Source organism: Oncorhynchus tshawytscha, linkage group LG19 (assembly GCF_018296145.1).
Source record: "Oncorhynchus tshawytscha isolate Ot180627B linkage group LG19, Otsh_v2.0, whole genome shotgun sequence".
NCBI classification, from domain to species: Eukaryota; Metazoa; Chordata; class Actinopteri; order Salmoniformes; family Salmonidae; genus Oncorhynchus; species Oncorhynchus tshawytscha.
Window position 1 is genome coordinate 48,843,165 of NC_056447.1, and position 127,500 is coordinate 48,970,664.

Sequence of the window (127,500 nt, forward strand, 5' to 3'; positions counted from 1 at the left end):
TGTTTATTCCATGTGTAACTCTGTGTTGATGTATGTGCCGAACTGCTTTGCTTTATCTTGGCCAGATCGCAGTTGTAAATGAGAACTTGTTCTCAACTAGCCTAGCTGGTTAAATAAAGGGGAAATAAAAGTATATACAGTGGGGAGAACAAGTATTTGATACACCGCCGATTTTGCAGGTTTTCCTACTTCCAAACATGTAGAGGTCTGTAATTTTTATCATAGGTACACTTCAACTGTGAGAGACGGAATTTAAAACAAAAATCCAGAAAATCGAATTGTATGATTTTTAAGTAATTCATTTGCATTTTATTGCATGACATAAGTATTTGATCACCTACCAACCAGTAAGAATTCCGGCTCTCACAGGCCAGTTAGTTTTTCTAAGAAGCCCTCCTGTTCTCCACTCATTACTTGTATTAACTGCACCTGTTTGAACTTGTTAACTGTATAAAAGACACCTGTCCACACACTCAATCAAACAGACTCCAACCTCTCCACAATGGCCAAGACCAGAGAGCTGTGTAAGGACATCAGGGTAAAATTGTAGACCTGCACAAGGCTGGGATGGGCTACAGGACAATAGGCAAGCAGCTTGGTGAGAAGCAAACAATTGTTGGCGCAATTATTAGAAAATGGAAGAAGTTCAAGATGACGGTCAATCACCCTCGGTCTGCGGCTCCATGCAAGATCTCACCTCGTGGGGAATCAATGATCACGAGGAAGGTGAGGGATCAGCCCAGAACTACACGGCAGGACCTGGTCAATGACCTGAAGAGAGCTGGGACCACAGTCTCAAAGAAAACCATTAGTAACACACTACGCCGTCATGGATTAAAATCCTGCAGCGCACGCAAGGTCCCCCTGCTCAAGCCAGCACATGTCCAGGCCCGTCTGAAGTTTGCCAATGACCATCTGGATGATCCAGAGGTGGAATGGGAGAAGGTCATGTGGTCTGATGAGACAAAAATAGAGCTTTTTGGTCTAAACTCCACTCGCCGTGTTTGGAGGAAGAAGGATGAGTACAACCCCAAGAACACCATCCCAACCGTGAAGCATGGAGGTGGAAACATAATTCTTTGGGGATGTTTTTCTGCAAAGGGGACAGGACGAATGCACCGTATTGAGGGGAGGATCGATGGGGCCATGTATCGCGAGATCTTGACCAACAACCTCCTTGCCTCAGTAAGAGCATTGAAGATGGGTCGTGGCTGGGTCTTTCAGCATGACAATGACCTGAAACACACAGCCAGGGCAACTAAGGAGTTGGGTCCGTAAGAAGCATCTCAAGGTCCTAGAATGGCATAGCCAGTCTCCAGACCTGAACCCAATAGAAAATCTTTGGAGGGAGCTGAAAGTCCGTATTGCCCAGCGACAGCCCCGAAACCTGAAGGATCTGGAGAAGGTCTGTATGGAGGAGTGGGCCAAAAAACCTGCTGCAGTGTGTGCACACCTGGTCAAAAACTACAGGAAATGTATGATCTCTGTAATTGCAAACAAAGGTTTCTGTACCAAATATTAAGTTCTGCTTTTCTGATGTATCAAATACTTATGTCATGCAATAAAATGCAAATTCATTACTTAAAAATCATACAATTCGATTTTCTGGATTTTTGTTTTAAATTCCGTCTCTCACAGTTGAAGTGTACCTATGATAAAAATTACAGACCTCTACATGCTTTGTAAGTAGGAAAACCTTCAAAATCGGCAGTTTATCAAATACTTGTTCTCCCCACTGTATATATGGGGCCAGAATGAATCCATTGTTGAAGGCTTTTCTTTAGGGCATGCTGAAGCTCAGCTATTGTTGTAGCTGGACTCACACTGGAAGATTTCTCTCAATGACAGTTTTTCTCAATTGCTAAAACACTAAAACCCATTGGCTGAACAACGTTCTCAGTTGCCTGGACTCATTTAGCTAATTATGCAGTCTGTTGTCAATACCTTAAACCATTTCACATGGTAAAACACAATTTGCAGATCTCACTTAGACTTTTCAGCAAAACTCTAAACACATTCTCATTCTCAAAACACATTCTGCACTCTAATGCACATGTCATCCATACTGGTAAACACAAGTGGCAACAATCAAATACAAATAGAGACCATATGTCATTGATTGAACACAACCACTCAAAATTGATTTAACCTGTTTCAAATGGTGCGACACAACCAATATAATCCAGCTCAGAGAGCAAACAGGTTGTTGAAGGTGGGAAGGAGAAAGTCTGAGAATGGATAGAAGAAACAATGTGAGAGGACGAGGACGAGTGCGTATGCGAGGTGGGCGACAAGGAGGAAGAGGAGGAAGAGGAGGAGTAGGGCAAAAAAAGAGGAAGAGGAGGACGAAGGGGAAGACAAAGAGTGGAAATATCTGATAAAATTCGAGCAACAGTTATAGACCATGTTCTTGTCCATGGACTGACAATGAGGGAAGCAGGACTTAGAGTGCAACCCAATTTGAGCTGATTTTCTGTTTCCACCATAGTAAGGACATTCAGAGAAGAGAACAGGTACAGTATACTACTGTATTTTTGTAATTGCAAATTTACTGTACTACACTATATGCAGCTGTTTCAATAGACATGTGTAAAGTTAATCACTGTATGTATTGTACTGCATGAATATGTTTTGTAACTGCACAACTACTTTTGTAGAATTGCAAGGCTGCCACATGCAGGTGGAAGGACAGCTATATTCACTCGGGAGCAAGAGGCCGTTATAGTTGGCATGGTCCTTCAAGATAATGCAATACGACTCAGAGAAATCCAGGAACGAGTGATACAAGACAACACACACTTCCAGGGAATCGACAGTGTGAGCATTTCCATTGACCGTTTCCTCCATCGTAACAGGATTCGAATGAAACAAGTATACAGAGTACCTTTTGAGCGCAACTCACCAAGGTTGAAATAACTGTGAGCTCAGTATGTGCAAGTAAGTGTACATTCAGAAACATTTACTGTAATCCAGATTGTCTACAGTACTAACACATACTATGTGAATGACATTCAGTACATACACTGTATGTGAATCAGAAGCCTAATTGTACTCTACAGTATAGCACTGTCTCTGTACGACTTACAAAATCCTACATACAGTATATTGTATACAGTATACAGTGTATTGTATTTCTACACAGACAATATTTGTCTGTGTACAACAATATTTGACTTGGAATCCTTGGACAGACCCCATGAGTTCATCTCTGTCGGTGAAGCAGGCCTCAATCTAACAAAGAGGAGAAGGAAAGGCCGAAACATGATTGGACAGCGGGCCATTGTTGAAGTCCCTGGTCAACGAGGTGGCAATGTCACAATCTGTGCTGCTATCAGCAACCATGGTGTTCTACATCACCATGTTACACTCGGGCCATATAACACCCAGCACCTTCTAAGATTTATTGCCAATCTAAGAGATATTTTATTTGAGCAGCAGGTTCAAGAGCAGCAGGGTCAAGAGCTAAATGAGAATCCCATTCCCACCTATGTGCTTGTGTGGAACAGTGTCCGTTTCCACCGAGCTGCTCAGGTAAGGGAATGGTTTAACATCAATGGGCAGTTTATGAACTTGTCCCTCCCTCCATACTCGCCTTTCCTGAATTCGATTGAGGAGTTTTTCTCCTCTTGGAGATGGAATGTGTATGATGGACAACCCTACACCAGAGTAAATCTGCTGCAAGCCATGGATTTAGCCTGTGGTGATATAGGTAAGGAATCATGTCAGGGCTGAGTACGGCACACAAGAGGCTTCTTCCCCCGTTGCCTCAGGAGGGACAATATAGCTTGTGATGTCAACGATGTGCTCTGGCCTGACCCAGCCCAAAGACAAGAAGAAGCACATTGATCACATGTTTACTCCTTTGATTTTTGTCCCTTTTAGTATTGTATACTGTAGTACAGTGCATTGTAGGCTGTATACTGTACAATGGACAAATTGTATGGCCCTGAACATTGTGCTTTCCATTTATTAACAGTACTGACTGCTCAATAGATTTTGACTGGTTGCAGGTTCATATCAACAAAGAACAAGAATTACAGTATCACAGAGAGAAAGGACAAGTTTGTGAGATGCAGGATACAGTACTGTACAAATAGGGGTACAAGGAGGAGGAAGAACAAAATTGCAAAGAGCAAAACAGAGAAGTAATTTCTGATCAATTTTGAGCTACTATGATAGAACATGTTTTCGTCCATCAAAAGACAATGATGGAAAAATACAACAAAAAAAATAGATTTAAAAATGTACTTCTCCCTGAGAATTGTATTTTTGAACAATGTGTTTTCTATTTTTCGGTGTATTGTTTACTGACTGCTTGAGAATGTATATCATTTTGATCACTTTGTTTATGATTTGAGAGCAGTGTTTGATTTTGAACACAGGTAAAACTGTTTTGAGGCGAATGTTTCATTTTGCGAGAGGAGTCAGAGGTTATGTAAATAGTGCTTGAAGATGAGGTTTTGTGTTTAATGTTTTCAGGAAATGGAGCAAGGTTTCCGAAATTGTGTTTTAGCAATTGAGAAAAACTGTAATAATGGAAACAGAGAGAGAGAGAAAGTGTAATAGCTCTTCATTTTAAGTTAAAGTATCAACGTCACAAAGTGCTTATTGTGGGCTTGTGTCCGAGGCACGGAGCTCAAATATTCTTAAGGTATCTTGTATCTTCCTACTAGTTAATAGTAATCATATAATTAGACCAATTTTGCTGGAGAGAGAGAGAGAGAGAGAGAGAGAGAGAGAGAGAGATCTCTGCAGGGGGCACCCTGAGCTCCCAGTCTTGTTAAAAATATTAAAGATTTAGCACAACTAAAGCATTCCCTTCTGTTCTGTCACAAAACCTGCCAAACATAATATACAGCTGCATTGGAAAGGGCTTTTTCCTCAAATCAAATGATGAATCTCCAAAGTGCTATCCCCTCACTGATCAAGTAAATGACTTAGCTTGTACTGTATATGAGTGATTGTCCCTCTTTTGTCAAAGTAGCTGAATGAACAAATAATTTAGGCTGTTTTCTAAGACTTTTTCAAAGTAGATGTTTAGTCCAGAACATCCGGTCCTGAATGTAGCAGTGAAGAAACTTCATCTGGACACAGTGAAACATGCTGCGCTTGCTTGGTATGCAAGCCATCCTAATGGATCTCCAGCTCAGTGATGCTGCGTTGTGAGAGCCTTTTTACAACACTGTCATAAATATCACATTAGATAAGCAATAGATTAAGATAAGTGATAAGTGATAGGGAAAGAGGTTTGCTTAATAAACATTCTGCTCTAACCCACATAGAGCATTAGGGTAGCAGTAAATCATAGGGCCCGACAGAGAGATATGCTATCTCCTTCAGTGTCCTTTCTCGAGACAGCATGTCCAACCAACACTGACCATTAAAGGGCTCTGTGTGGCTAATTTACAACACTCACTGGTTGAACTGAACCGTTTCTTAACATCAAGATACGGTGATGTACAAATAGTTCTGCTGTTTGTTTTGTTTACTTCCCAGCACACTCAAATACTTTGAACATGGTTGTAACTCTTAGTATGTCTCGTTATTTTACAGGGGAACAGAAATGGGGAAAAAGAAACACACAAAGAAAATATATTTCATTGAAGTGCAACGCCAAAGAGAAGTAGGCTTTACATCCATCTGGTCCAGATGAAACCTGTCAGAGCAGTGCACTCCGGCCGTTGAGCTCTCTCTCTCTCTGTGTGTGTGTGTGTGTGTGTGTGTGTGTGAGTGTGTGTGTGTGTGTGTGTGTGTGTGTGTGTGTGTGTGTGTGTGTGTGTGTGTGTGTGTGTGTGTGTGTGTGTGTGTGTGTGTGTGTGTGTGTGTGTGTGTGTGTGTGTGTGTGTGTGTTGCTTGCGTGTGTGTGTGCGCATGCGTATGTGTGCGTGGAAATTGATTGACAGGGTTTGGCAGAACCTGGTCCCACTTATAATGCTTTCAGTTTACCATGACCTGGGTCAACCAATGACCGAGCTCCTTATTCTAATGTTAGGTGTCAAAGGTCATCCAATCAGAATGAGCCATTTGTCACATTTATATTACACATGTAGCTTAAAGCTTTGATGTCCCATTTTGTAAAAGTGATGTGGTCCCAAAGACATCAATACTGACCTCATCTTTGACCTTTAGGGGGTTATTTTGGAGCCTTGTCAGACTTGCTCCAGTTGTTTTGGTCCATGCTAAGTGATAACAATGAATCATAACATATTATACCTATGCTTTTCTCTAAATGCTTCAAAAACAGTCGGCCTTTTGAAGCCCTATACTGTTCAAGGACAGATTGGATAGCTTGCTAACTCTGTAACTTCAATCAACCAGAGGCATTTGACTGATCCAATAACAGAGTTGAGCTATGGCCCTTTTTCAGTGTGTGCATATACAGTGCCTTCAGAAAGTATTCATACCGTCAATGTATTGAAAATGAAGTACAGAAATATCTCATTTACATACGTATTCACACCCCTGAGTCAATACTTTGTATAAACATCTTTGGCCACGTTTATAGTTGTGAGTCTTTCTCTAAGAGGTTTCCACACCTGGTTTGTGAAACATTTGCCCCTTTATTCTTTTAAAAATTGTTCAAGCTCTATAAAATTGGTTGTTGATCATTGCTAGACAACCGTTTCAGGTTTTGCCATGGATTTTCAAGTAGATTTAAGTCAATACTGTAACTCGGCCACTCAGGAACATTCACTGTCTTCTTGATGAGCTCTCCAGCGTAGATTTGGCCTTGTGTTTTAGGTTATTGTCTTGCTGAAAGGTTAATTAATCTCCCAGCCTGGTGGAAAGCAGATCGTACCAGGTTTTCCTCTAGCATTTTACCTGTGCTTAGCTCCATTCCATTTATTTTTTATCCTGAAAAACTCCCCAGTCCTTATCAATTACAAGCATACCCATAACATGATGCAGCTACCACTATGCTTGAAAATATGGTGTGTGGAACAGTGACAAAAAATAGAAATCTAATCAATTCAGTGGTAACACGACAAAATGTGTGAGGGAGGGAGGGAGGGAGGGAGGGAGGGAGGGAGGGAGGGAGGGAGGGAGGGAGGGAGGGAGGGAGGGAGGGAGGGAGGGAGGGAGGGAGGGAGGGGGAGGGAGGGAGGGAGGGAGGGAGGGAGGGAGGGAGGGAGGGAGGGAGGGAGGGAGGGAGGGAGGGACATTAATTGCAGGCCAATCCATGATTTTTCATGAGATTACATAAATGTTCAAAATCCATTATGTGGCTGGGCTGCGGCAATTTAACTAAAACAAAACATTTACATTTACTCAATGACTCACTTTGTTAACATCTATGATACAGTATTAAAGACTTTCTCTGGAGCAGTCCCAGTGGAAATGGAAGCAGGAGTGAAACTCACGGCAAAGTCTCTCTCTCTCCATGTCTCTCTCTCTCTCTCTCTCTCTCTCTCACTCCCTCTCTCTCTTTCTCGCTTTCTCTCTCTCTCACCATCTCAATTCAATTCAATGACTAAGATATGGTCTCTCGCTCTCTTTCTCTCTCTCTCGCTCCCTCTCTCTCTCTCTATGTCTCTGTCTCTCTCTCTATATGTCTCTCTCTCTCTCTTTCTCTCTCTCTCTCTTGCTCCCTCTCTCTCTCTCTTTCTCTCTCTCCCGCCATCTCAATTCAATTCAATGACTAAGATATGGTCTCTCTCGCTCTCTCTTTCTCTCTCTCTCTCTCTCTCTCTCTCTCTCTCTCTTGGTGTGGGGGTTGCTTGTTTAAGCCAATAGGCAAAGAGTAATGCTAATGCCATTTCGGTGTGGCTCGAGTTGAGCCCATTATTACGAACGGGGCGCTAGTGAATTTATAAGGAGATGCTGTGACAGTCATAGATGAACTTTTACAAAGTAGGCTCCCTAGTTCACTCGTTTTGCCTACAACATGCAGTCGCCGACATTTGGACGAATCTAACCGCGCAGTTCGGGACAAGTCTGCGGAACAACGGTGCGCTTTCTGGACATTTCATTTCATGCCAATGCGACGTAACTTGAATCGTTTCTACACGTCAAGGAATATTAGTTCTGGATTCTTGGTTTACCAGGACTGAACTCTTTGGGGGTAAGGATACCATTTATGTTGCGTCCTTGTATCAGTGTATCAAATATCAAATGATAGCCTGTTGCATAATGGGAACATGTTTATATTGCAGTTTCGTTGAACTTTTATGAGCCTGAATTGAGCAGCCCAGTGAAGTGTGTTTTATTTTCTGAAAGTATTTATCATGAGCAAGCTATTTTAAACGTGAATTAGTCACTTTATTAGGCTACTGTTCACAATAAGCTGTGTGCTATTTGTTCATCTAGAGAAGTATATTTTCGATCAGTCTCTTTCATATTTAAATGCCCTGCTGTTGACTCAGAAAACGTGTCGGCTTTTTTTTTAGCGAAGGTCTGAGAGGGCTTTCTATGATACATACAGACCGTTATGTATGGTCTGTTAATGATTATGAATGCTTTCAGAAATGAAATAGCCTTGCCTACAAGGGAAATTAACAAAGTCTAGCTAGCCTGACCTACCGATAAGATCACAAATAGTCTACTTTCCTTGTCGGTTGTGGTCTTGTGAAAAAACCCTAACGTCAATACTTGAAGCAATGTGGTCTAAAATATAGCGGGTGTCGAAATTCGAAGTGTGGAGGCTCCCTGGGTTCCAGATGTATGTTCTCAGCTGTTGCCTGTCACTTTGGTGACAACTGGTCGGCGCAGAGAACTGTGACTGGCCGCTGCTGCTGCGCTGTCTGTCAGTCTCTCCCTGCGCGGTCCCATCCCCAACTCCGGGAGAGCCGCCTTGCGCTCTGCTCAACGGGTGAAGGGCGAGCCGCCTTGCGCTCTGCTCAAAGGGTGAAGGGCGAGCCGCCTGGCGCTCTGCTCAACGGGTGAAGGGCGAGCCGCCTGGCGCTCTGCTCAACGGGTGAAGGGCGAGCCGCCTTGCGCTCTGCTCAACGGGTGAAGGGCGAGCCGCCTGGCGCTCTGCTCAACGGGTGAAGGGCGAGCCGCCTGGCGCTCTGCTCAACGGGTGAAGGGCGAGCCGCCTGGCGCTCTGCTCAACGGGTGAAGGGCGAGCCGCCTGGCGCTCTGCTCAACGGGTGAAGGGAGAGCCGCCTTGCGCTCTGCTCAACGGGTGAAGGGCGAGCCGCCTTGCGCTCTGCTCAACGGGTGAAGGGCGAGAGCCGCCTGGCGCTCTGCTCAACGGGTGAAGGGCGAGCCGCCTTGCGCTCTGCTCAACGGGTGAAGGGCGAGCCGCCTTGCGCTCTGCTCAACGGGTGAAGGGCGAGCCGCCTGGCGCTCTGCCTAACGGGTGAAGGGCGAGCCGCCTGGCGCTCTGCTCAACGGGTGAAGGGCGAGCCGCCTGGCGCTCTGCTAAACGGGTGAAGGGCGAGCTGCCTGGCGCTCTGCTCAACGGGTGAAGGGCGAGCCGCCTGGCGCTCTGCTAAACGGGTGAAGGGCGAGCCGCCTGGCGCTCTGCTAAACGGGTGAAGGGCGAGCCGCCTGGCGCTCTGCTAAACGGGTGAAGGGCGAGCCGCCTGGCGCTCTGCTCAACGGGTGAAGGGCGAGCCGCCTGGCGCTGCTGCTGAAACGGGTGAAGGGCGAGCCGCCTGGCGCTCTGCTAAAAGGGTGAAGGGCGAGCCGCCTGGCGCTCTGCTAAAAGGGTGAAGGGCGAGCCGCCTGGCGCTCTGCTCAACGGGTGAAGGGCGAGCCGCCTGGCGCTCTGCTAAAAGGGTGAAGGGCGAGCCGCCTGGCGCTCTGCTAAAAGGGTGAAGGGCGAGCCGCCTGGCGCTCTGCTCAACGGGTGAAGGGCGAGCCGCCTGGCGCTCTGCTAAAAGGGTGAAGGGCGAGCCGCCTGGCGCTCTGCTAAAAGGGTGAAGGGCGAGCCGCCTGGCGCTCTGCTAAAAGGGTGAAGGGCGAGCCGCCTGGCGCTCTGCTAAAAGGGTGAAGGGCAAGCCGCCTGGCGCTCTGCTCAACGGGTGAAGGGCGAGCCGCCTGGCGCTCTGCTCAACGGGTGAAGGGCGAGCCGCCTGGCGCTCTGCTCAACGGGTGAAGGGCGAGCCGCCTGGCGCTCTGCTCAACGGGTGAAGGGAGAGTGTGTTTACTCTCTCCACAGTGTCACCTTGCAGTCCTTTTTTGTCGTCTTGTGTGTTTAAGATTATTGATGGATATCTTGTTAACTGACCTCTCTCGGTGAGACTAAGCACCTGTGCTCACTGCTCATGCAGTTCAAACGACTGCTTCATAATCACACACCTTTTTGAAGAGATTCTCAAAATTATTATAATCCCTTTGGGGAATGGTGACACACGCACACACACTCATCTCAATATTTTAGGATAGCCAAAGGCACCAACACATGGCAGTGGATGTTATATTTACTAAAGTTCTCCTCAAATAGTATTTGCTCCCAACATGGTACAGTCAACATCAGCATAAGCATGTCTGCATGCTCTCTCTATGGAGGCTTGTATTGTAGTGTGGCTCTGTGGTATGCTTTAGGCTAAGTATCAGTCAGATGGAGGGAGAGCAGGACAACCCTCTCTCTCACACACACACACACACACACACGCACACACATGCACGACACACACATACACTTACACAGACAGGCTGGCTTGTAATCTGTCACTGTGGCCACAGCTGGGGGGCTGTATGGGAGAAAGAAAAGCATATCTCTCTAACTCTCTCTCTTTAACTCTCTCTTTCTCTCTATCTCTTTCTCTCTAACTCTCTCTCTCTCTCTCTAACTATCTCTCTCTAACTCTCTCTCTAACTCTCTCTAACTCTCTCTCTCTAACTCTCTCTCTCTCTCTAACTCTCTCTCTAACTCTCTCTCTCTCTAACTCTCTCTAACTCTCTCTCTTTAACTCTCTCTAACTCTCTCTAACTCTCTCTCTAACTCTCTCTCTCTCTAACTCTCTAACTCTCTTTAACTCTCTCTAACTCTCTCTCTCTAACTCTCTCTCTAACTCTCTAACTCTCTCTCTTTAACTCTCTAACTCTCTCTCTCTAACTCTCTCTAACTCTCTCTCTTAACTCTCTCTCTAACTCTCTCTCTAACTCTAACTCTCTCTTTAACTCTCTCTAACTCTTTCTCTCTCTCTAACTCTCTCTAACTCTCTCTTTAACTCTCTCTAACTCTCTCTCTTTAACTCTCTCTCTCTTAACTCTCTCTCTAACTCTCTTTAACTCTCTCTCTCTAACTCTCTCTAACTCTCTCTCTCTAACTCTCTCTCTCTCTCTCTCTTTAACTCTCTCTCTCTCTCTCTAACTCTCTAACTCTCTCTCTTTAACTCTCTCTCTCTCTCTCTCTCTCTCTCTCTCTCTTTAACTCTTTAACTCTCTCTCTAACTCTCTCTCTAACTCTCTCTCTAACTCTCGCTAACTCTCTCTCTTTAACTCTCTCTCTCTCTCTCTTTAACTCTCTCTCTTTAACTCTCTCTCTAACTCTCTCTAACTCTCTCTCTCTAACTCTCTCTAACTCTCTCTAACTCTCTCTAACTCTCTCTCTTTAACTCTCTCTCTCTAACTCTCGCTCTCTAACTCTCTCTCTCTAACTCTCTCTCTCTCCTGATCCCAGCACAGCCCTGTTTAAAGCCTGTCATCTCAGAGAGGGGAGAACAGACTTATCCGTTCTCACACTTCAGAGTGGTCTCCTACAGTGTCATGCATGAGAGGTTTTAACTGTCACTTGGTCAGGCAGTGATTATGTACAATACATTTGGGGGTTGAGTTAGTGTGACCCCGTTCATTTGGAAGTTATTATTGAATCTGAGAGCAGAAACATTGGTGTTTGAAACACTATGGCATGCTGTGTGTGTGTGTGTGTGTACGTGTCCTGTGTCCAAGTGTGTGTTCATCTGTGTGTGTGTGTTTCTTTGGGAAATAGGGAAAGGGGAAGCTCTCAGAGTAGAAATCAAGGTATGGGTGTCACCTAGTGGTTAGAACAGTCACTCACTGCTTTGGTTGGCAGTTTTTGGGTCAGCTCATTAATGACATTTCATTATGACATAACTATCTAAAGTGAAATCATATCTAGGTGATTTATTGCATCTCTTCACAAGGTAATGATACTTGATGATACTCCAAAAGGGATAATGTTTGTGTGCTCAATAACTTTTTTATTTATTTAACTAGGCAAGTCAGTTAACATGCTGACCAGACCGGACATATCGCATGCGCGAGCGTTGTAAAATACCTTTAGAAATCCATGTTATTCAATTATTGCACCCACACTGCTCGCGCACGCCAACGAGCGTCTGCGACGCCAAGGGCTACAATAGAAGTAATTTATTTCTGACGCAGATCGCGCTGCAAGTTCTGCCTCTCCCATCTCCTCATTGGTTTATAGAAGCAGGTACCCACGTGCCATCTCCTCATTGGTTATACCCATGTGGGTGATTGAAAGACTAACTGTTTTGCTGGTCGTTGTGGTAATACTATGAAAGTTTAGATGCCAATCACCATATAAGTTCAAAGATGAAAAAGCCTGGAAGGAGGAGAGATTTTTAGAAACGATTCGGTTGACCGTTTTATGTGTGGATTAATTGTCGGAGTAAAGGACCTTGTGCATTTCAGGGAAAATAACAACTCAATGTTTATATTCCATGACAAATTAGCTAGCAACAGCAAGCTAGCTAAATAGGACAAATGATCTAGCAAGTGCAAGATAACTAGCTAAATTGCTATACATGTTTAATGCTTTTCGACCTGTCCACAAATTAATATAATTGGTTCAGAGTTTGTTTTGATATTTTAACCTGCATGTCGTGATCGCGTTTGGTGTGGGGGGACAAAATACATTTATGCACGATAGCAGCTGGTTTGGGTTCTAATTTAAAATTCTTATTTTACAATGACGGCCTACACCAGACAACACTGGGCCAATTGTGTGCCCCGACCTATGGGACTCCCAATCATGGCCAGTTTTTATACAGCCTGGATTTGAACCAGAAAAAACAAACATATTGTAGTGACACCTCAAGGGCTGAGATGCAGTGGCTTAGACCACTGTGCCACTCGGGAGCCCCAAATTGGCATAGCAATAGCAGGACCATAATAGACCACTGCTCTTTATCAGCATAAATAATGAATATATCTAAGCATATAAAACATACACCAAAGTCTGAGATTTTTTTTCATTTCCTGTTTCCCATTATTCAAAGTTGCTTTTCTATGAAGTATTATATATATTGTCCTCACAAGCACATCTCTATAGTCCTACAACAAGAAAATGCTCATCCAGAGGCAGCGCTCCTAGTGGCCAGTGATTTTAATGCAGGAAAACTGAAATGTGTTTGACCTCCTTTTTGTCACCTGTGAAACTAGAGGAAAAAAACTGTAGATCACCTTTACTCCACACACAGAGATGCATACAAAGCTCGCCCTCCATTTGGCAAATCTGACCATAACTATATCCTCCTGATTCCTGCTTAGAAGCAAAAACTCATACAGGCAGTACCAGTGACACACTCAATTCAGAAGTAGTCAGATGAAGCGGATGCTAAGCTACAGGACTGTTTTGCTGGCACAGACTGGACTATGTTCTTTGAATCATCTGATGGCATTGAGGATTTTACCACATCAGTCATCGGCTTCAGTAATAAGTGCATCGACAATGTCGTCCACACAGTGACCGTACGTATTATCCCAACCAGAAGCCATGGATTACAGGCAACATCCGCACTAATTTCAAAGCTAGAGTTGCCCCTTTCAAGGAATGCAACACTAACCTGGACGCTGATAAGAAATCCCGCTACACGCTCCGATGAACCATCAAACAGACAAAGCGTCAATACAAAACTTAGATGGAATCCTGTTACACCAGCTCTGATGCTCATTGGATGTGGCAGGGCTCGTGTACTATCACGGATTGCAAAGGGAAACCTAGCCACGAGCTGCCCAGTGACACGAGCCTACCAGATGAGCTTAATGCCTTCTATGCTCACTGCGAGGCAAGCAACACTGAACCATGCGTGAGAGCACCAGCTCTTCTGGACCACTGCGTGATCCTGCTTAACGTAGCCGATGGGAGTAAGACCTTTAAACACGTTAACATTCACAAGGCCACAGGGCCAGACGGATTACCAGAAGGCATGACCACCATAGACCGCCAAGAACGGCAACGTAACCTGTCTAAATGACTATCGCCCCGTAGCACTCAAAGGAAGGCCCAAAAAATAGTCAAAGACTCCAGCCACAGAAGCCACAGACTATTATCTCTGCTACCGCACGTCAAGCGGTACTGATGCACCAAGTCTGGAACCAACAGGTCTCTGAACAGCTTCTACCCTCAAGCCATAAGACTGCTAAAACAGATTGCTAAATAATGACTACACGGACTACCTGCAGTGACCCTTTTTTTTTAGCTCTAACTCTCTTGCACTGACTCTATGAATACACATTGGAAACTCTCACATACTTACACTGAGACACACACACACACACACACACACACACACACACACACACACACACACACACACACACATGCACACACATGCATACTGACGCTACACCCTCACACACACTGAGAAGGGAAATAAAAGCTTTGGTTTGTTATAAATCTTGGAAACATTGCAGATGCACCATGGCTGTTTATCATATTTTTATATGCAGCAGTGTATTGTTAAATCCTCACAGGATCAGCACTGTGTAGTTGATAACCCTGCCTGCTTATTCTCATACAAACTCCTCAAGTTACATTCAATTAGGCTGGTCCCAGATCTGTGTGTACATTGTGGGCCTATGGTCAACTCCTATTGTCTTTACTATTAGCCTCGGTCCCAGAGCTGTGTGTACATTGTGGGCCTATGGTCAACTCCTATTGTCTTTACTATTAGCCTCGGTCCCAGAGCTGTTTGCGCAGTATAACTCCTAATGTCTTTGTCAATGCAAATAGGTGTTGACTATACAGCATAAACAGTTCTGGAACCAGGCTACCAACTCATCCAGTTAAAGAGACTGGTTCCAGAACATTAGTGCTGTGGTGCGTCATATCGTATAGCGTCAGCTAGACGACTGATCACAGACATTCGTCTAATCTTAGACATATACAGTCAGACATGTCGGCGTCTGTGTGTGTGTGTGTGTGTGTGTGCACACGTGTGTGGCAGCGCCCAACAGTGTGTGTGTGCTGCAGACCCTAGCCGAGTATGAATGAGCAGAAATGTAAGTCCCGGTGCCAGTGTGCGTGTGTATGTTGTTCCTCTGTTGATTTAATACCCGTAACAGTGAAATGTACACAGAGCTGTGTTTGTGCAGGGCTGCATAAATCACCCTCGCATCCGTGTAAATCGCTCTCAAACCAAATACTCTGGCACTGTGCTGACAGGCTTTTATCCCCAGACAGACAGACATTGTGTGTGTGTGTGTGTGCGTGCGTGCGTACTGACCGACCGACCGACCTAGCGAGCCCAGGTCGCTGCCTACATGCCGCATGGGCTAAAAGCAGTATCAGTCAGATCCGTGTGACAAGCATGAGAGAGAGGAAGAGAGGCAGGAATAACCCTGTTTTTCATGGCCAGACTAGGGAGAGTTGGTGGTCAAACCATGGCAGAGTGACGGCAGAGTCCGTCGGTGGCCTCGACCGTAAACAGTTTGTGGTCGACCCTGGTGGTCCCTACACACACCGTGCCTTGCAGACTCACTCCATGTCTATTGCTGTGCTTCTTCAGTGGAGCTACAGTGTGGGAGTACTGTACAGACATTATCTTTGACATAAGAGTTGAATTAGAGCTTTATGTTTGCTTTGCTTTTCTTGCGTCAAAGTTTCAACTTTCAACTCCAACATGCTAATGCTGAGGCCTCCATGTGAGGCCTGTCTGGGCTGCCTGTTTGGGATGCCTGTCTGGACTGTCTGTTTGGGAAGCCTGTCTGGACTGCCTGTTTGGGCTGCCTGGCTGATCTGCCTGTTTGGGCGGCCTGCACCTCACATTGAATCCACATGCTAAGCATTTAGCGCTTCCAGGCACAACTTTGTTTATTAGGAGTTGTAGGATGATGTGGGGGGGAACAGAGTTGGAACAGACGCTGGAGTTTAATGCCCTACCAGATCATCTGTGTTGCTGTAACCACACACACAACGTAATGGTGGGTAAAACATTCAGACCCCCAAGATGATGAAGTCATTACGACTGCACACACATTTCATTATTTCCCCCATGCATACTCATACCAGCTATGAAATACTACTGTATCATAGTCATGGAACATGTGCAAAACTCCCTTCTCCTTTGTGGTCAGAGGTTTGCAAAGAACACTTCATTCACACTTATATCTACACCCATTGTGGTTCTGGAAAGTTGATCTCACCCAGCCTTACCCAGAACCAGATCCAGATAAACCTCATCGGAGGGTCTGTTTCCCCCCTCTCAGACCCAGATCCAGACTAGCCCCAGACTGTTTTCCCACCCCTCAGACCCAGATCTAGGCTAGCACCAGACTGTTTTCCCCCTCTCAGACCCAGATCCAGGCTAGCACCAGAGTGTTTTCCCCCTCTCAGACCCAGATCCAGGCTAGCACCAGAGTGTTTTCCCCCTCTCAGACCCAGATCCAGGCTAGCACCAGAGTGTTTTCCCCCTCTCAGACCCAGATCCAGGCTAGCACCAAACTGTTTTCCCCCTCTCAGACCCAGATCCAGGCTAGCACCAGACTGTTTTCCCCCTCCCTCTTCTTCATTTACAGTGATCCTCATTATAGTAAACAGAGCAGCACCGTCACATGGAGAAGAGAGGATAGTAATTTTTTCAGCAGACCCTGCCACTTGTTTTGATGGTCATTAAGGAAGACTACGGGGGATTCATATAGAGCCTTCCGGGCTCCTGTTTCTTTTGCCCCCTGGCCCCCTGGCCCCCTGGCTCTCTGAACCTCTGGCCCTCTGGCCCCCTGGCTCCCTGGCTCTATTGTCCCTAGCCCCTTGGATCCCTAGCCCCCTGGCTCCCTGGCTCTCAGGCCCCCTGACTCCCTGGCCCCCTAGCTCCCTGGCTCTCAGGCCCCCTGACACCCTAGCCCCCTGGGCCTCAGGCCCCCGACTCCCTGGCCTCCTGGCTCCCTGGCTCTCTGCCCCCTGTCTCCCTGCTGTCTGGCTGTCTAGCGTTCTGTGGGCCCCTGGTGCTCTGGCCACCTAGCCCCCTAGCCCCCTGGGCCTCAGGCCCCCGACTTCCTGGCTCTCTGACTTCCTGGCTCCCTGCTGTCTGGCTGTCTAGCGTTCTGTGGGCCCCTGGCGCTCTGGCCACCTAGCTCCCTGGTTCTCAGGCCCTCTGACTCCCTGGGCCCCTGGCTCCCTGGCTCTCTGCCCCCCTGGCCCCCTAACTCCCTGACCTCCTGGCTCCCTGCTGTCTGGCTGTCTAGCATTCTGTGGGCCCCTGGCACTCTGGCCACCTAGCTCCCTGGCCCCCTGGTTGGAAGTATGCAAAACGTCCCTTCCCTGGTCCTTCCAATGTTTCTCATTCCAGACCTGCCTAGCCCCTGGTCTGTTAACACGAAAGGTCAGATATTTAAAAATAGACTTTACTGGGCGTGGGGTTTATACATCCTGCAGCAAAGGTACTTCCTGGGATTTGTCCTAAAGGCCATGGTGGACTATAATATATTTTATCTGTAATTTGGGTGTTGGGAATTTTATTTGGAATATTGTCCTACAGGAAGTATTACTACTATGTAGCTGATTACCGTGCTTCTACACCTGCATTGTTTGCTGTTTGGGGTTTTAGGCTGGGTTTCTGTACAGCACTTTGAGATATCAGCTGATGTACGAAGGGCTATATAAATACATTTGATTTGATTTGATTATTAAGTTTCCTGAATGGCTGACATTGCAACTCATGTAGATGATCTGGTTACATGTCACCATTTAGCCTAGATGCATTATTTATGATGAGGCCAGAAATTACAAATGGATTATGATGAAGCATAGAATGGAATTGAAATGATATCCAGTGATTCTGAATGGCTCTGAAAATAAGACGATTACAGAGATGAGTAGACTGATATAGTCCCTCCCTCTCCTGTGGAGAAATGTAATAATCAGGCCACTGCTCATCCACTCCTCCTCCATTATCTAACTCTGTTTTTCATAATGTGAGATCATCTATCTTCTGGTCCAGAGATAATTCTCTTAAAGACATTCCACGGAACTTTGGCGACTACTAAGTATTTTTTAAACCTCTCTCTTTGGTTTGGATGTGTCCATGTGTAGTTCATACATGCATAATCTATTATCAGAATTACTGTCTTACCTCAGTGAGCCACAAAATCACTCGTTTGAAAACAACTGTGTTTTTGGAAGCCAAGCTGCGCCATTTTCCCTACATTTTTACCCATGTGTCACAGCCTCCTAGCAATTCGAGTTCTAGCCAATGAGCTTCAGCCCCTCGCCATTTGAGTGACAGCTAGAAAGAGTCACATTATCCACACACAGCAGAGTGGGAGAGACAACAATGACATGGTGCACATATCTGCACATGTGTGACATAGTATGCAATTTTCGGTGACCACTCATGGCTTTCAGAACTACTGGCTAAAAAGTATACAACCTGATCTTCCTGCCCAGGAGAGTGCACGATACACACTTCTACACTGCAGTGAGGAGTGAATTCGATTACAGTCTGAAGTTATTGTTCACTGATACGTGTTGCGTGGTTACCAGCATTAACAAACATACTCGGTAATGACCAAGCAGAGGTTCTCAATTAGGTCGTGCACCAGAGAAGAGGAACGCTACAAAGACAGAAACTGTCCCTAACTCAAGTTTCAAGTTTTAATGTCACATGCACAAGTACGGTGAAACGCCTTTCTTCCAAGCTCTAAAACCAACAATGCGATAATCAGTAACAATGTAATAGTAAAAACAACATATTGTAGAACAACAATAAAAATAAGAAATAAGAAGAACAACGATAAAGTAAGTAAGTTATATACAGGGTCAGTTCCAGTACCATATTTACAATGTGCAGGGAGATTGGAGTGATAGAGGTAGATATGTATAAGGTTAAGGTGACTAGGTATCAGGATAGATGATAAACAGAGTTGCAGCAATGAGGGAACATATCAAACAGTGCTTCTTGATTCCAAACACTCTCCGCTGCCAACGTGCGGTAATCCACTGTGTCGTCTGCCACACTGCGGGAGTCCTGCCGAATCTGGATTAGCTTCCAGACAGCTTCTCTCTCGGGGGAACAGGGCATCAAAAACCATCTTCACCTCTCCCACGAACTACTCCAGACTAGCGCATATGGCCGGCTGGTGTTCCCACACAGCAGTAGCCCAGGTGAGAGCCCTCCCGGACATCAGCGTGATGAGGTAGGCTATCTTGAAGCGATCTGAGGGGAAGGAGGAGGACTGAAGCTTGAAGATGAGGGCACACTGAACTAGAAACCGCCAGGTGCTCGGCTCTCCATTGAAGCGTTCCGGGGTAGGTAAGTGGGGCTCCCAAGAAGGTGGAGTGACCGATGAGACGGCACTGCTAACCGCTGAGTTACTGAGGGGCTGTGGGGTTACCACCATGGTAGGCTGCCTACCAGAAAACCTGTGGAATTGCTCCAGCAAAATATCCAACGCCCGGTCATGGCTTTCAGCCAACGTTTGGACTCCCTCCATAAGACCACTAAGCAATTCCTCGTGCCTACCAATGGAGGCTCCTTGCACAGCTGGCTCAGGTCTGCTGGGTCAGTCATGGCCAGTTCGTACTATCACGTTTTCAGGGAAGACCCAGATGCAGACAACATCGAAGTAACAACAGGTTATTAATCCAACAGGGGCAGGCAAAAGACAGGTCAAGGGCAGGCAGGGGTCAGTAATCCAGACAGGTGGGGCAAAGATACAGGATGGCAGGCAGGCTCAGGGTCAGGGTCAGGCAGAATGGTCAACACCGGGAAAACTAGAAAACAGGAACAATCTAGAGACAGGAACAGAGGGGAAAACACTGGTAGGCTTGATGAAACAAAACGAACTGGAAAAAGACAAACAGAGAACACAGGTGTAAATACACAGGGGATAATGGGCAAGATGGGTGACACCTGGAGGGGTTGGAGACAATCACAAAGACAGGTGAAACAGATCAGGGTGTGACAGAAAGGTTGGAATATAACATTCCTTCCAAGTGCTGGATGCCATCAAAAGTGTTGGATCTAGATCTAGATTGCAGATGTGATTATTTCCAGTGATATTTAAAACAAACACATAAAGTAAAAGTGATGCCACCATGCCGAAGTTGCCGGTCACCGTTTTGTTGAGGGTGTCAGCTGATCCGGGAGAGAGACGGTATAGTCTGTTTCCTCTCTGCCTTCCCACTCAAACTAGTTTGACAGACAGTGAGATGCCTGTGTAGGATCTCTCTCTCTCTCTGTGAATTCTCAGTGAATTCTTTAACATCTGTTGTGGAGCAAAAGTCTTGCTTCAGTTGATCATTTATGTAGTAAATGAATCATCTAATTGCAGATGTGAATCTTCTTTTGGGTGCTAGAGGTTGTGGTTATTCACATGTTGTAAATATATATCCTATCATGTTCTATCCTATTCTATTCTATCCTATCCTATCCTATCATATTCTATCATTTTCTATGCTGTTCTATTATATCCTATTATATTCTATCCTATCCTATTCTATTCTATCCTATCCTATCATATCCTATTCTACTCTATCCTATCCTATTCTACTCTACTCAATTCTATCCTATCCTATTCTATCCTATCCTATTCTACTCTATCCTATCCTATTCTATCCTATCCTATCATATTCTATCCTATCCTATTCTATCCTATTCTATTCTATTCATCCTATTCTATCCTATCCTATTCTATCGTATCATATTCTATTCATCCTATTCTATCCTATTCTATTCTATTCTATTCTATCCTATTCTATCCTATCCTATTCTATTCATCCTATCCTATCCTATTCATCCTATTCTATTCTATCCTATCCTATTCTATTCTATCATATTCTATGCTGTTTTATTATATCCTATTATATTCTATTATATTATGTCATATTCTATCGCACATCTCTTCTTTTGGGTGCTAGCTAGTGTTTATCCCCATGTTATGAGTAGACATATCTGTTGTCACCTGGTGGGAGTGACTATACGTCACAGTTGAAAGTTGGCTTGAGGCTAACGTAGCTAACCTACAGGTGGGTCAATATTGATGCTAGGCTAATTGAAGAGGCCATATCTAGCAAACCTCAGGGCCACAATAGCCCCAGCGTGCCCAAGGCTGCCAGTTTGGTGCGCTTACCGTGTCTTCCTGTTCTGACTGTTCTGTTAGGGCCTGGGCTTGAAAAGAAAACAGTGTAATGGAGGGAGGCAGTGAGGGAGAGAGGCAGTGAGGGAGGGAGGCAGTGAGGGAGGGACACATAGTGAGCCATGTCAGTCCATAAAGTTGATTGAAATCATTTAGATGTCATTAGTAACCTCATTAGTAACATTTCCAAAAATAAGATAAGCTGAAAGAACAGGACAGACAGCTTACATCCCAAATGGCACCCTATTCCCTACATAGTGCACTACTTTTGACCAAAGCCCTATGGACCCTGGTCAAAAGTAGTGTACTATATAGGGAATATGGTGCCATTTTGGGTGAAGAAATAGTACAGGCCTGTCGTAGGTCTTGTGTCTAACGATAAGCCGTGTGGCATGCCAGGGGGAAAGACATCTGTGAGGTGATGCTCCCGAGTGGTGCAGCGGTCTACGGCACTGCATCTCAGTGCTAGATGTGTCACTACAGACCCTGGTTCAATCCTGGGCTGTAACACAACTTGCCGTGATCGGGAGTCCTATAGGGTGGCACACCAATGGCCCAGCGTTGTCTGGATTAGAGGTGGGTTTGGCTGGGGGTGGGGTAGGCTGTCATTGTAAAATAAGAATTTGTTCTTAACTGACTTGCCTAGTTAATAAATAAAGGTTAAGTAAAAAATAAATAGAGGCTGGTGTCCTGTTTTCCATATAGCCTGGACACTGTTAAAGCTGTGCATTTAGCTCCCAGTCCCAGGACACCTAATGGTTATAGTACATTGTTCTGGGATCTCACAACCCACAACCAAATCTCTCTACTCAATTTGAGTTGCATTTAAGTTATGTTACAATTTAAGCTAAAAGTCTGTTATGAGAGACTAGTCAGGTTGCTTTCAAACATGAAGAAGGCAGTTTACACTAAGCACTGTGCATGTCTCTCTCTCTCGCTCAGCTATGATGGCCTCTGACCTCTCCTGTTGTCCACAATGCGACCCCAAGCTATAGACAGGCCTGGGCACTGGTCCCCCCCCAGACCACGTCCATGGTCAACCGGAGCAAACAGTCAGGTGAGGGTGGACATCTCATACTTCACCCCTGGCCCCTGGACAGAAGTCTAATAATGGGGTCTGGGACGACTATGTCCCCTAACCCTTAACCTTAGCCCTCTCTATAGGCTACCTGTGAGTGCTAGCTAGCTGTAACTCCACAGGAAGGGGTGAAGAGGTCAACTTCAGAGTTAGGGAGGAGGGTTATGGGGGCTATAAAATGAGGGGTATAATTCAGCCTCTTTTCCATCTCTCTTGTTCTTCCTGGTCTGTTTTTTACTACCGTCTTAATGACTTAAATTGTGTCCAATTAAGCTAAGGGCTGTTACTGAAGCATCTCTACTGACTGTAGTCTGAAGCATGTGTTTAATTAGCCAGTTGTAAAAGACTGGAGCGAACGGAGTGTTCCTGCAGGAATGTTAATGATTGGTGGGATGATGAGAGAAGACGCGTTTGACTGTTTCATTTAGTATTGTTGAATGCAATGGTTAGCCATTTGAATCCCTGTGGGTCGTCTGAAAAATGCTTCCATGTGTGAGAAGAAGGGAACCCTTTTCTTTTATGGCCTCCTTCTTACGACTACCCTCAGAGCGGTCACATCCGGGCGGCTTCGACAAATCGGTCCGGATCATGTGCCAGTTTAGCTTTGAGCAAGAAACAAATAGGAAATGGTTTCCCTCCTCGCTGTGTGTGTGTCCCTCGCCATGCGTGGGGATAAAGTGTTTAACTCTGAGGAGAGCTGCAGGAGGAGCTGGAAGTCCCAGATGTGTTTAGTTACAGTTGTTTCAGGTTTTTTTTTGTGTCAAATGTGTCCTTTTGATGCTGAAGTCACATAGAAGTCTGTTGGTGTGTCAGAGGTCAGAGGTTACGGGTCATTCTCAGAGAGTAGGGGTCACCTCGTGAACCTGGACATTGACTAGGTGCTGGTCCAACAGGGACACCACTCCAAGCACTAAAACATGTTCTGTAACTCGTAAAGACTGCAGGTATAATGCTGACATAAACCGTGGAAAACTCAAAGCCATCTCTCAAATTGTTAAGTAATAACCAAAAGAAAAGCATTTGGATTGAACACAGTTTCAAGTTTATTTATTTATACGTAATACATTGGAAATCTTACTCACCAGAGCTCTCAGTTTAACCTTAACTAAACTGTCAAACTGTCATTTTAGTGAAGAGCAGGACCACATGACAGCCTTTGCTCCTTTGCTGAGGCAGCAGCTTTTGTCAGTGTAAGTGTGTAGAATATGACCTTGCCGTTCAGCCTGTCTCCACTGTGTGTAGAATATGACCTTCCCGTTCAGCCTGTCTCCACTGTGTGTAGAATATGACCTTGCCGTTCAGCCTGTCTCCACTGTGTGTAGAATATGACCTTGCCGTTCAGCCTGTCTCCACTGTGTGTAGAATATGACCTTGCCGTTCAGCCTGTCTCCACTGTGTGAGAATATGACCTTCCCGTTCAGCCTGTCTCCACTGTGTGTAGAATATGACCTTGCCGTTCAGCCTGTCTCCACTGTGTGTAGAATATGACCTTCCCGTTCAGCCTGTCTCCACTGTCAGCCTGTCTCCAGAATATGACCTTCCCGTTCAGCCTGTCTCCACTGTGTGTAGAATATGACCTTGCCGTTCAGCCTGTCTCCACTGTGTGTAGAATATGCTGTCTCAGCCTGTCTCCACTGTGTGTAGAATATGACCTTCGTTCAGCCTGTCTCCACTGTGTGTAGAATATGACCTTCCGTTCAGCCTGTCTCAGCCTGTCTCCACTGTGTGTAGAATATGACCTTCCCGTTCAGCCTGTCTCCACTGTGTGTAGAATATGACCTTGCCGTTCAGCCTGTCTCCACTGTGTGTAGAATATGACCTTCCCATTCAGCCTGTCTCCACTGTGTGTAGAATATGACCTTCCCATTCAGCCTGTCTCCACTGTGTAGACTGCCTCATTGTGTGTAGATCCTTTATTGAGTTGTTTCCTCAAATAAAGGCTCCTCCCCCTTCAACATCCCTGAGGAGCTGTGTCTTTCTACTTCCCTTTGTAGCCAATGAGATCCAATGAGAACTGGGTGAGAGGGCGTCAAATCGAGTGTGAACTACGATGTTCAACCTATCCCTGACTGTAGTAGGCTACGTCCCAAATGACACCCTATTCCCTATTTAGATAACTACTTTTGACCAGGGCCCGTAGGGTTTTGGTCATAAGTAGTGCTATATCGGGAATAAGTTGCTATTTAGAACACAGCCCTATATTGTCACTGTAGCAGTGTTGGTGATGCAGTTAGACAGGAGTGTTGCTGTTATAAAGTGTAGGACACATATGTCTGTACCGTCTCAGGGCGTTTTGACAGGCTACTCACAGATGTGTTATGTAGGTATTGGTTTTGCAATGCAATACCATACAATGAATGCATAGAGGAGTTGGGATTGGAACACTAGTCTGTACTCTCTAGTCACATCTGAATATAATAGCTTTGTACGTTCCATTCCATTTCATGCTTTCACGTTAAATTGTTAAATTCTCCCCCACACTGTTTGACATCATATACTGGAAACCTTATTTTGCTTGTATAAATAACTTAATACTGTTATGCTCCATAATAACAGTCTGGGATAGGGGAGGCCGGGGTTGGGGGGTTTGGCCGGGGTTAGGGAGGCCGGGGTTGGGGGGTTTGGCCGGGGTTAGGGAGGCCGGGGTTAGGGAGGCCGGGGTTGGGGGAGGTTTGGCCGGGGTTAGGGAGGCCGGGGTTAGGGAGGCCGGGGTTGGGGGGGGTTTGGCCGGGGTTAGGGAGGCCGGGGTTAGGGGAGGCCGGGGTTGGGGGGTTTGGCCGGGGTTAGGGAGGGATTGGCCGGGGTTAGAGGAGGGATTGGCCGGGGTTAGGGGAGGCCGGGGTAAGGGGAGGGTTTGGCCGGGGTTAGGGAGGCCGGGGTTAGGGAGGATTTGGCCGGGGTTAGGGAGGCCGGGGTTAGGGGAGGCCGGGGATAGGGGAGGCCGGGATAGGGGAGGCCGGGGTTAGGGGAGGGTTTGGCCGGGGTTTGGGGAGGCCGGGGTTAGGGGAGGGTTTGGCCGGGGTTTGGGGAGGCCGGGGTTAGGGGAGGGTTTGGCCGGGGTTAGGGGAGGGTTTGGCCGGGGTTAGGGGAGGGTTTGGCCGGGGTTAGGGGAGGGTTTGGCCGGGGTTAGGGGAGGGTTTGGCCGGGGTTAGGGGAGGCCGGGGTTAACCTCTAGTTATATGTAAAAGTTATGAGGGAAAAAAGCCACAATATTCTGTCGTGTGATTTCTTTCTCTTTTTTAGTAAACAGATTTGCAGTCTGTTTAAAAATGTAGATGCAGCTATATTGCAAAATAAAAATAGAGAATTTCAATGTGATTGGTGACGCTTGCTCGAGTTCTGAATAAAAATTCAGAACTATCACGTATTAAAAACCAAATACCCAAGCAATATGTTGACATTAAAATGGCAGCGATCTCTAACTGCTCTCACAGCTGTTTTCAACTGTCCTGACCAGGCGTCTGCCTAGCTGTGTGAAAACTGGTAGAAAAGGCGTTATCTGAGAGATATACGGCTAACAAGACACCAAGGTCCATCCCACTACAGTCTGACCTGGGTTTGTCCTGGGCCAATCTAGCTAAGTCAATATCAACGCTGCTCCGCCTCTGATTGTTAGCTCCACTACGACCACCAGTTCACCTTTCTCTCCTCTCTTTCTTCCCTATTTTATCCCCCCTTTTTTCATGGCGTAAAAGGATTGTTATTACAGTAGAGTGATAGGAGTTTATGAGGTCTTTATGACTCGGGGCTTTGTGTTAGGCTCTTCTCCTGGTGATAGTGCCCTGTATTGGCAGGTCACTGAAAGCCTGGAGAATGAGACAGTCAGGCCTATAGCTTTTATGATATAAGGTAACTCACACATCATCATTGGGTGCTAATCTCAACAATGGGCTCTGAATGGTGTCATGTAAACTGCAAATGAACCCTTAACTCTTAAGGTGTACTATACTGTGCTGTCCACTGCGGGGGCAAGGAGTCCCATGGCCGAGACTGTCGTGACCTTCTCATTGCCCCTACACGTTTCTGCTTTACAGCCTCTGTCATGGGGTAGAGATAAGGAACTAGAATTAAGCAATAAAGCACGAGAGAGTGTGGTATATGGCCAATATACCACGGCTAAGGGCTGTTCTTAGGCGCAACACAAACAGTGCACACTTTTAGTATGCGTATGTGATCCATGCAGGAATTGAACCCACAACTTGACCAACTTGAGCCACACAGGACCACTAGTGTGATGATTATGTGAATTGCGATTTATAGGTCATGAACACATACTACTACAGTTTTTACTGAGCATCTTACAACCTTGTGGGATTCGGCATGTTCAAGAGTGAGGCCAGTTTGACCACTGAAGAATGTGTTGTTTTATTATCGTGGGTTGTTGGTCATGCCTCTTGACTCTTGACGCTGGTCCTGTCCTGTCATTGAGGCATGCTATAGCTAGACTCTAACTCTGGAGGGCAACCACTCAACGAGATGAGCTGGCGGGGTGGAGCCGGCAGGGTGGAGCCGGCAGGGTGGAGCCAGCGGGGTGGAGCCGGCAGGGTGGAGCCGGCAGGGTGGAGCCGGCGGGGTGGAGCCAGCGGGGTGGAGCCGGCGTGGTGGAGCCGGGGTGGGCGGGGTGGAGCCGGCGGGGTGGAGCCGGCGGGGTGGAGCCGGCGTGGAGGTGGAGCCGGCGGGGTGGAGCCGGCGGGGTGGAGCCGGCGGGGTGGAGCCGGCGGGGTGGAGCCGGCGTGGTGGAGCCGGCGGGGTGGAGCCGGCGGGGTGTTGTTTAACAGTGGTAGAAGATGCTATGGACCAGAGACCAGGCGTGAGGTGCTGCATGGTCAGTTTTTTTGTTGTGTGTGTGTGTGTGTGTGTGTGTTTGTAGTATCTCTGAAAGGGGAATGGGGCTGTAAAGACCCCGGGGTAGATATTTATGGGTGAGCCTTAAAGGTCACGTCAGAGCTTGTCTCGTGTACACACACACACACACACACACACACACACACACACACACACACACACACACACACACACACACACACACACACACACACACACAAATCAAATCAAATGTATTTATATAGCCCTTCTTACATCAGCTGATATATCAAAGTGCTGTACAGAAACCCAGCCTAAAACCTCAAACAGCAAGCAATGCAGGTGTAGAAGCACACACACACTCATGTATGCACGCACGTATGCAAGCAGACACACACACACACACAAAGAGGTCAGGGATGTGGGGCTTGTCTTGCTGCGAAATATCCGATGTTGAACCTTGAACTGTGAAATTGTTAGAGAGCCCTTTCTAACAACAGTGTTGTAGGGCAGCCAGCGAGCATTGAAATGCAAGAATATGAAGCAGAGCAGAACCAAGCCATGGTTTTTCTAATGTCTTTCTGATGTGCTGTATGTGGTGAGGAGAAGGGTATGAAACACTCACATCGTTTTGCCGTTGGCTTTACAAACTGCACTGGACAAAAATATAAACGCAACATGTCAAGTGTTGGTCCCATGTTTCATGAGCTGAAATAAAATATACCAGATATAATACACAACATGTGTTTACATCCCTGTTAGTGAGCATTTCTCCTTTGCCAAGATAATCCATCAACCTGGCAGGTGCGGCATATCAAGAAGCTGATTAAACAGCATGATCATGACACAGAGGCATCTGGAGGTGAAAGAAACGCACACCTGTTTAGGAGAGATCCTGGCTAGCAGAGTAGAACACCTGTTTAGGAGAGGTCCTGGCTAGCGGAGTAGAACACCTGTTTAGGAGAGGTCCTGGCTAGCGGAGTAGAACACCTGTTTAGGAGAGATCCTGGCTAGCAGAGTAGAACACCTGTTTAGGAGAGGTCCTGGCTAGCGGAGTAGAACACCTGTTTAGGAGAGGTCCTGGCTAGCGGAGTAGAACACCTGTTTAGGAGAGGTCCTGGCTAGCGGAGTAGAACACCTGTTTAGGAGAGGTCCTGGCTAGTCCGGAGTAGAACACCTGTTTAGGAGAGGTCCTGGCTAGCGGAGTAGAACACCTGTTTAGGAGAGGTCCTGGCTAGCGGAGTAGAACACCTGTTTAGGAGAGGTCCTGGCTAGCGGAGTAGAACACCTGTTTAGGAGAGGTCCTGGCTAGGGAGTAGAACACCTGTTTAGGAGAGGTCCTGGCTAGCGGAGTAGAACACCTGTTTAGGAGAGGTCCTGGCTAGGGAGTAGAACACCTGTTTAGGAGAGGTCCTGGCTAGCGGAGTAGAACACCTGTTTAGGAGAGGTCCTGGCTAGCGGAGTAGAACACCTGTTTAGGACACCTGTAGAACACCTGTTTAGGAGAGGTCCTGGCTAGCGGAGTAGAACACCTGTTTAGGAGAGGTCCTGGCTAGCGGAGTAGAACACTTGTTTAGGAGAGGTCCTGGCTAGGGGAGTAGAACACCTGTTTAGGAGAGGTCCTGGCTAGCGGAGTAGAATTCTTGAAAAATAAGCACCTTGTGTTGGGGCCAATAAAAAGGCCACTCTAAAATGTTGTCACACAACACAATGCCACAGATGTCTCAAGTTTTGAGGGAGCATGCAACAGGCATGCTGACTGCAGGAATGTATACCAGAGCTGTTGCAAAAGAATTTAATGTTAATTTCTCTACCATAAGCCAACTCCAATGTCATTTTAGAGGATTTGGCAGTACGTCCAACCAGCCTCACAACCGCAGACCACATGTAATGGAGTCGTGTGGGCGAGTGGTTCGCTGATGAACAGAGTGCCCCATGGTGGCGGTGGCATTACGGTATGGGCGGGCATTAGCTACGGACAATGTTGCATTTATATTCTTGTTCAGTATGTGTGTTGATAGATTCAGTCATAAAACTTTAAAAAGAGTTGTATAATTGATGAAAGCTTGGTGATGTATGGCGCAAGATTGTATTTAATGTATATGGACTCAGTCAAGTTTCAGTGCGGCATTGAAGTGACTTGCAATCCACAGGTGCCACTGCAATAGTCTTCCATGTGAATTGGCCCTTTGAACTTCTTCAACCATTTACATTTGAGTAATTTAGGCGAAGCTCTTATCCAGAGCAGCTTACAGTAGTGTGTTTATACATTTTCGTACTGGTCCCCCGTGGGAACCGAATCCACAACCCCGGCGTTGCAAGCGTCGTGCTAAGCGCCGTGCTCTACCACATGGGACCAGTTGGTGAACTTTCTTCCCACTCAACTAACTTTCAAGATGAGAAGCAAGTCTGACAATTTCAACATAGGCCACATAGCCACATATCCACATAGCCACATAGTCACATAGCCACATAGTCACATAGTCACATAGTCACATAGTCACATAAGCCACATAAGCCACATAAGCCACATAAGCCACATAGTCACATAGCCACATAAGTCACATAGCCACATAGCCACATAGTCACATAGCCACATAGCCACATAGTCACATAGTCACATAGCCACATTAGTCACATAGTCACATAGCCACATAGTAGCCACATAGTCACATAGCCACATAGTAGCCACATAGCCACATAGCCACATAGCCACATAGTCACATAGTCACATAAGCCACATAAGCCACATAAGCCACATAAGCCACATAGTCACATAGCCACATAAGTCACATAGCCACATAGTCACATAGTCACATAGTCACATAGTCACATAGTCACATAGTCACATAGTCACATAGTCACATAGCCACATAGCCACATAGTCACATAGTCACATAGTCACATAGCCACATCCCATAGTTTAGTGACTTTCTGTTCATTGAAAAATTTACATAGTTTGTAGATATTTCATCCCTTTAGTGACTTTCTGTTCAAATCATTTAATGACTTGTATCTTTTTTTACCAGTGTTCTATAGAATTTCTGTAACTCATGTGTTTCCAACTCAGCCTTGGCCTGATTGGTCTGGAGGTAGGATGCAGAGTTCTCCCTCCCCTTTAAGACTTGCTAATTGATGGAGCTGAAGTTTTTTGGGGTTGGACACAAAGGTCTGTGGTCTGTACTGGGACCTGCTGAGTGGTGTGTCAATGGGCCACCCTGGCTTCCCTGGCCCTGGCTGCAACAATGGCTTTGTCCACACACGCACATGTTGCAACAAAGACCAGGGAGTGCATGCGTGGACAAAGCCATTGTGCAGTCAAGTTTCAGTTCAGCGTACACAACACGCACGCAGGCACTCATGCACACACACAAAACCATGCACACATGCTTATTCACGTAAAATCCACAAACATCCATATTAGGGTAAAGCATGATGTTTCCTTAAAGCTGAGGTGACTAGGCCAGTGTTGTCACCGCTAAATGATGTCCCCAGGGAAGTTAGGAACTCTATTTAGAGATGGACAGGGTTCCTTCCGGCAGACCTCCAGCCACCACAGAGGAAGCTCAGGGTGACGGCCTCCACCACCTCAGCCCCGGATCCAAACTAAACTAACTTTGTTTTCTGAGGCAACAGGAAGAGTTTCTTCACCTTTTAACATTCCTTTCCTCAGGGAGTGAAAGAGATGGAGGGGTCAACTGTCCTGCGGGGTTGGGGTCAAATCCATTTCCAGCCAAGTCAGGGAGTTTGGAATTTCAGTGAATTTCCTGAATTGACTGAATTAAAAGGGAATTGACCCCAGCCCTACTGTCCTGCTTGTGGGACATTCCAGTCGTTCCATAGCCAAAGGCAACTGACCAAAGAGGAAAAACACAAGTTGAACAGTTACACAAAACAGTTGAACAGTTGAACAGTTACAATAGTTCAACAGAACAACAGTTACAACAGAACAATAGTTCCAACAGTTCAATAGTTACAACAGAACAACAGTTACAACAGAACAACAGTTACAACAGTTACAACAGAACAACAGTTACAACAGAACAACAGTTACAACAGAACAACAGAACAACAGTTACAACAGAACAACAGTTACAACAGTTACAACAGAACAACAGTTACAACAGAACAACAGTTACAACAGAACAACAGAACAACAGTTACAACAGAACAACAGTTACAACAGAACAACAGTTACAACAGAACAACAGTTACAACAGAACAACAGAACAACAGTTACAACAGAACAACAGTTACAACAGAACAACAGTTACAACAGAACAACAGAACAACAGTAACAACAGTTCAACAGTTACAACAGAACAACAGTTACAACAGAACAACAGTTACAACAGAACAACAGTTACAACAGAACAACAGTTACAACAGAACAATAGTTCCAACAGTTCAATAGTTACAACAGAACAACAGTTACAACAGAACAACAGTTACAACAGAACAACAGTTCAACAGTTACAACAGAACAACAGTTACAACAGAACAACAGTTACAACAGAACAACAGAACAACAGTTACAACAGAACAACAGTTACAACAGAACAACAGTTACAACAGAACAACAGTTACAACAGAACAACAGTTACAACAGAACAACAGTTACAACAGAACAACAGTTACAACAGAACAACAGTTACAACAGAACAACAGTTCAATAGTTACAACAGTTCAATAGTTACAACAGTTCAATAGTTACAACAGTTCTAACAGTTCAATAGTTACAACAGTTCAATAGTTACAACAGTTCAACAGTTACAAAGAACAACAGTTACAACAGAACAACAGTTACAACAGAACAACAGTTACAACAGAACAACAGTTAAAACAGAACAACAGTTACAACAGTTACAACAGAACAACAGTTACAACAGAACAACAGTTACAACAGAACAACAGTTACAACAGAACAACACTTACAACAGTTACAACAGAACAACAGTTACAACAGAACAACAGAACAACAGTTACAACAGTAACAACAGTTATAACAGAACAACAGAACAACAGAACAACAGTTACAACAGTTACAACAGAACAACAGTTACAACAGAACAACAGTTACAACAGAACAACAGAACAACAGAACAACAGTGACAACAGAACAACAGTTACAACAGAACAACTGTTACAACAGAACAACAGTTCAATAGTTACAACAGTTCAATAGTTACAACAGTTCAATAGTTACAACAGAACAACAGTTCAATAGTTACAACAGAACAACAGTTACAACAGAACAACAGTTACAACAGAACAACAGTTCAATAGTTACAACAGAACAACAGTTCAATAGTTACAACAGTTCAATAGTTACAACAGTTCAATAGTTGTAACTGTTGTTCTGTTGTAACAGTTCTGTTGTAACTGTTGTTCTGTTGTAACAGTGTCAATAGTTATAACTGTTGTTCAATAAGTTGTTCTGTTGTAACAGTTACAACAGTTCAATAGTTACAACAGTTGTTACTGTTGTAACAGTTCAATAGTTCTGTTGTAACAGTTCTGTTGTAACAGTTCAATAGTTACAACAGTTCTAACAGTTCAATAGTTCTTACAACAGTTCTAACAGTTCTGTTTTAATGTTGTTCTGTTTAACAACAGTTCTAACAGTTCAATAGTTACAACAGTTCTGTTGTAACTGTTGTTCTGTTCAATAGTTGTACAACAGTTATAATAGTTCTGTTATAAGTTCAATAGTTACAACAGTTCTAACAGTTCAATAGTTATAACAGTTCTAACAGTTTGTAACAGTTCTGTTCTGTTGTTAGTTGTAACAGTTCTGTTGTAACAGTTCAATAGTTGTTCAGTTCTGTTCTGTTTCAATAGTTCTGTTGTAACTGTTGTTCAGTTCAATAGTTAAACAGTTCTGTTTTAACTGTTGTTCTGTTCAACTGTTGTTCTGTTGTTCTGTTGTAACTGTTGTTCTAACAGTTCAATAGTTGTTCAGTTCAATTCTGTACAACAGTTCAACAGTTACAATTTGTATCAGTTGTAAACAGTTCAATAGTTTGTTGTTCAGTTATAACAGTTCAACAGTTACAACAGTTCAATAGTTGTTCTGTTTAACTGTTGTTCTGTTACAACAGTTCAATAGTTCTGTTGTAACAGTTCAACAGTTCTGTTGTAACTGTTGTTCAGTTCAATGTTGTTCTGTTATAAACAGTTCTGTTGTAACTGTTGTAGTTGTTGTTCTGTTGTAACTGTTGTTCTGTGTTCTGTTGTAACAGTTCAATAGTTACAACAGTTCAATAGTTACAACAGTTCTGTTGTTCAACTGTTGTTCTGTTGTTCTGTTACAACAGTTCTGTTACAACAGTTCAACTGTTTCTGTTGTTCAGTTACAACAGTTCAATAGTTACAACTGAACAACAGAACAACAGTTACAACAGAACAACAGAACAACAGTTACAACAGAACAACAGTTACAACAGAACAACAGAACAACAGTTACAACAGAACAACAGTTACAACAGAACAACAGTAACAACAGAACAACAGAACAACAGTTACAACAGAACAACAGTTACAACAGAACAACAGAACAACAGTTACAACAGAACAACAGTTACAACTGAACAACAGTTACAACTGAACAACAGTTAAAACAGTTACAACATTTCACCTTACAGTGAAATGCTTACTTACAAGCCCTTAACCAACAATGCAGTTGAGAAAAGATAAGTGCTAAGAAAGTATTTACTAAATAACTGAAGTAAACAATTTTTAAAAATTAAAAAGAAAGAAAGAAAGAAGAAAAGTAATTAAATAGCAACGATAAAATAACAGTAACAAGGCTATATACAGGGGGTACCGTTACAGAGTCAATGTGCAGGGGCACAGGATAGTCAAGGTAATTGAGGTAATATGTACATGTTGGTGGAGGTAAAAGTGACTATGCATAGATAATAACCGGAGAGGGGAGGGGTCAATGTAAATAGTCCAGGTAGCCATTTGATTAGCTGTTCAGGAGTCTTATGTCTTGAGGGTAGAAGCTGTTAAGAAGACTTTTATGTAAAACGCCCCTGTGGATTGAACCCAGTGACTGGGACAATGAGGGAGATGCAGCAGGTAGTCGTTCAGTATCTAGGGAAAGGGGAAAGAGGAATACTGTGTCTTCCGCATTTAACCCAGCCCCTCTGAATCAGAGGTACGGGGGAGGGGGGCTGCCATAATCAACATCCACAGAGCCTGGGGAAGAGTGGGTTAACTGCCTTGCTCAGGGGCAGAACAACAGATTTTTACCTTGTCAGCTCGGGGATTCAATCCAGCAACCTTTCATTTACTGGCCCAACGCTCTAACCACTAGGCTACTAGTTTAAGGGACAGGGAGAAGTGGTCAATGGGTATGTGATGGAAAACTGAGACTGCATGTGACATCTAAATTGCATATTTACAAATCTACTCTCAGTAACAATTAAGCACGAATCACATTATATCCCATCAGACACGACAAGACATTTGAGGTTAAGATGAAAGGAGATAAACAAAACCCGTAAAAAACACTGCCCACTTTTCTCAGTTGCTGTGCTGGTTTCATAGTGAAAGGAGAGATAGGAATGTAATGTGAGAGCCATTGGACCTGTGGGCTTGGTTTGACCACCATCAGTCTGGTGGTAAGCCAAGCTGTGGCATCGGTCGTTGATGTGATGTGGTGTGATGCGCTCGTCAGGGAAAGAGTTCTTGTGGGGAAAGCTCACTGGTGGTTCTCATTTGATGTGTGTTTGAAGTGCGAGAGGAGGTTCACCAAAGGGCGGAGACACACTGAGCCTGGCCCTGCCCCTGAGTGTTTGGGTTAGGGTTTGGCAGGGGATAGAGGTTGGGTGGGGGGGTGGGGGGGGGGAGCACACTGCCCACAAATTGAGGTGGAAACTGAGCTGTACTTCCTAACCTCCTGCCAAATGTATGACCATATTAGAGACACATATTTCCCTCAGATTACACAGACCCGCAAAGAATTCTAAAACAAACCCGATTCTGATAAACTCCTTTATCTATTGGGTGAAATACCACAGTGTGCATCACAGCAGCAACATTTGTGACGTGTTGCCACAAGAAAAGGGCAACCAGTGAAGAACAAACACCCTTGTAAATACAACCCATTTATGTTTATTTATTTTCCCTTTTGTACTTTCACTATTTCACTATCACTATCATTGCAACACTGTATATAGACATATGACATTTGAAATGTCTTTATTCTTTTGGAACTTTTGTGAGTGTAATGGTTACTGTTCATTTTGTATTGCATATTTTCCTTTTGTTTATTATCTATTTCACTTGCTTTGGCAATGTAAGCACATATTTCCCATGCCAATAAAGCCCCTTAAATTGAATTGAGTGACTGAGTGAGTAGTAGTGGGAATGCCATCTGGCTGAACTGCCCGCCTCCACACACATAGTCACACACCCCCAAACAGTCGCTTCACACACACACACACACACACACACACACACACACACACACACACACACACACACACACACACACACACACACACACACACACACACACACACACACACACACACACACACACACACAGAACACAAACACAGAACACAAACATCTCTGGTTCTACTGTCTTTGCTTTGATGGTTGCTATGGCTGTGTTGACCTCTCTCTGGGAGGGAAGGCTGTGCTGACCTCTCTCTGGGAGGGAAGGCTGTGCTGACCGCTCTCCGGGAGGGAAGGCTGTGCTGACCGCTCTCTGGGAGGGAAGGCTGTGCTGACCGCTTCGGGAGGGAAGGCTGTATGCAGGGCAGAGGAGGGGGAGACAGGCAGCTGTGAGCCTGTGACTGTCCTGGATTCAGTAGAGCTACAGAAAGAGAGAAGGAGGCTGAGTCCGCAGAGAGAGAAACTGAAAGAGGAGAGGTTGCTGTCCTGGATTTTTTTTAGCTGCAATAGAGGGAGATTGAAAGAGGAGGGGCTGGGCCAAGAGCCATGTTGCCCAGAGCCAGTGGAGAATAACAGACAGGCCTGAGTCTTGATAAAAGCTTAGGAGAGCTTTCTGCACAGAGGTAAGACCACTGAGGCCTCTGCCAAAGAAATTTGATAGGATTGGATAAGAAAAAATAGCTATTCTAGTTGTACCTGTACAGCCTAAAAAATACATTTGACATTTGAAATGGGATATTTTGCCTCGAAATGTCTCAGCCTTAGCAGTAATTTCTAGCTTTAAACTGGATTTAAAGAGTGATTTTAACACTGTATTTAAGAGTGATTTTAACTCTGTTTTATTGGTAAGATGGTTGCATTTATTTATTTTTTACTCAGTCTTCCATTTTAGGAAAACATGTTTTGAATATGCATACTTTCTACTGTAAGTGGGATACTAGTATGGGCATTGGCCATTGAAACTGTGTCTGAGCCATTGGGTCTAATGCTATCTGAACAGGATCAGTAGTGTGTTTGATGTTCAGCGAGCTGTGTGACAGCAGCATGTGTGTTGGGGACCGGGTGCAGGCTAGGCGGACACGTGCAGGTGGTCCCTCTCACAGCGCAGGGTAGGCAGGGAGACACAAGGCTTAGCTAGCACTACTTTGAGTTGACATGGGATAGACAGGGCTGTGAGAAACTATTCTTTTAAAGATGATGTCACTGGTATTTGCGTGGTATTTTCAACATTACTAGTTCAACTCATTGTTTCGGTACTATTGGATAGTTGGATCATTTAGGTATTTTGGATAACGACTTTATTTCGTAACACCGTTGATTCAAATGATTTAAAATCTTAAATACTTCTCAGTTTTGAGAATGATTTATGTGTAGGTCAGTGTTTCTTTAAGTGCCAGTGATTTTACAAAGGGGCTGGTTTTATAAAGCGCCAGCAGGTGACTCAGTCCTAATCTGAGTACATGTGGTTTTTTTTTGGATTGTTTCGAGTTCCACGTTTTATTTGTCGTATGGGATACACATGGTATACATTGTCCAACGAAATGCTTACTTGCTTGTTTATTGGATTTGAAATAATCTGTTCCGCCGATCTTGACTGGAGAAACATCTTGTTTGACGCGCAGAGAAAAACAGACTTGTCTCTATGAACTGGAGAACCTGAACCTTTTGAACTGAAAATCTGGTTTTCTCTCCAAGTATACCTAGTGTACAACCCAAATAACACCCCATTCCCTATAAAGTGCACTACTTTTGACCAGAACCCTATGGGGCCCTGGTCAAAGTAGTGCACTATATAGGGAATAAGGTGTCATTTGGGATGCTACCCTAGACCCTAACCAGAGTGAGTCTGTGGGTGAGACTGTGCCAAATCAAACATGTACAGTCCAGACATGCTGACAGAGAACCGTGTGTTGGGGCTGTGGGCTTGTCCATCATTCGTCTCCTTGAGGACGTGAGACAGTAATTCAGACCAGCAGCTGGTTATTTTCCCTATTCTTTTAACCAGGATTGTTCATCTACTGTACTAGATGGATTTACTGTGTACATCTACACTATATTTGGAGGACATCTTTCAATCAATGAGTTGAGATGAGAAATACAATACAAAAAATGTAATTGAACTGCGAAGTATGACTCCTGGTTTATTTAGTCTTGTGGGACTGTGTCATTATCCTTCAATAAATCTGCTGAGAACGTGAAGCAGATGTCAGGACACTTGTGGTATCCCATCTATATGTTGGCTGTATGGCAGCACAGATCCTGTTGTTTCCCTCATTCTATGACTGAAGTGTCCTCTACATTGTAATTCATTGCGCATTTAGCATTTCCATAGGAGTCAATAGTCAGTGGTTACCCCAGCAGGGTTTATCTCTATCCATACTCCCAGACTCCACTGTCCCCCTCACCCTGCTCTGTGGGGAGATACCCTACCACCCACTCCCCACCCGGCTGGGGGTACAAGGTCTCTGTGGGGAGATCAGATATGCATCTGAGGCTCCCAAGGTAAAGCCATGTTAACAAGCACCTTTATAAAAGGCTGTTAAACATTGAAGACTGCAGGGGTCCGGGCCACATCGGCCTGAGGGAGGGGAACACAGGAACTAGCTTACTGTGAGCTAACATTGTAAGAGCTAACTTTTCAACTCTTGAGCTTTGAGAGTTTGTCAGAGAGTTTGTGTGTGTGCTGGGTAAGATGGTTTGGTAGTCAGTCGGTAGGTTGAGGAAATTAAATCAATGACATCTGAGGTGAGAATTAGCATACTTGCAGATGATGTTCAGGAAAAGGCATTGAGCTATGGTCTCCGATGGGTAACAAATGTGTTTTTATTTAACTAGGAAGGTTAGTTAAAAACAATTTCTTATTTTACAATGACAGCCTACCCCGGACAATGCTGTGCAAATTGTGCGCCGCCCTATGGGACTCGCAATCACGGCCGTGATACAGCCCGGGATCGAACCAGTCTGTAGTGACGCCTCTAGCACTGAGATGCAGTGCCTTAGACCGCTGCGCCACTCAGGAGCTATGGTCTCTGATGGGTAGCCAGTGAAGTCTGATCTGGCTGTATCTCAGACTTGACATTCTTCTGAGGCAGGTTCTGAAGGGGAAGAAGAAGCTTCTTATCTGAGCAAACATCTTTCGCTCTCTATCTCCCTCTTCGCTCTCTCCCCCTCACTTTCTCCCTCTCTATCTCCCTCTCTCCCCCTCACTTTCTCCCTCTCCCCCTCTATTTCTCCCTCTCCCCCTCTATTTCTCCCCTCTCCCCCTCTATTTCTCCCTCTCCCCCCCTCTCTTTCTCCCTCTCTATCTATCTTCTCTCTCTCCCCATCTTCTCTCTCTCCCCCTCAATTTCTCCCTCTCCCCCCACTTTCTCCCTCCTCTCTCTCCCCCTCTCTTTCTCCCTCCTCTCTTTATCTTCTCTCTCTCCCCCTCTTTCTCCCTCCTCTCTCCCCCTCTCTTTCTCCCTCCTCTCTTTATCTTCTCTCTCTCCCCCTCTTTCTCCCTCCTCTCCCCCTCTCTTTCTCCCTCCTCTCTTTATCTTCTCTCTCTCCCCCTCTTTCTCCCTCCTCTCCCCCTCTCTTTCTCCCTCCTCTCTTTATCTTCTCTCTCTCTCCCCCCTCTCCTTCTCTCTAATGAATGTCATATGTATCCCCCTCTGTGACATAGCATGGCCCATGCTGCTAAAGTCATGTTCTCTTGCTACTTTACTCTGGCTGAACTTTCTCTATAGCCTTAATCTACCCTGAGATACACAACCCACTACTCTCTATATAGTTAACCTTAATCTACCCTGAGATACACAACCCACTACTCTCTATATAGTTAACCTTAATCTACCCTGAGATACACAACCCACTACTCTCTATATACAGTAGTTAACCTTAATCTACCCTGAGATACACAACTCACTACTCTCTATTCAGTAGTTAACCTTAATATATCCTGAGATACACAACTCACTACTCTCTATATAGTTAACCTTAATCTACCCTGAGATACACAACCCACTACTCTCTATATAGTTAACCTTAATCTACCCTGAGATACACAACCCACTACTCTCTATATACAGTAGTTAACCTTAATCTACCCTGAGATACACAACCCACTACTCTCTCTCAACAAGGCCACATAGTTTGGGGTTATTTCAATAGACGTAGATACAACAAGAAGGGTCTTATTTTGCACCCTTTTGATTGAAGACAGGTTCTCTTGGTTTGAGGGTCTCTAATCATCATGAATGCAGTAGTTAACAGCTCATCTTTGGGAGAGAGAGACGGGGGCAGAGAGAAAGACAGACATTGTGGGTCAGATTACACAGCCCCACAAACATTTCTAAAACAAATCCAATTTTGATAAACTTCCATATCTATTAGGTGAAATATCAGTGTGCCATGACAGCAGCAAGATTTGTGACCTGTGTCCACTGTAATGAATACTCAAGGAGAAAAAGGTGTAGATTCACGCGCAGGGCGCGGCAGGTGTTCATTTCACCTTCGCAGAAGGCAGGAATAGTGGTCACAGACAGGCAATGGTCATACACAGGTAGGCAAACAGGCAGGTGAATCAAAACTAGGACTGAAGGCTATAACTTGTTCCCACAAACGAGCTAAGAAAAGGCTTAGTAGAGTCAAAACGAACAATACCTCACAAAGGCACAAATAATGCAAATAGTCCGGGTAGCCATTTGATTACCTGTTCAGGAGTCTTATGGCTTGGAGGTAAAAACTGTTGAGAAGCCTTTTTGTCCTAGACTTGGCACTCCGGTACCGCTTGCCATGCGATAGTAGAGAGAACAGTCTATGACTGGGGTGGCTAGGGTCTTTGACAATATTTAGGGCCTTCCTCTGACACCACCTGGTGTAGAGGTTCTGGATGGCAGGCAGCTTAGCCCCAGTGATGTACTGGGCCGTACGCACTACCCTCTGTAGTGCCTTGCGGTCGGAGGCCGAGTAATTGCCGTACCAGGCAGTGATGCAACCCGTCAGGATGCTCTCGATGTTGCAGCTGTATAACTTTTTGAGAATCTCAGGACCCATGCCAAATCTTTTTCGTTTCCTGAGGGGGAATAGGCTTTGTCGTGCCCTCTTCACGACTGTCTTGGTGTGTTTGGACCATTCTAGTTTGTTGTTGATGTGGACACCAAGGAACTTGAAGCTCTCAACCTGCTCCACCACAGCCCCGTCAATGAGAATGGGGGCGTACTCAGTCTTCCTTTTCCTGTAGTCCAAAATCCTCTCTTTAGTCTTGGTTACATTGAGGGATAGGTTGTTATAATGGCACCACCTGGCCAGGTCTCTGACCTCCTCCCTATAGGCTGTCTTGTCGTTGTCGGTGATCAGGCCTACCAATGTTGTGTCGTCTGCAAACTTAATGATGGTGTTGGAGTCATGCCTGGCCATGCAGTCGTGGGTGAACAGGGAGTACAGGAGGGGACTGAGCACACACCCCTGGGGGGCTCCAGTGTTGAGGATCAGCGTGGCAGATGTGTTGCTACCTACCCTCACCACCTGGGGGCGGCCCGTCAGGAAGTCCAGGATCCAGTTGCAGAGGGAGCTGTTTAGTCCCAGGATCCTTAGCTTAGTGATGAGCTTTGAGGGTACTATGGTGTTGAACTCTGAGCTGTAGTCAATGATTAGCATTCTCACATAAGTGTTCCTTTTGTCCAGGTGGGAAAGGGCAGTGTGGAGTGCAAAAGAGATTGCATCATCTGTGGATCTGTTCGGGCGGTATGCAAATTGGAGTGGGTCTAGGGTTTCCAGGATAATGTTGTTGATGTGAGCCATTACCAGCCTTTCAAAGCATTTCATGGCTACGGACGTGAGTGCTACGGGCCTGTAGTCATTTAGGCAGGTTGCCTTTGTGTTCTTGGGCACAGGGACTATGGTGGTCTGCTTGAAACGTGTTGGTATTACATACTCAATCAGGGACATGTTGAAAATATCAGTGAAGACACCTGCCAGTTGGTCAGCACATGCCCGGAGCACACGTCCTGGTAATCCATCTGGCCCCGCAGCCTTGTGTATGTTGACCTGTTTACAGGTCTTACTCATGTCGGCTATGGAGAGCGTGATCACACAGTCGTCTGTAACAGCTGATGCTCTCATGCATGCCTCAGTGTTGCTTGCCTCGAAGTGAGCATAGAAGTGATTTAGCTCGTCTGATAGGCTCGTGTCCCTGGGCAGCTCGCGGCTGTGCTTCCCTTTGTAGTCTGTAATAGTTTGCAAGCCCTGCCACATAAGACAAGCGTCGGAGCCGGTGTAGTATGACTCAACCTTAGCCCTGTATTAACGCTTTGCCTGTTTGATGGTTCGTCGCCTGGCATAGCAGGATTTCTTGTAAGCTTCTGGGTTAGAGTCCCGCACCTTGAAAGCGGCAGCTCTGCCCTTTAGCTCAGTGAGAATGTTGCCTGTAATCCATGTCTTCTGGTTGGGGTATGTACGTACAGTAACTGTAGGGACGACATCCTCGATGCACTTATTGATGAAGCCAATGACAGATGTAATGTACTCCTCAATGCCATCGGAAGAATCCCGGAACATGTTCCAGTCTGTGCTGCAAAACAGTCCTGTAGGTTAGCATCAGCTTCATCTGAACACTTCTTTATAGACCGAGTCACTGGTGCTTCCTGCTTAAATTAAGCAGGATTCAGGAGGATAGAGTTGTGGTTGGATTTACTAAATGGAGGGCGAGGAAGAGCTTTGGGTTAGGGTTAGAAGTTAGGGTTAGGTTTAGTACCAGGGTCAGGTTTAGGGTTAGGAGTTAGGTTTAGTACTAGGATCAGGTTTAGGTTTAGGAGTTAGGGTTAGGTTCAGTGCTAGGGTCAGGTTTAGGGTTAGGGAAAATATTATTTTGTGTCCCCCCACAAGGTTAGTTGAACAAATCGGTGTGTGTGTGTGTGTGTGCTGTAGGCATGTGGACTGTGCTGCCCTACGGGTGTGTGTGAGTGTTCCTGTCGAGGCCAGGCATGCAGACCGTGCATCTCCTACTGCTATCTCACAGAGACTCGTTACTAAATGAGAACAGGATGCAGAGCAAACAGCTGACTCTTAAACAGTTTGGCCTCTGTTAGTGGAGGGGTGTGTGTGCGTACCTGTCTGCTTGCATATCTGTCTGTGTTCTGGTCCTCTACTATCACAGTGTTCTGACCCTCTACTATCACAGTGTTCTGACCCTCTACTATCACAGTGTTCTGACCCTCTACTATCACAGTGTTCTGACCCTCTACTATCAGTGTTCTGACCCTCTACTATCACAGTGTTCTGACCCTCTACTATCACAGTGTTCTGGCCCTCTACTATCACAGTGTTCTGGCCCTCTACTATCACAGTGTTCTGACCCTCTACTATCACAGTGTTCTGACCCTCTACTATCACAGTGTTCTGACCCTCTACTATCACAGTGTTCTGACCCTCTACTATCACAGTGTTCTGACCCTCTACTATCACAGTGTTCTGACCCTCTACTATCACAGTGTTCTGACCCACTACTATCACAGTGTTCTGACCCTCTACTATCACAGTGTTCTGACCCACTACTATCACAGTGTTCTGGCCCTCTACTATCACAGTGTTCTGATCCTCTACTATCACTGTGTTCTTTCTGGTCTACTGTCACGCCTGACTTCTTCAAAGGCACCAATCAAGTGTGGCGCCTTTTCTCAGCTGTATTCCCACCAGCCCCCATAGCCCCGTGTGCCCTGCCCAGCCACGGGGGGGTGGAAGCTGGGGTACGAGGGGGGTGGAGGGGGTGCGCTGACCACTGGCTGGGCTCCATTGAAGTCTCACAGTCAGAGCTGTAGAGCTGTGGTCTTTTCTTTTGAGAAATGATCACAACTGCCCATTATTTTCCCCCATGCCTTTTTGTCCTACAAGGCCGTTCAGCGTGGCTGGTACAGCTCAGAGTAGCATTCAGATGGTATGTTACTTCAGACAGGTTGGAACTTTTCAAGTAGTAATAGTGGTAATAGGAAATCACATTTATCAGGCTTACAAAATAGTTGTAATACTGTGGTAGTACAGTAGTAGTACAGTAGTATCACAGTAGTAGTACAGTAGTAACACAGTAGTTGTAGTAGTACAGTAGTAGTGGAAGTACATTAGTAGTACAGTAGTAGTAGTAGCACAGTAGTAGTAGTACAGTAGTAGCACAGTAGTAGTAGTACAGTAGGAGCACAGTAGTAGTAGTACAGTAGCAGGAGTACATTAGTAGTACAGTAGTAGTTGTAGTACAGTAGTAGTACAGCAGTAGTAGTACAGTAGTAGTTGTAGTACAGTAGTAGTACAGTAGTAGCACTGTAGTAGTACAGTAGTAGTACAGTAGTAGCACAGTAGTAGTACAGTAGTAGCACCGTAGGAGTACAGTAGTAGTACAGTAGTAGCACCAGTAGGAGTACAGTAGTAGTAGTACAGTAATAATAGTACAGTAGTAGCCCCAGTAGTAGCCCCAGTATTAGCCCCAGTATTAGCACCTGTAGTAGCACCTGTAGTAGCCCCTGTAGTAGTACAGTAGTATCCCCAGCATTAGCCCCAGCATTAGCCCCAGCATTAGCCCCAGCATTAGCCCCAATATTAGTACAGTATTAGCCCCAGTATTAGCCCCAATAGTAGTACAGTATTAGCCCCAATAGTAGCCCCAGTAGTAGCCCCAGTATTAGCCCCTGTAGTAGCCCCAGTATTAGCCCTAGTATTAGCCCCAGTAGTAGCCCCAGTAGTAGCCCCTGTATTAGCCCCAGTATTAGCCCCAGTAGTAGCCCCAGTATAAGCCCCAGTAGTAGCCCCAGTAGTAGCCCCAGTAGTATCCCCAGTATTAGCCCCAGTAGTAGCCCCTGTATTTCTATCTTTCCGTGTCAGGGTCCACTCGATGGTCCCCATCCCTTTCTCTCTCATCCCTCCACCTCTCTATCTCTCATCCCTCCATCCCTCTCTCTCTCACCTGTCAGACAGACAACAACCTGACCTCCCGATTCACCTGTCTCTTACCTCTATCTCTCATCCCTCCACCCTTCTCTCTCTCACCTGACAGACAGACAGTGCTCTGGCCTCCTCTGATTGACCTCTGTCTCTTCCCTCTATCCATTCCAAAGATGAAAGGATGATTAGAGACAGACAGACGCCCTCTTCCCTCCATCTCTGAGGCAGGTTGAAAAACAAACAGCCCCGAGGAGAAGAAGAGAGGCGGAGAGATAAACAAAAGAGACGGGTAAAGAACAGGGGCTTTGGACATTCGCCACATGGCACTGTGATCCACAGGGAGTTGTGTATCCTATAGTCAGGGAGTTGTGTATCCTATAGCCAGGGTTACTGTTGTTATACAGACCTCCAGCTGTAGTCAGGAAGTTGTGTATCCTATAGCCAGGGAGTTGTGTATCCTATAGCCAGGGAGTTGTGTATCCTATAGCCAGGGAGTTGTGTATCCTATAGCCAGGGTTACTGTTGTTATACAGACCTCCAGCTGTAGTCAGGGAGTTGTGTATCCTATAGCCAGGGTTACTGTTGTTATACAGACCTCCAGCTGTAGTCAGGGAGTTGTGTATCCTATAGTCAGGGAGTTGTGTATCCTATAGTCAGGGAGTTGTATATCCTATAGCCAGGGTTACTGTTGTTATACAGACCTCCAGCTGTAGTCAGGGAGTTGTGTATCCTATAGTCAGGGAGTTGTGTATCCTATAGCCAGGGTTACTGTTGTTATACAGACCTCCAGCTGTAGTCAGGGAGTTGTGTATCCTATAGCCAGGGTTACTGTTGTTATACCGACCTCCAGCTGTAGTCGGGGAGTTGTGTATCCTATAGCCAGGGTTACTGTTGTTATACAGACGTCCAGCTGTAGTCAGGGAGTTGTGTATCCTATAGTCAGGGAGTTATGTATCCTATAGCCAGGGTTACTGTTGTTATACTGACCTCCAGCTGTAGTCAGGGAGTTGTGTATCCTATAGCCAGGGTTACTGTTGTTATACAGACCTCAGCTGTAGTCAGGGAGTTGTGTATCCTATAGCCAGGGTTACTGTTGTTATACAGACCTCCAGCTATAGCCAGGGAGTTGTGTATCCTATAGTCAGCGTGTTGTGTATCCAATAGCCAGGGTTACTGTTGTTATACAGACCTCCAGCTGTAGTCAGGGAGTTGTGTATCCTATAGCCAGGGTTACTGTTGTTATACAGACCTCCAGCTGTAGTCAGGGAGTTGCGTATCCTATAGCCAGGGAGTTGTGTATCCTATAGCCAGGGTTACTGTTGTTATACTGACCTCCAGCTGTAGTCAGGGAGTTGTGTATCCTATAGCCAGGGTTACTGTTGTTATACAGATCTCAGCTGTAGTCAGGAAGTTGTGTATCCAATAGTCAGGGTGACTGTTGTTATACAGACCTCCAGCTGTAGTCAGGGACTCACTCATCTCATCCCCCTGCTATAAATATCTGTATTTATCACCAGAAGAACAAAAGTGTTGCAGAGATCCCTTCAGCGCCTTTCGGGGAAGATAACCCACATCAACGCAGTGCTGGTGGTGACTCAGTCAGTGCTAAGCTGTGCAACATGTCTGAGACTGACTGGGTGAATGATGTTTGGGTCACTTTTGTTAGGAACCAAACTGAAGAAAAACTGACTGAAACAGGGAGGGACAAACGAAAGGACTAAGAAATGCTCACTTTAAGTTCCATCTCCACAATGAACCCTGGACCATGTGTACTACTGTATGTGGATGATGTATCTATCACTCTGCCTTGAGTAAAACATATCTCCCTCTCTCTCTCCCTCTCCCTCTGCAGTAGAAGGCGTGGTGTGTGATGAACCTAGAGAGTGCGTGTGGTTACCAGGTCGGGGCGCGGAGCCCGCGGGAAGTGATGGAACAGAAAGTCCAAGGTCAGCTGAACTTTGGCTTCCAGAGGAGTTCCACGTCAGACGACGACTCAGGCTGTGCCCTGGAAGAGTACGCCTGGGCACCGCCTGGCCTCAGACCCGAACTGGTGAGATGCCCCCAAATATACAACACAACAGGGTCCCGTGTAGCTCAGTTGGTAGAGCATGGTGCTTGCAATGCCAGAGTTGTGGGTTCGATATCCACGGGGGACCAGTACAGGGAAAAAGTCCCAAAAAATGTACCCACTCACTACTGTCAGCCGCTCTGGATAAGAGCATCTGCTAAATGACAAGAAAGTACAAATGTAAAAACACCCTCTGTTCTAATATACTGTACAATATGCCCCTTAAATTCAACACTATACGCCACTTAAACTGAAAGAAAATATAAAGGCAACATGTAAAGTGTTGGTCCCATGTTTACATGAGCTGAAATAAAAGATCCCAGAAATGTTATATAAACATAAAGCTTGTTTCTCTCAAATGTTGTGTACAAATGTGTTAACATCCTTGTTAGTGAGCATTTTTCCTTTACCAAGATAATCCATACATCTGACAGTTGGGGCATATCAAGAAGCTGATTAAACAGCATGATAATTACAGAGGTGCACCTTGTGCTGGAGACAATAAAAGGCCACTCTAAAATGTGCAGTTTGTCACACAACACAATGCCACAGATGTCTCAAGTTGAGGGAGCGTGCAATTGGCATGCTGACTGCAGGAATGTCCACCAGAGCTGTTGCCAAAGAATGGAATGTTTTTTTTCTCTACCATGAGCCACCTCCAACGTCTTTTTAGAGAATTTGGCAGTATGTCAAACCGGCCTCACAACCGCAGACCATGCGTAACCACGCCAGCTCAGGACCTTCACATCCGGCTTTTTCACCTGCAGGATCGTCTGAGACCAGCCACCCGGACAGCTGATGAAACTGAAGAGTATTTCTGACTGAAATAAAGCCCCAAGTGGGTGGGCCCATGCCCTCCCAGGCTGCAACCCCTGCCAATTAATGTAAAATCCATAGATTAGGGCCTAATATTTATTTTAAGTGACTGATTTCGTTATATGAACTGTAACTCAGTAAAATAGTTGAAATTGTTACGTTTATTTTTTTATTCAGTATATACAGCATATGTCACGTACATGTACAGTTGAAGTCGGAAGTTTACATACACTTACGTTGGAGTCATTAAAACTAGTTTTTCAACCACTCCACATATTTCTTAACGCACCCATCCCGCACCCACCCATCCAGCGGGATAATCTTTGTCAACATCCGCTGAATTGCAAAGCGCCAAATTCCAATTAAATTACTAAAAATATTAAATTTTCATGAAATCACAAGTGCAATATAGCAAAACACAGCTTAACTTGTTGTTAATCCACCTGGTGTGTCAGATTTCAATAAAGCTTTTCGGTGAAAGCATAACAAGCGTTTATGTAAGAACATCTCTCTCAATAGACAAAATATAACAAACAGCTAGCAGCCAAGTAGACTGGTCACGAAAGTCAGACAAGCAATAAATTAAATGCTTACCTTTGATGATCTTCAGATGTTTGCACTCACGAGACTCCCAGTTACACTATAAATGTTCCTATTGTTCCATAAAGATTATTTTTATATCCAAAATACCTCCATTTGTTTGGCTCATTATGTTCAGAAATCCACAGGCTCGAGCGGTCACATCATCGCAGACAAAAATTCCAAATAGTATCCGTAAAGTGCATAGAAAGATGTCAAATGTTTTTATAATCAATCCTCAGGTTGGTTTTACAATATATATATAATCGATAATATGTCAACCGGAATGTAGCTTCTTCCATAGGCGAGAGAGAGAAAATCGCTGTTGCGCATGAAAACTTCTGCTGGCACCCAGTCATCCACTGACACGATGGGTTCTTTCTCGCTCATTTTTCAAAATAAAAGCCTGAAACTATGTCTAAAGACTGTTCACAGCTCGAGGAAGCCATAGGAAAAGGAATCTGGTTGATATCCCTTTAAATGGAGGCAAGGCATCCAACGGAACGGAGAGCTTTCAGGAAAAACAGCACTTCCTTGTTGGATTTTCCTCAGGTTTTTGCCTGCAGTATCAGTTCTGTTATACACACAGACAATATTTTGACAGTTTTGGAACCTTTAGAGTGTTTTCTATCCTAATCTGACAATTATATGCATATTCCAGTTTCTGGGGTTTCAAATGGGTATGTTTTTTAGCCATAAACGAAAATACTGCCCCCTACACTCAAGAAGTTTAACAAACTATAGTTTTGGCAAGTCAGTTAGGACATCTACTTTATGCATGACACAAGCCATTTTTCCAACAATTGTTTACAGACAGATTATTTCACTTATAATTCACTGTATCACAATTCCAGTGGGTCAGAAGTTGACTGTGCCTTTAAACAGCTTGGAAAATTCCAGAAAATATTGTCATGGTGTTAGAAGCTTCTGATAGGCTAATTGACCTAATTTGAGTCAATTGGAGGTGTACCTGTGGATGTATTTCAAGGCCTACCTTCAAACTCAGCACCTTTTTGCTTGACATCATGGGAAAATCAAAAGAAATCAGCCAAGACCTCAGAAAAAAATTCTAGACCACCACAAGTCTGGTTTATCGTTGGGAGCAAATTCCAAATGCCTGAAGGTACCACGTTCATCTGTACAAACAATAATATGCAAGTATAAAACACCATGGGACCACGCAGCCATCATACCGCTCAGGAAGGAGGCACATTCTGTCTCCTAGAGATGAATGTACTTTGGTGCGAAAAATGCAAATCAATCCCAGAACAACAGCAAAGGACCTTGTGAAGATGGTGGAGGAAACAGGTACAAAAGTATCTATATCCAGAGCAAAACAGCAAAATGAGTCCTATACCGACATAACCTGAAAGGCCCCTCAGCAAGGAAGAAGCCACTGCTCCAAAACCGCCATAAAAATGCCAGACTACAGTTTGCAGCTGCACATGGGGACAAAGATCGTACTTTTTGGAGAAATGTCCTCTGGTCTGATGAAACAAAAATAGAACTGTTTGGCCATAATGACCATCGTTATGTTTGGAGGAAAAGGGGAGGGGCTTGCAAGCCAAAGAACACCATCCCAACCGTGAAGCAGGGGGGTGGCAGAATCATGCTGTGGGGGTGCTTTGCTGCAGGAGGGACTGGTGCACCTCACAAAATAGATCACATCATGAGAGGGGAAAATGATGCGGATATATTGGATCAACAACTCAAGACATCAGTCAGGAAGTTAAAGCTTGGTCGCAAATGGGTCTTCCAAATGGACAATGACCCCAAGCATACTTCCAAAGTCATGGCAAAATGGCTTGAAGATAACAAAGTCAAGGTATTGGAGTGGCCATCACAAAGCCCTGACCTCAATCCTTTAGAAAATTTGTGGGCAGAACTGAAAAAGCATGTGTGAGCAAAGAGGCCTCCAAACCTGAATCAGTTACACCAGCTCTGTCAGGAGGAATGGGCCAAAATTCACCCAACTTATTGTGGGAAGCTTGTGGAAGGCTACCTGAAACGTTTGACCGAAGTTAAAGAATTTAAAGGCAATGCTACCAAATACTAATTGAGTGTATGTAAACTTCTGACCCACTGGGAATGTGATGAAAGAAGTAAAAGCTGACATAAATCATTCTTTCTACTATTATTCTGACATTTCACATTGTTAAAATAAAGTGGTGATCCTAACTGACCTAAGACGGGGAATTTTTACTCTGGTTAAATGTCAGGAATTGTGAGAAACTGAGTTTAAATGTACTTGCTTAAGGTGTAGGTATCTTCTGACTTCAACTGTATATGCAATATAACCCACGACCTTGCCGTGTCTAGTGTCATGCTCTTACCAACTGAGCCACATTAGCCCATATAGAAGGACCCATAAACACATTTGGCTCGTTTAGATAGGAGCTGAGAAACACCATAGTAGATTTCTCTGTCATTATTTTCCTTGTCATAACTCCATTAGGCATATTGCCAGGCCTCCTCGGGTTATTGGGGTGGTGAGCAGGGCAGAGGGAGGGTTTGTCGTATTCTTGTCACCCTGAAACCGGACAAAGCTGCTCGTCTCTAACCGTCGATGTGGCACTTTGACCCTTAGGGCCACTGGCCTGGCTACTACTTTGCCCCTCGGGGAAGTTGACAGCAACTGAAGGCTACATTAGGAGGGAGGGTCATGACTGCTACCAGATAAAAGGGTGGGATGTTCTTGTCTCTTGTTTAGAAGGGGTTTCCTGCTGCTCGGCCCATCTCTGGGTATTGCAATTGACCCCCACAATCCTCAGTGTTGAGCTGTCGTAAATGATGCACATTTCATGCTGCGGTTACTCCTGCATCCACCTCCCTCGGTCAGGGCTAAAGAGCAGTAAGATGACTGACCCCCTACCTCCAGGGCTGTGTGTTTCTCCACTGTAATGTGCACAACAGGGCCGTTCAACAGAATAGTGGCTGTAAAGGCATTACAGTTGACCCAGGCATTTACACACAAAAGGGGGCTGTTTATTTGGAGGCTTCAGAGCCTGGGTCTCTTGTTGCTTCAGTCCCCCCCCCCCTTCATTGCTTCCATGTGTGCTGTTTAAAGGGATGTAGAGGGGGATAGAGAGTGGGGGGAGTAAGGGAAGAAAGGGAGAGAGACAGAGGGAGAGAAGGAAGGGAAGGTAGTTGGGAGAGTGCCACATAACACAAGTGGACCCTGTTTGTGAACGAGCCTGTAAAAGGCAGCTGTGGCGAGGTCCCCTCCAAGCTAAACCTAGTGTTGCCAGCAACCAGCGGGACAGGGGGACTGATCCACATCTAAAGGCCTCCTCCTGCATCTGATCTGTCAGATCTCTACTAATCACCAGCAGACTTTTAAATGCCAGAGTTTGTAATATATATATATATATATATATATATATATATATATATACATCCTGTCTCAGTGTCTTTGGGGTGGTGCTTGACAAGTCTGCCTGTCTCAAACAATGGAGCCCTCCACTATGCTCACTTTTCAGGTAGGGACACACACGCACACAGCCCATTATCCAGGGACAGGCTTAGCTGGTATTATCATTTCTAATGTGCTGAATAACATTTATCTGGGCCAGTGAAATAGTTTAAGAGAAATCTGGGAAGTTGCTCCTCCGTTCGACAGGGGGAGCTAGGATCCGGTCAGGAGCTAGGATCCGGTCAGGGCTGTTTTTATGTTCTCCACTAAGAACATGTTACTTCACAGTATAAACAACGCTTCAGGTTAATTTTGTGTGTGGTAGGTGTAAGCATGGCGCTACCAAAGGATCAAATACACAATGTGTGTGTGTCTACCATCTGTCTTCTGCTCTGTGTGCTCCAGGTCCAGCTGTATTTCTCCTGTCTGCCTGAGGACAAGGTTCCTTACGTTAACAGTCCTGGAGAGAAGTTCAGAATCAAACAACTCCTCTATCAGCTGCCTCCACATGACAACGAGGTAAGGAAAAGGCCCCAAAAGAGTGTGGTTGTACGTGCATGGGTGTGTGTAGTTCATATAAACTGTGTGTGTATGTTTGTGTGTACGCTGTGTGTGTGTCATAAAATGCATCCCAGCATGCCCTCTCATTAAAGGCGTCGTAACAGGGCAGGTCTCACAGCAGGACAGCACCCATTTTCCCACCATCCATCCATCCCATCCATCCCATCCATCCCATCCAATCCATCCCATCCATCCATCCATCCCATCCAGCCATCCATCCATCCATCCCATCCCCTTTCCCAGACTCAATGTTGTTTGAAGATGTGGCCGACCCTTGTCCTTCCCTGCCTTGCAGTAAACCTCTGTTTAAGACCACCTTACCACCTACCAGGGTTGGGGTCAATTCCATTCCAATTCAGACAGGAAATAAATGGAAAGTCCAATCCTCCAAGCAATGACATTTCATTTGACTTCCAGTTTACTGAATTGAAATGGGATTGAAATGACCCCCCCCAGCTCCATGCCATTCTGTGATGGAGGACTTGGCATTCACGTTATCACCATCAGGGTCATTAGTCCCTTGATCCAACGCTGGGTCACAGACTGTCATGCCCAGGGTACAGTAAGCCCTTTGACTATGATTTGATGATGTTTGCTGACAGCCCCCACCAGCAGGGTTCCTGTCATAGTCTTTCTTGTGACAGACCAGTGGGATAGGCGACGCTGCTGAAAGACGTCCTTTATATGTGCCACCACCGCAGTGACATCACAGCTTGAGCCAGAGCTGCTTCTCTTTGTGGTTCTTCCCCTCGTGATTCCACTCTAAACACAACCCCTGTAAAACGTCTGCTTTCTCTTGGTAACGGTTTGAGGAGAGAGACGTCAAAAAAACAGTTGTCACTCTCTGCTTTGTGTTGTACAATTAAAGTCCACTTTGGACGATGTTTAACGAAGGCCTGTCTTCTTTCACTCCCTTCAGGGCCGCTACTGTCAGTCTCTCAGTGAGGAGGAGAAGAAGGAGCTCCACATGTTCAGTGTCCAGAGGAAGAAGGAGGCGCTGGGGAGGGGCTCTCTCAAACTCCTGCCCCGGGACCTGCTACACAGTATCTGTGAACGTGTACGTCCCCTCTCGCCTCAGTTGCTAACAGGAACATTTTCACATGAGACACATATCGGTCAAAAGTTTTACAACACTTACTCATTCAAGGGTTTTTCTTTATTTTTACTATTATCTACATTGTTGAATAATAGTGAAGACATCAAAACTATGAAATAACACATATGGAATCATGTAGTAAATAATAAAGTGTTTAACAACTCAAAATATATTTTATTCTTTAGTAGTACACATGATTCTTTAAAAAGCCACCATTTGCCTTGATGACAGCTTTCCACACTCTTGGCATTCTCTCAACCAGCTTCACCTGGAAGATGTAGAAGATGTACAATGTAAAAAATAAAGAAAAACCCTTGAATGAGTAGATGTTGCAAAACTTTTGACCGGTATTGTATGTAACAGTTTGCGAAGTTATAGGAACTGTTGTAAGCCATATAACCCAATTACATGACTATTGAGAAGCGAAAAGCAGAACTATCTGTAGCCTGTGCTTCACTAGAGGAGTCCGTTTCTCTTAGAACCTCCTCTTCCTCTGTGTTGTATGTCAACCATGCTATGTAAGAGATCCCTAAACATATGGTGGTTTTGCAGCCATCGGAAATCTAAAAAGCCTCTCAGAGTTGGAGTGTAGCTCCAGTGGGTTGACTGACTCTGTGCTCTACTCGATCCTCAGTGTTTTATTTAGTGTACTTACAAATGGAGCCTGAGCAGCCCGGGGGATGACTATTAAGCTTGGTCAAAACACCGCTCTGCTCTGCTGTAAACTGTTAATGTGATGTTGTTTGTAGTCCCAGTGTTAAAGCACTGCCTGTGTCCTCACATGACACACACAGATAAACCGAGAGGAACAACCCAACTGCAGAGGGACCGTAGTCGACCACAGTTAGCACCACGGTCAGAATTCCCATAATAACACCAGATGCCATGTTATGAACTGTACTGATGCGGTCCCTCACAGATGGAAGGGAGTTGGTCACGTATCTCAACCCTCCTCCTCTCTCCAGTAGGGAATGGGGACAGGGGGACTTAGTGGCCATATGATACCCTAGTTAGTATCCAGGCTGAGGCCATGCTGTAGGATTAGATAGGACAGCCACACACTCCAGAATGGAAGTTACATAACTAGGGCATTTGGCCATAATTGTTGACATGTTTTCACTGTGCAGTCAACCACACATTTAACTAGTAATGAAATTCATGTTTTTTTTAAAAGTCACCACTTTAAAAATTACAATATGCCATTTTTACTGGTCATTTCAATGAAATGTATATACCCATTGATTCTTGAAGAATAACTTCCCTAATGAGCTTAATGCAATAATACAGTAGAAAATATCTAGTTTTAGAGTGAAACTCTGTTCTTTATGGATGTCCCTTGTGTGGATTTCATCACAGTGTGGGGAGAGCATCAACGGAGGGGAGATGACGGTTTTTGCCTCCAGAGCGGGTCCTGGGCTGGCCTGGCACCCAGCATGCTTTACGTGCTCCACGTGTAGTGAGCTGCTGGTTGACCTCATCTACTTCTACCAGGATGGGAAGATCCACTGTGGCCGACACCACGCAGAGCTGCTCAAGCCACGCTGCTCTGCCTGCGACGAGGTGAGTGTGGAGATACACTGTGGCCGACGCCAGAGCGGAGTTGAGCGAGATTTCCAACCGCTCATTCCAACCGCTTCGCTAAAAACCATCCTGCGCTCACAGGAATAAAAACCATCCTGCGCTCACAGGAACAAAAACCATCCTGCGCTCACAGGAACAAAAACCATCCTGCGCTCACAGGAACAAAAACCATCCTATGCTCACAGGAACAAAAACCATCCTATGCTCACAGGAACAAAAACCATCCTATGCTCACAGGAACAAAAACCATCCTGCGCTCACAGGAACAAAAACCATCCTGCGCAAAACCATCCTGCGCTCACAGGAACAAAAACCAAAACCAAAACCCTGCGCTCACAGGAATAAAACCATCCTGCGCTCACAGGAACAAAACCATCCTGCGCTCACAGGAACAAAAACCATCCTGCTCACAGGAACAAAAACCATCCTGCGCTCACAGGAACAAAAACCATCCTGCGCTCACAGGAATAAAAACCATCCTGCGCTCACAGGAACAAAAACCATCCTGCGCTCACAGGAACAAAAACCATCCTATGCTCACAGGAACAAAAACCATCCTGCGCTCACAGGAACAAAAACCATCCTGCGCTCACAGGAACAAAACCATCCTGAGCTCACAGAACAAAAACCATCCCTCACAGGAACAAAAACCACTCACAGGAATCCTGAGCTCACAGGAATAAAAACTAGCCTGCACTCACAGGAATAAAAACTAGCCTGCACTCACAGGAATAAAAACTAGCCTGCACTCACAGGAATAAAAACTAGCCTGCACTCACAGGAATAAAAACTAGCCTGCACTCACAGGAATAAAAACTAGCCTGCGCTCACAGGAACAAAAACTAGCCTGCACTCACAGGAATAAATAAAAAAACTGCCGCTACAAATTCGCTACATTCATTAAAATCACAATCATACAGTGGTGGAAAAAGTTCCTAATTGTCATACTTAAGTAAAAGTACAGACACCTTAAAAATGACTCAAGTAAAAGTCATCCAGTAAAATACTACTTGAGTATGAAAATACTACTTGAAAATATACTTAACTATCAAAAGTAGAAAGGTAGAAATCATTTAAAATTCCTTATATTAAGCAAACCAGACGGCACCATTTTCAAGTTTAGTTTATTTACGTATAGCCAGGGGCACGCTTCAACACTCAGACATCATTTACAAACAAAACGTGTTTAGTGAGTCCTCCAGATCAGAGGCAGTAGGGATGCCCCAGGATGTTCTCTGTTTAGTGAGTCCTCCAGATCAGAGGCAGTAGGGATGCCCCAGGATGTTCTCTGTTTAGTGAGTCCTCCAGATCAGAGGCAGTAGGGATGCCCCAGGATGTTCTCTGTTTAGTGAGTCCTCCAGATCAGAGGCAGTAGGGATGCCCCAGGATGTTCTCTGTTTAGTGAGTCCTCCAGATCAGAGGCAGTAGGGATGCCCCAGGATGTTCTCTGTTTAGTGAGTCCTCCAGATCAGAGGCAGTAGGGATGCCCCAGGATGTTCTCTGTTTAGTGAGTCCTCCAGATCAGAGGCAGTAGGGATGCCCCAGGATGTTCTCTGTTTAGTGAGTCCTCCAGATCAGAGGCAGTAGGGATGCCCCAGGATGTTCTCTGTTTAGTGAGTCCTCCAGATCCAGTAGGGATGCCCCAGGATGTTCTCTGTTTAGTGAGTCCTCCAGATCAGAGGCAGTAGGGATGCCCCAGGATGTTCTCTGTTTAGTGAGTTCCAGATCAGAGGCAGTAGGGATGCCCGGGGATGTTCTCTGTTTAGTGAGTCCTCCAGATCAGAGGCAGTAGGGATGCCCCAGGATGTTCTCTGTTTAGTGAGTCCTCCAGATCAGAGGCAGTAGGGATGCCCCAGGATGTTCTCTGTTTAGTGAGTCCTCCAGATCAGAGGCAGTAGGGATGCCCGGGGATGTTCTCTGTTTAGTGAGTCCTCCAGATCAGAGGCAGTAGGGATGCCCCAGGATGTTCTCTGTTTAGTGAGTCCTCCAGATCAGAGGCAGTAGGGATGCCCCAGGATGTTCTCTGTTTAGTGAGTCCTCCAGATCAGAGGCAGTAGGGATGCCCGGGGATGTTCTCTGTTTAGTGAGTCCGCCAGATCAGAGGCAGTAGGGATGCCCCGGGATGTTCTCTGTTTAGTGAGTCCGCCAGATCAGAGGCAGTAGGGATGCCCCGGGATGTTCTCTTGATAAGTGTGTGAATTAGACCATTTTCCTGTCCTGCTAAGCATTCAAACTGTACTTTTGGGTGAAGTAAAAGTAAAAGTTGTCAAAATGATATAGTACAGATACCCCCCCAAAAAACTATGTAGTTCTTTTTTTACTTAAGTACTTTACACCACTGAAATTTAACCAACATCCATCTATTTTTGTGACCTACCATTTGTTTTCGGAACCAAAACATATAGATTTATATAAACATGGAAAAGTTCATGTAAGAAGCTCACATCATTTCAAATAAGCTACATGTTTATTTTTTTTAACCTTTATTTAACAAGGCAAGTCAGTTTAGAACAAATTCTTATTTACAATGACGGCCTACACTGGTCAACGCAGGGACAATTGTGCGCCGCCCTATGGGACTCAATCACAGCCTTGTTATTAAACAGCATATAAACACTAAATAGGTCAGGAGCCAGACAGGGAGCCTAAGAAGGAACGGAAATGAATTATTTAGGCTATATTATATCAATTATTTCAAGGCTATAGACTACAAAGAAATACATTCTGAAGCATGTGCGTGTGACACTAGGCTGGTAGGGACATAAAGAGCTCAGCAATTAAACATTTTGTTCTATTAAATTATTATAGTCTATAAATTGCATGTAGGCTGTGATTTACTTATGAAATAAGAATGAAATACAAATTAAACGAAAAATGCCTTATTAGGCTCAGTCTACAGTGCCTTTGAATTGATTTTTAGAAACACAAGTTTGTCCAGAGTCTGTGGCTTCAGGCTCATGCTATTGTGCCTAGAGAGCAGGTCAGCAGTGGAGAATATCCTCTCCACACTTGCAGAGTCACTGGGGATGCTAAACATGCTTTGGCAAAATAACCCAATCAAAACAGGAAGCTTCTTGAAAGTTGGAATATACCAGGCCTATTGGAACAAAATCAATGATAGCCTATTATATAGATAAAAGTTCCATTCATTTTTGTTCTGTTAAGAGATCTGATTTTTAGTTTATAATTACTTTGCTAAAATGACACACTTAGTTATCGATCCACCTCATTCCTTTCTTTTGGCATGTGCACATAGTAAGTACACCATCATGCTTTCGGGAATATGTGTATTTTCAGATTACACTATGATTCTTTAGTTGTAGACACTACATCACTGCTCTCCCTCTCTTTGCTCTTGGTCCTCCTCTTTGCTCTTGGTCCTCCTCTTTGAAAGTCACCTTGATGTTGCATCTGTGTGTTTTATCAGTTTCTTTATGAAAATATATAGTGAACTCCATGACAGTAGCTAAAGCAAGGGGCTATAGCAGCACACAAGTAGACTAGATGCTGGGGAGGGCTGGCACTACTGGATCGAAATTGGAGCGGGTGAGAAAGCTGATGCTCCAGCCTTCGGGAATCTCGCTCCACAGTCCAGTCAAATTGGGCACACTCCGCTCACATACTCTGGCCGACACATAAAACCACGCTGAGTCAGATTCAAACTCACCAACACAGGCATATGTTCTCTGGAGGCAACAGCAATAATCACTAGACCAACCCAAGACACACACTTGTCATCTAACTGTGTTAATGTTTCCATCTTCAGGTTATCTTTTCTGACGAGTGTACGGAGGCGGAGGGGCGTCACTGGCACATGAAGCACTTCTCCTGTTTTGAATGTGAGACGGTGCTGGGGGGGCAACGTTATATCATGAAGGATGGTCGGCCATATTGCTGCGGCTGCTTTGAGTCTCTCTATGCCGAGTACTGCAAGGCCTGCGGGGAACACATTGGTAAGCCCTGACGATACGCATACAGACCACTGCTTCTGCCATTGTGAAGAAAATGGCAGAAACTAAAATAAACACACATAGACATAACCTAACAGTTTACTATCAATGGTTTTTAGGGCTCTATACAGTGACATTACATTACATTTTTACACACATACGTACCTAAATATCCTGCTGTGCAAAATCTGGATTTTGAACATTTAGGAGCACCAGTACACATTGCTTTAATACATACATTAAATATTTTTAATTGATCTAAATGTCTTTGCGTGTGCCTACATCTCTCTCACCTTAGGTACACGTGCTCCTTGTAAAGGTCAGCATAGCCCTGGTTAGTAATCCAATGCAGAATATCAAAACAAAATGTATCATGTCAATATTTTTCAGCCAGTATGAACATGTTACATGACACATACCTATGAGGGACTTGACAATGAGGAGTCAGGGAATCACACCACAAAAAGTGTTTCACAAAACACAAATATTTCCTCACATCTGTGCTAAGTCTTTCTCCATTCCCGTAGGTGTGGACCACGCCCAGATGACGTACGACGGTCTCCACTGGCACGCCACCAAGGGTTGTTTCTGCTGTGCCCAGTGTAAGAGCTCTCTGCTGGGCTGTCCCTTCCTGCCCAAGCAGGGCCGGATCTACTGCTCCAAGGCCTGCAGTCTGGGAGAGGACGTCCACGCCTCAGACTCCTCCGACTCCGCCTTCCAGTCTGCGCGCTCCCGCGAGTCCCGCCGCAGCGTCCGCATGGGCAAGAGCAGCCGCTCAGCCGACCAGTGCCGCCAGTCGCTCCTCTTCTCGCCCTCCGTCAACTACAAGTTCCCCGGGTTTACCGGTAACCCAGACACCGATACGCTCACCAACAAGCTGGCCCACCTGGGTTTAACCAACGAGGAGTGCTTCTGGAGGGGGAGGGAGGACACCGAGGGCCCCGAGGACCGGGGCGAGGAGGAGTGGGCCGAGCACGAGGACTACATGACCCAGCTGCTGCTCAAGTTCGGGGAGCACGGAGTCTTCCAGCAAGGTGAGGTGGTCAACTCCAGACCTACAACCGATCTGTGGATGACCGAGGCTGAGGTCAAGATGAAACAGTGTGAGCCTCAGAGCTCTAGGGCTGAGACTGGAGGAGGATGTGGAGGAGGGTCAGGCAGCCAGAGCCTGGCCAGTAAGAAGTACCAGACAGATATGTACTGGGCCCAGTCCCAGGACGGGCTGGGGGATTCGGCCTACGGGAGCCACCCTGGCCCGGCCAGCAGTAGGAAGCTCCAGGAGCTGGAGCACAGCGCTGGGAGCATCGGAGGTACCAGCTTCCAGAGGGAGGAGAAGCAGTGGTATGACAACTCTCTGGAGTGCATCACAGACAAGGTGAAACGGACAGATCAGAGTGTCAGGGACTCCATGGACTCACTGGCACTGTCCAACATCACGGGTAAGACATGTTACATCTCTATTAAAATAGCCTTTTAGTCCAGTACTAGGCTTGATTTGTCCTGGAATCCGGCCATGAGAAATGACCAGGTCTTGATCTGATTTGCATCCTAATGTTCAATGATCTGTGATGGCAGAATGTTCTTTGAAACAGCACTGTGGTGAAAAGACAACTTGTATTTGTACATGTCATTATCTCTCTCTATCTCCCACTCTTCTCCCAGGTGCCTCTGTAGATGACGACAGTAAAGAGAGACCTCTGGTCTACTCCTTACAGAGCTTCCAGGAACTCGAGGCTGAGAGAGACTGTGAGAACACAAGCAACATGGGAACTCTCAACTCCTCCATGTTACACCGCAGTGCCAATTCCCTGAAGAGCCTTACGTCTGAGCTGGAGCAGGAGGAGAACGTACCAGAGGAAGAGGCCCCTCTTCCCTCTCCCCCCAAGCCTCCTCATGTCCCGGCGTTGAGACGGACTCGATCCCAGTCTCGACCCCAACAGGTTAAGTTCTCCCCAGACGTCGTGGACAACAGTCGCTATGGTGATCTGCAGGTGCGCCAGCCTCCGATGAGCGAGCGGACGCGGCGGCGAGCATACCATTTCGAGGAGCAGGACCAGGAGATTGGTAACTCGTGCTCCGGCCGCTATCACAACCACCACCACAGGAGACGCCGCAGCCGCAAGTCACGCTCCGACAACGCTCTCCACCTGGTGCCCAAGGAGAGGGCCAATCGCATATACTTCAGAGAGGACCACAGAGGTCATGGGGGACACGGCTTCAGCTCAAAGAGGCCCCAGCAGCTGGCCTTCCTGCCCAACCAGCAGGGGTATGGCCAGACCCAGCATCCCCACTGCCATCCCCAACAAGCCACCTCAGACTTCAGACTCCAGCAAGGCCCAGCCATGGAGAGGTTCATGGGGTTGTGTGGGGACAGGGACCAGGATGACTGGTGCTCCACCTGCTCCTCTTCTTCCTCTGAGTCTGAGGAGGAAGGTTTCTTCCTGGGCCAGCCCATCCCCCAGGCACACAGACACTACTATGATGGCCTGCCCAGCCCCAGCCACGTGGCAGGCCTGCCCTCCCCGCCGTACGGAGCAGTCCCACGGACTATGTCCAAAAAGAAGAAGGGGCACAAGGGGAAGAACTGTATCATCTCATAAGACTTTTAAATGATACTCTGTCTGCAACCCCCTTCTGAATCTCATTGTTGTTGCCACTATTGTGAATACAGAAATGGAACGCTGGTTAAAACTGTCTTTTGCCAACTGGATGTAATACATGTCAACATGGCTCGGATACTATTATTGAATTGCATTACAACAAAAAAACAGAGTTGCATAAACACATTTCAAAACTGTCATCATAATTGTATTAGAAAAAAATGTATGCAAATAACTCTGAACAAATGTATTTATAAAAACACCATTTAGAGAGCAGCGGAAATTACTATTTAACAGTGCAGATATTAATGTATATATTGTAAAGTGTAATTGTTTTTATAACCCTGAGTCAAATGTTTTTGTAGTGGAATGGCATTGAAAGACAAAACTGATAGCAGTTATCAAAGAACCTTCTCTTTTCTTTAACCAGGGTTTGAAAAATGAAATATATGATATGCTGCCAGCAAAGGTATTCAGAGTGCAGAGTTTGACCCTGGGCCTGGTTTCCCAAAAGCTATTTCCTGGTTGCTAAAATTCAAATAGTTCCCCTAATTTCAGTTTGTGTGACAAAACAAGCAAGTATAGTACCATTTGGGGGGGGCGGCAGATAGCCTAGTGGTTAGAGTGGAGGGGCGGCAGGTAGCTTAGTGGTTAGAGTGGAGGGGCGGCAGATAGCCTAGTGGTTAGAGTGGAGGGGCGGCAGGTAGCCTAGTGGTTAGAGTGGAGGGGCGGCAGGTAGCCTAGTGGTTAGAGTGGAGGGGCGGCAGGTAGCCTAGTGGTTAGAGTGGAGGGGCGGCAGGTAGCCTAGTGGTTAGAGTGGAGGGGCGGCAGGTAGCCTAGTGGTTAGAGTGGTGGGACGGCAGGTAGCCTAGTGGTTAGAGTGGAGGGGCGGCAGGTAGCCTAGTGGTTAGAGTGGAGGGGCGGCAGGTAGCCTAGTGGTTAGAGTGGAGGGGCGGCAGGTAGCCTAGTGGTTAGAGTGTTGGGCCGGCAGGTAGCCTAGTGGTTAGAGTGTTGGGCCAGTAACCAAAAGGTTGCTGGATCAAAACCCTGAGCTGACAAGGTAAAAATCTGTCGTTCTGCCCCCTGAATAAGTCAGTTAACCCACTGTTCCCCAGTAGGCCGTCATTGTAAATAAGAATTTGTTCTTAACTGACATGCCTACTTAAATAAAGGATAAATTTAAAAAACATCTAAACTGCTGTGAAATATATTTTCCATAACCCAACATTTTTTTCCCTTCATTTTTCAGCTGTACTAAACAACCAAAATAAGTGACATATTCCAGCTTTAAGGCCCAGTTCTCCATTAGAACCTTTGTTAGAACCTCCGTTAGAACCTTCGTAGGAGCATCGTTAAATCTCCAAGCTGTTTCGCAAAACCATCTTTAACGTTGCACTTAAAACGCTATTAAGCTAACATGCTGACCACACCGCTCACGTCACAAAATACAATTTAAACATACATGTTATTCGATCATTGAATCTGCATTGCCAATTGCTAAAATATAAGTCAGTTCTAGTGCAAGTTCTGCCTCTCTCATCTCCTCATTGGTTTATAGAAGCATATGCCCACGTGCCAACTCCTCATTTGAGTAATAATACACCTGAGTAATAATACACACAATAATACACCAAACGTGGTAATACACCTTTTTATGAAAGTTAGTTGCCAATCGCCATATAAAGTCCAAAGAAGAAAAATCCTGGAAGGAAGAGAGATGACTAGAAACGATTCGGTTGACCGTTTTTCTCTGTGGATTGTCGGAGTAGAGGACCTTGTGCATTTCAGGTAAAATAACCAAAATGTTTATATCCCAGGACAAATGACCTAGCAACAGCAAGCTAGCTAGCTAAATTGCCATAAATGTTCATGCTTTTCAACCGGTCACCCAATGGTATATAATTGGTTCAGAGTTTGTTTTGATATTTCAACCTGGTGTCGTGATAGCGTTTGGTGTGGTGTGGACTAAATACATTTTCGCACAATGGCATGCACGAGCCCGGTTTGGGGATGGCGAGCGCGGTTTGGGTACGGTGTTACGCCTACTTCAGACCACTTGTAGAACAGCTAAGTGCGTCAGCTGCTTTTTTGCCCTCCCGCGTCGTCACTTTATACACAGAAGATAAACATAAACCATTTGATTCTATCAGTCTCCCTGTGACCACCGATAACATCAGATCAACGTTGACTACAAATACAATGTTGCCTAAGGTCTTAGCAATTGATACAATCGACACATAAAAACATTAAAATAAAAACCAGGATGACTGCATTAAAATATAAACAGTAGGCTATAGGCATTTTTCAATCATATTTAAATACGAGTAATCGGATGGCTCAGATTACCGTGTCTGCAGTAACGTAGCAGGCGCGAAGGAAAGCTACAGATACTGAGATTTTAAAACGGGGGCGACAGGGTAGCCTAGTGGTTAGACTAGACTGGTTGGACTAGTAACCGGGAGGTTGCAAGTTCAAACCCCCGAGCTGACAAGGTACAAATCTGTCATTCTGCCCCTGGACAGGCAGTTAACCCACTGTCATTGAAAATAAGAATTTGTTCTTAACTGACTTGCCTAGTTAATTAAAGATAAAATAAAACATTTAATGTTCGGTCAATTGAGTTCCTTTTTGCTACTTGTAGGCTAGTCTAATTTGCCTCAATATATTTAATGATGTCAAATCAACTGTGTAGTTTAACGTGGTGTGCCAAATCGGTGATTTAATGCATTTCTATTGGGTAAGCATTAGAATAAACCACATTTGCAGTCATAGGTGGTAATCACGCTCTAGGAGCTGATCCGTCGTAAGTATTGTGAAATAATGCTAATGTTAAGGTAAGATTTTAATATAGAGAGCTGATCCGAGAGCAGCGTTCCTTTCTTTCGATCCCATCAGTATCAACACATACTCCCGACGATGCACTAAGTGACCGTTCTCTCTGCGTGGCGTTTTGGGAAACGCATGCTACATCTTCAACCGTTGTAGGAAAGATGCATCGTTAAAAAAAAACACTTGTAAACCTAAATTCCATCGCTATCGGGAAACCGGGCCTAGGATATTTCTACAGTGCTGTTTAATGCAGTTAGAGCCCTGACAGGGCTATCACATGTACTATAAAGGGCCTGGTTGGGTTGAATATTTTGTTCATGGGTCATATTGTATTGTAAACAGATCAGTCATCTGTATAAATGTAAGAACTGGAATATAAAGGCCAAGATTGATGCTAATAAAAATTATTATAAAAAATATATATTATAAACGTAATGAGAATGTGATTTTATTCCGTCCCAAAAACCTGGTACAGAACTAGTACTATATAAAGAAGGATTATAGTGTGGAGCACCAGTTGTTACATCACTTTTATTACCAAATAGAAAATAAGATGTAAATACACAAAAATATGCAAACTCTGTATGATCAGGTTGTTTTACTACTTGGTCAGAAAGCCAGTAGTAGTGGATGACAGAGTAAATAAATGACAGCTGGACATCTAGAGTAACGACGGCAGAATTCTCTTTTCAAGTCTGAAATCTAGAACAGCATTGAAACAAGCCAATCAAATTAGAATGCTTCATATTTTCTTCTATGACCTCCCCAAAGCAGTGGTGACCAACTGGTCGATCTCAAAGCCATTTCTTGTCAATCTCAAACATTTATGTAAAAAAATAAAATAATAATCCTTGCGTTTGTATAATTTTTAGTCTTGCGCTGTTGCCGGTAGGTGCACTTGATTCAGCTGCCCTGCACGCCGGGTATGCGAAGTGTTTCAATTTCAAACCATTTCATTTGTCTGAAGATACAAACTCTGCCTTCCCGGCGGGCCTGCAGAGCAAATTAAGTGCACTACAGGCCTACCGCTGTCCAATCGGATGGCTCAGATTACCGTGTCTGCAGTAACGTAGCAGGCGTGAAGGAAAGCTACAGATACTGTGAGATTTCAAAACCATTAGGAAAGAGAGACTGAGAATGATGCGAGTCGAGATCCACCATCAGCTGGATGACAGTGTCCTTTTTGGTCAGTGTCAGCAGAGGAAAGAGAGATTAGAGGGATGTTGAGAGGCGGACTGCTGAGCCTGACCATCAGATACAGGCACCATCAGAGCCCAGTAAAATTTAAAGCAAATTAATTAAACTTAGCTTCGACTCACAAGTAATACAACAACTGATCTATATTACTGTGTGATCATATAGCTTACCTCAAATTTTTGAAATATATATATTTTTAAATGGTCCGAACAACAATGCATTGGCAGGGAAATTAAAGCGAAGCCAATATGCAGTGATAATGTATTGGGCCTATAGCTTACTGTACAAACCTCATTGCTACAGAACTGTTTTTAATTGGTTAATGTAGCACAGGCGTAGGTTTTTTAAGTCATATTTAGAAAACATCTGAGTGATAGAACTGGACTTGCATTTCGACTCAGTGATCTCAACTCAGAAAAGGTTGGTGAAAATAAAACACTTATTCTCAATTAAGCATGTTTTCAATAAAATCAAGTAACTTTTTTTTTGTGACCAATTATTTTTAGGTTAAAATGTTATTTGAATGTGAATGTTTCCCTCTTATTGACACAGTATTGAGAGAATATCACACAGGGTCACAATGTCTATACCACTGGCCAAACTCCACCTCTGGTCCATCAATCCTGGCATGTAGTAAGGGGATTTGTGGTTCCCCCTCATGTTGATGGTTGGGGCTTTATGACCTGGTCCAGCTCTATGATGAAGTGTCGGAGGTCGTCAAGGCAACGCTCCCTGATCTCAATCAGGTTGTCCTTCAGAGGGTTCTGAAGCATCTTCTCCAGACTGGGCTCCTTGATAACCAGCATCTTTACCACCGTGCCAAATGTCTCGCAGTCCTGCTTGTACCGCTGCACACACGCACAGAGACACACACACACACACACACACACGCACAGAGACACACACAAATCCCTACATTAGAAATGTAGCCTATACAAACCATAGTCTGCTGTTCTAAAACACTTCACAGTCCAACATTAGCAATGTATACAAACCCTCCAGTGTGCACTGTTCTGAAACATAGTAGAAAAACATCCTAATAGGGAAATTGATTAACCACCATAGAATCAATAACAAAGTACAAAGACAGTCATTGACTGCATAACAAACGTACCACCACACATATAATATATATATATATTTTTTTTTTTAAATGTAACCTTTATTTAACTAGGCAAGTCAGTCACATGAACCAGGAATAAAGCACATTCAGAAACAGGAGAAGCTGGCGTCACATTCAATGAATTGTACAATGAAATTGTACAATGTGCACTGACACCTTCGCTTCAAAGTGTTCTTTAATAGCTGTAACACAAGTAGAGAACACTCAGGTTCAGACCTACTCCTCATTCCAACACTTTACTGTGAACTTAATGAACCCACATTTTCTGGCAAGTAGGTGTATTCAACGAAACAGGTGTGTCCAACCTTCCATTGGAACAAAATGGAGCGAAGGTGTTATATTAGCAGACTGTTAGCGGTTCAGTTCCTCCACATGGTAACTAACAGACTCATGTCCAGCAGGCAGCTCTGGTTTTACAGCCTGCCACACTAGAAAGGGCTGATAACCTCTCTATTAAGCCAGGGCTAGAGTCCCAACCAGATGCTAGCCCACTGGGCAGTAGGTCTGTATCACCTGGGGGGGGGGTAAGTGAGCTTTGTGTGTGTTTGTGCATGTGTGTGTGTGTTTGATCCCTTCTGGAGGTCAGCACTCTAGCTAGATCTGGAACGAGTGGTTTTCACACCAAATTGCCTTTTAAAGTGCCCTCACAAAGAGATGGGGCAGTCTGGGACATGGGTTCAGCTCTAAAGATCAGCTCCAAGCCTCCTCTGAAATTCCCTAATAAGTGCCCCATGAAGTTCCCTATAAAAGTGTCCTATGAAGGAGGGCACAAGGGCATAGAGAGCAGTCTGGGACAAGGGTTCAGCTAATATAATCCTGCCAGGCCCCCTATGCTCGCCCCCACCCTAGTGGGACTTCAGAGCCAAACAAAAACCCTCCATGAAAGTTGACTGGAGCCTGCTGGCGGCAGTCTAAGCTTTACTGTTGCTTTTAAAACCAATGAAACCTTTAGCCCACACTGTGTGAGCTTTTAAAACCAATGAAACCTTTAGCCCACACTGTGTGAGCTTTTAAAACCAATGAAACCTTTAGCCCACACTGTGTAAGCTTTTAAAACCAATGAAACCTTCAGCCCACACTGTGTGAGCTTTTAAAACCAATGAAACCGTCAGCCCACACTGTGTAAGCTTTTAAAACCAATGAAACCTTTAGCCCACACTGTGTGAGCTTTTAAAACCAATGAAACCTTCAGCTCACACTGTGTGAGCTTTGAACGACGTTGTCGTTGGCGATTGACTCCCTGAAAGAATCACAATAACTAAAACACTGGCTTAATTCAACATTACTTCTAAGTCACTAAAGAAGTTACTGTATGTGCGGTAGTCCCCCCCCCAACATTTTTTAAAATTTATTAGTGGCAACTGTTCTTTCCAGTGGTAAAATATGTTTTATTGCAGGAATAAGAGACTGTCTGACAAAGCCATTATAGTCTCATTCTCTGCGTCAATTTCCCAAAACAGCAAGAGAGTCCTTTGACCTATTTCTCTCCAGTAGTGATCTAATTAAGTCCCAGGAAGCTTCGTTAAGAGGTAGGACTGTGTCATGTTCCATTTTGGAAATCTGGGCTGTAGTAGTCTTTTCTACTTTAGAATAGTTTAAGCAAAGAAAATTCTTAAATTTTTAAAAATGTTATCTGACTGTGCAGGACAAAATATATCAAGTGAGTTGAAAGCCATAAAGAAGAGTTGTAGAGTGCAGAGAGGTCTAAGGACAGCTGCCTGTCAGATAATCTGGATTGAGGAGGAAGTGGGTTTGACCCTAGTATAAATCAGGCCTTGTTGCAGGACATCTTCGGCTACGAGACCGTCCGCTATGAGCAAAGGTCATGTGTACATGTTCGTGTGTTCAAGCTAAACCAGCCAATAGAGCTTTACATAGATAACCTCCTAAAGCCCGTATTTATTTCAGGCTGTGATGGAAGTCTGCTTGACCTGGCAGGTACGGTACAAATAAAGGAGAGGATGTGATGTTTATGGTGTTCCTGTATCTCACAGGTTCAGAACAGAACCTCTTAACACTACAACCTGCTAAACTATGGACACTAGCACAGGGCTGAGGGGCTCTTAAGATGAGGGAGGACCATTATTGTTTTATGAGCGTGGCCTTATTTCTATTACAGCATATTGGATGACTATCATTCATGTTCCATTCACCCAGCTCAATGTAAACATCGATCGTTTTAGGCTACTTACTAGATGATACTCAAATTATACCTTTACCCATCATGAGGTTGCTACAACCTAGTTGATGAATGAAAGTTCACAACGTAGGTGCACAGGTCAAGAGACACTTGAGTAATCAAGGTGACAGACATTGACACATTCAATATCGCCTTGCACAATCTTCCCTTCATCTAGCTGATCTAGGGTGTAATCATTAGTCCAACAGTTGCAAACAAGAGTTTCAATTTGACAAATTTAGGTATGTTCATCCCAGTTTAGTTCTGCTTGCTTCCGGTTAAGAAATGCTTTTCAACAAAAATCGGCGGGATAAATACACCCCTGATCACAGGCAAACATAGTTCACTTTCATAGCAACCAGATAGTTGTAGAACTCCTCGCATCTACGTGCTCTCCTCCTCTCACCTTTTCCCTTCACTTGTGGACTTCAGTGCACAACACATCCGTGACCCGACGGAAAAATCTAACCGCTACACACAGTCTACATCGTCACCATATTAGCTAACATCAAGTCAACAACATAGCTACTAGAACTACCGCGTTAGTAAACCCGCTACAATCATGCAGTACAGTGTATAGTTAGCAACCAGTTTATCAGTTACACCGGCGGGCCCCCGCTTGCAATAAATAAATCAAACCAAAAGCTAACCTTGACTTGGAAGTGTTTGAGTGTTGGATAGCCATAATCAGCTAGGTAACAAAGCATCCCTCTTTGTTTGGGCTGAGTGTTTGAGTAGGCTAAACTAACTAGCTGCATTCGCTAGCTAAGTAAGTAAAAAAAATATGAAATATAGATAGCTCTTTCTCTCTCGCTTCTCTAATTTTGAAGAAATGTAATTTGTTCAACTGCTGTCTTTCTCTCTCCCTCGATTCAACTACTCGTCACATTTTATGCCACTACAGTGCTAGCTAGTTGTAGCTTATGCTTTCCATACTAGATTCATTATCTGATCCTTTGATTGGGTGGACAAGTCAGTTCATGCTTCAAGAGCTCTGATAGGTTGGAGGACGTCCTCCGGAAGTTGACATAATTACTGTAAGTCTATGGAAGGGGGTGAGAACCACAAGCCACCAAGATTTTGTATTGAAGTCAATGTACCCAGAGGAGGACGGACACTAGCTGTCCTCCAGCTAAACCATGGTGTTACCCTACAGAGTGCTGCTGAGGCTACTGTAGACATTCATTGCAAAACTGTGTTTTAATCAATTATTTTGTGACGTGAATATATTTAGTAATGTTTTATCTAAAAAGGTTCAGTAAGGCCAAACTCAATTGATCAAATATTTGTTTTCTTATGTGTCTAAAGGGGTCCTAAAATTTAAAAAAAATAGAACGTATCGTTAGTATGACCATCTTAAAACAATTCCATATGTTAGTTTAGTAGAACGGGACAGAAGTTAGTAGTAGGTTCTTAACACTACATCATCTAAACCATGGCCACTAGCACAGGGCTGAGGGCTCAATGGCCAAACAGTAGGAGAGACTTCAGTTGGGTGTGCCAAGTCAAGTCATGGAGGACCACAGTACAGGTCAGGACCACAGTACTTGGCCTTCAAAGGTCAGTGGAATAATAGTATGTCTAACCTGAAACAATGAGGATGAAAATAGGCCAAGACGCATGGGAAAGTTCACCCTATTATATCAAATAAAACAAATATACACAAGGCGTATCCTAAGCACATATTCTAAGGTTTTGCTCATTAACTCAGTAGTCTAAACTGATCTTGTAGACTAGGACGTATATGGTATCAGTGATGCCACATTCAACTGGGAATTCCTACATAAGACCTGTCACACCTGATACCACCTGAGGTATTTGAAGGGTCAACTGGGGCAAGCAAGGTAGGGACGGTTAAGTGAAATTATACACACTCCACCATACTCTCCTGAAAGAGACTAAATGAGGAGTCTCTTCTCTGCTGTATATAGCTGCTAATTAAGAGTAAATTCAAATAAGTGCAGTTTGTGCCTCCAGCTTCCAAACGTCTCAACGTCTCCCACATTCTCTCTCCCCATTTTCCAGTCCAGCCCATCGTTTTAGCTCTCTCACTCAGTCTCTCCATTGCCCTGAAAATACCCTCTCAGCTCAGCTAGCTGCAGCATGCAGAGGCAGTTAACACAGCCAGTTATCTGCTCATTCCCGCATCCCTAACCCACATTCTGCAGGCCTGCAGGCTGCTCTCCGAACTGGAGCAGAACTGCAATGACCTGCAGAGGTGTGTTGCTGATGTAGATAAGATTAATGAACACATACAAGGGTTAGATTCTAGAGGGTCAATTCTACAAGATACAAGAGTAAATCGGCACTCAAATTGAAAACGTTTACCCAAGAAAGGCATTAACCAAAGTGCTGCAGTATAGAGCCAAAACAACAACAAAATGGTCACTGTCCAAATATTTTTTGGGCTCACTGTAAGTGGTCTTATTTGTAAAACTAATCAAACACATGCTCAAAACAAAGTACAACAAAACAAACAAATACTGTAAAAATGTCAGAAATATAACCAACAGAAATATCCTGAATGTGGGAGATGTTAGCCTTCGAGACTGATGCTTCAGAGGCTCGGCACACTTTATGCAAACGGATGACTCAGGGCGCATGCAGTATATGAATATCGTTTTGTCAAAAAATGGGAGTCTCTTTGTAGTGCATAGTCCTGCCGTTGTTGCTTTCGACAAGAGTTTCGTTCCGCTCAAACATTGTGACAGGAGCAAACCATTCATTGCCCAGCGGTAGGGCTCTATATTTTACCACCCTGTGGCAACAATGGAAGCAGGAAAATTGTTTTTTCTCCTTGTTCTCTTCTGGCACAAAGTTTTTGTTTCACAAATAATTTTGTCGTGGTTCCCAATCAACTTCAAAAATCATAACTTTAAGATCGCGCCAGCTTGGTTTAGCTTGGCATTGGACTGCTGCATCAAATTAGCAGACTATTTTGCATTGATAACCAAATACAAATCTTTGTGACTGTTCAAACAATAAACCAAATAAAATTGCAGGTTTAGAATTCCCCCCAAAATTGTATTATTAAGAAAAAAAAATAACTACGTGATTCTGGGCTATTTTGAAAAGGTAAAAGGTAAAAAATTTTCTGAGGAAAAATACCATTCTATTTTTAGCTGATATGGAAGTGAATACATTCAAGCAGTACATTAAACAGTACATTAAACTTAGATCATTTTGTAGGTTTCACAGACAAGTAAAATTATATTTGCCAGAGCATATTATTTAATTATAAATCAGATTTCACATGGAGCTGTGTGAAGCTAAAAGGCTAGCTAGCTTGCAAGCTATGTTTAGCCAGCTCGAGAAGAGAACGTGATTCTTCTTTGCTTTCACCACAAATGTGAGAGAACCTCTGCTATCGTCCCCTTGTGAATGCTGCTATTTGGGATTCTAGCAATGCATGGACCAGTGAGGTATCATGTGACCAAAAGGTGCATGCTGCTTTAAAAACACGGACTCTGCCCAGGCTCACTCCCACACATAACATGACGTATGTGATCTCAGGATCAGCCTTTAATGTCTGTAGGCTGTGTAGCCCATCATGTCACCTGTAGCCACCGGTTCACATAATGGCAGTGTTGGACTAACACCAACCACAGGGAAGTGTGGCCAACTTCCTCTTTAAACAACTTTCGTCTCCTGGTCAGTTTCAGTTTCTACTTTATTCTGAAACAGTTTGATCAAATAGGGAAACAATGAATACAGGCTGAATTTAGGATAGGTTTGATCACTACACCGTGCTACAAGAGTAACCATTTACCTTCAGAGAGGGTGAGCTTATTTGTGAAGGAGAGAAAATTGTTCCAGGTTTGAAGATACATAAAGAAACAAGTAACATGAACGTGACAAAAGGAATGTTGTCACATCTCACAGTACCCACCAGCTAGGTAAGGGAGCTCTCGAGCGGCTAGATGTTCTTTACCATTCGGCCATTAGATTTGCCACCCAGGCTCCTTATAGGACACATCACTGCACTCTATACTCCTCTGTAAACTGGTCATCTCTGTATACCCGTCGCAAGACCCACTGGTGGATGCTTATTTATAAAATCCTCTTAGGCCTCACTCCCCCCTATCTGAGATACCTACTGCAGCCCTCATCCTCCACATACAACACCCGTTCTGCTAGTCACATTCTGTTAAAGGTCCCCAAAGCACACACATCACTAGGTCGCACCTCTTTTCAGTTTGCTGCAACTAGAGACTGAAACAAGCTGCAAAAAACACTCCAACTGGACACTTATCTCCATCTCTTCATTCAAAAAACTCAATCATGGACACTCTTACTGACTGTTGTAACTGCGTTGCGTGATGTATTGTGGTCTCTACCTTCTTGCCCTTTGTGCTGTTGTCTGTGTCCAATAATGTTTTGTGCTGCTACTATGTTGTGCTGCTGCCATGCTGTGTTGTCATGTGTTGCAGCCTTGCTAGGTTGTTGTCTTTTGGTCTCTATGTAGTGTTGTGGTCTCTCGTCATGAAGTGCGTTTTGTTGTATATTTTTATTTTGAATCCCAGCCCCCAACCCCGCAGGAGGCCTTTTGGTAGGCCGTCATTGTAAATAAGAATTTGTTCTTAACTGACTTGCCTGTTTAAATAGAGGTTAAATAAATCAAATAAAAACTGTTAACACCAGCCTGATTATGTTTGCCATCTTTCAAAACAGAAGATCTTTTCCCAAACTACAGTGTGTTGACACTGATTACATTTTCCCTTCATTAGGTTCCTATATACAATCTTCTAATCTACATGCTTTGAAGCTTTAAAAAAGTACGCGTGAGAATGTTTAAAAAAAAAAGTCCCTGTGATGAACAATTAACTCAAAATGAACGATTTCCCTTGACAATACTGCAGCTTCAAAAAAACGTTCTTAATTGTGTGTGTGTGTGAGGAAGAGCGTCATGGCGTATTAACAACAATACAGAGTATTTAGGGAGTAGCGTTTCCTCAAACTTCACTCTGAACACAGAACAGAAGCGGTCTCTTGTTACTTCACAAAACAGGAAGTTTTAACATGCACGTGTGTGTGTGTGTGTGTGTGTCTTTCCTCCCTACCTCCCAGCGGTGGGAGCCAGGGGCCGATCTCCAGACATGATACTGGAGGTAGGGCCACACAGGATGGGTTGAGAAGCCAGGGCTGAGGGCTTCAGAGTGGGGAAGTAAGGAGGTGAAGGGGGACATTTTGGAGCAGACGTGGAGGTCTGGATTATAGGGGTACGTGTGTTTGCTTGCTTGTGTGTCTGTATGCATGCATGTACAGTGCCTTCGGAAAGTATTCAGTCCCCTTTACTTGTTTCACATTTTGTTACGTTACAGCCTTATTCTAAAATGGATTTTAACAAATCTAAAATCCTCATTTACACACAATAAATAAAGACAAAGTGAAAAACAGGTTTTTAGATTTGTTTGTGTGCAAATGTATAAACAACTATTTATTTACATAAGTATTCAGACCCTTTGCTATGAGACTCGAAATTGAGCTCAGGTGCATCCTGTTTCCATTGATCATCCTTGAGCTGTTTCTCCAACTTGATTGGAGTCCACCCGTGTCCAATTCAATAGATTGAACATGATTTGGAAAGGCACACACCTGTCTATATGAGGTCCCACAGTTGACAGTGCATGTCAGAGCAATAACCAAGCCTGGAGGTCGAAAAAAAACTGTCCGAGACAGGATTGTAATCGAGGCACAGATCTGGGGAAGGGTACCAAAATAATTCTGCAGCATTGAAGGTCCCCAAGAACACAGTGGCCACCGTCATTCTTAAATGGAAGGAGTTAGAAACCACCAAGACTCTTCCTTGAGCTGGCCGCCCGGCCAAACTGAGCAATCGGGGGAGAAGGGCCTTGGTCAGGAAGGTGACCAAGAACCTGATGGTGCCTCTGACAGAGCTCTAGAGTTCCTCTGTGGAGATGGGAGAACCTTCCAGAAGGACAACCATTATTGCAGCACTCCACTTATCAGGCCTTTATGGTAGAATGGCCAGACGGAAGCCACTCCTCAGTAAAAGGCACATGACAGCCCGCTTGGAGTTTGCCATAAGGCATCTAAAAACTCTCAGAGCATGAGAAACAATATTCTCTGGTCTGATGAAACCAAGATTGAACTCTTTGGCCTGAAAGCCAAGCGTCACGTCTGGAGGAAACCTGGCACCACCCCTATGGTGAAGCATGGTGGTGGCAGCATCATTCTGTGGGGATGTTTTTCAGCGGCAGGGACTGTGAGACTGGTCACACAGCCAAGAAAACATAGGAGTGGCTTCGGGAAAAGTCTGTAATTGTCATTGAGTGGCCCAGCCAGAGCCTGGACTTGAACCGTATAGAACATCTCTAGAAAGACCAGAAAATAGCTGTGCAGCATCACTCCCCATCCAACCTGACAGAGCTTGAGAGGAACTGCAGAGAAGAATGGGAGAAAGCTTGTAGCTTCTTACCCAAGAAGATTCGAGGCTGTAATCGCTGCCAAGGATGCTTCAACAAAGTTGACGGCAGTGTAGCCTAGTGGTTAGAGCGTTGGACTAGTAACCGAAAGGTTGCAAGTTCAAATCCCCGAGCTGACAAGGTACAAAATCTGTCGTTCTGCCCTTGAACAGGCAGTTAGCCCACTGTTCCTAGGCCGTCATTGAAAATAAGAATTTGTTCTTAACTGACTTGCCTAGTTAAATAAAGGTAAAAAAAATTTTTTTTTTAAAGTACTGAGTAAAGGGTTTGAATACTTATGTAATACTAATGTCAAAATGTCTAAAAAAAACTGTTTTTGCTTTGTTATTTTGGGATATTGTGTGTTGATTGATGAGGGGGAAAAACGATTTAATCAATTTTAGAATACGGCTGTGACGTAACAAAATGTGAAAAAAGTTAAGGGGCTTGAATACTTTCTGAAGGCACTGTGCACGTAAGTGTAACGGATACAGATTTGGGGGTTTTGTCTGTAGAGGCAGAGAGGCAGGCAGGCAAGCGGGCAGAGAGGCAGGCGGGCAGAGAGGCAAGCGGGCAGAGAGGCAGGCGGGCAGAGAGGCAGGCGGGCAGAGAGGCAGGCGGGCAGAGAGGCAAGCGGGCAGAGAGGCAAGCGGGCAGAGAGGCAAGCGGGCAGAGAGGCAAGCGGGCAGAGAGGCAAGCGGGCAGAGAGGCAAGCGGGCAGAGAGGCAGGCGGGCAGAAAGGCAGGCAGGCAGAGAGGCAGAAAGGCAGGCAGGCAGGCAGGCAGAGGTCCTGAGTTAATAAGGGAAGTGTAGTAATGAGTGGATGTAAAGTGTAGTAATGAGTGGATGTAAAGTGGAGTAATGAGTGGATGTAATGACTGGAGGGCCTGATACACAGAGGACATTATTAAAACAGCCACGTAATCAGCCTAGGCTGACTGCAGACCAGACTGGAGCAGCATAAAGGGGATAGGGCTCCATTTGGGACACAGCCTCCATCTCAGGGACTAATAGGGGAGAAATGTATATGTGTAGGTTACAGTGATAGAAATTATGAATGGAGGGACTCTTCAGAAAATAACCGCCAGCCATCTTGGTTTCGATATTCAAATTCAGCTGAATAGTTTCTCTGATACTTCATCTAGTTTCTCTAACCAAAAAGTTAATAGTTGTAAAAACATGCTTTAAAAAAAAAAACTGTGGAAAATATGTAAGCTAAATCTTAAAAGTGTAGTACCATCAATTAAATATAGGCTTATAAGATCAAGGATTGTCAACTGCTAGGTTGTTATCTGACTGATTTGATTGTATTTTTTAAAATTCTGCTAATGTAACACAGGAGCATTTCAAGAGGAAGTTACTGGATCTTAGCATAAATAAATGTCTCGGTTTTCTCATTTGCTTTCCTAGCCCGTAATCCACATATTACGTAAATAAGGCTAAAGCAGTAAAGTAGGGTACTATAAGAACATCGACCCGACTGACCCCACTGAGTACACAAATCAAACGGAGTCTATTTCTAGTCCTCATCCCTCACTGCAAATGTGCTCATTCAACAGCCTCCTCTGAAGCTCAGGACAGGATACAGGGATGAGTGCTCGTGGCTCAGGGGTGGTAAGAGGCGGCCTCTTCCATCCATGTGGAGGTAAATAAACAGCTATGGACTGAAGCATTCAAACTAAATCAGTGTAGGTCTGAATCTCATGCCAACTCCAACCTAAGTCAAAGCACCAGCCACGACCCTATCCCCAGCCCCGTCTGCCCCAATCTATCCCCAGCCTCAGCCTCAGCTCCAGTCACATCTCTATCCTCAGCCTTAGCCCTGTACTCCAGCCACATCCCCAGCCTCACCCATCCCTGTTTCTGTTAGGTCTGGTGAGTTTGGCTTGGTGTTCCACACTGTAACAGATGTTACAAGCCAGTGCCTCTAACCACAACTGCTGCTGTGACCTGGTTGAGAAAGGACAGGGTAAGCGTTTGTTGTTATCTCTGCGTAAGAGTGTGTGTGCGTGTGTGTGTTCACATAATACTAAAAGAAGTACCCACACCGTGGGTGGCCTGCCTGAACACTGCAGGGCCATTCCTGCCCTGGTTTAACAGGAACAGATAAGTGGTAGTGTAATGCAGTGTGTCTGTGTATAGAGGGAGGCCTGGGCAGGCACACTGAGAAGTCCTTTCTGCCAACTCATCCTCCCTCTCTCTCGCACTCAAATGAAAACGACATGTTCTTGAGACACCATATACATGCAATAGGGTTTCGGAGAGCCATTAATCCAAATGGAGGAAAGGATTAGGACTAGAGATAGCGACACTACCACACAGCTAGCAGAGTATTAGCTAGCAGAGTAGCAGAGTATTAGCTAGCAGAGTATTAGTTGGCAGAGTATTAGCTAGCAGAGTAGCAGAGTATTAGCTAGCAGAGTAGCAGAGTATTAGCTAGCAGAGTATTAGCTAGCAGAGTATTAGCTAGCAGAGTATTAGCTAGCAGAGTATTAGCTAGCAGAGTATTAGCTGGCAGAGTAGCAGAGTATTAGCTAGCAGAGTATTAGCTGGCAGAGTATTAGCTAGCAGAGTATTAGCTAGCAGAGTATTAGCTAGCAGAGTAGCAGAGTATTAGCTAGCAGAGTATTAGCTAGCAGAGTATTAGCTGGCAGAGTATTAGCTAGCAGAGTATTAGCTGGCAGAGTAGCAGAGTATTAGCTGGCAGAGTAGCAGAGTATTAGCTAGCAGAGTAGCAGAGTATTAGCTAGCAGAGTAGCAGAGTATTAGCTAGCAGAGTATTAGCTAGCAGAGAAGCAGAGTATTAGCTAGCAGAGTATTAGCTAGCAGAGTAGCAGAGTATTAGCTAGCAGTGTAGCAGAGTATTAGCTAACAGAGTATTTGCTAGCAGACTATTAGCTAGCAGAGTAGCAGATTATTAGCTAGCAGAGTATTTGTTAGCAGACTATTAGCTAGCAGAGTAGCAGAGTATTAGCAAGCAGAGTAGCAGATTATTAGCAAGCAGAGTAGCAGATTATTAGCTAGCAGACTATTAGCTAGCAGAGTAGCAGATTATTAGCTAGCAGAGTATTTGCTAGCAGACTATTAGCTAGCAGTGTAGCAGAGTATTAGCTAGCAGAGTATTTGCTAGCAGACTATTAGCTAGCAGAGTAGCAGATTATTAGCTAGCAGGGTATTTGTTAGCAGACTATTAGCTAGCAGAGTAGCAGAGTATTAGCTAACAGAGTATTTGCTAGCAGACTATTAGCTAGCAGAGTAGCAGATTATTAGCTAGCAGAGTATTTGTTAGCAGACTATTAGCTAGCAGAGTAGCAGAGTATTAGCAAGCAGAGTAGCAGATTATTAGCAAGCAGAGTAGCAGATTATTAGCTAGCAGTTGGGAGTCATTAGATAGTGGGACCTCTTACCTTCTCGATTTCCAGCGCTTTAGCTGCGATGGCTTGAGAGCGCCGTGTCTTAAAGTTGTCCTGCGTCTGCTCCGTCTCCTCCGTGGCCGAGACCGTCTCCTTGGCCGACACCGTCTCCTTCGGCCCCGCTAGCAGGGCTGGCGTGGGGACACTCTCCTCCTGGGAGGGCAAATGTTAAAGGGTTAGTTAGAGTACCAGGCAGGACACCGCAGGCTTAACAGATTGGTTTTAAATTTTAAATTCAAAGCATCACTGATTAGTCAACACGGTTGTTGCTGTAGTTTTCATGTCGTTCAGCACAACAAAACACCATTATGCATTCAGCATCTCAACAGTAATCTAGAACGTTAAGACCTCTACAACTTTGATCAAAGACTGTCGACAGCCAAAGAATAAAGGCCCAAGCCTACAGATGTCAACCAATCATCATACTGCATCATTTAGTGTCAGAAGGAAAAAGAGAAACAAAACAATTTGAGCAAAAGGAAGCCTTTTGTTACCATTGAAAACCAACATCTCGTGAAACACCCATTACTTTAAGTTTACAGAACCCAGAAAGCTTTCATCCATGGCAAGGAAATGGGTCATGCATGGTGAACAGTCTATCGTGACCTGGGTCAGACTACAAGGAAGAGACAGGCCATATAATGTACATCAACTGTCCCTCTGTGATGTGACTTTTAAAATAACCTACATAGGGATCTGGAACATATCCCATCCTCCATGACAAGGCAATGTTAATGAATTGTGTTTCCAAAGAAAGGTACTAAAACATGTTGGAAAAGACAGATGGCAAAAATTATTGTCTGTAAGGTAACGGCCTGTAACTACGTATTGTCTGTAAGGTAACGGCCTGTAACTACGTATTGTCTACAAGGTAACGGCCTGTAACTACGTATTGCCTGTAAGGTAACGGCCTTTAACTACGTATTGTCTGTAAGGTAACGGCCTGTAACTACGTATTGTCTGTAAGGTAATAGGCCTGTAACTACGTATTGTCTGTAAGGTAACGTCCTGTAACTACATATTGTCTGTAAGGTAATAGGCCTGTAACTACGTATTGCCTGTAAGGTAACGGGCCTGTAACTACGTATTGTCTGTAAGGTAACGGCCTGTAACTACATATTGTCTGTAAGGTAACGGCCTGTAACTACATATTGTCTGTAAGGTAACGGCCTGTAACTACATATTGTCTGTAAGGTAACGGCCTGTAACTACGTATTGTCTGTAAGGTAACGGCCTGTAACTACGTATTGCCTGTAAGGTAATGGGCCTGTAACTACGTATTGTCTGTAAGGTAACGGCCTGTAACTACGTATTGCCTGTAAGGTAACGGCCTGTAACTACGTATTGTCTACAAGGTAACGGCCTGTAACTACGTATTGTCTGTAAGGTAACGGCCTGTAACTACGTATTGTCTGTAAGGTAACGGCCTGTAACTACGTATTGTCTGTAAGGTAACGGCCTGTAACTACGTATTGTCTGTAAGGTAACGGCCTGTAACTACGTATTGTCTACAAGGTAACGGCCTGTAACTACGTATTGTCTGTAAGGTAACGGCCTGTAACTACGTATTGTCTGTAAGGTAACGGGCCTGTAACTACGTATTGTCTGTAAGGTAACGGTCTGTAACTACGTATTGTCTGTAAGGTAACGGGCCTGTAACTACGTATTGTCTGTAAGGTAACGGCCTGTAACTACGTATTGTCTGTAAGGTAACGGCCTGTAACTACGTATTGTCTGTAAGGTAATAGGCCTGTAACTACGTATTGTCTGTAAGGTAACGTCCTGTAACTACATATTGTCTGTAAGGTAATAGGCCTGTAACTACGTATTGCCTGTAAGGTAACGGGCCTGTAACTACGTATTGTCTGTAAGGTAACGGCCTGTAACTACATATTGTCTGTAAGGTAATAGGCCTGTAACTACATATTGTCTGTAAGGTAACGGCCTGTAACTACATATTGTCTGTAAGGTAACGGCCTGTAACTACATATTGTCTGTAAGGTAACGGCCTGTAACTACATATTGTCTGTAAGGTAACGGCCTGTAACTACGTATTGTCTGTAAGGTAACGGCCTGTAACTACGTATTGCCTGTAAGGTAATGGGCCTGTAACTACGTATTGTCTGTAAGGTAACGGCCTGTAACTACGTATTGTCTGTAAGGTAACGGCCTGTAACTACGTATTGTCTACAAGGTAACAGCCTGTAACTACGTATTGTCTGTAAGGTAACGGCCTGTAACTACGTATTGTCTGTAAGGTAACGGCCTGTAACTACGTATTGTCTGTAAGGTAACGGCCTGTAACTACGTATTGCCTGTAAGGTAACGGCCTGTAACTACGTATTGTCTGTAAGGTAACGGCCTGTAACTACGTATTGTCTGTAAGGTAACGGCCTGTAACTACATATTGTCTGTAAGGTAACGGCCTGTAACTACATATTGTCTGTAAGGTAATAGGCCTGTAACTACGTATTGCCTGTAAGGTAATAGGCCTGTAACTACATATTGTCTGTAAGGTAACGGCCTGTAACTACATATTGTCTGTAAGGTAACGGCCTGTAACTACATATTGTCTGTAAGGTAACGGCCTGTAACTACATATTGTCTGTAAGGTAACGGCCTGTAACTACGTATTGTCTGTAAGGTAACGGCCTGTAACTACGTATTGCCTGTAAGGTAACGGCCTGTAACTACGTATTGTCTACAAGGTAACGGCCTGTAACTACGTATTGTCTACAAGGTAACGGCCTGTAACTACGTATTGTCTACAAGGTAACGGCCTGTAACTACGTATTGCCTGTAAGGTAACGGCCTGTAACTACGTATTGTCTGTAACATTGGCCCTCCTATGTTGAACATAATAAACAGCTCTCTATCCACCGGATGTGTACCAAACTCAATAAAAGTGGCAGTAATAAAAGCCAAACGTTGACCCAGAAAATATAAAAAACTAAATCGGCCTATATCGAATCTCCCATTCCTCTCTCAAAAAAAAAAGCTGTTGCAAGGCAACTCACTGCCTTCCTGAAGTCAAACAATGTATATGAAATGCTTCAGTCTGGTTTTAGACCCCATCATAGCACTGAGACTGCACTTGTGAAGGTGGTAAATTACCTTTTAATGGAGTCAGACCGAGGCTCTGCATCGGTCCTCGTGCTCCTAGACCTTAGTGCTGCTGTTGATACCATCGATCACCACATTCTTTTGGCGAGATTGGAAACCCAAATTGGTCTACACGGACAAGTTCTGGCCTGGTTTAGATCTTATCTGTCAGAAAGATATCAGTCTGTCTCTGTGAATGGTTTGTCCTCTGACAAATCAACTGTAAATTTCGGTGTTCCTCAAGGTTCCGTTTATATATTTTACCTCTTGGGGATGTCATTCAAAAACATAAATGTTAACTTTCACTGCTTTGCAGATGACACACAAATCAGAAACTTTGTCCAAAAATGATGCAGAAGAATTAATCCATGCTTTTGTTACTTCTAGGTTAGACTACTGCAATGCTCTACTTTCCGGCTACCTGGATAAAGCACTAAATAAACTTCAGTTAGTGCTAAATACAGCTGCTAGAATCCTGACTAGAACCCCAAAATTTGATCATATTACTCCAGTGCTAGCCTCCCTACACTGGCTTCCTGTTAAGGCAAGGGCTGATTTCAAGGTTTTACTGCTAACCTACAAAGCATTACATGGGCTTGCTCCTACCCATCTTTCCGATTTGGTCCTGCCATGCATACCTACAAGTACGCTACGGTCACAAGACGCAGGCCTCCTAATTGTCCCTAGAATTTCTAATCAAACAGCTGGAGGCAGGGCTTTCTCCTATAGAGCTCCATTTTTTGGAATGGTCTGCCTACCCATGTGAGAGACGCAGACTCGGTCTCAACCTTTAAGTCTTTACTGAAGACTCATCTCTTCAGTGGGTCATATGATTGAGTGTAGTCTGGCCCAGGAGCGGGAAGGCGAACGGAAAGGCTCTGGAGCAACGAACCGCCCTTGCTGTCTCTGCCTGGCCGGTTCCCCTCTTTCCACTGGGATTCTCTGCCTCTAACCCTGTTACAGGGGCTGAGTCACTGGCTTACTGGTGCTCTTCCATGCCGTCCCTAGGAGGGGTGCGTCACTTGAGTGGGTTGAGTCACTGACGTGGTCATCCTGTCTGGGTTGGCGCCCCCCCTTGGGTTGTGCCGTGGCGGAGATCTTTGTGGGGTATACTCAGCCTTGTCTCAGGATGGTAAATTGGTGGTTGAAGATATCCCTCTAGTGGTGTGGGAGCTGTGCTTTGGCAAAATGGGTGGGATTATCTCCTGCCTGTTTGGCCCTGTCCAGGGGTATCATCGGATGGGGCCATAGTGTCTCCTGACCCCTCCTGTCTCAGCCTCCAGTATTTATGCTGCAGTAGTTTATGTGTCGGGGGGCTAGGGTCAGTCTGTTATATCTGGAGTATTTCTCCTGTCTTATTCAGTGTCCTGTGTCATTTTAAGTATGCTCTCTCTAATTCTCTCTTTCTTTCTCTCTCTCGGAGCCCTAGGACCATGCCTCAGGACTACCTGGCATGATGACTCCTTGCTGTCCCCAGTCCACCTGGCCGTGCTGATGCTCCAGTTTCAACTGTTATGGTTATGGAACCTTGACCTGTTCACCGGACGTGCTACCTGTCCCAGACCTGCTGTTTTCAACTCTCTAGAGACAGCCGGAGCGGTAGAGATATTCTCAATGATCGGCTATGAAAAGCCAACTGACATTTACTCCTGAGGCGCTGACTTATTGCACCCTCGACAACCACTGTGATTATTATTATTTGACCATGCTGGTCATTTATGAACATTTGAACATCTTGGCCATGTTCTGTCTCGGCACAGCCAGAAGAGGACTGGCCACCCCTCCTAGGTTTTGGCCTTTCTAGGGAGTTTTTCCTAGCCACTGTACTTCTACACCTGCATTGCTTGCTGTTTGGGGTTTTAGGCTGGGTTTCTGTACAGCACTTTGAGATATCAGCTGATGTAAGAAGGGCTATATAAATACATTTGATTTGAGTCTGTAACTATGCACTGAAGATCACAAATTGCCATTTTACAATCTGGTGCTGGCAAAACATTGTGGTCTTCGGAGATTGTTCTAGCTTTTAGGAATAGTGTAACGCTACTATGCTAAATGGTATGTTCTACAGGTATAGTAGAGATACAAACACTGATCGTATCAAGTGGATGTGAGGGGGGTTCATTGACTTAAGAGCAACTGTAGTCATGTAGTTACATAGTCATGCAGCCCCACCTTGATTGCTACATAGCTTTTCGCTGATCCGTCTAGGGAGGTACTTCTGGTGTGGCTTAGCAACCTGGGCTTATCTGTGGAGAAGAGGAAAACAGAGAGAAACTAAGAAGCATTTAACAGAAGCAATGTGAAAGAAAACAGGACGACGGTAAACCAAATAAATCAGGACCACCGACCGCAGTACAACTCCATTTAAATCCTCTCAGTATTTAAAAACATATTGGGGAACTACCACTTATTCTCTCTAGTCATCGACCAGGTGATCGTTGCACCAGTACAGTCAACAACAGATAAGACGAGATGCTATGGGACTGTGGATAAGCACAGCACAGACAAATCGTTGGTTATTTCACGTTCTCTCATTGGAATAGCTCACCCACAGCGGTTGACAAGTTCAGCTGTGACTAAATTGAAAATATTGTGCTCCGTCGGCTCCAATAAGTCTACAAACAACAAATATGGACGGGCTGGTGGGTTTGTTTTTATTTAATCTCCCATGGCGATGAGACTGAACCAAAGTGAAATTAAAAACTCTTCCTTCCAGGACGTTCCTTCCTTTTCCACCGAGCTAAACAGCAGAGATCTCAGGTTGTGAGACTGACTGAGACACCAAGCAACACGTGTGGTTCCTTAGTTAAAACTGCAGCAAAATTAGAAGTCAATTATTTAAATGTTGGATATCCTCTGATACTATTAACAGATGTTTCTTTGAACAAGAAATCATGTATCTTTAGGCAAATGTAGGCTATTTGCAATGTTAGAAGAGTCGCACCGACCTAAGATAGAACTCTCTCTCTAGGACAGACCATGTGTGTTCGCGTTGTGAAGAGAACCTGGTAACGTGATATGACAGTCACTCACCAGACACACTGAACTAGTGGACAAGAGGCAGCCGCGCAACAAATTATTAGTGACCAATGGATCAGCAGATAACAGATAATGATGAACTGCAAATCCAGAAGAGGAGCATCCAGGAGTGGTTGTGTTGGGTGTGCTGTTGTATGTGCCTCGTCGTGCTCTGACATTTATTAGTTTGCTAGCCAGCTAACTAGCGATTAGCGGCTAACAAGATTTAGGCCCAACTTGCCTACCTGGTTAAATAAAGGTGAAATAAATCAAATAAAAAAAATTGACCATGCAGACCGAACGCAAGTGTCTCGTGGTCAAGCAACAATAAATGTGCTCCTTGAGTGACAGGGGGTGGGGCTAGGTCTGGAAAGCGGCATGGAGAGAGCAGAGAGAGGAGGAGAGAGAGAGAGAGCCAGAGAGCCAGAGAGAGACAGAGAGAGACAGAGAGAGACAGAGAGACAGAGAGACAGAGACAGAGACAGAGAGAGAGAGAGAGACAGAGAGAGAGACAGAGAGAGAGACAGAGAGAGACAGAGAGAGACAGAGAGAGAGAGAGACAGAGAGAGAGAGAGAGAGACAGAGAGCCAGAGAGCCAGAGAGCCAGAGAGCCAGAGAGCCAGAGAGAGACAGAGAGAGAGACAGAGAGACAGAGAGACAGAGAGAGAGAGAGACAGAGAGAGAGAGAGAGAGAGAGAGACAGAGAGAGAGACAGAGAGAGAGAGAGACAGAGAGAGAGACAGAGAGAGAGAGAGAGAGAGAGACAGAGAGAGAGAGAGAGAGAGACAGAGAGAGAGACAGAGAGAGAGACAGAGAGAGAGACAGAGAGAGAGACAGAGACAGAGAGAGAGACAGAGAGAGATACAGAGAGAGAGAGAGAGAGAGAGAGAGAGACAGAGAGAGACAGAGAGAGACAGAGAGACAGAGAGAGAGAGAGAGAGACAGAGAGAGACAGAGAGAGACAGAGAGAGACAGAGAGAGAGCTATTTGCAATGTTAGAAGAGCAGACCTAAGATAGAACTCTCTCTCTAGGACAGACCATGTGTGAGAAGAGAACCACGTGATATGACAGTCACTCACCAGACACACTGAACTAGTGGACAAGAGGCAGAGCAACAAATTATTAGTGACCAATGGATCAGCAGATAACAGATAATGATGAACTGCAATTGAATTGAATTGAATTGAGAGACAGAGAGACAGAGAGAGAGAGAGACAGAGAGCGAGGACTCAAGTAGCCTAGTAAACTACAAAAATGGACGTTACACACGGCGTATCGCAATTAACAAACCCAATGTATTAGAGCAGGTCTAAGAGGGTATTTCTGTCAGCTTAAATTGGTGAATTGTTGTTGTGTGTGTTATCAATCCAAACAAATAATACTTAAGATATAATCATGTAGGCTAAGCTACACATGAACCTAAAGGCTGCATGCTTTCAGTAAGTGCATCTCTAAACCATTGTACTTGAAATGCTCACTCAGAGACATCATACAGGATATGTCCAGTAAGACCAGGCCTACTAGACCCAGTGTGGTGTGCATTTATTGTGTCAGCCTAGTCTAATTAGTGTTCCAGACAGGGGTGGAGGGGGTTTCTACATCTTCTAAAAAGGCGGCTAGAATATGTAGCAGCCCAAATGTAAAACCTTTAGTTAACTAGGCAAGTCAGTTAACAACAAATTCTTATTTACAATGACGGCCTACCGGGGAACAGTGGCAGAACTACTGATTTTTACCTTGTCAGTTCGGGGATTTAACCACTAGGCTACCTGCCGCCCCAGGGGAGGGGAGGGATTCTTCAGACTGAAGACTTCCACTGTGCTCCATCTCCTCCACAGTAGCATGTATGAGTAAAATAGGGTATTTAAAAACCTCTGTAGTGATGATGAGAAAGGACTTTTCAATAAAAATGTAAAAGACACTGTTACTGTCCCTACACTCCTCCAACCCCAATATTCTCCTTAATATCAAAATCACCCAATGCTCCCACACTGAGGTTACCTTAACCTATGCAAATCGGTGTTATATCCACTGGGGGGTGAGGGGACTCATCCCAGTCTTTTCATTCTATTCAGTGAAGGAATTATTCAGGAGCACAAAAGAGTTACAAAGTAATGGTATGCATGCCCCACTCCACTCACAAGGGAAGGTCATGTGAGTGGGTGGGTGTTTTGGTTTGATCTTGAAGACATCTGCTAGCTCAGTGTGCACGCTACTCCCACACCAGCCAAAAAGGTCAGACCTTGAATCAAAAGCCTTCGAGAATAGTGTGTATGTATAATTAAAATGGTTAACATGTTCCAGCACCTCTCTTTAAATACACACCTCCACTGAAAACAGATGCTCCTCTCAGAGAGAGGTGCTCAATTTGAGCTTTTACAGCACTTCAAACCAAGGTGTCAAACTGTTATTTTATGGATAGGCTTACATGTAGCAAAACCGAATTTGAGGGGTATGCTGGATCCAGGGATGCAAACTGCTGAGGGCCCAAAAAGGTGACACTTTTTTGTTTTTTGCACTGAAACATGAAAAAAAAAAACTGCTAGGAGGAAATGTAGGTTTTAACTTATTAAACAACAAAGAATAGGATCTACATGATCAGTTGGTATGTAAAATAAAAAGTGCTTCATGTGAACCAAATGCACAGCTAAAAAATGTAAAGAAAGCAATCCAATGTTATTTGTTGCCTAGACTGCAAATGACATTCTAGTCTTGAGAAAAAAAACAATCCACTAATATTGCCGTTAGCCATGACAGCATTTATAATAGAACGCTTGTGACCATGACAACCTTTATAATAGAACGCTTGTGACCACACACATCTAAATATTGCACTTGGGGAAAAAAACATCTTAAAGTAGAAATAGAATGAAACAAACAGGCAATCTATTTTTACTCTATTATAGTGGCCACTATAGTAGATGTTGATCAAGTGCACATGGCTACATGTGTACAAAAATAATGTTCAGATTAAATAACCCCCCCACGTGTTACTGTCAAGTTCAACACAACAAAAGCAATATCTTTGGGCTACACATTATTACATTGTACACGTTCTGCCTGTTGACATCTGTTCTACAATGTGCCAGCAGAGCATTATAACCTTTGTTGGCATAATTGATCTCATTCAGGCAGAGTGTACACCTGACATACCCCTTTTTATCCACTGTACTGAAAAAGTGAGAAAGAGGGAACGTATGGTGCTTCTTTCACTTCTGGTGACAAGCAGCTGAAACCAGGCCCAGCTCCTGCTACACTTGATCGCTGAATCCACCGGCCTAACAAGCAATAACTCATTTTCACCTAATTATCTCATTCTGAAATTTAACCACATTCTTAAGATGATAATGTTGCTCAACATGTCTTGTCTAGCTAACGGACAATTCGATCAGCTAGCAAGATACTTAACAATGCTAACAATACTTGTTCCACCAAAGTTTCTCAATCACCTCAAACTTTCCAAATGCCAGTTGTTTTTTGGTTACAGTACGCTTCATCACCTTCTCAATCCCTTCTTCTCACCGACCTCTCCATGGTCAGGCTTCTTCTCACCGACCTCTCCGTGGTCAGGCTTCTTCTCACCAACCTCTCCGTGGTCAGGCTTCTTCTCACCGACCTCTCCGTGGTCAGGCTTCTTCTCACCGACCTCTCCGTGGTCAGGCTTCTTCTCACCGACCTCTCCGTGGTCAGGCTTCTTCTCACCGACCTCTCCGTTATCGTTCAGGGAACGCGCTGCTGTAACTGGTAAACTGCCTTTCCACTCACCCGCGGTGTTTCACGGAGCGCGCGCTGATGCTGTAACTAAGCAAGTAGATTCTCTTCCCTCTTCAGTCGCGTGCTGCATTCTGTTGTTATGTGAATGATTGGCTGAGCCTTGGATACAGACAGTACTGGTACAAACGCGCATCACTCGTTCGTATACAGCCAGTAGTGATCCAAAACACCCCCCCCCTACAAACTTCTCATCAGATCTACTAGGTCACCTATATTGGATTCAAAACGGCACATTTCATTTCACAAAAAGGCACTAGTTTGCATCCCTGTGGGTCATTGAATCGGCTTGACTGTTCAATGTGTAATCTAGACTTACCAGGTTCTCTGTTCTGGCTCTGAGGCTCTTCGTTATACCCTGGAGGGGCGAGACAGAAAAAGGTCCCCAAAATGACTGGCAGATGTACCACAAAGGATGAATGTCCAATGCATTGCTTCATGTCAAGTGGTATGCTAGTATGGACACTGGTACAGAGCCAGACTAAAGTGATAGATTTAAAACTGATATTGTTAATCATTGACAGCTGAACTAAAGCGCTGTGGTCTCTGTAGTTAAAGTAAACTCCCGTCCCCTATGCGCCCTGGTCAAATTAAGTGCACTTTATAGGGAATAATAAGGAACAATTTGGGATGCAGACTTACTCTTCTGCTGGCTCTGCTGGTAGGAGAAGCTCTTCTGGTCCCTGTCTGGGGAGTAGCTCCTTTTGCTGGTGTTGGACCCAGAGCGTATGATAACAGGGCCTGGTGGGATATCCATCCTGACGGGAGAGCGATCCCGTACTGCTTTGTAAGTGTCCCCGGCTGGGCCAGCAGGGTAGGGGTCCAGGCCCCTTCGCCTAAGACCCTCAGGGTCCTCTCTGACAAGACAATGAGAGAGAGACAGAGAGAGAGAAGGGGATTCAAGAGCCCATCCATTGAGGTCAATTCAACTATAGAACTAAAGGCAGTGTCTCTACCCATGATGAGCACTTTGATTCTAAAACCCTCTAAGTGTAGAGTGAAAAGAACTAAACACTAAAGTTGCTGGACAAAATAAATTGTGGTTTGTATCTTGAAAAACAGTCAAACTGAAAACCAACAACACCTGAAGTTGTTCGGTCTAACGAGTGGTTTTAGCACTTGGTCCATTAACTAAGTACACTAGAAGGGATATGCCTACCCTCGGTCCAAGTAGATGAGGGCCTGCATCAGATTGGGGTCCACTCTATCGGGGTTAGCTGCTGAAGACACGGTCCTCGAGAGAGGAGCTATTCCTTTACCTCTGCTGCTGAGGTGGGAGCCCGCTCTGCTGCTTATCCTAAAAATGACAGAAGACAATACCTCAATCAAATATTATATTAAATACTTCACCATACACTATATCTGAAGATATATCTGTCCTATCTTTAAAACCAACTAGTTCTAGTCCGAAGATTAGCCTAGATCAGTGGTTACCAAATTTGTTAAAGTCCCGTACCCCTTCAAACATTCAACCTCCAGCTGTACCCCCCCCTAGCACCAGGGTCAGCGTACTCTCAAATGTTGTTTTTTTGCCATCATTGTAAGCCTGCCACACAAACACACACACACACACACTATATGATACATTTATTAAAACATAAGAATGAGTGTGAGTTGTTGTCACAGCCTGGCTCCTAGGAAGTGACAAAAAGCTCTTATAGAACCATGGCACAAATAATATAATAAATCAATCATTTTTCTCTTTATTTAACCCACTTACATATAAAACCTTACTTGTGCATAAAAAAAAGGTGTGCTTGAAAGGATGCACATAACTCTGCAATGTTGGGTTGTATTGGAGAGTCTCAGTCTTAAATCATTTCACCTGGACTATTTACATTGACCCCCCTCCCCTTTGTTTTTACACTGCTGCAACTCACTGATTGTTTATGCATAGTCACTTTAAAAATGACTAACCTGTACCCCCGCACATTGACTCGGTATCGGTACTCCCTGTATAAATCCTCGTTATTGTTATTTTGCGTAACTTGAAAAAAAAAAATGTTTTTAAATATATTTTCTTAACTATATTTCTTGAACTGCATTGTTGGTTAAGGGCTTGAGAGTAAGCATTTCACGGTAAGGTCTACGCCTGTTGTATTTGCGCATGTGACAAATACAATTTGATTTGCATACTATGGCATCTTGATGGTTCTCACCATGCCAAGCCTGGGAGAGGGTGCTGATGCAGATACAGGCTGAGGGCGAGGGGATACGAGGCCAAGCCTGGGAGAGGGTGCTGATGCAGATACAGGCTGAGGGCGAGGGGATACGAGGCCAAGCCTGGGAGAGGGTGCTGATTTTTTTAATAATTTTTTTTATTTCACCTTTATTTAACCAGGTAGGCCAGTTGAGAACAAGTTCTCATTTGCAACTGCGACCTGGCCAAGATAAAGCATAGCAGTGTGAGCAGACAACACAGAGTTACACATGGAATAAACAATTAACAAGTCAATAACACAGTAGAAAACAAAGGGGGGAGTCTATATACAATGTGTGCAAAAGGCATGAGGAGGTAGGCGAATAATTACAATTTTGCAGATTAACACTGGAGTGATAAATGATCAGATGGTCATGTACAGGTAGAGATATTGGTGTGCAAAAGAGCAAGTAAATAAATAAAAACAGTATGGGGATGAGGTAGGTGAAAATGGGTGGGCTATTTACCAATAGACTATGTACAGCAGCAGCGATCGGTTAGCTGCTCAGATAGCTGATGTTTGAAGTTGGTGAGGGAGATAAAAGTCTCCAACTTCAGCGATTTTGCAATTCGTTCCAGTCACAGGCAGCAGAGTACTGGAACGAAAGGCGGCCAAATGAGGTGTTGGCTTTAGGGATGATCAGTGAGATACACCTGCTGGAGCGCGTGCTACGGATGGGTGTTGCCATCGTGACCAGTGAACTGAGATAAGGCGGAGCTTTACCTAGCATGGACTTGTAGATGACCTGGAGCCAGTGGGTCTGGCGACGAATATGTAACGAGGGCCAGCCGACCAGAGCATACAGGTCGCAGTGGTGGGTGGTATAAGGTGCTTTAGTGACAAAACGGATGGCACTGTGATAGACTGCATCCAGTTTGCTGAGTAGAGTGTTGGAAGCCATTTTGTAGATGACATCGCCGAAGTCGAGGATCGGAAGGATAGTCAGTTTTACTAGGGTAAGCTTGGCGGCGTGAGTGAAGGAGGCTTTGTTGCGGAATAGAAAGCCGACTCTTGCTTTGATTTTCGATTGGAGATGTTTGATATGAGTCTGGAAGGAGAGTTTGCAGTCTAGCCAGACACCTAGGTACTTATAGATGTCCACATATTCAAGGTCGGAACCATCCAGGGTGGTGATGCTAGTCGGGCATGTGGGTGCAGGCAGCGATCGGTTGAAAAGCATGCATTTGGTTTTACTAGCGTTTAAGAGCAGTTGGAGGCCACGGAAGGAGTGTTGTATGGCATTGAAGCTTGTTTGGAGGTTAGATAGCACAGTGTCCAATGACGGGCCGAAAGTATATAGAATGGTGTCGTCTGCGTAGAGGTGGATCAGGGAATCGCCCACAGCAAGAGCAACATCATTGATATATACAGAGAAAAGAGCCCGAGAATTGAACCCTGTGGCACCCCCATAGAGACTGCCAGAGGACCGGACAGCATGCCCTCCGATTTGACACACTGAACTCTGTCTGCAAAGTAATTGGTGAACCAGGCAAGGCAGTCATCCGAAAAACCGAGGCTACTGAGTCTGCCGATAAGAATATGGTGATTGACAGAGTCGAAAGCCTTGGCAAGGTCAATGAAGACGGCTGCACAGTACTGTCTTTTATCGATGGCGGTTATGATATCGTTTAGTACCTTGAGTGTTGCTGAGGTGCACCCGTGACCGGCTCGGAAACCAGATTGCACAGCGGAGAAGGTACGGTGGGATTCGAGATGGTCAGTGACCTGTTTGTTGACTTGGCTTTCGAAGACCTTAGATAGGCAGGGCAGGATGGATATAGGTCTGTAACAGTTTGGGTCCAGGGTGTCTCCCCTTTGAAGAGGGGGATGACTGCGGCAGCTTTCAATCCTTGGGGATCTCAGACGATATGAAAGAGAGGTTGAACAGGCTGGTAATAGGGGTTGCGACAATGGCGGCGGAAAGTTTCAGAAATAGGGGGTCCAGATTGTCAAGCCCAGCTGATTTGTACGGGTCCAGGTTTTGCAGCTCTTTCAGAACATCTGCTATCTGGATTTGGGTAAAGGAGAACCTGGAGAGGCTTGGGCGAGGAGCTGCCGGGGGGGGCGGAGCTGTTGGCCGAGGTTGGAGTAGCCAGGCGGAAGGCATGGCTAGCCGTTGAGAAATGCTTATTGAAGTTTTCGATAATCATGGATTTATCGGTGGTGACCGTGTTACCTAGCCTCAGTGCAGTGGGCAGCTGGGAGGAGGTGCTCTTGTTCTCCATGGACTTCACAGTGTCCCAGACCTTTTTGGAGTTGGAGCTACAGGATGCAAACTTCTGCCTGAAGAAGCTGGCCTTAGCTTTCCTGACTGACTGCGTGTATTGGTTCCGGACTTCCCTGAACAGTTGCATATCCCGGGGACTATTCGATGCTATTGCAGTCCGCCACAGGATGTTTTTGTGCTGGTCGAGGGCAGTCAGGTCTGGGGTGAACCAAGGACTGTATCTGTTCTTAGTTCTGCATTTTTGAACGGAGCATGCTTATCTAAAATGGTAAGGAAGTTACTTTTAAAGAATGACCAGGCATCCTCAACTGACGGGATGAGGTCAATGTCCTTCCAGGATACCCGGGCCAGGTCGATTAGAAAGGCCTGCTCACAGAAGTGTTTTAGGGAGCGTTTGACAGTGATGAGGGGTGGTCGTTTGACTGCGGCTCCGTAGCGGATACAGGCAATGAGGCAGTGATCGCTGAGATCCTGGTTGAAGACAGCGGAGGTGTATTTGGAGGGCCAGTTGGTCAGGATGACGTCTATGAGGGTGCCCTTGTTTACAGAGTTAGGGTTGTACCTGGTGGGTTCCTTGATGATTTGTGTGAGATTGAGGGCATCTAGCTTAGATTGTAGGACTGGCGGGGTGTTAAGCATATCCCAGTTTAGGTCACCTAACAGAACAAACTCTGAGGCTAGATGGGGGCGATCAATTCACAAATGGTGTCCAGGGCACAGCTGGGAGCTGAGGGGGTCGGTAGCAGGCGGCAAAAGTGAGAGACTTATTTCTGGAGAGAGTAATTTTCAAAATTAGTAGTTCGAACTGTTTGGGTATGGACCTGGAAAGTATGACATTACTTTGCAGGCTATCTCTGCAGTAGACTGCAACTCCTCCCCCTTTAGCAGTTCTATCTTGACGGAAGATGTTATAGTTGGGTATGGAAATCTCTGAATTTTTGGTGGCCTTCCTGAGCCAGGATTCAGACACAGCAAGGACATCAGGGTTAGCAGAGTGTGCTAGAGCAGTGAGTAAAACAAACTTAGGGAGGAGGCTTCTGATGTTGACATGCATGAAACCAAGGCTTTTCGATCACAGAAGTCAACAAATGAGGGTGCCTGGGGACATGCAGGGCCTGGGTTTACCTCCACATCACCCGCGGAACAGAGAAGGTGTAGTATGAGGGTGCGGCTAAAGGCTATCAAAACTGGTCGCCTAGAGCGTTGGGGACAGAGAATAAGAGGAGCAGGTTTCTGGGCATGGTAGAATATATTCAGGGCATAATGCGCAGACAGGGGTATGGTGGGGTGCGGGTACAGCGGGGGTAAGCCCAGGCACTGGGTGATGATGAGAGAGGTTGTGTCTCTGGACATGCTGGTTGTAATGGGTGAGGTCACCGCATGTGTGGGAGGTGGGACAAAGGAGTTATCAGGGGTATGAAGAGTAGAACTAGGGGCTCCATTGTGAACTAGAACAATGATAACTAACCTGAGCAACAGTATACAAGGCATATTGACATTTGAGAGAGACATACAGCGAGGCATACAGTAATCACAGGTGTTGAATTGGGAAAGCTAGCTTAAACAGTAGGTGAGACAACAGCTAATCAGCTAGCACAACAATAGCAGGTAAAATGGCGTTGACTAGGCAACGGGGCCGACAGATAAAACATAAACAAGCAGCCTGGGAGAGGGTGCTGATGCAGATACAGGCTGAGGGCGAGGGGATACGAGGCCAAGCCTGGGAGAGGGTGCTGATGCAGATACAGGCTGAGGGCGAGGGGATACGAGGCCAAGCCTGGGAGAGGGTGCTGATGCAGATACAGGCTGAGGGCGAGGGGATACGAGGCCAAGCCTGGGAGAGGGTGCTGATGCAGATACAGGCTGAGGGCGAGGGGATACGAGGCCAAGCCTGAAGAACGTCACTCATCTCCTCAGTGAACGCATCGACATAAGTGCACAATGAGCGCACGCCATGCATGACTGAGGGTACAGGGCAGCTTGCGCATGCTCCTGACCCAGGCAGGATAGGCAGAGCTTATGGCCATCAGATTCAGGTATAAAGCAGCCACACTGCTGAGGTATAACTATACGAAATCTAAGAGGTCAAATAAATGATATCCAGCTCAGGACTCCAGCTATGTAATTGGTTTGCTTAACATGCTAGCCAAGTGACAAGATCAAGCTTCTTGGTTACAGCAGAGACATTAAATATCTTCCTTGATCATGATCCCTGTTGCCTAAATAGTTGTGCATAACTCAAAGAAAGATCTATTTGGAGAAAAAAAATAGATTATTTTGGGGAAACAGCACCCCTTGTGTTCACTTCTGGTAAAACCATATACCCCAGGTAGGGTACAGGAACGGTATGAACATCTGGATCCACCCAACCCTAGAGGTATATATAAATTAACCATCCAACGGCACCTGGTTTTCATGACCCCTGCCTGAACTTACAGGGCCACGTCCCAAACAATGTGCAAGCCTAACATGTCCTCCTGCTTTTACGACCCCGAGACCGGTTTGAAGTAGCCACGGCTCAGACTGCCATTTACCTAAAGTTAATTACCACCGTTGCAGTGAGCGATGCCTCTAACCTCACCTCTTTCCATAACAAACCTATGAAAAAGTAATTCTGTGGACTATATACTTGGATAATTTTTGGGGGGCTTTTGAAGAAAATTCCTTTAAAGTTATTTTTAAAATATATATTTTTATACTATATCTATAACAGCATCTTCAAAGCAGTTCTTCCAATGTAGAAAGATGCTCTCTAAACAGGTTACATCTTTGTGGACCAAGGAGAATAAAACATGCTGATCTGAACGCAAGAGTAACCAAATAGACATCAGAGCAACGGGGTGGCACAGCCCCACCTGCCATAGGGGTTCCAATATCTCTTTCAGGATCCAAAAAGAGCAAACGGCCTAATACAAGGGTGAGAAAAGGAGGCCCTGGCTGTCTGAGCTAGGATGTAGAAGATCTGAGAGAGGTCTGCGTTCCAAAATGGCACCCTACAACTTATGACAGTATTGAACTATATAGGGAATAGGGTGCGATCTGAGACTCCACTTCCCTCTATTCAAAAGGTCATGCTAGTAAAGCCACAATGCATTACACCCAAATCATCAGACAAACAAATAAAAACATTTACGACCTCATTTTGAAAACTAATATATAAATATATAAACCCAATACCAATTTAATTGGCTTCTTTAGACAAACGGCCACCGACCCCTCCCATCTCTTTCATCATCTTACTGAATGCAATCAGCCTCACGCACAAATATAACATGACTGCAATTATGGGTTGAGGTCCAATTACAAAGACAGGTTTACAAAAGAACCATTAGAGCAGCATGCAGCAAGGCTTGGCTGAGGTGACTTTGAAAGTTCAAAGGGAGAGTAGTTGACTCCGAACCAGTTGCACTTCTGGCACTTAACAAGGCTCCCCATGTTCCCTCATGATCTGTTATTCATCACGAGGTCAAGAGCTCCACAAAGGAGCAGATTGATTAATCCACTGGCTGCCTGCCTGCCTCAGTTGCCAAGGCCCCCCCCGCAGTGTTCACCACACACACACACACACACACACACACACACACACACACACACACACACACACACACACGTGGGGGACCCTGTGACTGAGGACCATGAAGCAGCACCCTAGGCCCAGAACCCTGTCTTTAGTTGTGTTAGGGAGAGGTAGTGGGGGTGTGGCCTTGCTGTTCATCTTCTGTCTGGCCACCTCAGTCTCCACAAGGCCGGTCGATGAGACACCTCCGGCCAGGAGCGAGACCTTCCAAAGACTTCCTGGACGCTGCATCCTGTGGGCTGCACTGCAGGGGTGAGGCCTCACATCAACCTCCTGACCAGACAAGTGGAATACCAGACCCAGATGCCTGCCTGCTGCCCTGTCAACACCACACCAGGAGTCGGCTATAGCCTCCTCTGCCTACAAGTCAAGGAAGCATCCACACCACACCAGGAGTCTGCTATAGCCTCCACTACTTACAAGTCTCCTACAAGCCAAGGAAGCATCCACACCACACCAGGAGTCTGCTATAGCCTCCACTACCTACAAGTCTCCTACAAGCCAAGGAAGCATCCACACCACACCAGGAGTCTGCTATAGCCTCCACTACCTACAAGTCTCCTACAAGCCAAGGAAGCATCCACACCAGGAGTCTGCTATATCCTCCACTACCTACAAGTCTCCTACAAGCCAAGGAAGCATCCACACCAGGAGTCTGCTATATCCTCCACTACCTACAAGTCTCCTACAAGCCAAGGAAGCATCCACACCAGGAGTCTGCTATAGCCTCCACTACCTACAAGTCTCCTACAAGCCAAGGAAGCAGTTATGACTATTGGCATTATTCTAATGTGAACCAAAAAGGCCTTACTTGGACAATTGAATTGTAAACAAAACTTTTTGGATTTACAATCTCTAAATACAATTTTTTACCAATTATTTTGTGCATTTCTGCAACACTGACAGGCCGTGGCACCCTCCGGGACTGACACGGCCACTCAATTTTAGCATGTATTTCAACAACATGCTTATTATCGTGGTTCCAATTGTTGACTAGATTAACAAAGCTGGGGTGAACCATTAATCATTCATTCAAAATATTACGTTTAGAACCACCTCGCCTTACAACAACTGTGAGAACTGAAGAAGAAAAAAGGGGTAGACTGTGTACATACCGGAGTTAGGAGGTAAACAAACTACTCATCCCACATAGCACTGCGGTCTGTGCGGTCCAGTCACAGAGCAGATGCAAGTCACGTGATCTGTTGGCGAGCACATAATGCCGCTCAACAGATGCTGTATCGTCCAATCACGGGGGAGATGCAAGTGACTTGCACTGTTGACGAACACTCAACTGTTCGCTTGTGGAGCCCTTGACTTGTACCTGCTCTATTATTGTACGATCTAGACAGTAAGGCTCATGGGTAGTGTAGTTTTGTTTTTTTGGGGGAGGGGGGGTACTCTTTACACCAGAAACTGACAGTAAAAACTACGTTTCAACATGGTTGAAACATTCATAACCGATGGGCACTACAACAACATATGAATTGTCTTGCCATCTTGGAAGAAAATAGATTGTCTACGTTGCACAGTAATATCACTATCGATAATATTCATTATCACGACGGGTGACTGCATTGAGAATGAACTTCCTGGAACCTCTCGTCAGGGCCCTATACAGAGGTTGGATGGGTCATATAATGGTGGCTAACGGAATTGGAATCTGGTCCAATAATAGAGCTTGCGCTCCCTCTCTCCACCCAGGACAGCAGAGAGAGCATGTACGCTGTGCATAGATTCTGGGGAGAGCCAAGAGCATGGTGGTGGTTGTTTAGCTAGAGAGGGGGAGGGAGTGGCCGGCTGCCCAGTCGGAGGGGGGTAGCCTTGTTGGCTCAGTGAGTAGTGCCCTTTGTCCTCGTCTGGGGCCTGGTGACTCCACTTGTGGCAGAATGAAGGGGAGGGGTTGGTCTTGGACTGAACTGTTGCCACTCTGTTTTGGGCCACTGCTACACGGATGTCTTGGCAGCACTGGGGCAGAGCAGAGCCACTGACTTTAGCTGTGCAGTGTGTGGGGTGGAGCGCCAAGCCCCTCAAGGGGAGGAGTGTTGTAGTCGATCAGTGGAATACGTTATGAAAGTCGGTATTTCCCTCGCAATAGCTCAGAGATAAGTTGGCAAATTCGCTTCAGTCCCTCTTCAATGTGATTGTGTGATATAAGTCAAGTGTGATATATCTCGAGTGGGGATTTCAGTCTAAGCTTTTCCTGAGATGGGTACTAATTCCTACTGAGCCGTAAGAATTAAAAGTATAGAATTCAAGGTTTTGATCAATGCCATATGTTAAATAATCAAAGTGATCAATTATACAAATAGACATACAGTACCAATCAACAGTTTGGACAACTACTCATTCAAGGGTGTTTCTTTATTTTTACCATTTTCTACTTCAAAGAATAATAGTGAAGACATCAAAACTATGAAATAACACATACGTTATCATGTAGTAAACAAAGAAAAGTGTTAAATCAAAATATATTTTAGATCCTTCAAAGTAGCCATCCGTTGCCTTGATGACAGCTGTGCACACTCGGCATTCTCTCAACCAGCTTAAAGAGGAATGCTTTTCCATCAGTCTTGAAAGGAGATCCCACATATGCTGAGCACTTGTTGGCTGCTTTTCCTTCACACTGCAGTCCAACTCATCCCAAACCATCTCAATTGGGTTGTGGTCAGGTGATTGTGGAGGCCAGGTCATTTGATGCAGCACTCCATCAGTCTCCTTGGTCAAATAGCCCTTACACAGCCTGGAGGTGTGTTTTGGGTCATTGTCCTGTTGAAAAACAAATGATAGGCTCACTAAGGTCAACCAGATGGGATGGCGTATCGCTGCAGAATGCTGTAGTAGCCATGCTGGTTAAGTGTGCCTTGGATTCTAAATAAATCACTGACAGTGTCACCAGAAAAGCATCCCCACACCTCCTCCTCCATGCTTCATGGTGGGAACCACACATGGGGAGATCATCCATTCACCTAATCTGCGTCTCACAAAGAAACGGTGGTTGGAACCAAAAATCTCAAATTTGGACTCATCAGACCAAAAGGACAGATTTCCACTGGTCTATAATGCCCATTGCTCGTGTGTCTTGGCCCAAGCAAGTATTTTCTTCTTATTGGTGTCCTTCAGTAGTTGTTTCTTTGCAGAAATTTCACCATGAAGGCCTGATTCACACAGTCTCCTCTGAACAGTTGATGTTGAGATGTGTCAGTTACTTGAACTTTGTGAAGCATTTATTTGGGCTGCAATTTCTGAGACTGGTAACTCTAATGAACTTATCCTCTGCAGCAGAGGTAAGTCTGAGTCTTCCTTTCCTGTGGCAGACCTCATGAGAGCCAGTTTCATCATAGCACTTGATGGATTTGCGACTGCACTTGAAGAAACTTTCAAAGTTCTTGAAATGTCACATATCGTCTGACCTTCATGTCTTAAAGTAATGGACTGTCATTTCTCTTTGCTTATTTGAGATGTTCTTGCCATAATATGGACTTGGTCTGTTACCAAATAAGGCAATCTTCTGTATACCTCCCCTACCTTGTCACAACACAACAGATTGGCTCAAACACATTAAGAAGTAAAGAAATTCCACAAATTAACTTTCAAAAAGTCACACCAGGGGACTGACTACCTCATGAAGCTGGTTGAGAGAATGCCAAAAGTGTTCAAAGCTGTCATCAAGACAAAGGCTGGCTACTTTGAAGAATCTCAAATATATTTTGATTTGTTCTACACTTTCTTGGTTACTACATGATTCCATATGTGTTATTCCATAGTTTTTATGTCTTCACTATTATTCTACAAAGTAGAAAACATTTTTTTTTTTTTTTTTTACCTGGAATGAGTAGGTGTCCAAACTTTTGACCGGTACAGTACATAATTTGAAAAAAATGCCCCTCAGAAACCTCAAATCAAGACAAAACCTCAAACCATTCATAAAGGGGCTTGAGAAAGGCAAGACTCTGCTACCACCTGGTGGTTCATAGAATAATAACAATAAAAATAAACGCCATTTAGCAGATGCTTTTATACAAAGCGACTTACAGTCACGGGTGCATAACATCACAACCCTGTTTTATACAAGCTCATATAAAGCATCAATACACCATACGTAAGGAGCAATACAAGACACTGGTCTCGATCACACGTTCATAAAAATACAGCAGGCTTACTACCGTACCATCATGAACAAAAAAGGTTCATATAGACCTGGGCCTAACAAGTAACAGAAGGGGACCCTGGGTTACCTCATCTCTCCTTGATGCCCCATCAGAGAATCATCTCTGGAGTCCCTGTAGTAGCAATCTCGGTAATCCTCCTGCACAGAAAAAAAGCAATGAAGAAGTCATCCTATATTAGAGACAGAAAATAGTAGAGAAGGTATTGACTTGGTAAAATACCCAGCACTAATTAGCTAAAAACCTTTCGCGTCGCTACTGAGTTTTCTTCTGACACCAAAATTTGCAAAATGACAAGTATTTGGGCCTAAATCTTAGATTGACCATAATAAAGCTTCACCCACTTGTCGGGGAGGTGGGGAATTCCTCACTCGGAAGCTTCCTATGGGTGTACTGTCACCATGGTATCCTCGATCACTTCCTGTGTGTATCCTGTCGCTACGGTGTCCTCTGTGGTCATCATCATGGTAACTTCGAATGCCGTTATACTGATTGGTTTCGTATTCAAATTCTCTGTCATAGTCTTGCTCCAGTCTTGTCACAGCCGTCCTCCTCTCGACAGCATTCACAATTCTTGGGTATGTTACCTAAAAAAAAGCATTACAACATGGATTAGTTTAAAAAAATTAGTACAAAAAAACAAGAGTGCAGGGCGGTATCCAGATTTTTCTACCGTTTCTGTACCATACCTGGGTATACCGTATTACAGAATCCACTCATTTGAAGGTGTGTCCACATACACTATATGTACAAAAGTATCTAATCAACAGAAGACTAAATCAAAATGACAGAATTAAAATGACAATTACAAGTTAAATGATGGGTTACAGTACAACAATCAACAACCAACAGGTAAGGCTGCTACTTAATATTTCGAATGGAGTGGTTTGTAACTGTGTAGGAATGACAAAAAGGCATGTCTTGATTAGCCTAGCTAGCTAGCCTAACTCACACAAGGGGGCGCCATTTCAAATATCCAGGAGGGGATTGAATGTCTCTGCTGTAACCAAGAAGCTTGAATATCTTGACACTTAGCAAACCAAATGCATAGCTGGAGCCCTGAGCTGGATAAAATGTAATTGACACATCGATTTCTTATAGTTATACTTCACTTCTAGATATAAGTAGTGGCGTAGCATGGAAGCCGCAGTACCCTCGAGGTGGGGTACCCCCCCCGCCCACAAAGACAAACTATATTTCTATTTTAAACCGTATTGAAAATCATACCGTCTGATTTTTGAAATAGCCGTTTATACCATATACCAGAGTATGCAAGACATAACCTAGATGAGTTTGAAATCTCTGAATATTCCCTCAAGGAAGGCCTAATAACTCTGAAGACAATACATACACCAAAAGTACTTTAAACAGTCACTTACCACGCTCTCTGAAAAGTGCTCGTCATAGGCCTCTCGGATTCTACTTTTCCTTCGCCTGGGCACTGCAAGGGACAACAAGCATACAATCACAGGCGATTGCGAGACAGGCACAATAATTACCCCAAAGGGTCACAGACTCAAATAAGTTAATTATCCACTGCTTGTATGTATACAAGTAGCTGTCGTTTCACACAAGAGTGTTGTACGTTAACGGGTTGTGACCTTTCACCACTGACCTTTCACCTTGTCAACCAAAAGACCTTAAAAGGGCCAGCATGCATTTTAAACAATGACTGCCACCCCACCACTCTTTTGGTGAAAAGCTGGAAAATATAAGCACTCTGAAAATTCTAATTAACCATGTTGAGGCTATACAAACAGGGTTTGGAAAGGTGGCATCCTATGACGGTGCCACGTTGAAAGTCACTGAGTTCTTTGTTAAAGACCATTCTACTGTCAATGTTTATCTATGGAGATTACATGGCTGTGTGTTCCATTTTATACACCTGTCAGTAACAGGTGAGGCTGAAATAGCCAAATCCAGTCATTTGAAGGTGTGTCCACATACACTATATGTACAAAAGTATCTAATCAACGGAAGACTAAATCAAAATGACAGAATTAAAATGACAATTACAAGTTAAATGATGGGTTACAGTACAACAATCAACAACCAACAGGTAAGGCTGCTACTTAATATTTTGAATGGAGTGGTTTGTAACTGGATGAGAAAGGACATGCCTTGATTAGCCTAGCTAGCTAGCCTAACTTGCTTCTCTCGGTTTCACGCAGTCAAGAATGGTACCATGTCATCATATTGGATGATAAATAACCTAGCTAATGCAGCACTTTCATTTTTATTTACAATCACAGTAGCCTGTACTCAAACAGTAGCCTTGTTCTAAAATGGATTAAATCAAATAAAAATCCTCAAAGTACACAACATTACCATAGTGACAAAGCAAAAACCTGCATAAGTATTCAGACCCTTTGCTATGAGACTCAAAATTGAGCTCAGGTACAACCTCTTTCCATTGATCATCCCTGAGTAGTTTCTGCAACTTTTTGGAGTCCCCTTGCCAAATTAAATGGAATAGACATGATTTGGAAAGACACACAGCTGTCTATATAATGTCCCACAGTGGACAGGGCAGGTCAGAGCAAAAACTAACCATGAGGTTGAAGGAACTGTCTGTAGAGCTCAGAGACAGGATTGTGTCAAGGCACAGGGTACCAAAACATTTTTGCAGTATTGAAGGTCACCAAGAACACAGTGGCAACTATGATTCTTAATGGAAGAAGTTTAGAACCACCAAGACTCTTCCAAGAGCTGGCCGCCTGGCTAAAGTGAGTAATCGGGGAAGAAGGGCCTTGGTCAGGAAGGTGACCAAGAACCCGATGGTCACACTGACAGAGCTCTAGAGTTCCTCTGTGGAGATGGGAGAACCTTCCAGAAAGACAACCATTTCTGCAGCACTCGACCAATCAGGCCTTTATGGTAGAGTGGCCAGATGGAAGCCACTCCTCAGTAAAAGGCACATGACAGCCCACTTGGAGTTTGCCAAAAGGCACTTAAAGGACTCTAAGGCCATTAGAAACAAGTTTCTCTGGTCTGATAAAACCAAGATTTAACTCCTTGGCCTGAATGCCAACCTTCACATCTTGGGGAAAACCTGGAACCATCCCTATGGTGAAGCACGGTGGCGGCAGCATCATGCTGTGGGGATGTTTTTCAATGGCAGAGACTGGGAGACTAGTCAGGATCATGGGAAAGATAAACAGAGCAAAGTAGAGAGATCCTTGATGAAGTCCTGAGTGCTCTGGAGAAGGTTGTCAGACTGGGACGAAGGTTCACCTTCCAACAGGACAACGACCCTAAGCACACAGCCAAGACAACGCAGGAGTGACTTCGGGACAAGTCTCGGAATGTCCTTGAGTGGCCCCGCCAGAGCTTGGACTGTCTGGAACCCGAGCGAACATCTCTGGAGAAACCTGATGTGCAGCGACACTCCCCATCCAACCTGACAGAGCTTGAGAGGATCCGCAGAGAAGAACAGGAGAAACTCCCCAAATATAGGTGTGCCAAGCTTGTAGTGTCATACCCAAGAAGACTCGAGGCTGTAATCGCTGCCAAAGGTGCTTCAACAAAGTACTGAGTTAAGGGTCTGAATAATTTCCGAATGCACTGTACAGTTTAGGTACACCACCCAAATCCCTTTTTGCTCCTACAGACAGTGAGTCATGTGTCCGTGGCTTGTTATATAAAGCATTACTGAGTAAAAGGTCTGAATACTTAACGTTAATGTGAGATTTCAGTTTTTTTTTTTTACAAATTGCCGTATATATATATGCTTTGTCTTTATGAGTTATTGTGTGTAGATTGATGAGGTTAAATACAATAATACATAGAATAGGGCTGTAACATAACAAAATGTAGAAACAGTCAAGGGGGTCAGAATACTTCCTAAATTCACTGTACACTCAGAGGCCAGTTTATTAGGTATGCCACCTCGTTCACAAAAAATGTTTTGCCCCTACAGCAGGCAAACAGGAATGGAGGCATTCAGTTACTGTTCAAAAGAACGTTGGAATGGTCAAAATAGGTGATCTAAGAGACTTTGAGTGTGGTATGTTTGTCCTGCCTTGTGACAACAGTACAGGCTGGTCACGGTGGTGTAATGGTGTGGGGGAATGTTTTCTTGGCACACATTAGGTCCTTTGATACCAATTGAGCAAAGTGCCCTGAAGAATTCAGGCTGTTCTGGAGGCAAAGGGAGCTCCGTCCCAAGACTTTATATCATTAATTTATACATCCAAAAACGTATGTAGCAACTGCGGATTGACCCTTAAAAACCCCCAGGCTAAGAGCTTCAATGTCCTTGTTGTCCCGTCACTAACAAACTAACAGGGTCCAAACACACCAAGACAGTCATGAAGAGGGCACGACAATGGCTACCCAGACTATTTGCACTGCCCCCCTTTTTGCTGCGACTGCTTGAGGTTTATCATCTATGAAGTCACTTTACCCCTACCTACATGTACATATTACCTCAATATTACCTCGACTAACCTGTACCCCCCCTGCACATTGACTTGGTACCGGTACCCTGTGTATAAAGCCTCATTATTGTTATTTTATTGTATTTTTTTCACAAATATTTTTTTACTTACTTAGAAGGCAGCTTGTACGTAGCATTAAATACAATTTGATTTGATGCTTTACTTGCAGGTTAGCCGTGAGGAGTTTAGCTAAGATTTTTTATAACAAACCCAAGATAGACCACAGCCTGTCATTTCCAATGGGAGCAAATGATGCACGGTGGGCAGAACAAGCAAAGAGGTTTAGGGTCTGACATTAACGATGGGCCGCTGTCCCGAGGCCAGTAAAAACATTAGACCAGTGGATCTCGTTAGTCACTGGCCAGACCGGGCCAGTAACTTCCCAGCACATTTTCATGTTCCAGTTTGACATTTACCTGCTCTATCACAGTCTATCATTGTAAGCTATTTAAGTTTACACACAGAAAAGTAATCTATTTGTGTTTTAGCAATAGGATTGGCCATTCAACTCACTAGATCACCTTGACACGTTAGCTAGTCTGGTAAACTAGCTTTGCAGCGCAAGCTAGCCTGGTTTTCGAAGTCTCGTTGGACCACATCACCATGGTGTGACTGGTCTAATTAGAAGCACAAAGCAACCAAATTCTAGGGGTACTAAATAGGAGCACTATCAGTGTGTGGATGGCGATGGGCTAACTGTTGGTAGGAGACTTGGAAAAAGTCAAACCAAAATCTACTGAATGCAAAAACATATTTTTTAAAGAATTTACTGTGATGAAAAACATTCAACACTTGTGTGACATGAAGCTGTAATCCTACGTTCGGCAATGAAGTACTTGACGCTTCACCTGTGAACTCTTGACTGCAACAACATGTAACTTTTTTCACTACTGTTATTTTCACTGTCATTTTACTTATCTATTGTTTACCTAATAACTTTTTTTTCAACTTAAATTGCACTGTTTGTTTGGGCTTGTAAGTAAGCATTTCACTGTAAGGTCACTGTACACCTGTTGTATTCGGCGCACGTGACAAATAAACTTTGATTCGATTTTTTTTGAGCAACCTGACCAAATTCACATAGAAATGTGAGTTATAGTTCTGTCATTCTCATTAAAAGCATGTCTAAGAAGTGGTAGATCTGTTCTACGTGCGCTATTTCTACACTGCTGTTGTCAGTTTTGCCATCTTTTACTTACGGTTTTGTACACCAGCTTCAAACAGCTGAAAATACAATGTTTTTAGTTCTGGTAAAGATCTTTCACAGCGGTTTTGATAGTACAATGATTATCTACACAATGACTGCTTGTTTTGTCATAAACGGAAATTAGGCAAACTATTATAATTTTAGCAACCAGGAAATGGCAAAAGTGATTTCTGCATATTGCACCTTTAAGTACGAGACTGAGGTCATGCTGAGATATTATCAAGCTAGCTAAAATCTGGTTGAAAAATTGGTCCGACTTTAAAGGCATTTAAACACAATCTTGTCAGACTTACGACTTTCCAGTTTCCCACGAGCACACGAATGCTCCATTAGACAGTAACTTTGTGCGGTTAGTACAGGCAGCGTGTGAACTAACAAAACATCCCTTTTATACTCTGGCAAAAAGACGGATATGGCAAATCAAACCATGAAAGTATGGGTTCATTCTAACTGTCCCTTCATATTGTACACACCGATTGTCCAGTTACTTCGGTGGAGTTGTAGCTAACTAACTTACTTATTGTTGTTGTTGTTGTTGATGATGATGATGATGATGATGATGGACTCCTCAGGGGGATATGGTGTGGGATGGTGTAAAACCTGCAAATATGTAGCAATTGAATTGTCTATGCAATATTGATACAAATGTGATTGATATTCAAAAACTGACGATTCATAATGCTGATGCGTTAACATCGCAAATCAATTGCATTGATAATGTCGCTTCAAACAATGTTGTATATCTAGCATAGTAGCTAACTTACTAGTAGTCAACGTTAGCTAACAAACAGATGCTAGCTTTACACTGAAGCTGTTGATATGAAAAACGAACTTACCGACTGAAAGTGCTCTGTGTATTAGTATTAAAGATAGTCTTGCAAAAAAAATTTGTGGGGGGAGGGCAATAAAATAGAAGATATTGTTTAACCTTTCTGCTCTTGCAACTTTCTACAACAAACGCCACCAAAATCCTAGCTCTTCGTTGTTGATTGGTGAAGTGCAATATGCTACGAAGAGTAAGTATCCTGCCACCTACCGTTCCGGAATGGTGATGTTCGGACCATTGACTACACTATATGATGCCACGCAAAACCATTATGTAGGCAGCTATCACATACACATCCATAAGTATTCATATATTCTAAAATATAAGTATTAATATATTCTAAAACTGCAATCAAATATATTGAGGAAAGGCTAAGGGGGAATTCTGCATCGCTTTTCCATTAGAATATATATGTACCCGCATTATGTGCAAATTGCCTGCATCTAGATATAAAATGCAGAATGTGGAAGTATATTAGGACATTTTGTGTGTGTGTGTGTGTGTGTGTGTGTGTGTGTGTGCCTTCAGAATGATTGGATGGGCTTTACCACGTGATCATCATCCCTCCACTCGACTGGAGTTTTCACGATAACTGAGAGAGCGGCTTTGGTCAATTTGCCCGTCAAAAATTAACCAATATTGAGCTCCAACAAATATAGGTTTTATACGATGGGAGACAAGAAGAGCCCCACAAGGTAAAAAAAAAACAACGTATATATTTATAAATATATTTATGTTGAAAAATTGCCTAAATATGTGATGAACACTTGTAAACAGAGTGCGCTACCAATGGATGAGGAGCGCCGCTAGCTAGTTAGCTACATTGTATCTTCATGGCGGCGGATTGGCTCTTTTATGGGACGAGTCTGATCATTCGACTCCAATAAGATTCGTTTGTATTTTTGTGTTTTTAAAATATATATATATATATATATATATATATATATATAAATATTTTATATATACACACATTCATTAATATATTAGCTTAAATGGCTATGTTGACAGTGTTGGGCCCCATCTCTGTGTGCGTGTTTTCTTTGAAGGCCGAAGCGGCAACCCAAGCCCTCTTCGGACGATGGATACTGGGACTGTAGCGTCTGTACGTTCAGGAACACCGCAGAAGCTTTCAAGTGCATGATGTGCGATGTCAGAAAGGGAACGTCAACACGGTAAGAAAAACTACCAGGACATCATTTATCTGGTTCAGACTATAGATACAGGTAGTGATTACTATTAGCTGTAACTGTATCAATCAGGCTGCTAAAGCTACAACAGAGGACTCATCAATCATTGTAGTATCATAGCCTAAATTCAAGTTGTTAGTCTGAATGAGACACTTCTAATTTGGGGACATTTTTTGCCAGATTCTATGGTCCATTTAGTGTGGCAGATTGTCTATTGTGTATATATATATATATATATATGCATGAACATATATATTTTTAGTTTTATCCCATTATTAAATATATATATATTTATTTTATATATATATATATATATATATTTATTTTATATATATATTTATTTATTTTATATATGGGAATAAAACTAAAATTTCGATTTGGGATGAAAATTGATCCGGAACATTTTCCAGGAAAAGTAGTCAGTTGTCAACACTGTACCCTGTAAGATGTTGTCCCTGTGCAGTATTTGTCTATGTGCAGTATTTGTCTATGTGCAGTATTTGTCTATGTGCAGTATTTGTCTATGTGCAGTATTTGTCCCTGTGCAGTATTTGTCCCTGTGCAGTATTTGTCCCTGTGCAGTATTTGTCCCTGTGCAGTATTTGTCTATGTGCAGTATTTGTCTATGTGCAGTATTTGTCCCTGTGCAGTATTTGTCCCTGTGCAGTATTTGTCTATGTGCAGTATTTGTCTATGTGCAGTATTTGTCTATGTGCAGTATTTGTCCCTGTGCAGTATTTTTGTCCCTATGTGCAGTATTTGTCCCTGTGCAGTATTTGCAGTATTTGTCTATGTGCAGTATTTGTCCCTGTGCAGTATTTGTCTATGTGCAGTATTTGTCCCTGTGCAGTATTTGTCCCTGTGCAGTATTTGTCCCTGTGCAGTATTTGTCCCTGTGCAGTATTTGTCTATGTGCAGTGTGTTTCCTCATGGTAGTTCACTTTACCATACAATGCATAGAGTTGTAAATGAGAAGGAGTTCTCAACTGGCCTACCTGGTTAAACAAAGAAAGGAAATACATCATACAATAGGACTCTAGCTAAACAGGACCCCTGTATATTTCCAGTGTTCATAAATATGCAGTGCATAATTCTGTTAATGGCTTAATATTCAAATGAAATAGATTTTGTCTCACGCGCTGAATACAACAGATGTAGACTTTACCAAGAAATGCTTGTTTATAAGCCCTTTCCAACGATGCAGTTAAAAATAAGAACAATACAAATAGTAACACATAATAAAATACACAAGAATAAAGCTATATACAGGAAGTACTAGTACCAGATCACTGTGCAGCTATATACAGGAAGTACCAGTACCAGATCACTGTGCAGCTACATACAGGAAGTACCAGTACCAGATCACTGTGCCGGGTAGCCAGCAGATTCCCTTACGCTTGTTTACACTGAGCTGCACTGGGGTTGCAATGCAATCATGGTTACATTAAGACACCGTGGAGGCAGCATGATACATTGAAGAAATTCTGCTAGTTTTCTTGGAAAACTGCCCTATTCGTCCTCATGTTAGCTAGCAGTAGCCACAGCAGCCATTATGGATTGGCGTGTTGTGTTGAAACAACAAAAGAGCTGATTGGCTGACACTACCATTGCTGCAGTGTAAATGATATGGTTGGAATCTGCTTGCTATGTGCAGGGGTACAAGGTAAATATGTACATAAAGGCAGGGTAAATAATAATAGTCACACTTGTTTCTGTTTTTTAGGAAGCCTCGCCCTGTCTCCCAACTTGTCGCCCAGCAAGTCACTCCACAGTTTGCTTCACCCACACAGCCCAAAAAAGAGAAGAAGGAGAAATCGGAGAAAGATAAGAGTGAAAAGGAACCAACACTGAGAAAGAACAGCCACAAGAAGATGAGGTAAGGAGGAACCTATGTTTGAAGAACATATTTGCAAAGATACTATGAATGTTGAAGAAGATTTCAATCATCTTACATTAGTGCAATGATTTCCATGATTATTACATTTCATCAAAATCATTCACAGATTTCAATTGACCCCTCCCTGTTAGTACCCTAACTAGCCATACTATTGGCCGCTCCCTGTTAGTACCCTAACTAATATAATATTGACCCCTCCTGCTGTTAGTATCCTGACTAGCCATATTATTGACCCCTCCTCCTGTTCTTCTAACCATTTACATCCATCTATACCCTCCTCTGTCTCTGTTCCCCTCCCAGGCCCAGGTTAAAAAACGTGGACCGGAGCAGTGCCCAGCACCTGGAGGTTACGGTGGGCGACCTGACCGTCATAATCACAGACTTTAAGGAGAAAACCAAGCCCGCCTGCACTCCTCCCAGTGCTGCCTCGGCAGACCAGCACAGCCAGAGCGGCAACACTAGTTCTGACAACACTGAAAGGGGAGTGTCACGGTCGTCCTCACCTCGGGGGGAGGGCTCGTTGGTTAACGGAGAGACTCACTAACCCTACTCCCTCCCCCATTTCCTTCCCAGTCATCCAACTTGGTCTCATGGAACAAGACAAGTGTGTCTCTGAATATTGCATAAAATTCTAGCATGGAAGATTACATCCAATGCAACAACCCCATGTCTGGTACTCCTCACCCCAACATCTCAACATGCCTAAATACCACCACCACCAGTTCCAATTGGGTTGAATACTACACTGCTTTCCCGTGATGAGCAAGTATAATGACTGGGCTTTTGGTGCTGGGAGAACGCTGTGTAGCATCAACGTATTGGTTTCAGCCAAGATCTGGGTTGTGTTCAGTAGGCACCAAACAGAAGAAAAATGGACTGAAGCTAGAAGGGGGGTACCTGTCCCTGTCCAATAAGAAACACTCATAGTTGTTTTCTGTTGCACAACGTTTGACATGTTTTATTTTTATGTTATACCCTGATGAAGACAACCTTGGCCTGAGTGAACTGAAGCTGTAATGGTATTGATGGTGTTGGTCTCCTGTAGCTCAGTTGGTAGAGCATAGCACTTACTACATCAGGATAGTGGGTTTGATTCCCGGGACCACCCAATACGTTAAAATGTATGCACGCATGACTGTAAGCCGCTTTGGATAAAAGCGTCTGTTAAATGGCATATATTATTATATATATTATATATTAGTGTTGAATGAACCCTGGATGCACAACTGAATAATGCCATGTGATGTACTTACGACACCTCAGTGTTAATAGTGTCATCACTCATCAGTGGTCGGCTTCTATCTCTCAACAATGTGGACTATTGCAGAGTAAACACGTTTTTTTTGCTACAGAGGAATACGAATATGCATTATGAGTAGGGTTGCACATTTCCGGTAACTTACCCAAAGTCTGTACGTTTTCCACGAATCACGGTTGTGACATTCCCGAAATCAAGAGGGAATAAGTAGGACATTCAGTATTACTCCAACTGAGATTTCAGGAAAACTGGGAATTTTGGGAATGTGACCAGAATATAGCAACAACTCTAATTATGAGGTGAAATATGAAGCAAGTGGACTACCTCTTGATTGTAAAAGATGAATTTTGTTAGCAGCAGATAGTTTGCACCTGCTGGTATATCGTGTACATTGAATCATGAGAAGATATTGGTCTACTTTCCCAGACACATATTAAATCTAGTCCTGAACTAAAAATCACTTTTGATGGAGAATCTTCATTGAACATGCTTCTTCTTAGCCTCATGACTAAGCTTAATCTGTGTCTCAGAAACTGTCTCATTGTTTATGAAGCATTACTTTGTAGTTCAGCTAACATTTTACTGCACATGTTACTGAATCATATCACTGTTTTATGTTACTGGTTATAGCCAGCCATGTTTTATGTACGTCAATGAGAATCTCAATTATTGTGTTACAGTCTAATAATAATGTTTGAGTAAAAATTATGAAACAGTATTGTTAGATTCTCTTCCAGAATTTTCTAGTCAAGCATGTTATCAACAGTTTATATTGTGAAATAAAATCTAATTGATCGATTTATCAGTCACACTGAGTATCCTCAATTCTTGTTCAGAGTGGGTGGCAGATGTAGCCTCGCAAGCCACCTGATCTCGCAACCTTAGATGAATGGTTAGCTACCACACAAGGGCAGGCGGTAATCCGTCTGCTAATTACGAGGCTGTGGCAGATGGGTCCTCACCATGTTTTTTTCTACGCTCCTCACACAGGAGACTGGAAAATGCATTGACAGCTTTCAGGTTATACAAAAAGGATCTACATGTAACCTTTACATAATACCCTAGATGGAGTGGCACCACTAACCCCCCCCAATAAAAACACCATCATTAAGGATACTTGCTCTTTCCATGACATAGACTGACCAGGTGAAAGATAAGATCCCTTTTTTGATGTCACTTGTTAAATTCACTTCAATGAGTTTAGATGAAGGGGAGGAGAGCGGTTAATAAATATATGTTTAAGTCTTGAGACATGGATTGTGGGTGTGACATTCAGAGGGTGAATGGGCAAGATTGAAGTGCCTTTGAATGGGGTATAGTAGTAGGTGCCAGGCACACCGGTTTGTGTCAAAACCTGCAACGCTGCTGGGTTCCCAAAGGACATCCAGCCAATTTGACACAACTGTGGTGGGAAGCATTGGAGTCAACATGGGCCAGCATCCCTGTGGAACAATTTCAACACCTTGTAGAGTCCATGCCACGACAAATTAAGGCTGTTTTGAAGGGGATCCTAATGTTTGATATGCTACCTCTTGGTAATGTCATTTGGAAACACAATATCAACTTTCACTGCTATGCAGACAACACACAGCTGTGCATTTTGATGAAACATGGCAAAGCCCCAAAATTGTCTGTGTTTCTGACATAAGGAAATGGATGGTGGCAAATGTTTAACTTTAAAACTCGGGACAAAACAGAGATGTTCGTTCTAGGTCCCAAGAAACAAAGAAATCTGCTCTCAGATCAAATAAAAAAATCTCATGGGTCTCCCGGTCATGGCTGGCTGCAACACAGCTCGGGAACGGAACCTGGATCTGTAGTGAAGCCTCTAGCATTGCAATGCGATGCAGCGCCTTAGACCGCCACGCCACTCGGGAGGCCCCTGATTGCTCTTTTGACAAACATATAAAAAATGGGGGGCCTGTCTGTCCAATCGTGTGTAAATCTCCTGTCTTATCTGGTGTCCTGTGTGATCTTAGGTATGCTTCCTCTAATTGTCCCATCTATCTCTCTCCTCTTCTGGAGGACCTGAGCCCTAGCACCATGCCTCAGGACTACCTGGTCCGACAACTCTTGGTTGTTCCCATCCCGTCTACCTGGTCGTCCTGCTGAACCATTTTCTGCTGTTCTGCCTGCGGCTGGGGAACCTTCACCGGTCGTGCTACCTGCGGTTTTAACCCTCCCTTTCCCTCTCTCTTCTCTCTCTTCCGCACCTGCTGTCTTGACCTCTGAAGGCTCGGCTATGAAAAGCCAACTGACATTTACTCCTGAGGTGCTGAGCTGCTGCACCCTCTATAACTAATGTGTTTATTATTTGACCCTGCTGGTCATCTATGAACGTCTTGAAGAACGATCTGGCCTTAATGACCACGTACTCTTATAATCTCCACCCGGGCACAGCCCTCAGAGCCTGAACAATCTGTTGCTGTATTTTTTTGTTATCTGTGATCGTTTTGTTTGTCTTGTTTCGTTTTTTAGTCATTTTACCTAAACTGTAGGTGTAAACATGTATACGCAGGGCACAGCTGTAAAATAGATCTTGGTCTCAGTCTGTGTTCCTTGTTGAAATAAAGGTAGAATAATAACTCAGTAAAATCAATGAAATTGTTGCATGTTGTGTTTATATTTTTAACTAGTTATGTAAACCTGTGTGTCAAAGCAAACCTGATCTTGGCTATGCATATGAAGGACTGTTTAGTGTCCACCTTGCTGCAAACTGGGGTTGCAGGTAGCCTAGTGGTTAGAGCCTTGGACTAGTAACCAAAAGGTTTCTAGTTTGAATCCCTGAGCTGACAAGGTAGAAATCTGTTATTCTGCCCCTGAATAAGGCAGTTTACCCACTCTTCCTAGGCTGTCATTGTAAATAAAAATTTGTTCTTCACTGACTTTACCTCGATTTTTTTAAATAAAGGTTAAAAAAACTGATACCTCTCACTGTCTCTGTCCCTCCTCTAGCTGATCCTAAAGGACATAAAGTCCCTGGTGGACGAAGACTCCCTAACCTCTCACTGTCTCTGTCCCTCCTCTCTAGGTGATCCTAAAGGACATAAAGTCCCTGGTGGACGAAGACTCCCTAACCTCTCACTGTCTCTATCCCTGCTCTCTAGCTGATCCTAAATGATGTGGAATCTCTGCTGCACGTGGACAAAGAGATCCTGACTCTGATCTTAAACCTCTCACCTCTGTCCCTCCTCTTTAGCTGATCCTAAAGGACGTGATATCTCTGCTGCACGTGGACACAGACATCCTGTTCCTTCAGCCTGTAGAGGAGATCTGGTCCATTCTGAGTCTCTTCAACTCTACCCAGCTAGCAGCCATGGCCCTGGAGCTCGAAGACCCACGCATGGCCTGGTACAACCGTTTCGCCTGACACCCCTACTATAGCAGGACGGGGGGTGAACTCTGGGGTCATGAACATGACCAGGATTAGAGATAAATACTCTTAAGGTAAGTTTGTGTGTGTGTGTGTGTGTGTGTCAGTGCTTGATGGGAGGTGGGAAATGTATTATTTTTTTAGGGAAAGAGGGAACTGTCAAGATCTCTTGAAGCTTCTCAGCTTGTTCTTAGCACCTTCTGTTAGGTTCTCAATTAGTAATGTTGGCCAAGGCATTTTCTGTAGGTGTCTTGCACCACCAGCTTCGACCAGAGGAGTTCACTGTTGCCATTCTTTTGCATGATTTACAAACTGTGTCTCACCTGCAATGTTCCCTCAAAAGAATGTCGGCACTTAGCACATTTCAGGTCTGCTAAGCGCAAACTTGAACAATGTGAAAATTGTGTGCAACTTTCGGCACACGTTTACTGTGAACACGGAGGCAGTACTCGCTTTAAGATACAGTTCTATTAGATCATAATGTAGGCCTACCAGAGTGGTCTACCATCCAAAACAATGGAGAAAATGCATCTCATAACATTTTAACACAGACATTTTATTTATTTAACTAGGAAAGTCAATTAAGAACAAATTCTTATTTACCTTGACGACTTACAAAAGGCAAAAGACCTCCTGCGGGGATGGGGATGGGATTAAAATATAGGTAAGAACACACATCAGGACAAGAGACAAGAGAGATACCACAAAACTACATAAAGAGAGACCTAAAACAACAACATAGTATGACAGCAACACATGACAGCACAGCATGGTAGCAACACCATATGACAACAACATAGAAGCAACACAACATGGAAGCAGCACAAAACATGACATAAACATTATTGGACACAGACAACAGCACAAAGGGCAAGAAGGTAGAGACAACAATACATCATGCAACGCAGCCACAACTGTCAGGAAGTGTCCATGATTGAGTCTTTTGAATGAAGAGATGGAGATTAAAGTGTCCAGTTTGAGTGTATTTTGCAGCTCGTTCCAGTCTCTAGTTGCAGCAAACTGAAAGAGGAGCGACCTAGTGATGTGTGTGCTTTGGGGACCTTTAACAGAATGTGACTAGCATGTTGACTAGGGTGTTGTATGTGGAGGTCAGTAGCAGCCAATGTGTGGTGTTCAATGTAGGTCTACATTCCATGTGACTTTTGAAAAAAAAACATACAGGGCTTGACATCAGTCTGTTTTATCTACTTGCTCTTCAGACAAGGAGGTGACTGAACATGTTGTGTTTGATACAAGAAATCACTTTACAAAATAAAACACATTATTATCATCCCTATTCCATTATTACAGAGAATCAGACAAATGATGCTACCCTCTGCCTATTGGCTACTTAGCTCATTCAAGCCCGTCTCAAAATACAACACTTCCCCTTTAAGCCAGAAAAAAAGCTCTTTACCTGACTTGCTCATGGTGAGAAGATGTGTCTGTTTTGAGATCAGAGCGAGAGCTGCATGTAGCCACGTGTGCACATTTAACTAGTAAGAGAGATATTATCCTGGTTATAGCTCATTTCTAGTCAGCAATGGGGGGGTTGCCTTTCAAAGAGTCTAGAGTCTAGAAATGCAAACGTTTTGTGCTCTCGTAGGAAGAGCCCCCCATTGCTGACTAGAAATGAGCTATAACCAGGATAATATCTCTCTTACTAGTTAAATGTGCACACGTGGCTACATGCAGCTCTCGCTTTGATCTCAAAACAGACACATCTTCTCACGAACACGTGCGTTAAACACAGTCCAGTTAAAAGAGAATGGCACAGATCCATATATGGCAATGGTCAATTTGCATATAGGCCTACTACAGCTCTGAGTAAAAGGAAACATTGATAGTGTCAACTAACGGGGGAAACTCTAGAAAGTTGAGTTACGTTCAATCTCGTGCTTCTCTGAGCGCGCTGATATTTCTTCTGCACTGCGCACGCAGTGGAGGGAACATTGCTCACCAGCTGTGTACTGTGCAATGAACATATTGGCATGTTTCAAACACAGAAAGGATTAAACAATGTGTTGACTGTTTGGTGTCAGTCAGGAATTTGGTGTCAATAGTTTTCCATCTATATTGTGTCACAGCCCTCATGTAAGAATGAAAGAGGTGCACACTGTCACTGAAAGTTTTGTTTCTGTCACGACTATGACTTGTTACAGAATGACATGACATCAGTCCCCCTCCAATGGGAAGAGCTGCTGATGCCTCTGCTGCAGAAGCATAAACTCAACATCACATGGGGAGACCAGGACCTGCTCAACATCATCTTCCATTATAACCCAGGTGAGACTCGCCCTCATTAGGTCACACCATTTTTAAAGGTCCCGCACAGTCATCCTATTTCCTGATTAAAAATATTCCTTGAGTGACCAAAACATCACCCATAATATTTGTACGCTATTGAAATGCTCAGAATGGAAGAAACTGTACCTTTTCTCTCATCGCTAACTATCAGGAAGTCTTGACAGAACAGGCTCAGTGGGCGGGGAGCTTATATTCATGAGCTCACCTTGACTGACAGCTCTTTGAAACACTTGTGATCATTGCCAGCTAATAAGGTAAACAATGGGCCACATGTCATTCTGCTCTGCGTGTGCTCACTGCTCATTGTTTTCTGTATTGTAATTGTTTTTAAAAACTTGTCCCGTATCGTAGTTGCCACTGTGTCACTGCCAGGCACAGTTCAGTGTGAACTACAACACACACACACACACACACACACACACACACACACACAATAGGTTTTATGGACTTATAGCTGGACTATATTTGTATGTACTATAGTGCAGACCAACATTTAACAGAGCAAGATATCTACACTGAAAGAAAATATAAACGCAACATGCAGCAGTTTCAAAGATTTTACTGAGTTACAGATCCCTTTAAAAAAAAGTAAAGGCGTGGATCAGAAAACCAGTCAGTATCTGGTGTGACCATTTGACTCATGCAGTGCGACACATCTTTTCGCATAGAGTTGATCAGGCTGTTGATTGTGTCCTGTGGAATGTTGTCCCACTCCTTTTCAAAGTTGCTGGATATTGGCGGGAACTGGAACACGCTGTCGTACACATCGATCCAGAGCATCCCAAACATGCTCAACGGGTGACATATAGTTGAAGTCGGAAGTTTACATACACCTCAGCCAAATACATTTAAACTCAGTTTTTCACAATTCCTGACATTTAATCCTAGTACAGATTCACTGTTTTAGGTCAGTTAGGTTTACCACTTTATGGTAAGAATGTGAAATGTCAGAATAATAGTAGAGAGAATGATACATTTCAGCTTTTATTTCTTTCATCACATTCACATTGGGTCAGAAGTTTACATACACTCAATTAGTATTTGATAGCATTGCCTTTAAATTGCTTAACTTGGGTCAAACATTTCGGGTAACCTTCCACAAAAAAAAACATAACTGACCTAAAGTTTGTCCAATCAGGCAACTTAGATGCACTTATTTCGAAATGAATATGCATTCAACATGCCAGGCTTCTGAGCGTTATTCAAATTACGTAGGCTATTCACTGCAGTTTACAGCCTAGTTTTCTACTTGAAGATTACATTGGGATGTTGTAGACAAGGTAGGATACATTTCTCGCCCCTAAAACTTAAATAATAGGCTAGCTTTTCGAACTGCTTACCTGGTGACCAGAGTATGTGAGTGGTTGGATATCCTGCTCATCACTCATGGAGTAGAGCTTGCGCATCGCTCCGGCGCCTTTCCTACCGCTCAGCTAAAAACCACTCCATGTCCTTTCCTACCGCTCAGCTAAAAACCACTCCAGGTCCTTTCCTACCGCTCCGCTAAAAACCACTCCAGATCCTTTCCTACCGCTCAGCTAAAAACCACTCCAGGTCCTTTCCTACCGCTCAGCTAAAAACCACTCCAGGTCCTTTCCTACCGCTCAGCTAAAAACCACTCCATGTCCTTTCCTACCGTTCAGCTAAAAACCACTCCAGATCCTTTCCTACCGCTCAGCTAAAAACCACTCCATGTCCTTTCCTACCGTTCAGCTAAAAACCACTCCAGATCCTTTCCTACCGCTCAGCTAAAAACCACTCCAGGTCCTTTCCTACCGTTCAGCTAAAAACCACTCCAGATCCTTTCCTACCGCTCAGCTAAAAACCACTCCAGGTCCTTTCCTACCGCTCAGCTAAAAACCACTCCATGTCCTTTCCTACCGCTCAGCTAAAAACCACTCCATGTCCTTTCCTACCGCTCAGCTAAAAACCACTCCATGTCCTTTCCTACCGCTCAGCTAAAAACCACTCCATGTCCTTTCCTACCGTTCAGCTAAAAACCACTCCAGGTCCTTTCCTACCGCTCAGCTAAAAACCACTCCATGTCCTTTCCTACCGTTCAGCTAAAAACCACTCCAGATCCTTTCCTACCGCTCAGCTAAAAACCACTCCAGGTCCTTTCCTACCGCTCAGCTAAAAACCACTCCATGTCCTTTCCTACCGCTCAGCTAAAAACCACTCCATGTCCCTTCCTACCGCTCAGCTAAAACCCACTCCAGGTCCTTTCCTACCGCTCCGCTAAAAACCACTCCAGGCTCACAGAAAAAAAACTCCCGCTCCAAATTCTCTCCTTTCATTAAAATCCCAATTTAGGCCTCCCGAGGGGCGCAGCAGTCTTAAGGCATCACTACAGACCCGGGTTCGATCCCAGGCTGTGTCACAGCTGGCCATGACCGGGATACACATGAGGCGGCGCACAATTGGCCCAGCGTCGTCTGGTTTAGGGGAGGGTTTGGCCGGCCAGGATTGCGCTCTATCAACTGCTTGTGGCAAGCTAATATTTCTGTTATGATTTCAGATTTGAATAGCAGAGAAGTAGACACAGATATCATATCTTCTAACTTTTTGCCTAACTTTTGGGGAAAATGGTCAAAATATCTGTTGTTTATAAAAAGTTAGAGAATGTGGATGCGGTTAATTAAACAGCTGTAATGTTTGATCGGTATCAGAAAATTCTGTTCAGATTTCCAATTTGAAAAACAAACAGAGAAGTAGAGGAAGATTTCATACGCTCTTAAATTTTTGTTTAAGTTGTTGGCAAAGTGGTCAAAGTAGCTGATTTGGGTCAAAAGTTGCATTATTGCATTTACAGTGAATGGAATGTTGGAAGTGATGATGTCACAATGGGACCTTTAGAATGTTGAGGAAATCCAACAGAAGTGTATTACAGCTGTCCCAGTCAACAACAACAAAACATTCCGTCGACCGAGAGTCATCTTTTCTTTTGATCAACTGATTTGTCAAAAGACGTACCTTTGTGTTTTAATAAAATCAACTATACAGTGCATTCCAAAAGTTAATTTACCTGGACTTTTTCCACATCTTGTTACGTTACAACCTTATTCTAAAATTGATTAAATAAATAAAAATCCTCATCAATCTACACACAGTACCCCAGAATGACAAAGCGAAAACAGGTTTTTAGATATTTTGGCAAATTTCACCTCTGTGGAGATGGGAGAAACTTCCAGAAGCACAACCATCTCTGCAGCACTCCACCAATCAGGCATTTATGGTAGAGTGGCCAGACGGAAGCCACTCCTTAGTAAAAGGCACTTGACTGCCCGCTTGGAGTTTACCAAAAGGCACCTAAAGACTCTCAGAACATGAGAAATAATATTCTCTGGTCTGATGAAACCAAGATTGAACTCATTGGCCTGAATGACAAGCGTCACCCCTGGAGGAAACCTGGCACCCTCCCTACGGTTGTAACGGTCGTCTGATGAGGAAGGATCAAATCAAAGCGTGTTAAGTGTTTATGAACACTCGAACAAAATGAGAAACGACAACGACCAGTTCTGTCAAGTGCAGAAAACACTAACCAGAAAACAACAGCCCACAAAACACAGGTGGGAAAATGCTTCCTAAGTATGGTTCCTAATCAGAGACAACGATAGACAGCTGTCCCTGATTGAGAACCATACCCGGCCAAAACAAAGAAATACAAAACATAGAAACTGAACATAGAATGCCCACCCAAATCACACGTGACAACAGTGAAGCATGGTGGCGGCAGCATCATGTTGTATATGTGTTTTCTACCGATCTGCGTGCCAGTTATAATTTTCATATGCACATTTTTGTTAAACAGTGGCGCAGTGGTTAAGGGCACTGTACTGCAGCGCCAGCTGCGCCATCAGAGTCCCTGGGTTTGTGCCCAGGCTCTGTCGTAACCGGCCGTGACCGGGAGGTCCGTGGGGCGACGCACAATTGGCCTAGCGTCGTCCGGGTTAGGGAGGGCTTGGTCGGTAGGGATGTCCTTGTCTCATCGCGCACCAGCGACTCCTGTGGCGGGCCGGGCGCAGTGCGCGCTAACCAAGGTTGCCAGGTGCATGGTGTACCCTCCGACACATTGGTGCGGCTGGCTTCCGGGTTGGATGCGCGCTGTGTTAAGAAGCAGTACGGCTGCTTGGGTTGTGTATCGGAGGACGCATGACTTTCAACCTTCGTCTCTCCCGAGCCCGTACGGGAGTTGTAGCGATGAGACAAGATAGTAGCTACTACAACAATTGGATACCACGAAATTGGGGGGAAAAAGGGGGTAAAATTTTAAAAATATATAAATAAATAATAATTTTAAAAGTATAAAAGATATCAAAAATGTGTATATAAAACACCCTGGTTCTGACCCCTCTGGAAGTTTTAACGTCTGAATGATGTTTCTAGCACTGTCACGTTCTGACCTTTATTTCCTTTGTTTTGTATTTATTTAGTATGGTCAGGGCGTGAGTTGGGTGGGCAGTCTATGTTCGTTTTTCTATGATTTGGGTATTTCTATGTTTCGGCCTAGTATGGTTCTCACTCAGAGGCAGGTGTCATTAGTTGTCTCTGATTGAGAATCATACTTAGGTAGCCTGGGTTGCACTGTTTGCACTATGTTTGATTTTCTATGATTTGGGTATTTCTATGTTTTGGCCTAGTATGGTTCTCACTCAGAGGCAGGTGTCATTAGTTGTCTCTGATTGAGAATCATACTTAGGTAGCCTGGGTTGCACTGTTTGCACTATGTTTGATTTTCTATGATTTGGGTATTTCTATGTTTTGGCCTAGTATGGTTCTCACTCAGAGGCAGGTGTCATTAGTTGTCTCTGATTGAGAATCATACTTAGGTAGCCTGGGTTGCACTGTTTGTTTGTGGGTGATTGTCTATGTTGATGGCTTGTTTCAGCGCAGCTCGCATTAGCTTCACGGTTGTTATTTTGTTTACTGTTTTTGTGTAGTGTTTCAGTGTTCAGTTCTTTCTTTAATTAAACATTCATCATGAACACATATCACGCTGCATTTTGGTCCTCCGATCCTTCTCGCCTCTCCTCTTCGGAAGAAGAGGAGGAAATCCCTGACAGAATCACCCACCTACCAAGGACCAAGCGGCGTGGTAAAGGACGGCGACGACAGCAGCAGCAGCAGCAACAACAGCGGCCAGCATCACAGGACTCCTGGACATGGGAGGAGATACTGAACGGAGAGGAACCCTGGGCACAGGCTGGGAATATCGCCGCCCCAAAGCAGAGCTGGAGGCAGCGAAAGCTGAGCGGCGGCGATATGAGGAGGCAGCACGGCAGTGCGACAGGTACGAGAGGCAGCCCCACATTTTCTTTGGGGGGCAGACGAGGTGTGGTACTAAGCCAGGTAGCAGACCTGAGCTCACTCCTCGTGCTTATTATAAGCAGCGCATTACTGGTCAGGCACCGTGTTATGCGGTTAAGCGCACGGTGTCGCCAGTACGTGCCCATAGCCCGGTGCGCTATAGGGCAGCCCCCCGAAAGTGCCATGCGAGTGTGGGCATCGAGCCAGGGCGTATGCCTGCTCAGCGTGTGTGGTCGCCGGTGCGCAGTTTTGGTCCAGGGTATCCTGGGAGGGTGCAGTGCGTCCTCTGCCTGTGCTCTGCTCGTGCCGGGCAAATGTGGGAGTGGAGCCTAAGGGAGAGGTGCGTGTAGTAAGCACCAGATCTCCCGTGCTTGCCCACAGCCCGGTTCAACCTGTGCCTGCACTCTGGAGGGTCCGGGCTAGAGTAGTTGTCCAGCCTGGGGAAGTGGTGCCAAGGTTGCGCACCAGAGCTCCAGTGCTCCCCACAGCCCGGTCCTTCAGGTGCCTCCTCCTAACACCAAGCCTCCTGAAGGTCTCCCCAGCCTGGTGGTTCCTGTGGCAGCCCCACGCACCAGGCTGTCTCTCTGTCTCCTCCCTGCAGGTGGTCCTGTCTGTCCGGCGCTGCTGCCGGAGTCTCCCGTCTGTCCGGCGCTGCTGCCGGAGTCTCCCGCCTGTCCGGCGCTGCTGCCGGAGCCCCTCAGCCCAGAGGCGCCGGAGCCCCTGCCCCTCTGTCCCCGAGCTTCCGCCCCTCTGTCCCGAGCTTCCGCCCCTCTGTCCCGAGCTTCCGCCCCTCTGTCCAGAGCCGCCCCTCTGTCCAGAGCTTCCGCCCCTCTGTCCAGAGCTTCCACCCTCTGTCCAGTGGGGTCATTGAGAAGGGTGGCCATGGTTAGAAAGCCACGGAGGCGGACAATAAGGCAGACTAAGACTATGGTGAAGTGGGGTCCGCGTCCCGCGCCAGAGCCGCCACCGCAGACAGACGCCCACCCAGACCCTCCCCTATAGGTTAAGGTTTTGCGGCCGGAGTCCGCACCTTTGGGGGTACTGTCACGTTCTGACCTTTATTTCCTTTGTTTTGTATTTATTTAGTATGGTCAGGGCGTGAGTTGGGTGGGCAGTCTATGTTCGTTTTTCTATGATTTGGGTATTTCTATGTTTCGGCCTAGTATGGTTCTCACTCAGAGGCAGGTGTCATTAGTTGTCTCTGATTGAGAATCATACTTAGGTAGCCTGGGGGTTTGCACTGTTTGTTTGTGGGTGATTGTCTATGTTGATGGCTTGTTTCAGCGCAGCTCTGATTGAGAATCGCATTCTATGTTGATGGCTTGTTTCAGCGCAGCTCGCATGAGCTTCACGGTTGTTATTTTGTTTACTGTTTTTGTGTAGTGTTTCAGTGTTCAGTTCTTTCTTTAATTAAACATTCATCATGAACACATATCACGCTGCATTTTGGTCCTCCGATCCTTCTCGCCTCTCCTCTTCAGATGAAGAGGAGGACGACCGTGACAAGCACAAACAGTGTAAGAGGAGTAGCCTTCCAAAGAATAAGAATTATGGTGACCATTTAAAGTTGAGAGTCTTGCCTTACAAGCCCCATTTAATAACAGTATGACCTCGTTGAAGAGGAGATCCAGGAGCTTGTCTACGTAGCCTGTAATGTTTTTGAAAAGGGACATGTTTATTAAATGGATAGGGAATGTAATTGCCTTTTTATTTACTGAGTTATTATGCTATCATTTCGTTGATGTAGTGATCTACTCCTTCTACAGTGTGTTTTCTGGTGAGATGGAAGTACTCAATTTGAAATATGCAATATTTGGTTGTGCACTTTCTTGTAAAACTTTTCAATGTTTGCATTTGGAATTTTTTTGTGTGCCTGAAATGCTAAATTGATGCAGATTGTAAATGAATAACTATGACTTACAGTATGTTGGGTCTGTCTTCACAGGCTTTGCAGCATATCTCCTCCTCTTTGCCTTGGGGAAGCTGATTTTGTATCGCAGACAGTAGATGTTGAATTTTCTAAAATGTCTATCATTACAGCTTGATGATAGTGGTAAGACGAAATGAGGTGGAATAATAAAACACAATGGAAATTACAGATATTATACACACCACAACTCCGTTTGTGGACAACATTCCTTCATGCCAGCTGTGCGCTGCCAGTTCTCAGACTCAGTGTAGTTGGCTTAGAGATGGAAGAACAAAACACAGTGATTATCACATTTGTTACAGAAAATATACTGTTCACAAGTCAAAGCAGCCACAGTGACATTATCTAACATTATGACCAAACTTTATCAATGTAAAAGCAATAGTAATTTTTCATACTCGGGTCATCCTACGTTGAACTGGTTTCATCCTAATATCACCCAAGTTGATGAAAAACATGATTATCACTGTTCGTTTGGGACCTTTAAAACGTTATGCAACAGCCCAAAAAATGTGTGTTTCAAGTTCAGATAGTACCTCCCAATTTGTATTTTTAGTTTGTTTTATTCCAAGTCAACATGACCCAGACACACATTGCTTTATAGTTGACACTATTTCCTTAGCTTCTTTGTCTAGATGAATGTGTTTTCTGTAAGTATACAACTTCCCAATGGTTGAACAGACACCCTCAGCGAACTCTCCATATGCACTCCTGCAGAGAGCCTGTATGTGTTTCTGCTAATGGAACTACCGTCCAGACCACTCTATATACGGCAGCAACTGTCTCGCAGCCAAATGAGAGGGCGTCTTCGTTCTCCACGGCAACAGAGGTGTTTACCATGATGACGAGCAGCCAACGTTCCGGGCTGTCTATGAAGCCATCCAGAAGGTAATGTCATCCTCAACTATCCCTGACACCTGTGAATTCAGGCCAAATGGGGGAGAGGTATGGGTATAGAAGTGGAGCACATCTGTGATAAGGTGCGTCTAGGTGGTAGGTGTAGGAGTCAGGTGGTAGGTGTAGGAGTCAGGTGGTAGGTGTAGGTGTCAGGTGGTAGGGAGTCAGGTGGTAGGTGTAGGTGTGTGGAAGGGTGTCAGGTGGTAGGTGTAGGAGTCAGGTGGTAGGTGTAGGAGTCAGGTGGTAGGTGTAGGTGTCAGGTGGTAGGTGTAGGAGTCAGGTGGTAGGTGTAGGAGTCAGGTGGTAGGTGGTAGGTGTCAGGTGGTAGGTGTAGGTGTCAGGTGGTAGGTGTAGGTGTCAGGTGGTAGGTGTAGGAGTCAGGTGGTAGGTGTAGGAGTCAGGTGGTAGGTGTAGGTGTCAGGTGGTAGGTGTAGGAGTCAGGTGGTAGATGTAGGTGTCAGGTGGTAGGTGTAGGAGTCAGGTGGTAGGTGTAGGAGTCAGGTGGTAGGTGTAGGTGTCAGGTGGTAGGTGTAGGAGTCAGGTGGTAGATGTAGGTGTCAGGTGGTAGGTGTAGGAGTCAGGTGGTAGATGTAGGAGTCAGGTGGTAGATGTAGGAGTCAGGTGGTAGGTGTCAGGTGGTAGGTGTAGGAGTCAGGCGCAGGAGAGCAGGCATGTCTGAGAAGTATGTTTTTAATAAGACAGTCCACCAACACAGGAATGGCACAATCGAAAAGGACAACGCCCTCGTTAACAGAGAACCCGTGCAAACGCACGGAGGAACAAACAAAGTTCCGACACTCATACACTTTACTTAACCGTGAAAACAAATAATGGTAAATCCAACCGAGCACATCACAATAAAAGATTAATCCCGCACAAACTTAGGCAGGCAACAGGTTACAATTATACACACAGAAATTAACGCAAATGAAACCAGGTGGAAAAAGAACCAAAGACACACAAAAAAAAGGGGATCGGTGATGGCTAGTAGACCGGCGATGCCGACATTCGAGTGCCGCCCAAACAGGGAGAGGAGCCACCTTCGGTAGAAGTCGTGACAACATCAGAATTGAGAGGATGTGCATCTTGGATGTGCCCCTGTACTCAGCAACACTATTTTCTCAAGTCTACACTCTGTCTAAATAAGCTAATTAAATAAATAAATCAAACGTGAAATGGTGTGTTAAATATCTGTGTGGAGGGAGGGAGCATCAGTTGGTCACATTCAGATGAACGCCTCACCACAGTGCAACTGATCTCTGTAGCTAGCCGTTGGGGCGCCGGAAAGCTCTCCGCATGTCGTCAATAACCCAAAGTAGCCTTGTAGTACTCCAGAGCATCTGCACCTCTCTTTGCTCAACCTCACATTCAAATCAAAACATCCAGCTAGCCAGCTACTAGCTAGCTAAAGCAACCATCCAACTGACGTGTTTGAGAGTTTTGAAATGCAGTGGTGGTTTGAGACCATTTGTAATTATACACTGAACAGAAATATAAGCACAACATATAAAGTGTTGGTCCCGTGTTTCATGAGCTGAATTAAAAGATCCCCGAAAATGTCCATATGCACAAAAAGCTTGTTTCTCACATTTTTTGTACACATTTGTTTACATCCCTGTTAGTGAGCATTTCTCCTTTGCCAAGATAATCCATCCACCTGACAAACAGCTGATTAAACAGCATTATCATTACACAGGTGCACCTTGTGCTGGGGACAATAAAAGGCCAAAGAGTGCAGTTTTGTCACACAACATAATGCCACCGATGTCTCAAGTTTTGAGGGATTGTGCAATTGGCATGCTGACTCCAGGAATGTCCACCAGAGCTGTTGCCAGAGAATTGAATGTTCATTTCTCTACCATAAGCCGTCTCCCATGTTGATTTAGAGAATTTGGCAGCACGTCCAACTGACCTCACAACCTCAGACCACGTGTATGGCGTTGTGTGGATGAGCAGTTTGCTGATGTCAACATGAACAGAGTGCCCCATGGTGGCGGTGTGGTTATGGTATGGGCAGGCATAAGCTACAGACAACGAACACAATTACATTTTATCGATGGCAATTTCAATTCACAAAAATCCTGTGCTGAGATCCTGGTGCCCATTGTGAGGACTGTAACTCTGCAAAATCAATGACATTTTTGAATGTTGCGTTTATATTTTTGTTCAGTGTGTAAATATACTGTTAATTATTAAAACAAAACACATTCAAAAAATGCAATCAAAAACAATTAGCTAAAAATGACTAACATTTACAAACATGTACAGGAGCAATTTGTGTTGCTTCCTTTACGGTGCCATGGCAACCCCAAAAAAACATCAGGCTTTGGTTGTGGTAAGGAAATGTGTTCTACCTGGTTTATAAACTGATACAAGTTTTATAAATCATCTGGAATCCATCAGACCATTCCCCAAAATAGAAGTGAGGGAGTTAACACTTCCGGGCACTCCGGGCCATTGGTTTTCTATTAGGACTTCCTTCCATACAGCTGAGTCATGCTAAATCGATAGTCCCTTTCATTTCTCAGTCATTCTACTACCTA

At 44.5% G+C, this 127,500-nt stretch overlaps 3 protein-coding genes across 4 annotated transcripts; 2 read left to right on the top strand and 1 right to left on the bottom strand.

Annotated features, from left to right (window-relative positions):
• The first annotated feature begins 7,716 nt into the window (after window positions 1-7,716).
• On the top strand, window positions 7,717-61,702 carry LOC112218891 (prickle-like protein 1). The gene is made up of 8 exons (XM_024380120.2): window positions 7,717-8,062; window positions 46,287-46,484; window positions 51,715-51,828; window positions 52,790-52,927; window positions 54,323-54,526; window positions 58,314-58,500; window positions 59,025-59,936; window positions 60,160-61,702. The coding sequence occupies exons 2-8, from the start codon at window positions 46,305-46,307 to the stop codon at window positions 61,095-61,097; spliced, it is 2,673 nt and encodes an 890-aa protein (XP_024235888.1). The 5' UTR covers window positions 7,717-8,062; window positions 46,287-46,304; the 3' UTR covers window positions 61,098-61,702.
• Window positions 61,703-64,443: 2,741 nt separating this feature from the next.
• Window positions 64,444-106,993, bottom strand: LOC112218892 (periphilin-1). Of its 2 annotated transcripts, XM_024380122.2 has the most exons (11): window positions 106,812-106,992; window positions 106,493-106,575; window positions 101,709-101,770; window positions 100,674-100,916; window positions 100,399-100,469; window positions 89,315-89,452; window positions 88,798-89,012; window positions 88,475-88,513; window positions 83,538-83,611; window positions 78,258-78,416; window positions 64,444-65,971 (listed from the first exon to the last, which is right to left on the bottom strand). In XM_024380122.2, coding segments are annotated over exons 2-11 (1,194 nt in total). In that variant the 5' UTR covers window positions 106,494-106,575; window positions 106,812-106,992; the 3' UTR covers window positions 64,444-65,779. The 2 variants fall into 2 exon arrangements, with proteins under 2 accessions (XP_024235890.2, XP_024235891.2); XM_024380123.2 differs by lacking the exon at window positions 88,475-88,513 and having other exon boundaries at window positions 106,812-106,993.
• A 353-nt stretch (window positions 106,994-107,346) lies between these two features.
• On the top strand, window positions 107,347-111,952 carry LOC112218893 (YY1-associated factor 2). The gene is made up of 4 exons (XM_024380124.2): window positions 107,347-107,496; window positions 107,848-107,973; window positions 109,712-109,864; window positions 110,186-111,952. The coding sequence occupies exons 1-4, from the start codon at window positions 107,471-107,473 to the stop codon at window positions 110,427-110,429; spliced, it is 549 nt and encodes a 182-aa protein (XP_024235892.1). The 5' UTR covers window positions 107,347-107,470; the 3' UTR covers window positions 110,430-111,952.
• The last annotated feature ends 15,548 nt before the right edge of the window (window positions 111,953-127,500 follow it).

Bases quoted from the DNA above. Each gene is read 5' to 3' on its own strand.
- LOC112218893 (XM_024380124.2), top strand. From the start codon at position 107,471: ATGGGAGACAAGAAGAGCCCCACAAG. The intron at 107,974-109,711 runs GTAAGAAAAACT...TCTGTTTTTTAG, and splicing joins AGAAAGGGAACGTCAACACG to GAAGCCTCGCCCTGTCTCCC. The intron at 109,865-110,185 runs GTAAGGAGGAAC...TTCCCCTCCCAG, and splicing joins AACAGCCACAAGAAGATGAG to GCCCAGGTTAAAAAACGTGG.
- LOC112218891 (XM_024380120.2), top strand. From the start codon at position 46,305: ATGAACCTAGAGAGTGCGTGTGGTTACCAGGTCGGGGCGCGGAGCCCG. The intron at 51,829-52,789 runs GTAAGGAAAAGG...CACTCCCTTCAG, and splicing joins TGCCTCCACATGACAACGAG to GGCCGCTACTGTCAGTCTCT. The intron at 54,527-58,313 runs GTGAGTGTGGAG...TTCCATCTTCAG, and splicing joins GCTGCTCTGCCTGCGACGAG to GTTATCTTTTCTGACGAGTG.
- LOC112218892 (XM_024380122.2), bottom strand. The intron at 100,470-100,673 runs GTGGGTGAAGCT...TTTTCTGTGCAG, and splicing joins ATTCCCCACCTCCCCGACAA to GAGGATTACCGAGATTGCTA. The intron at 89,453-100,398 runs GTAACCCAGGGT...TGTCATTTTTAG, and splicing joins GGGCATCAAGGAGAGATGAG to GATAAGCAGCAGAGCGGGCT.